The 144,179-nt window shown below is 44.9% G+C and overlaps 1 protein-coding gene across 1 annotated transcript; it reads left to right on the forward strand.

The window, feature by feature from the left end:
- The first annotated feature begins 38,993 nt into the window (after positions 1–38,993).
- On the forward strand, positions 38,994–115,756 carry LOC147731242 (uncharacterized). The gene is made up of 2 exons (XM_086956249.1): positions 38,994–39,798; positions 112,357–115,756. The coding sequence occupies exons 1-2, from the start codon at positions 39,508–39,510 to the stop codon at positions 114,205–114,207; spliced, it is 2,142 nt and encodes a 713-aa protein (XP_086812375.1). The 5' UTR covers positions 38,994–39,507; the 3' UTR covers positions 114,208–115,756.
- Positions 115,757–144,179: the final 28,423 nt, after the last annotated feature.

A 144,179-nucleotide genomic window follows, 5' to 3' on the forward strand; every position in this document is an offset into this window, starting at 1 on the left:
TATTACTGTAGAATATACCCACCACAAAAGGTTTGTATGCTTGAGCCATGCGGTAAGCAGAAAGATGAAAATACACCAGGAGTATAATATACCTCTGTTAACTTAGCTGTCTAGGAGATAAAAGTTAATACAGATAACTATCTTTTCTATGTTGAAAAAATATATATAAGAAAAGACGAGAAGACAAATAGGGTGAGGAGTTCTTCCATTCTCACTCCATAAAGACAAGCAAGGTGCTCCTCATAGATGTAGAGTGAAAAAGATTGGCCAATACGATAAGCGGACCCAGAGGTAAGGATAGCCAACTCGTTGTAATATACTTCAAACAGCTTAAGTGTCTAATAAGGAAAAGTAAAGATTATTCCCTTCTCTATCATTTCGGATAAACGTAATCGAAGGTTTAATCAAAATAAGGGCCTCCTCCGCAAGAAGCTCCTTATAGCTATTGCGCAACGACAATGATCCAAACGGCTAAAAAGTTAAAAACAACAGCAATATTAGATGTGCTCAAACATGTCAATAGACCTAAAATCAAGAGAAACAAGTAAATATAAATGACCACTTGTAATTCATACAAGGACACATTTCCCAATGAAGCAAAGACATGAACAAAGGGATATAGTAACACAAGAGGGGTACAAAGTTCCCCGATGTGAGTGAAGAGGACAAGTGTGTGTAGAGTGTAGAAGAAGAGAAACAAGGGAGGGGAATTCCCTTTTTGGAACTAAAACCCTCACACACCTAGCAAGCTAGATGTCATGCTTCATCATATGGGTTCTGCTCCTCGTCAGACTGGCGCTGCAATGTCTGACGGGCACCCGTAAAGGGGCTCTTTATCGGAGATCTTTTGTTCCAGCCATATGGTGCATGCGGGTGAGAGGGCAAGTGAAAGTGTAGTCGTGAGATAGTGGTGAGTTAAAAAAGGTGGGTCAGTCCACAATGAACTTTTATTGGCATGGCCGACGCCCTTGATTAAAATAGTGGAAGGGGAGATATATGCTGAGGAGATTCAAAGCAAAATACCTACAACCCTCTGATCAGGTCAACATGTTTCTTGCCCAAATGGCAATTCTTCAAGACCTAGGTGTTCAGTACTACACAGTGAAAAACTAAGAATAAAAGTGTATTACAACCTTATTTCTTGAGGTCAGTAATTAAGCAGGCCAGCAGGTCCTGCCAATTTGATGCGACCTAAAGGAAATACATAACAGAGGAGAGAAATCAGTGCTGTGTTTACTGGGATATAGGTCACATACATTCTACGCTCAAAGGCACACTCGTGAGTTTAAAACAAACAATCATCTGATGAATAGTCATAAGTGTACCCACATCGTGGGTATCAGATGCTTGTATTAGCAAGGTAGAGACGCTAAAGCTATTAGAGGCAAATGGAAAAAAGGGCAAGAAGTGTAAGAGCTTACCCTAAGGAAAATCCTAAGGCGCCCCACACTCAGCTCCTGTGGGACCTGCACGTATGGGTCAGGTACCTGCGAGGAAGGGAGATGGACAAGAGCGTGGGGGTACATAAATTACATACACTCATGGATCTGGCCGTGAGGAGATCACACCCTGCCTTAGGTCGTGGCTCTGGAGGGGAGGCTGCCATAGGGGTAGCAGCAAGTCAAACTACGAAGTGAGCGACTATGGTACCTAGTTACACACAAGCTCTGGAGGCGGCGCGTACTCCATTACAACTGCCGGCACAAGGACTCAACCCGACTCATCCCTACACACCCACACGAGGAAACCGGTGAGGGGCGAGGACCAGCCAGGGCCAAACCCACGCGCCAACAATAACATAAGGGCACAGAAGCTGCGCCCACCAAAGACTGTGCCCATAGCCTAGGGCCGGCGTCATCAGCTGCAATTAGTAGATAGCAGCTACCCCAACGGGTAAAGCGCACCCTGCTCTGAGTGTAACCCGCAGGGTGACAGTACAGAAATCGTGGAGGCTTCCTTGGAAACTTAACCGTTCGGCGTGCAGTCAGAGCTGATAACACCTACCCCCACCGTCTGGTCAGGACAGAGCGACTGGTAGCGGACACGGAATCTGTGCTTTGTTTATGTAGCTCCAGTACTCCCGCCTCGCCAGGATCGCGTGGGGGCGGGACCATCACGGACCTGCAATGCGCATGCGTCAAGTCTTTCCCATCAGTAGACACAGCCACTCAGTTCCGCCCGTACAACCAACGGCTTATTTCGGTGGCCATCTTGGGTGTTGTCAAAGGGACGTGGAAAGGCAAGAGTACCAGTGAGTACTTGGTAAAAATGCAGGGTCATCCAAGTACGATCGGGAAGGGTGTTGGAGCCCGATAACAATGGAGGGGCGAATATTAATGGTGGTGTTGATGGGGTGAGAAGGGTCCGAAATGACACTCAAGTCCCACAATCAACTGTCCACCCTTAAATAATCGTAAGTGCGAGTATGGGCACACGGAACCTGTTCAAGAAGAGTATAATGAACAGGCAACGGTAAAAACACACACAAATGGAACAATACAGAGCCAAACAGATAAGATAGTGCAGTGTTTGTTATCATCAACCAGGAGGCAATTTGTGGGCTCGTGTTATTGGTGGTGGTGAAACAAGGTATGGATATCACACAGCAGTCCCACAGATGACATCTTAACCGAATACTCCCATCACGTATATCTGTACTCTGATCCGCAGTTCACTGGACCAGAATGGGGTATAGCGCTATGCAGTGATGGTACTATATGCATGTGTTCCAATTTGGTGGAGTATCTTATGGTGGCTATGAGACAAGGTATGAGCAGGGATAGTAAACCAGGGCTGGTCAATCATGGTAGTCGATAAGAAGTAACACCACCCCTGTGTTTGGTGCCAACCGCTGTAGAGGCAGCTAATTACAAACAGGGCAGGAGGGGTTGATGTAAAAACGACATCAAGTGTAGACAACTGAAAGTGAAAGATGACAGCATGCTTGGTGGCCAATCAAGGTGGGGAGAATAAGTTAGGACACTGAATTGGCATCCAGGCGTATACAGGGTCAGTTCTAGCGTGTGAGGGACGACCATGGCACAGAGTCGTTAAGGCAGTTGTGTCTAATTTAAGCCGATGGACCCATCTTTGTTCGATTCGGAACAAGGCCTGTTGGGTAATGGTGGGATGGGATTCCAAAACCAACCACCGCATACTGTCTGCCCGATGTCCCTGCTGTTTATAGTGTTCATACAACCTGGTGTGTGTCTTTAAGCATCTAATGTTGCTTTTGTGCTCCATAATTCGCAGTTTGGCTTGTCTCATGGTCATCCCAATGTAATGTTTATTATATGGGCAGGTTAGCATGTAGATGCATCTAGTGCTGTTGCAATTGGTATGCTTACAGACCTGCCAGGTGAAAGTGTCTGTAAGGGCGATCTCCTTGCACTGTCGCGTTTGAGGACAAACAGCGCACCACCCACATGGAAAGTGACCTGTCACGGGGGGAAGGCCCCACAGTGTACTCTGGCTGTTGGTGTTTTGTTTCTTGGGCCGTGTGTGAATTAGTGCGTCCTTCAGGTTGGACGTCCGTTTGAAAGCAAACCGAGGCAGTGGAATATCCAAACCACCAGAGTTGATCATATTCCAAAGTTTGTTTATCGTGTTTTTGATGTAGGCTGAGTTTTTGGTATAACAGGTGACACATGTGATCAAATCATCGGACTCTTTGGGACGTGTCTCGAGTAGTGCTTCCCTAGGTTTGTCCAGGGCTCGTTTGCAGGAGTTGTACACAAGCCTAGCCGGGTACCCTCTGTCCTGTAATTTGTGTTGTAGGAGACTCGCTTCTTGTTTAAAGTCTGCCCTGTCTCCGATAAAGAGCCCCTTTACGGTTGCCCGTCAGACATTGCAGCGCCAGTCTGACGAGGAGCAGAACCTATATGATGAAGCATGACATCTAGCTTGCTAGGTGTGTGAGGGTTTTAGTTCCAAAAAGGGAATTCCCCTCCCTTGTTTCTCTTATTCTACGCTCTACACACACTTGTCCTCTTCACTCACATCAGGGAACTTTGTACCCCTCTTGTGTTACTAGCCTTCTGGACATGTACACTGGACCCCGATAAATATCGTCCACTCTTGGTTCCCCCTTGTTGTTGATACAAATGGATATAGTCCCAATACTCACTTCACTTAGTGTTAAATCATCACCAAATCTGTCAAAATGGGACAGGACCTATGTGGTCACTATAAAACAGGATCAGATGGAGCCCATATGTTAAACAAAAATATTGTAGCCAGCCTGCATTTAAGTAAAGAATCACACTCATAATGAAAGTTGAGACTTTGGGCTTAATATCATATTCATACAAACAGCAGGTTCCAAAGTAAAGGCCGTAACTCTTTTGAGCGGCCTCCATTTAATTCCCATTGACTCAAGATATAAAAGAATCCTTATGATAATCGCTGACCCATTTTCAATAATTAATGAGGAGAATCTTTGTATATTTATAGGCCATAAGACAGGATAAAAAATTATGCCCATTGTTAGACCCGTCTGCTTCTGAGAGTCCCCTCACCACTATGATTTCTTTTGTTCCCCTGTACCTCCCAAAATTTGTCGCTTTTCTTTGTCTACCAGGACCTTTTTGTGTGCTGTTTCAATGGGGCTAGATGTTCCTTGACGCCCAGTTGTTCACAAGGTTTTTGGCACCTATTCACAAGACACCTGGCGAAACCTGTGACATTATAGACTGGGATTGGCAACCTGTATGAATGACCTCAAAATGGTGGCCATCCATTTTCCTCATGAGAGTGACTCCCTGTGGAGCCTCCATGAACCCTGACCTTTCAAGGTTTTGGCGCCCTTTTACTTGGTGCGCATTCCTGACAGGAATTACTTTATTTCCCTCAGGTACACAAAATGGCTGCTCTAGAACCCCAGTATGGTGGCTGTTAGAGACCCAAATACCCCAGTAGTGCCATGTCATTGGCCTAACCCAAAGAAGGTTCTAGAACCTACTGGCACGAGCCAGCACCTCAGGGCACTGGTTATATAAGGTCCAGTCCCTGGCGGCCATTTTAGATGACCAAAAGACTAGATAGGATAATGATGTTCCAGATCTAGGTGAAGAAGGAGATTCCAGACTTGACACCAGATTGACACCTGCCCTGTTGACCCCTGAGGTGGCTGATAGTGTGGCAGTAGAGCAAGCAAGAGTCACGGGCGTGGATCCTGACTGGCGTTCCAGTCAGCTGTGTGTGCGGTGACCTCGCGCCTACAGCGCCTACCCAGCGAGTGCCTCGTCACCCCCAAGAGACTGTGGCCGATTTTTCGTGTGCCTCCCCGCCCCCCCGGTGGCGAATTACGACTGACTCGGGTCGCGAGGCGAGAGCAAGTTCGCCGCGACCACGAGCGTCTTCTGTGCCCCTTGTGTGACAGGCGCCTCCAGCGAGGAGCTCGGACGTCTCCGAGCTCCACCGGTGTAGAGTGCTTCCTGCGCAGACTGAGGTGAGGTGGTGCGCCGGGGCGGGGAAAGGCCGGCCTTCGTTGGGCGGGACTACTGTCTCTGCCCCTCCCCAGTGGATCGGCGGCTGTAGCTGTGGGCGGGAACCATCCCTGTTTGAGGAAGTCGGAGGGAGGTCCGCGGAGCCCCTGAGAACCCGTCGCTGGCGAGAGAAGTGCTGAACCCGACTGAATCGCTTTTCGATTGCAGCCGATGTGAGGTGGGCCCGTTTCTTCAGGTGGGAAGCGCTGTTATAAAGGAACTGTGAACCGGCATTTATTTGACTGAGCGCGAAGATTGTGTGACCTCTCCGGCAGCCCCGTTCGGCAGTCTAAAGACTTGGAACTGGTGCCGCCTGAGTGCTAACGGGGACAGAAACCCCTAGGCGCGCTTAGACCCCCACCGGCAAACAGAGATCTCAACCCGGTGGCAGCCGAGTGTAAATGAAGTGTTCACTGTCTTTCCTTGCCTTTTAGATATATGCGCATAACCCCCGCGTGATTCTTAAAGAGTCCCAGCACTCCCTGTTAAGCCCAGAGAAGCCTGTGTACACTAATGGTGAAATTGTCATAAACTGTAAGAGTAATCTTTCCAACCTGAAATGTATTTGCAAATGTAGTGTTCCTGAAGTATTTAATTGGTGGCAGCGATACCAGAATGAATCTGTAGATGTTCTTGAACTGAACCAGTATTTACTCTGCTACACAGACAGTGATATTTATGCTATTTATTGAAGATATTTATTCCCGATATTTATTCTATTTATTGACAATATTTATTCCTGATATTTAATCTATTTATTGATGAACTGTACTCCTAAGCTTATTTATTGAATCTATTCCAAAGTCAAAACCCAGCAAATTGTGACCCAAAAGAAATGTGATTGTGCTTTCCTAATTGATCCCCATTCACAACAGAGAATTTTTACATAAAGGAATCGTATTTTTCTACAACAGTGGTGTGGTGTCCTTCTTTTTGGTGGTTGTTCAAGGAGATATTATTGGGTCGAAGCCGGCTTAACACGATAGCCTTCACTTGCCTTGACACTTGAGCCAAGCTACCCCCTTTGTGCTGGGCTTGCCCATCGCAGGTCCAACACCCATAGTTTGTCACTTGAAAAGCTCAATAAACACCAAATAACCATATATCTTTCCCCTTAATAGAAAAGCATAATGGGAGACCAAAGGGTACAATATCCCTTGAAGAAAAGAAGAGCCTAAAGTGTCGAGTTTCTTACGGGAATCATACTGTCTCCAAGTCTATAATGTCCACTCGTCATGGAAGAAGGATGGGAGAACAAGACACCAGAGTTCACGTTTTAAATACCCACGGTCATTCCGGGCAACGTGAATCAGCTGAGATCACAAGTGCACGCCGTCTTACGTTATCCCGCTCGCAATGGGTCCTCAGTGGCGGCCATCTTATAATGGTGATATTCCCAATGTTTGAATATAGTGGGTAAGAAGATTCCTCTCAGTGTCTTGGGCAGTATATACCATAAGCCATGAGATATGATATATAAACAAATAATAAATAGCTCTACTTTCCCTCAGGGGAACTTCATCAAACGCCATCTCCAACATTGGCGTGATTAAAAGTAAACAAGATTTCCAAAATATCATTAAAGACTAGTAAAGAGATTATAATGGAAAATGTATATTCGAAAAATATAATGCAATAGTGGTAACGTGGGCCTTCTTTAAAATGTAAGTGAATTGGTCGCCATTACAACCATAAACACTAAATTGCTCAAGATTTCAAATTTTACACAGCCGCCATCTTAGAGTGAAGTAGTTAAAATCTAATGAGCTGGAACTTTACTCTCCGAATTGATATTACAGAACTAGTACAGGGTAAAAATAAACTTTGTGAGGGCAAAAACAAGTTTTATAACAGCCGTCCTCAGCATGAGATCAATAGAAGGTTTGCTCCGCTGTTTCTAAAAATGATCTAGGTCCAGGCGAAAAACGGCCCCCCTTTTGAAAAGTACACACTGAGCTGCTTGAAAAATCCAAGTCTACATGACTGACATCTTAAGCTGATGCTGTTAGGATCCAATAAGATAGATCTTCACTCTAAAATCGAGTTATGAGAGACTAATAAATGACAAATTCACTTCTTGTCAATGTTGTTTATAACATCTGGTAAATGGAAGACTTGCTCTACTAACTTAGAAGGGAAGCCATTGTCACCTATATTGTAGTGTAGGTCCTATGATAGGCTCTGCGCATTGGAATAATATACACTATCGTTTTTTTTTAAAAGTTTTTTTTATGAACTTTTATTGAGAAAATGAAAGGGAAATTACAGCATCTTTATGTTCCATTACCATATGTACATAGTGCATGTCCACATTTTCAAATGTCTAAACAGCATATGTGTCCTGTAGTTGTGGTATGGAACTGAGGTCAGTATGCCTCTATCAAGCACATTAAACTTAATTACTTGTGTGTGTGCCAGCTAACTCAGAGGTCACTAGAAACTTCTGGAATAAACAAGAAGGGATTTGTTTCTGACAACCGCATAAACATGACAACTTTGTTTCCCTTAGAATCGGAACAGTCTCGGAATCATGGAAACAATAGATTCACTTAGTCAATCGTGCATGCTCTGTTTCTACAGAGTTTACACAGAAATAGGTAGACGGGTGTTTCAATAAAAAGGGTTTATAGAACAGTCTTATTTCTCGTGCAAGAGATATGAACTGTTACAATCATAAGACAGAATGCGAAGTATAATACGTACAGCGGTAGCAGTAGGATTAGATAATACTGCAATAGCATGGTTTGTAGCTATGGCATATATTCATAAAAATACATACATAAATAACTCAGGCTAAAATGTAAATACTCGTCTGGTGCTTCTAGCTAGTTCTACCCTAGTGTACCTAACCTAAGTGTAGTATGAGGTAAGAAGTAGGTGCTGTTTTTCTATCGTTTAGTTTAGCTATAGTTAGGATTGGTGTTGCCAAGATTTGCCAAAAGTCCCTCTAGGTTCTAGTCTGCTCCATACCTTAGAATGAGTGAGGTTGGAATCTCTTTTGGGTCTCGATCTCTAACACCCCGCAAGGGGAGTCAGAAACACTGGAGCTGGATTCTCTGTGGGGAGGATTACAGCAACTGGTCAGTGCGTCAGGCAGGGACTCGAATTCCTTCCGAACTTGCCGTGGGGAGCTGTGCAAGTAAACAGCTGATATGTAGCCGAGCCGTATAACCGAGCCGTGGTTTGCCATGGCAAGTGAAGGTATATTTATACCTCGAATGTGTTTAGGAATGCAAGTATTGACGTAAAAGTCGGGCAGAGGAACGTCATGAACGAACCCCTAAGGAATAGATGTTCATTCATGATCAATGAGTTCTTGGAGAAATCAATAATCCAAGCAAGGGGAAGTCCTAAAGGCTTAAGAGTCTGGTTTTCCAAGAACTCATTGTGACGTGGATGGACGGATGTAGGTGGCCATGCCTGTATTTGGTTAGCAGGGATAATGCCTAAATAAGGGTTGGATTTCTATGCCTAAATAGAGGCAAGGCGAATTGTGCCTATATAAGGGCATAAATCGGGAAACCTATGTACGGTATCTAAATCAACACACAACAATATGTGTTTTGGCATTTACTAGCCAGTAATAAATAAGCTATTTAACCAGCCATAAATACTCCAAGAATGGATAGCAAATCATAACAGACTGAGCCCGCACATCTAATAGTGTACAGATCCCAAATTAACAGATGTGTTTGATAAAGATCATTTTATATAGTCATTTGCCATTCCAATCCTAAATATGAGCAACAACCATGATAGTAATAACAATAGCAAAGACAATTCGTAAAAGAAAGGTATGAAGCATGATGGGAAAGACACACAGGAAACAATTTAAATTAAAATTAACAATGAGTGTGCATTTATCAATTAGATAATTTTAGGATTTCACCATATATGTAAACACGGGGTAAACCGACCTGACAGTGTGTTTCTATCAGGGCAGGTCCACAAGGCATTACAATACAAACTGTGATATGATATATATGGTATAATGAGACAATCAGAGTCTGAGCCTTAATGCTCAAAAGCGCATCCTATCCATATGCAATATTTTACAATAAATAATGTATCTCGTCGTCACTGTTATGCCCAGTTCCATACACCGAAGTTTGCCGATCCAACCTGCTTCGTTCTTTCTTAATTTCTTTCTTGATTATTGAAAAGGGGTCAGCAATTATCATAAGGATTCGTTTATATCTTAAGTCAATGGGAATGAAATGGAGGCCGCTCAAAAGAGTTACGGCCTTTACTTTGGAACCTGCTGTTTGTATGAATATGATATTAACCCCAAAGTCTCAACTTTGATTAAGAGTGTGATTCTTTCCTTAAATGCAGGCTGGCTACGATATTTTTGGTTAAGATATGGGCTTCATCTGATCCTGTTTTGGAGTGACCACATAAGTCCTGTCCTATTTTGACAGATTTGATGATGATTGAACGCTAAGTGAAGTGAGTATTGGGACTATATCCCTTTGTTCATGTCTTTGATTCGTTATAAAATGTGTCCTTGTATGAATTACAAGTGGTCATTTATATTTACTTGTTTTTCTTGAGTTTAGGTCTATTGACATGTTTAAGCACATCTAATATTGCAGTTGGTATTAATTTTTCGGCCGTTTGAATCATTGTTGTTGGGCAATAGCTATAAGGAGCTCCTTGCTTGTCTTTTAAGTGAGTACAGAAGAGGCCCTTATTTTGTTTAACCTTTATTCGAAATGATAAAGAAGGGAATAATCATTACTTTTCCTTATTAGACACTTAAGCTGTTGGAAGTATATTACAACGAGTTGGCTACCCTTACCTCTGGGTCCGCTTATCGTATTGGACCATCTCTACATCTATGAGGAGCTCCTTGATTGTCTTTATGGAGTATGGAAGAACTCCTCACCGTATTTGTCTTCTCGTCTATTCTTATATATATTTTTTCAACATAGAAAATATAGTAATCTGTATTAATTTTTATCTCCTAGACACTCAAGTTAACAGAGGTATATTATACTCCTGGTGTATTTTCATCTTTCTGCTCACATTATGGCTCAAGCATACAAACCTTTTGTGGTGGGTATACCCTACAGTAATACATTCTACTGGGATATTTCATTATGGCTCGTGTGTACTCCTTTTTTTTTTAAATAACAATTTTATTGCCAACATAACAATCGTCACTTGCAAGTTATTACAATATACATTGTACAATTCTGAAAAAGGAAAGAGCAGTATTGTATGCGACGTTACAATCAGGCATTACATTTCAGTGGACCTCCTTTGTGACAAGATGCACAATTCCCCCCGGTAGACATTCCAGGCATCTCATTTTTTGTCCCACTTTTTAGGGCGTCCTCTGGTTTTGTAGACCTCTTTTTCGGTTACCATACATCTATCCATTTCCTCCACCCATCCTATCAGCAACGGTTTGTCTGAGGCTCCCCATTTCATAGCAATGGCTCTTTTAACCGAAGTGTATCCCAGAGTGGTGAATTGTTGCTTTATGTACGTGAGATCAGTCGCTTCCCAAATGTTCAGGATCCCCAATGAACGGGTCAATACGAGCGGTTTCCCCAGTGCATCTTGCATCTTGATCGTAGCTCGCTCCCTTATGTGCCGTAACTCGTTTTCTTGATACTTGATGAACTTGGTGTTTCAATTCTTCTCAGGTGAGTCAACATTCCCTTATTCTTCCTGCCTCCATTTTTTTTGCTAAATGTATATTTAATCTTCAAATTTTAGATTTGTACGCTTTTTTCTCTTTCCTTCTTTTCCTCTTTTTCTCCCTCTCCTTTTCATCTACGTGTAGGCAAACAAAATAGGTTCTCTCTTGCCCGCACTTTGTAAATATTGGGTTATAAATGTATTAACCATTACATTTCTTGCTGTTTTAATTTTAAAACATGGAAATTGTTTTGATTCAATCTGTCTATCACTCATGTATAGGAGATGATCTGTACCACAATCTAATATTGGTATATAGAGTAGATTTTGGTTTTAAATGCACTTGTGTATGGTTTAGTTGTCTTGTCATTGTCCTTGTTGTTACAACTGATGTATAGTGCCTGTCTTCCCTCTGAATCCTGCCTGCGGGGATGATAGTAAATTCCCTTCTCTCGTCCAGTCATGGATCCTCTCCAGCAGTTGCCAACAGAATATTTTCTGGGCAATATCAATAAGGCTGATGGGCCTGTAATTTACGGGGTCCCTTTTGTCTCCCTTTTTGTGTATGTGGACTACTTCAGCGCCCAGGCATGAATCTGGGATTTCTGCCCCTTTTTGTATGGCGTTGAATGAACAATTTCAAATCACAATCCATATTTGGGGTTCAGAAAGATAGAGATCCCCGGAATTTGTCTAGGCCCTGTGCTTTCCCCCACTGCAAGATTGTTATTGCATCCAAGGTTTCTTTTACGGTTAAAGGGAGGTGGTCTGTGTCTGTTCCCAGTTTAAAAAGCTCTCTATTTGCTACACCACTGTCCATCAGTCCTGCATGCAGATTTGAGAAGTGGACTTCACATGTTTGTGGGAGGACATGAAAGATGGCCTCGAAGACTAAGCTTCTTGTCCCTTTCGAGAGCAGATGCCAAAATTCTTTCTATTTTTGGTTTCGGCCGCAGCTAATAGGTCTTGCCATATCCCTAGTACCAGTTTCTGTGTGCCTCATGTTGTGCATTTTTGTAGGCCTTCCTTTTTATGGCTACAGGTGTTCTATGGCCAGACTTGATTGCTGCCTTCAACGATTGCCGTGATAGTTTGCAGTTTTCATCAAACCACTTGTTTGTTTTTTTTACCATTATCAATCCACTATAATTTTTGCAGAAGAATATATTGATGTTATTTAAAAGGGTTTTAAATGTATCCACCGTGACTTGCTACTGCAATTGTTTGGTGCCTACGGTCACCAGGGAGTTGACAAAAATGTTGTAAATGTGTGCCAGGGTCTCAAACTACTCTCAATTAATGGCCATTTAACCCTCTTTTTGTTATTGCTAGTGACAATGCGGTAAAATGAATTAGATTTGAAGGGGGTTTGGTGAAGACCAAATACTTCTATTAGTTCCAGAAAGAGAGCGTTATGGTCGCTATCTTATCTCCCTATTACCCACATGTCAGCTAGGCTTGACCATAGTTGTACATCGATTCAGAAAAGGGGGTGGTGATGAACAGAGTGTCTGAATTAAGCAGACCACTCTTACCCAGTCCAAAAATCAGGGCTTGATCCATCACCGTTTTTTAGCTCACTGCACCATCCCAGCTCAGAACTTGGCTATATGCAAATTAGTCTGACCCTGGCCCAGTGCATCATGGGAACAGGGCAGACCAAACTACCAAGCCAATTCTTATACTGGGAAGGAAACAAGCTACCGGGGACCGGTTTCTGGCATTTCAGCCGTCTTCGGCCCGGCTTGCTTGAATCCTGATGGTGCAATGAGCAAGGGACTCACATCTGAGTATACCCTTCCACGCTTATGGTGGACAAAAATGATTCAGAAAAGGGGGTGGTGATGAACAGAGTGTCTGAATTAAGCAGACCACTCTTACCCAGTCCAAAGATCAGGGCTTGATCAATCACCGTTTTTTAGCTCACTGCACCATCCCAGCTCAGAACTTGGCTATATGCAAATTAGTCTGACCCTGGCCCAGTGCATCATGGGAACAGGGCAGACCAAACTAGCAAGCCAATTCTTATACTGGGAAGGAAACAAGCTACCGGGGACCGGTTTCTGGCATTTCAGCCGTCTTCGGCCCGGCTTGCTTGAATCCTGATGGTGCAATGAGCAAGGGACTCACATCTGAGTATACCCTTCCACGCTTATGGTGGACAAAAATGATTCAGAAAAGGGGGTGGTGATGAACAGAGTGTCTGAATTAAGCAGACCACTCTTACCCAGTCCAAAGATCAGGGCTTGATCCATCACCGTTTTTTAGCTCACTGCACCATCCCAGCTCAGAACTTGGCTATATGCAAATTAGTCTGACCCTGGGCCAGTGCATCATGGGAACAGGGCAGACCAAACTACCAAGCCAATTCTTATACTGGGAAGGAAACAAGCTACCGGGGACCGGTTTCTGGCATTTCAGCCGTCTTCGGCCCGGCTTGCTTGAATCCTGATGGTGCAATGAGCAAGGGACTCACATGGAGTATACCCTTCCACGCTTATGGTGGACAAAAATGATTCAGAAAAGGGGGTGGTGATGAACAGAGTGTCTGAATTAAGCAGACCACTCTTACCCAGTCCAAAGATCAGGGCTTGATCCATCACCGTTTTTTAGCTCACTGCACCATCCCAGCTCAGAACTTGGCTATATGCAAATTAGTCTGACCCTGGCCCAGTGCATCATGGGAACAGGGCAGACCAAACTACCAAGCCAATTCTTATACTGGGAAGGGAACAAGCTACCGGGGACCGGTTTCTGGCATTTCAGCCGTCTTCGGCCCGGCTTGCTTGAATCCTGATGGTGCAATGAGCAAGGGACTCACATCTGAGTATACCCTTCCACGCTTATGGTGGACAAAAATGATTCAGAAAAGGGGGTGGTGATGAACAGAGTGTCTGAATTAAGCAGACCACTCTTACCCAGTCCAAAGATCAGGGCTTGATCCATCACCGTTTTTTAGCTCACTGCACCATCCCAGCTCAGAACTTGGCTATATGCAAATTAGTCTGACCCTGGCCCAGTGCATCATGGGAACAGGGCAGACCAAACTAGCAAGCCAATTCTTATACTGGGAAGGAAACAAGCTACCGGGGACCGGTTTCTGGCATTTCAGCCGTCTTCGGCCCGGCTTGCTTGAATCCTGATGGTGCAATGAGCAAGGGACTCACATCTGAGTATACCCTTCCACGCTTCTGGCTAATGCCAGAAACCGGTCCCCGGAAGCTTGTCTCCTTTCTGGTGAAGAATTGGCTTGGTAGTTTGGTCTGCCCTGTTCCCATGATGCACTGGGCCAGGGACAGACTAATTTGCATATAGCCAGGTTCTGAGCTGGGATGGTGCAGTGAGCTAAATAACGGTGATGGATCAAGCCCTGATCTTTGGACTGGGTAAGAGTGGTCTGCTTAATTCAGACACTCTGTTCATCACCACCCCTTTTCTTAATCGTGTTTGGCCACTATAGGTGTGGCAGGGTATACTCAGACATGAGTCCCTTGCTCACTGCACCATCAGGATTCAAGCAAGCCGGGCCGACGACGGCTGAAATGCCAGAAACCGGTCCCCGGAAGCTTGTCTCCTTTCTGGTGAAGAATTGGCTTGGTAGTTTGGTCTGCACTGTTCCCATGATGCACTGGGCCAGGGACAGACTAATTTGCATATAGCCAGGTTCTGAGCTGGGATGGTGCTGTGAGCTAAATAACGGTGATGGATCAAGCCCTGATCTTTGGACTGGGTAAGAGTGGTCTGCTTAATTCAGACACTCTGTTCATCACCACCCCCTTTTCTTAATCGTGTTTGGCCACTATAGGTGTGGCAGGGTATACTCAGACATGAGTCCCTTGCTCACTGCACCATCAGGATTCAAGCAAGCCGGGCCGACGACGGCTGACATGCCAGAAACCGGTCCCCAGAAGCTTGTTTCCTTTCTGGTGAAGAATTGGCTTGGTAGTTTGGTCTGCCCTGTTCCCATGATGCACTGGGCCAGGGTCAGACTAATTTGCAAATAGCCAGGTTCTGAGCTGGGATGGTGCAGTGAGCTAAATAACGGGGATGGATCAAGCCCTGATCTTTGGACTGGGTAAGAGTGGTCTGCTTAATTCAGACACTCTGTTCATCACCACCCCCTTTTCTTAATCATAGTTGTACATCGAGCAAAAAGTAGTCAATTCTGGTTTTGCAGTTCACCCTCTTATATGTGTGGTATAATCTATGGTCAGAAGTGGAACGGCCATTTACAGCCCTCAACCTATGTTTATAGGTGAGGGAAGCAACTTGGAGTGCTGCTTTCACATTCTTAGCTGGCTTCTCATGATTCTGGTGCGGAATGCCAAGTTCTGCATCCTCTTCATCAGTAATGTTTTTGGTTACTTCAAGGAGCGAAATATTTTATATTGAAATCCACCGCCATAACTGTATATTGGGATGCCCTTTCTTTTTCAAGGACTTTATCTAGGTGTACGATTGTTGGAGAATCATAGTGTTGAGAAGTAAACATATTATAAATGTTTACTAACAAAACTAACCTGTTCTTGATGGTATCTTTGGTCATCAGGGCCTGTAGGTTGGAGCTATCTAGATCAAGTTTTTTTTTTAGACATCCCCATATTAATTTTAGTCCCGATTATTAATCCAAATACTGGGTGGCCCTTTCTTGACGGTGTGGCTTCTATGCTATGATTAGTGATTCCCACTCTGTATTTTATCAACAGCCCATGTCTCCTGGAGGAGGCAAATATCGTAGCTATCCATCAGCTTCCACCAGTCTTCATAAGCAATCTTAGACCTAAGAAGGATTAGTTACTTACCTGTAATCCTAGTTCTCTTCCAGGGGTATCCTCATCAAAGTCATAAGCATTAGAATATTCCCGCCCATGCGCGGGACCCCGGAAACACTATAATATTATATGTGCCCCACATATATATATACATATATATATAAATAATATATATATAAAAACAAGCAATAGCAGCCAAATCACATTAGAGCTGAAATATGCTGTGAAGAATTTCCACCGTACATGTATAATAAGCATTAGAAACATGAGAAACAACACCAAAGATTGTTTAGAAATTGTTTTAATGCTCAGAAAGCAGTAGAAATTCTCCTAACTCACTGGAAGCATAGGAAGCTCCCAGGCTGCATTGCAAACACACAGTCTAAAAAGACTGAAAAGCTAACCTGTAGCTGAATAGCAATAAACTGACACCGTGCCTTTAAGGCACTCATGACCCCCTGTATCCCATCATGCCCCAGGGGTGACAGTTAGGTCAGTTGTTCTTTTCGGAGACTGAAAACAAACCCAATAACAAATAGGTTAACAATATCTCCTTATAAAAGAGTATCCTTTGCCCAGGGAGGCGGGTGGGTTGCTTATGACTTTGATGAGGATACCCCTGGAAGAGAACTAGGATTACAGGTAAGTAACTAATCCTTCTCTTCCAGGGGATCCTCATCAATAGTCATAAGCATTAGAATAGAGTAGCGAGCCTCTCCTCATCCCTGCGGGCAAAGGAATGATAAGACAGTAATCTCATCAATAAGTCTGAGTAGACTATAGACTACCCAAACAGATTCCTCAAGGAGGCTTGCCCTACTTGAGTATCGGCCCTGGAATCAGATTCGAGGCAGTAATGCCTCGTAAAGGTATGAACTGATTTCCAGGTTGCAGCCTTGCATATTTCCGACATTGGAATGTCATGCAAGAACGCTACTGAAGCGGCCTTCCCTCTAGTGGAATGCGCTTTTGGAGACATCAACAAAGGTTTGCCTGCTAGCTGATAGGCCAACTTAATGCAAGAGACAATCCATCTGGAGATGGACCTCTTTGCCGCTGGAAAACCTGTTCTCATTGAGCCATAGTTCACAAACAGTTGGTCCGTTTTTCTAATCCCTTTAGTCTTTTCCAAATAAAACTTAAGCACTCTCTTAAGATCTAAGGAGTGAAGTGACCGCTCTGCTGGGGTCGTAGGATTTGGAAAAAAGGAAGGGAGGGAAATAGACTGATTTATATGAAAATCAGAGATGACCTTAGGCAAGAAAGATGGGTGAGCCCTTAGGACTACTCTGTTGTGGTGGAAAATAGTATATGGTTCCTTCGCACAGAGCGCTTGTATCTCACTTACTCTGCGCGCAGAGGTAATCGCCACCAAAAAAGCTGCCTTCCAAGAGAGATGTTGTAAGGAAGCCTTGTGGATGGGTTCGAAAGGAGGAGACATTAACCTGGATAGAACTAGGTTTAATTCCCACGGAGGAGAAGGATTTCGCACAGGGGGATACACTTTCTTCAACCCCTGGAGGAAGTCCTTAACCACTGGAACCTGAAAGAAAGACATCTGATCAGGTGATTTTCTGTATGCTACAATAGCTGACAAATGCACTCTAATTGAAGTGTACTTTAAACCAGCAGTTGCGAGGGAAAGGAGGTATGGTAAGATGACGTCCTCCTGTCCCTTAGTCGGATCCAAGTGATGATCTCTACACCACAAGTAAAATCTTTTCCACTTGAATGCATAGGACGCTCTTGTGGAAGGTCTCTTAGCCTCCTTTAAAATGTTCATGCATTCGGGAGGCAAGTTCAAATGTCCATATTGCAGGACCTCAGGAGCCATGCTGTTAGGTTCAATGATGGGAGGTTGGGATGCATTATCCTCCCGTTCATCTTGCTCAACAGGTCCAGCCTGCAAGGGAGCCGTTTGTGTGGACACACAGACAGATGTAGAAGGTCCGGATACCACCACTGCCGAGGCCAATCCGGAGCAATCAGGATCATTTCCATGTTCGACCTGAGGAGCTTGGAAACTACTCTCGGAATCAGCGCTAGGGGAGGAAACGCGTATGCGAACATCCCTGCCCAATCCAACAGTAGAGCATTCCCCTGCGTTCCTGGCCGGTGGAACCTGGACGCGAAGGCGTGGCATTTGGTGTTTTCGTCGTCTGCAAACAAGTCTATGGATGAACGACCCCAGCAACGGAAAAGCTCTTCTACTACTTCGTCGCTTAGCACCCAGTCTGGCTGATCTTCGAAGTGCCTGCTGAGTGCATCTGCTTTGATGTTCAACTCGCCTGGAAGGTGCACTGCCACTACTGCGAGACCTCGAGAGAGAAGCCAATGCCAGATTGCCTGAGCCTCTCGAGAGAGTGGGCGAGATCTTGTGCCTCCTTGTTTGTTCAAATAGAACATGGTTGTCGTATTATTATTATAGAGGCTTTTGTAACGCGCTCTGCTACTAAATAGTATAGTATCCTGGCGCGAAGAGAAAAAGAAGGGGACAGATCACAGTAAATGCAAAGGAGGAACAGCCATTAGGCATTGGTGTTGAAGAGGTAGGTTTTTAGGCCTTTCCTGAAAGCCATGATGGAAGGGGCTGTTCTCAGTTGCAGAGGCAGGATATTCCAAGCTCTCGCTGCTCTAACAGAAATGGATTGTCCACCAAGCCTGCTATATTTGAACTTTGGTACAGTCATTTGATGAAGATTGCTTGATCTGAGAGGGCGGTTGGGGGCATAGAGAGAGAATCTTTTTCTCAAATAGGTTGGGCCTGTTAGGTGGAGTGCTCGGTATGCTAACACAAGGATCTTGAATATGATCCTTTGAGCCACTGGAAGCCAGTGAAGGTCTCGGAGTGGTTGGCGGACGCTAGATCTTCTGGGGATGTTAAACAGCAGTATTGTCCGTCTGAACTAGGACTGAGTTGGATTTGATCGCTGGTAGGAAAGCTTTGAGAGCCAGGAATACCGCTCTGAGTTCCAGCATGTTGATGTGGTATGTCTGCTCCTGCGCAGACCACTGGCCTTGAATCTGAAGCGGACCCATGTGTGCTCCCCAGCCTTGCAGGGAGGCATCCGTCATTATAGACTGGGAAGGAACGGGTTGGTAAAACGGCACCCCCACCATCACATTCTTTCTCTGAGTCCACCATCTGATGGCCTCTTTCGTCGCCTGGGAAAGAGTGATTTGATCTTCCCAGCGTCCTGTCGCTTGGTCCCACTGATCCTCCAGAGCCTGTTGTAGAGGACGCATTCTCAGCCTGGCGTTTGGGATGAGAAAAATGCAGGACGCCATGGACCCCAGTAGAGATGCTACTTGTCGGGCTGTTGGAAGCTGAGACTCTAGCAGAATCCCACATTTCTGACTCATGGAAAAAAGTCTCTCATCCGAAGGAAACGCTTTTCCCAAGCTTGTGTCCAGAACGGAGCCTAGGTAGTGGATGGACTGTGTAGGCCGCTGGACTGACTTCTCCAGGTTCACATGGAGGCCGAGTCTGTGTAGCTGGTGCAGGCACAGTTGCAGATCGTGCGTTACTTGTACCGGAGATGGACCTTTTAGGAGCCAGTCGTCCAGGTATCGGTAAATGAAGAGACCCTTCTTGTGAAGAAAAGCCGCCACCACTGCCATGCATTTGGTGAAGACTCATGGTGCGGACTTGAGACCGAAGGGTAACACCTTGTACTGGTAGTGTTTGTTCCCTACGACAAACCTTAGGTACTTGCGATGTTGTTGCGCAATCGGGATGTGAAAGTACGCATCTTGCAGATCCACCGAACACATCCAATCTCCGGCTTGAAGATGTGGACATATTTGGTGAAACGCTAACATGCGGAACTTTTCTTTGACGATGACTTTGTTTAATAGTCGTAGGTCGAGTATTGGTCTGAACTTGTCCTCCTGATCTTTTTTGGGGACAAGGGAATATCTGGAGTAAACTCCTTTTCCTCTTAGAGCGGGAGGAACCTCTTCTATTGCTCTTTTTTGCAGCAGGATTTTCACCTCTCGTCGGAGCAAGCTTAGCTGGTGAGGGCAAGAGCTCTTTGGAGGGATGCTCTTTGGAAGAGCACGGAAACGTATCCTGTATCCATTGCGCAGTATATTCAGCACCCACTGAGCTTTTGTGATGCTGACCCACTCTGCCAGGTGTTGTGAAGCACTTCCTCCCACTGGAGTGGGCAACGGCGCCAGAGGAAGCCTCTGTTCAGGCCTTTCCTCCTCTTGTGGTGTTGGAGGACTGTTGGTGACCTCCTCTACCTCTGCTGGGCTTGCCACGAAACTGAGGTTTTCCTTGAGTTTTGTTTTGGGACCACTGAGGGGGTTGAACCCTCTGTTGAGCCCCTCTCCCCCTGTTGGTCTTGAAGCAGCGCTTGAATTCTTTTTTCTTCTCCAAGCCCACCGCCTTCACCGTATCCAGCTCAGTCTTCATTCGGGTCATCTCTTCGTCCGCATGTTCTCCGAAGAGAGCGGAACCCGAAAAGGGAATATTCAGAATCCGATGCTGAGCATCCGGTTTCAGACCTGTAAGGCGCAACCAGGCCGATCTTCTGGCACAAACTCCATGGGAATAGGAATGAGCCGAAAGCACCGCCCCATCCGCAGCCGTGCTTATGATCTGATTCGCCACCAGACACCCCTCTGTAACAGTTTCTTCAAAGTCCTGCTGGTCCTCTTTTGGCAGCTTGGCTTTGAATCTTTCCATCGAGCCCCAAAAGGCTCTGTCATATCGACCCAGAAGCGCAGCTGCACTAGCGACCTTAAGAGTGGAAGCAGCAGAGTTGCAAACCTTTCGACCCCAGGAGTCTTGTGTTTTGCTGTCCTTTCCTGGCGGGACTGAAGAGGAACCAGCAACCGCATGTGTCTTCCATGCCGCTGCCACAATCACAGATTCTGCTGGAGGGTCAGATTTTACAAACACCGGATCAGAAGCCGCCGGTTTGTACTTCTTCTGAATACGGGCTGGTACTGCTCTGATTGCTGCTGGGGTTAGGAAAACCTCCTTGACAGGATCCATAATCCCCGGGACTAAAGGCAGCAGAGGTCTGGAGATGGCCTTCTTGTGTAAAGTTTCAAAAATGACTGTCGTTGTTACTTGAGGGACAGACATCTAGATGTTCAGTTTAAGCGCTCCTCTTTGCAGCACATCCAGATACGTGCCAATGTCATCCACTGGGGAGGACCTGGACGCAGGACTGTCCGTCAACGTCGGGGAGTAGTCCCTCTTGGACGATCTGGTAGAAGAGGTAGAAGAGGTAGATGGAGTACGTCGACGTCTACGGTGAGCACTGAGTCTCCGCTCCCGTGACCTTCTTGAACGCTCCTCCCGTCTAGGAGAGCGAGATCTGATCCGATCTTCTGTCCGAGGTTCCTTTCTAGGAGATCGGGATCTTCTGGGAGATCTGGCTGGGGATCTCACGGGCGATTTGCCCCTAGGAGAGCGAGACCTTATCCGACCTTCCATTCGAGGTTCCCCTCTAGGAGATCGGGATCTTCTAGGTGATTTGGTGGGTGGTCTCACAGGGGATTTGCGCCTGGGAGGGCTACGCCTGTCCATCTCTTCCACCAGATCCTGAAGCGGAGACCTGTGGTGTGGGCTGGCATATTCCTGCATACGCTTGGTAGCCTAGCATCTCGCCAATGGTCCAAAGATTTGTACCATCTAGGTGACAGCCTGATTCGCTCGGCCGACGGATCTGGTCGACGCTCAGGAGATCTGTGTATAGGGCTTCTGGACCTTGAAGGTTCAGTTGAGGAGCCAGAGGACCGATAAGATGAATGATGAGATGCAGATTCCGTCACCATGATTGCATCTGAATGCCTCGACGTCGAGCGTTCTTTTCTCGCCGTCGAACGCCTTCGAGGAGTTGGAGGATCAAACAATCTCGACCTCGAATGTCCATGAGAGGATCTGTAGTCTCTCGACGTCGAGCGGCGATGAGTAGCCGTCGACGGAGTCCTCTGTCTCGACGTCGAACGGCGATGACCGGCCGTCGACGGAGCTCTCTGCCTCGACGTCGAACGACGATGTCCTGTCGTCGACGGAAGCTTCTCTCTCGACGTCGAATGACGATGTCCAGTCGTCGACAGAGCTCTCTGCCTCGACGTCGAACGGCGATGGTCGGCCGTCGACGGAGATCTCTGTCTCGACGTCGAGTGCCTGTGCGACAACGGCGGAGGGGTATTGGGCACCCTTGACGCCGAGCGCCGACGCTGCACTGACGGAGACTGCGTCCTCGACGCCGATCGACGAGCTACTGTCGACGGCGGAGGGGTCTTGGTCCTCGACGCCGAGCGCCGCTTCTTGGACGACGGCGGAGGGGTAACACTTCTCGACGCCGGTCGTCGCCTGGTTGATGACGGCGAAGTAACTTCCCTCGACGCCGGTCGTCGCCTGCTTGACGACGGCGGAGGGGTAATGGATCGAGACGCCGACCGTCGCCTGGTTGACGGCGGCGGAGTAGCCTTCCTCGACGCCGATCGTCGCCCGGTTGACGTCGGCGGAGGGGATTTCGACGACGGAGCTGGATCTTTCGACGTCGTCGACGTACCTGGTCTTCTCCTCGACGCGAGCCCGCTGTCGACAGTAGTTTTGAAGGGGAAAACTCCACCTGTGGTTCTTCTCTCAGCGCCGAGCCCGACGCTGAAGTTGAAGGGTATGAAGACTTCTTTCTTGAAGATGTATGAGCCTTCTTGGAGCCCTTCTTCACTGGTGATCTTCCTCTTGAAGCCCTATGAGCCAGGCCATAAATTCGAAACCTCTCCCTGTCTTTGAGAGTTCTTTGAAACAAGCAGTATCTTACTTGACTAGATGTTAAATGTCGAAGTAAGAGTAAAAGTTGTCAAAAATTAAGTATTTTTCTGTCAAAAACCAGAAAAATTTTGGAGCTGTGTAACCAGGGTCCTTCTCTGAAGGAGCCGGAAAGAACAACTGACCTAACTGTCACCCCTGGGGCATGATGGGATACAGGGGGTCATGAGTGCCTTAAAGGCACGGTGTCAGTTTATTGCTATTCAGCTACAGGTTAGCTTTTCAGTCTTTTTAGACTGTGTGTTTGCAATGCAGCCTGGGAGCTTCCTATGCTTCCAGTGAGTTATGAGAATTTCTACTGCTTTCTGAGCATTAAAACAATTTCTAAACAATCTTTGGTGTTGTTTCTCATGTTTCTAATGCTTATTATACATGTATGGTGGAAATTCTTCACAGCATATTTCAGCTCTAATGTGATTTGGCTGCTATTGCTTGTTTTTATATATATATTATTTATATATATATATATATATATATATATATGTATATATATATATATATATGTGGGGCACATATAATATAGTGTTTCCGGGGTCCCGCGCATGGGCGGGAATATTCTAATGCTTATGACTATTGATGAGGATCCCCTGGAAGAGAACTGCAAGATTCCAAGACCACAGTCTCAGTTTCTTGTTGTGCTCATTATTTGATTGATGTTCCCTCACCTCAATGGAGATCCGATGAATGGGTGAGTCAGATTGTGTAATCATTTGGGTTGGGAATTGTCCCTCCATGACACCTATTGTGCTGATCCCTGATGGCTCTTTTGGAGTGAGATGGCAATTGCCTTCCTGTGTTGTGGTTGATGTAGCGCTATGAGGAAACAGTCCCTATACTTGTCAGGTATGCCTATTCGCAGAAACTGCTTGAGTCTTGGCCTGGTCGTTAGTATTAGTAGTATTGTGCAAAGATCCCTCATGCTTTTGATCAATGTGCTGGACTTTACTTGGGGGGGGGGCCGGGGGGGGGATACCTAAACTGAATCAATGATCTGTTAGGAGGAAAGGTGCGCTGGTCCAGGTTAAGTAAACCCTTTACCAAGTCACTATCAGCCAGGTCCAGTATGATGTGATCTGATGCTTTACTTGTAAAACAACGCTTAGCGTTTAGTTTAATATCAGCTCGTATAATTGAATGGCATTGCCTCACCTGCCTTATCCAGTGGATGACTTTGTTGACCAGGGCATCCCTCGATTCTCCTAAATCATTTGTCAATGTAGGTACATTTGTCATGAACACTCTACAACTAGCCTCTTTAGAGAGTCCGAGGTTCCTGCCCAGGCTTCCACCCCTCGAGAGCCCACCTTTTCCATCATTGTACCCTGATTTTCCATGTGGGGGTTTGAGACTATGTTCCCCTGGCAAAGCCTTTACATGTGAAATTGCTCTTACACCCTTTGATTCTTCCAGTGATCCCTCCTTATCCATCGCCGCTCCATAACCGTAAGCTCCACCCTGGTGCCATCCCCCTTCATATGGATTGCGGCGCATAGTGGTCTATTCAAATACCTTACCTTTAATGGGACACGAGGGCTGTGGGGCTTGATGGAACAACTGAGGATTATAGTTGGTTGCCACACTGTGCTGGTGGTTTAGGACCCTAGGACACATGGGACCAAAACTCCTGATTCCATTGCCTTGGATCTCCCCACCTTTGCTTTGGCAATACATATAGCTAAGCCCTGCCCTCCGTATTGTGCTAGAATGCACGTTGTTGAGCTGATCTGTGAGGGACCCTACGATTTCCCTGAATGCAGCGACTTCTGATGTTAGTTCCTTGACATTAATTTTGAGTTCTCACAGTTCAATTTGGAGTGCACTGATGTTTTCAACAGTCGAGGCATTAATTCTTCCATGCTTGATCTCGGTAGCGATAGAGTATGCTTGAGTGCCTGTGGTAATTTTGTGGAGAGCGTCAGGAGCCACTGTGTCTTTGGTGACAAGAGGGTCAAATCGGTTAGAGCATACTATGTTCGGGGCTATCACTCTCTCCACCATGGTAGTGGTGTTGTCAAAAACTGAGGGTGGGTCCAGAGGGCTAGGCTCCAGATGTTTTTGGCTGCATGTATTACCAGAGTACACTTGGCATATGGCTGTGCCCTTAGTAGTTGGTTCCATGCGTGGGATCTTTTTTCTGGATTTACTTTGTGTAAAAAGACCTTCCACTTTGGGAGTTCACTTGAGTGGGCTTGTTCTGACCAATTAGCAAACTCTCTACCATCTTCAATTAGAGTATCAATATCGTCTGCCACACAGTTTGTTGCAGCCCTCGCTGTTGGCCTCTTTTCTTGCTTAGGGGCTCCATTTGCCTTCCGTTTGCCCATCTTATTACAATCTCCCGATGCGGGCTGAGTTATGCGCCCTGTGGATTTAGTGCTATTAGTACAACAAAAGGTAGGTACCTGAATGATGCTGAGTGCATGCTTCCCTCGCTAAGTCTTGCAATCTGAAACCAAGAGGGGTGGCCCAGCCTATTCTGGGCATGGACGGGCGGCCCTTGACCCGGGTGCTTCCCCGCGCGTGTCCTGTGCCGCGGGCTGATAGCATGCTGATATGCACAGTGAGCAGGCGCAGGAGCTGGCAGGAGTGAGAGTCCCCAGCTGAGCCTCTCCCCAGCAGGCACCGTAACTAGGTTCGTTGGCGGCTTCAACACCGCGGGCCAACAGTACGCTGAGATTACATGGTGAGCAAGCGCAAGGGCTGGTATGAGTGAGAGTTCCCAGCGGAGCCTCTCCCCAGCAGGGAGAGCAACCATGTTCGTCGGCATCTAGAAGAGTTTTGAAACACTAGTCCTTCCACGATGTCCACACTCTAGTACCAGGTTGGTGCTTCCACTCTGTCTACTCTTTCTCTTTCTTCGCGCGAACCCTTCCTTGACGAACTTCACGCATCTTGTTTGGATCCATCGTTTCCTCATTTGATTTCTGCAGCCATCATGTTTCTGGCTCCATGCCTGATGCACTGAACCAACCAATCATCGCTTAGGCGCAAGCCTGTGCAGTGTCACGCGATGCGGAAGCAAGGAATGCCGGCGTCTTGTGATTACACTTTGCCTAATAATAGTAGTATTAGGCTTGATAGTATTAACTGTAGGATTAAATATAGGTTGAACAAATGTCAAAGAAGAGAAACATACACCTGAGCAGAAACCAGCACACAAGGTCAATGGGGCTTTAGATTCATTAGGAGGGTTGAATTTACATGTAGATCTATCCAGGGGAGATTATTCATTAAATGCTTATACTAATTTATTTTATAAGTAAGTTAACATAATGGAGGCAAGGGATTGTTAAATGTGCATGCAGTTGCCTGCTTCAATAGCTGAGGGCATTATAAACACCATATACCATTGACATATGGCATTACATGCAGTCTGTTGTTGAGTATTTTCTATGGAACTGGTCATTTTGAATATTACTATTCAAATTATAATTTCGTTTTTTCAGAAATTCTGTGATTCAAACACTCAAATAGACATTTACATGCTCAAGTTGCTGACGTTAGTAGTATTTTGCCCTGACTAAAACATGATACTGCTTATGCACATAGACATAATTTAAACAGTGTCCTTACTGACATTGAAAATAAATTCTTAGATCAAGTAGAAGATAGATATAGAGCAGTAAAGACTAATGCAGCTAAGGGAATTTGTGTTACCAGCTGGTCACAGGAAGAGGTAGATCATCACTGGAGCATTTACATTAGCTTGGCAACACCAAGAGAAATTGTGCATTCACAATGATAAGAAAGAATATGACACTATTCATGTAGGGGAGAATGTTTGATCATACTTTTGAAGTTAGATGATCTTGGAAGTTGTCCTTGGATTGAACTGATCCTGTGATTCCTTGGGTTTATTTTGTTTGTGGTAAGAATGCTTATTTCGAGTTGACGTACGAATGGTATGGAACAGGTTATGTGGGAGTAGTGTTTCCGAAGATTTATCATGTGGAGAATCTTGGTCATCCTATTTGGGAAGAGAAATCTAGGTCCAAACAAGGTGCTAGTGCTGGAGAGATTGTGGGAGATATTTTTGGTGCTCTAATTCCAAATGTTGGGGTGATAATGAATGACATCAAGATTAGAAAACTTTCCACTGTAGTTGATGAACTGTCTACTGATACTGCTGGAGCTTTGCTGCCGGTAAATACTGAGAAGGTTGCTATTAGGGCTATGGTTTCACAGACACGTCTTGCATTAGACATTTTGCTCGCAAAACAAGGCAGTCTGACGGATGTTGAAAGTTCAACAGTGTTGCTTGCACTTACATCCCAGACAAAAGTAAAGACTTACAGAAGTACATAAAGAACATTACAGACATACATAATGAATGAGTGGATTGGCAACAGAAGGTGTTTGGAATTCAGTTGTACGTGGATTTAATTCTATAGGTAGGTGGTTTGCGAATCTGGTAAGTGGTTTAGTGGGTTCTATTTTGAAACTACTGTTGATTATTGCACTTTATGTACTGGATTTGATTGTGGGTGTGAAGGTGTACAAGAGATGTAAGGCAAAGAAAGGAGTTTCTCGAAAAAAAGGAAGAAGTAGAGTTAGAGAGAAATCGGAACGAATACTACAATGAAACAAAGCATTTTGAGGAGTTCAAGCAAACAGCAATTGCTACAAGGGTTTAACGTGGTGCATCTGCTAAGATCAAGAGACTATGTGATGGCTTGATATGCCATCAGAGGGGGGATTGGAGCAGTGTAATTTTGGTCCTATCCTGAGATACTGTAGGAGGGCATCATAATCATGATTAGTCAGCACTCAAATATATTCTGTGTGATTAACATTACTAAAAGAAAAGGGACTACTGAATATTTAAAGGGTTCCACATCAAAAAGATACCATAATATACATTGTGTGTTTAAACGTGACTAATAGAAGAAGCTGAAGTACTTATTCATTAATATTATAAATGAAATCCAAGTTCCTGACATGATTTACTTTGGGGCTTAGGAGCTGAAAAAATGTGCAATTAAGGTTAAGAAGTTATGCGTAACACAACATTATATTCACTTGAGTGGATTTTAATGAATATTTGTTACTAGTCTTTTGTATTACTCATGTGTTAAGAAACTTCATTTGTTATATATTTACAAATGTGCAAGGATCTGTAATCAAGTGCAGTGTTCAGTGATAAAGTTGACTGAAATTTTAAGTCCTCATGTATAAATTCAGTGCAAATGCACGTCGCAGTGTGACATTTGATTCATGTTTAACCTTCAATGTGGAATGTTTTCGTTTGCATTTTGTTTTCACTACAGGTTTGGACAAAGCCTCATTACTTAGCACAGAAGGGTTTTGGTTTCTTTAATTAGCAAGGTATGAGAAGACTAAGTTTGGCAAAGAGAAACGAAGTAACGAGCTATGATACAGGTTCTCATAGAGGAGGATAAGAATGGCCAAGGACGAATGGAGTTGTAACTTATCGATGTGGGAAAGGTGGTGAAAGTATCCAATTCGAGCTGGAGCGATGGGAAAAAGTCATGTTGGATCGTCTGCCTTGGATGCAACTAATATTTTATGCTGCAACTTAGAGAGAGAGAAACATCCAAGGACTTCATGGGGTACGGACCTCTGCTTCTGATTTGAGTGGCTTCAGGCTACTTGACTTATGGTTGGAGTGCTTCTACTGAAGATTCTGACAGCTGACACCTTTTCAAATGAAAGTGCCTAAGCAAACTCTTAATTTAGGGTTGCCCTTTTTTTCGGCAGTGTAGGGAAAGATAGCGTGCTCATACTTACCTTTGAGAACCATTTGATAAAATGTAACTCAATTCTTTTTCCTGGTTACTTGTATCATCATGATCAAACTAGTTGTTTGCCTTTTGTTATATAGGGTAAATCAATTTAGGAGATTTGGACGCATTAATTTGTTCTGTATTTCTATACTCTACTTTGAGGATGGTTTATGTGAACCTATTTTTGAATTTACCTTACCTCTCACGCAGCTAGAAAGGTCATTGGGTTGAGGATAAATGACTAGATGCGCCAAAGCTCTCTCAGTGGCATCAAACAGCTCTTGCTTTAACACAATAACTTCCCCGAATGAGCTCATTGTGCCCACATGTTCGGCCAATGCCAACTCGGAAACAAGTGCTGAGACAGGTAGGCTTCTTGTGTGCCCTTGTGACACCAGCCCCCAAGAAGATCTGTCAGTGGAGAGTGAATGACGCTATGCCTCTACACCGGTAAAATAAAGCCATCCACTTCAATTGATACCAAAATGCAGACTGCTGATCTACCAGCCTCAGGCCAGTCCTCCGTACACTGCTACACAGTCAGAGCTGCACTCGAGAGTCTGAAAGGTAATGGAGTAATTTGAAGAGAACTTCTGTTATTTTTGCAACTGGAGCAGCAAGTCTAACTGAAGCAGCCATTGCATCATAGAAGTGGCAACGGGACAGTGAGAGTAAAATAAAGAGATATGAAGTAGCCAATGTTGGCTCCCTGATCTCTCCCTACAGGCCCAACAAAACCCTCCGCTCCTCAACAGCATTCCTGGCCGAGATCCCCAGAATCCGCAGAGCCAGAGCAGGAGGACGCTCCTTCTCGTATAATGTTTCCAAACTCTGGAACTCCCTCCCTCTGCAGCTGAGGAACAACCCCAACCTGACTACCTTTCGTAAACAGTAAAAAACCCTACTGTTTAATGCCTAATAAAGTAACCTCATGAGGGCTTCTTCTGTTTCAAGCGCCTGGACGCCTCAGGGCAGCTGCAGCGCTCTATAAGTCACATTTTCATTTCATTTCATAGCATTTTATATTTCCATGTGACAGTTGGGGGAGGGGATTAACAAGTGGAATGATGAGGGATGGGCAGAGAATAAGCAAAACTGTGTTGGGGGTGGAAGAGGAATAAGCAACAATGACGGGTGGGTTAACAGAGAGCAGAGGGAGGTGGGCGGAAAAGAAAGAAGTAACAAGGACAGCAGTACTGACAGGCCTTCCACTGCTGGTGCTGTGATTTAGGCAGAGGAGGAAATAAAAATAAAAAAATAGAACCTCAATCACAGCGCCAGCAGTGGAAGAATCATAATCAAGATGAAGCCATCAGTACTTGGCCCCTACTCCAGCGAAATGAAGAGGAAGTGAAGCTGACATGAAATGAGTGACAAACAAGCCCACAAATGGTAAATGATGGGCTGGCTCAAAGCTCTTTGGGCATAACAGTATCTCTTGTATGCGCTAGTGCATGCTTACGCAGGTGCAATTTAAAAAGCACTTTTTTTGCGAATGTTGACCATGTCAAGTTCACTTATATAACATCTATTGTGTCACATATTTGCACACCCCAGCATCTAAATGGCAATGGTAATATCAGTAAACCTTGGTTGTTCGGAGTGGAAAGGGAGGATATGTCTTCCTTGACAGATCCACCAACTGATCTAATTCTATTACAATCTGCCTTGAGCTTGCATTTTGAAACAAAAGAGCACATCATTTCCATATAGGAATATGTCACGTAGATAACTGGATAGTCTTATTCCTTCCTCCTTGTGGTTACTGCATTTTAAATATCAATGGTTCCATCACCTGGGCAAACAAAAGGGATGACAAGAGGACAACCATGTCAAGTGCCTCTGTGCACTTGCGAATAGGAGATGATCAGGTCATTTCATACCATCAGAGTTGGGAGAGTATGTATGTCTAATCCATGTCAATTTTTACTGTCATGCGTAAGGACAGATTTCGCAAGAATAAACCTTGTTTAACATTAGGACAACAGAAATTAACATGGATACAGCAAGAAAAGACTGTGGGGAAGCAACTGCCTGACATAGGTTTTATGCATGGGTCCAACAAGAGGGGACTGTGTGAAAGCAACAGTCAGACATGGGTATCATGCAGAGATTTTCTCTCCCATATATATTCATTACTCATCAAGGGTATGATTCTCGCGGACCTCCAGTAAACTATCCTTCTTTTCTAGACATCACTTTGCTAATTTTGCGCTTTTACTAGCTAAGCGCAACATTACCATGCGCTGAAAGACAACTAAAACACCATTGTTACAGGAATGGCAAAATGAAATGGTTAGATGGGGCAGGGCGGATGTTGCTGAGCTGCAGAGAGAACACCACAGGGGATTGCGTAAAAATCCAATTTCTATGGACTGGAATATGTGGTTAGAAGAATTTGTTGCTGTTGATATGCAAAGGTACTAACGGACTACATATTTACCCCCTCAAGTCTTTCAATGAACCACTAGCAACAGGATGGGTTGTAATATGTTTTTATTATGCAAAGTAATTTACTATTACTATGGAGAGGTTTGGATTTCTATGGACATACGATATTGCCATGGACACACTGAAGGTATGGTACTTTGGCTGAGCCTGTAGGGAGGGGGGTGGGCATAGAGGAAGTTCGTTTTATTTGGGGGGGGGGGATGGAACGTAATCACCAGGGATTGTTATATTACTTACTTGTATAATATGAAGCAGGCCACAAATGTTGGGTCATATAGACTACAGTCTGCAAAGCACTCTAGAAATGGAGTTCTCTACACTTGTTTTGATGTTAAATGCTTACCAGTCCTGTATATGAACACTGCTTTGCTACCAGACTGCGTTGTTATTCTTGTGAACGTTTATATGACGACATGTATGCGTACAACATAATATCTTCTTGTTTCATCTTTAAAATGTAAAATTAATAAAATATGTGATAGAAATCAAATTAAAATAAAAGTGTTGATTTCATACATTTGTAAGAGTCATTAGTACATTAAGTAAAGGCACAAGATTTTTATTTGTTGGATTCATATACCGTTAATGGCTTCACCGTTCTAGCAGTGTGACACACAAGAATGCATGTTGTAGAGATATCAACTGGTAGGATGATTTTGTGAGATCAACGCTCAGTGCTGACAATGTAATATGGTGAGTGTTGCACTCCCCCCAGTGGGGTAGCATCCCTTTGCTGCACTGCCGAATTCCAAATGGAGGACGGTAATCATTTTATTTTTAATTTGCACTATCAAACTGTACACAATTTTGATGGTTTATTAGTTTATTTCATCTTGAATTTCATTCAAGTATGCATTTATTTATTCAGATGCTGGGGTTTCCAATGCAAATCATTTTTCTATAAAATACATTCCTGAAATCTATCAATAACATTATAGTTCATCCCAAAGCACTTCGAGCTGGTTCATCCCTTCTTCAGGGTATGTGTTCCTGAAAGGAGAAGTAGAACGAAATAAGAAATCAACTTCTGAGGCGATGGAGTGTCCATCTCTGTGTGTTCAGTGCTCAATCTGCAAATCGCCATCTTGTGACTTAGTTAGACCATGAATGCAGTTGACGGTGTGTTTGCTTGGTGTATCAAAAAAGTTGTGATAATGCTTTGTGTGTCAGTTACACTGACACCGAAAAATAGATGCTGAGTGTAAACCAAAAATAATGAAACTCTATAAGTGTCATTGGTGGGTGAAACTGGTGACATGCTTCAGTGAGTTATGCTCTCCGGTTCATCGTAAACCCAAGTAGTCCAAAGGCCGACACTTAGTTGTGCCCTTTCATGTCATACGAAAATACGAAATCATTACGTAAGCATATTTCAGCAGTATGAAATATTATCTGTAAGCATGCAAAGGTCTTAATTAGACATGTAGAATTAATCAGACTTATGGGAAGATGTGCGTTCAAAACTCGCGCCCTGCTTCTTTGCCATTATTGACAGGCATGTTTCCTCAAAGGGTGAAAGCATACATAGACAGAAAAGGACATGCATGTGTTTACGATGTAAAACCGCCATGTTGGAGGTATACGACGAATGTCAAACGGTTAATCAAATAGATAACAATTGTCCATAAATAATATGGTAAGTAAAGAAAAGGTGGGAGGAAAATGACAAGCAATTGCTTCAGTTTAAAAGATCAAAACACAAGTTCCTTAAATACAAAGTCATGGAAATCTGACGACATAGGGCACCTGGAACTTTTATGCATCAATAGTAACAACTATATTCAATACGGGCATTCAAATCATGTGGCATCAATGCAATAGGTCTCACGTTACAGAAGTTAATTCAGGTTGTCTCTCCCATCTTTAGTATTGATCGTTTCCATATAGAAGAGCTGGCAAATGCTGTGATTATACGCCATGAAATGGGTGGCTATGACTGACTGCATTTTTTGTACTTGTGTACTCTTGTGCTCATTCAGTCTGACTTTGATTTTTCGTTCCCTTTTCCCCACATAAACCAGGGCATTTCAACAGGTACACTACGTTCTTTAAAACTGGCTGTTGTATGCATTTTGATCCTAGTGCCTTTAAATGGGTGATTTACGTGATTGCCCTTTATGATACTGTTGCAAATATAGCACTTCTAACAGGGCACAGTTCCTTTGGGTTCCACTTTGCCAATGAAATCCTTTCTTTTCTCCTAGTAGCTCATTAATGTTCTTGCTTCGTTCATAGGCAAGCATAGGAAACTAATCATAAATCCCTTTAAACCAGGCTCCGTTTCTATCATTGCCCAATTTTTGTGGAAGATTTTCGTGAATCCTGAGCTTCTGGTGGAAACTTTCGATACTTGGACAACTTTGTTGGATTTGACTGGCTCTTTATTAAGAGTTAATATTTGGTTTTGAGATTTGTTGGATGATCTTGACACAGCTCTGTTTAGTACTTCAGAAGGGTAACCTCTGTTTTCAAATCATTTGGTTATGTTAAGCATGTTCACTCCCAGATTGTTCAGATTGGAAACCATTATTTTCACTCTTAACAGTTGGGAGTATGGTAGATGTACTTTGAGTGAATTCTGATGGAACCTGTTGAAATGTAGCAAATTGTTTTGATCCGTTTATTTCCTGTGCATGTTGGTTTCCAATTTATGATTTACTGTGGATACCGAGACATCCAGGAAACTGACACTCACTACTGATATCGTAGGTGAATCAAATACAATCATTGATGTTGTTCAAAGTTTCTATGGCTGAATTTAGTTCTTCACTGGTGCCTTTCCACAGTAGGAAAATGTTGTTGATGTATCTTAAAAAAGTGATGAGTTTACTTTTCCATGATTAGTTGGACAGGATAGGACCAATTTCAAATGTATGCAAGAGGAGGTTTTCATAGCTTAGGACTGCACGGATAGACGGGGGACCAAATAGGTGAACTGAGGGTTTGGACCTTTGACTCACATTTTACTACAAGCCTACCCACACTGCTATCCTTGAGATACTAGATACTCCTCCGAATTGGGCTGAATTTTTATTGTATTCTGAAGGGAGACAAGTATTCCCCCTTTTTACTGCGCACGAAAGTTACAGCTATCTGTTCCTTCAAACACAATATATAGAGTGAATCCCTGTCAACGCCAGGGAGGGAACCATTTGAGCCCTGACGAGAGCCCTGCACCCTTGAGGAAATTTTTTGGGCTGAAACATGTTTGCAGTTTATTAGGGTTATAGGACCATTATTCCAAAAAAGACCAGTTTTTACTATTTTTTATTTCCACTACGTCCCCACTAATAAAAGGGATACCAAGGGGAACGCAGTAGGATTTTTATCTTTAAGTCCACCTGACCTACATCTCTTCAGAGCTACCTGAAATATGGTTGAGCCCATCCTGACCTTTAGGAGTCAGGGTGAACCAGATGATGAAGCATGACGCCAATAAGGTGTGTGAGGGTTAAATAACAAAAGGATCTGTTGCTCAATCTGCGATGCTCACCAAGTAAGGAATTTTTTGATTTCTAGAGCGCAGTTCTAGATGGATGCTTATAAGATAGTAGATTTCTAGTTGGGAGGAGGTATCCAGTCCTTGACCTTCTTACCCCTTAATTATCGGTGGGCCACCTTCCATGGACACTTCTTTGGTTACAATCACATAAACCACCAACTGAAAGGCACTAAGATCAAAATACATGCAACAGTGATTCAAAGAACATACTGTACCTGTTGAAATGCCAGTGTGGCTTGGTTTATGTGGGAAAAACTGAACGAAAAAGCAAAGTCAGACTGAATGAGCACAAGAGAAATATAAGAACAAAAAATGCTAAGTTAGTCATAGCCACCCATGTCATGGCAAATAATCACAGCATTTGGAAACTACTCTATATGATAGTGGAAACCATCGATCTTAACGATGGGAGAGACAACCGAAAGTACCTTCTGCAACATGAGACCTATTGGATCAAAAGACAGCATGTACTGATGCCACATGGTTTGAATGACCGTATTGAATATAGTTGTTTTAATACATGGAAGCGCCAGGTGCCCTATGTCATTAGACTTCCCTTACTTTGTACTTCAGGAACTTGTGTTTTGATTTTTCAAACTGAAGCTGTTTCTTTTAGTTTTTTCCCCACTTTTTCTTTACTTACTATATTATTTATGGACAATTGTTATCTATTTGATTAACAGTTTGACATTTGTCATCACTTCCATGGCGGTTTTACATCGTAAACACATGCTTGTCCTTTTCTGTCTATGCATGCTTTTACCCTTCGAGGAAACATGCCTGCCAATAATGGCAAAGAAGCAGAGCGCGAGTTTTGAACACACGTCCTCCCGTAAGTCTGATTAATTCTACATTTCTAATTAAGACCATAGCATGCTTACAGATGTTTCATAGGCATGGTTTCACCCACGAGTTCATGCTGTGGTCACTGCCGAAATATGCTTGCGTAATGTTTTCGTATGACATGAAAGGGCACAACTAAGTGCCAGTCTTTGGACTACTAGGGTTTACAATGAACCGGAGAGCATAACTCACTCGAGCAAGTCACCCGTTTGACCCACAGATGAGATTCAGAGTTGCACTATTTTTGGTTTACACTCGGTGAAGCCTACTTTTCAGCATCAGTATAATTGACACACAAAGCATTTTACCCATGACACCGGTCTTATTCACCGGTGATATTTACAGCTTCACATGCACATTTTACAAACACTTGTCCGCATTTAAATGTTTTAGTATCAGCGTTAGACACAAAGAGTATCTATTTTATTTACTTTACTAACATACCAACAGGTTACGTTTGCCCCAAATATTTGTTTAACTGTCTCTGTAACAACTTTACTGACACACCAAGCAAACACACCATCAACAGCATTTGTGCACTAACTAAATCACACAATGTTGATTTGCATGATTGAGCACTTAACACACTTCAATGGACACTCCATTGCTTCAGCAGTCGATTTCTTATTTCTTTGTACTTCTCCTTTCAGGAACACATCCCCTGCAGAAGGGCTAAACCAGCCCAAAATGCATTGAGATTAACTATGTTATTGATACATTTCATGAATGTATTTTATGGAAAAGTAATTCACATTGAAAACCCAAGCATCTGAATGAATAAATGCATACTCTAATGAAGAAATTCAAGATGGAAAAAACTGATAAACCATAAAAATTGTGTACTGAGTGCTAGTACAAATTAAGAATAAAGTGCCTACCGTCCTCCATTTGGAACTCAGCAGTGCACCAAAGGGACGCTACTTCCGTCAGGAGTGTTAATGTTCTCTAATTCAGACACCCTTCTGACCAGAAAGCACTACCTTGTTGCACACCACTAGCTGACAGCAACACAACAGTAGCAATATACCTTGGTTACAGAGTTTGTATAAACATCCTGGGGCAGATTTATGATAACTGGCGCATCCCCAGGGATGCGCCAGTTATTTTGCGCCGCAGCTCCGCCACCCATGGTGCGCCGCATTTACAATGCGGCGCACCATAGTGCAAAAACAGCAGAGATGCGTGACGCATCTGTGCCGTAAAGGTGGCGCATTGCTGGAGTTGCGTCGCAAGTGCGACGCAGCTCCAGCAAGGCTCGGGGGTGCCCTATATGTCCAATGCTGCGTCAAGCCTTACGCCTGCTTCAAGCAAGCGCAGGGTTTTGACGCAGCATTGGCCTGAAAGTGACTGAGTGAAATCTTATAGATTTCACTCAGCCACTTTTGCGAGGCTCACCTGCCCCGGAACGCCCACCCTGCACCGGAACGCCCACATGTGGCGCAGGGCTTTACAACGTGACGCATCTGCCTAGATGTGTCACGTTGTAAATTGGTCGTAGGGATGCGCCACGTTTACGCCGCAGTTGCGTGGCGCATTACCAACATAAATCTGCCCCTAAGTGCGTGAGCCAACCTCTATCAATGTAGTATGGTAATCATGAGTTTCAATCACGGCAGGGCAAACTCAACCTTACATCCTTCTATGGTTGGTTAATTGAGTACCATAAATAAAGTGATAGAAACATCTATTGTTTATAATTTGGGCTCACTGTTTTCCATTTTTACAGATAAATACAGACAGAAAACAGTGTTTTCTATCTGCATTCATTTGTAACTGCTTAACCGCTGCGCGAATTCCGCTGTGGTGCGGCGGTTTAAACGAGTGGCGGGGCTGCGTCGTCCAATGGATGTGCGCAGCACTACAGAGGTAGTGCTTGCGACGGCCATTGGCCGACACGCGCAGCAAAGGGGATAAATAGCAGAAAAATAGAGATAATTTGGCTTCTTTTGAGTGACTATGCCGAGATTACTTACTTTCAGGCCAATAGCTGTACATCTCAGCAGCATGAGAAGCTACAAAGCGTAACGATATTTGCTTAAATTACAGCATATCTCAATATTTATTTGTGCTATTATGCACATTTTTTATGTTGATTTATTAATTGTTGGCAGTGTTATGTGCTAAAACCTGAAAGACATCAAAATGAGTGTATTTTTATCTGTTAAATAAAGGTGGAAATATACAAGTTATCACATCTTCCGTTTACAAAACAAAAATGGATTAATACCAATAAGATGGCCAAAAAACAAATATGGATAAATAAAGACGGAAATAGTCAAAAAATAAATATCATACAACCGTAAGCCCTATTCATAATGCTTAGACACGACAGGAAAGCATGAAGAGCAATATAAATATTTGTAATCATAAATACTGTTATTTAGCATGGTTCTTCAGACAAAAACTAGAGGCATACATTAAACCTATTTCCTGAAGGCTATGTGGATGCAGATTAATTTTGATACTGCACTGGCATTATCCTAGGCCTACCCTGGTATTTAAAACCGGTCTCACCGTCAACAGAAGAAAAAAAAAATCGCAGGTGCAAGAAATGGGCAAATGGACAGGAGGATGAGACTAAATACTTTAAAGACTCGGATGGGCAGAACAGGTAAAGCGGGTGGAAGGCCAGTAACAACAGATGAAGAGGTTCCAGCAGAAGGGCAAGACAGAAACTAGTAGCAAGGACAAGTGTCAAGGGTTGGCAACATGATCAGGCGGGCCGAGTTGACAGCATCAGGTGTAGGCAGGGTCGGATTCGTAAAGCGGGCACTCTGGTAATGGCCAATGGGCAGGTATCCGAGTTCCAGCTGTGGGCTGCTTTCTTAGGCAGGGGGGGGGGGGCATTTGGGCGATGTCTGTTGTAGGAATGCCCCCAGCGGCCCAGTGGGTGCCTGAGTGGCCTTTCTGGAGGCAGATGGGCGTCCATTACCTCGCTTTTATCAACGGGCAGAGGTATCACTCTTTCTCTCACTGAGCAGGCCCATTAATGTATGCATATTGAGCAGGGGCTGTGGGCCTGTGCAGAAGTGGCCTCACTTGTTTTCAGGTGCGTTTCACCAGTGTGAACTACTCGTGGATTTTTTTTTATCATAAGTAAAGTTATGAAAACATGCCTCAGCCCCCTCCCCTCTTCTTTTAAGAAAACTTCGCAGAATCAGTTTTGCGGTAAGGCAATATGCAAATGAGGGCCACTTTTTTTTTGGCGTGTCCGGGACGATTTTTAATCGCAATCCAACCCTGGGTGTAGAGGTTGGAGATAAAAGTTCGGAAAAGAACCTTTGCAGCAACAAAAAATAAATAGTTTGAGATGCCTTGAAAGTACGCAAGAGGGAGAGCAACAGAAGGTGCAGACTAAAGGTGAGCGAACACGCCTGACAGTTGTAACTCCAAAGATAAAAGTGGCCTGATGGGGACAGGGGGGGGGGGGGTAGTATAGGCAGAAACATCTCATAGTAAAATGGTGGATAATGGAGAATATTTAAAGGTACAGTGGTGGTCGGGAGTCTTGCCACTGGCAGATTACGAGGTTTGACAGAGGCTGAATGAGAACGGAATTGCAGGGGCAGGTGACGGTACGGGATGGATGGTTATTATCCGGAACGTACGTGAAAACAGACAGGCCCTTTCCTTGGCCGAGCTAGGATTAATCCTCTCCCCGGCCTTGGGGCGGAGGACGAGGGATGAGCAGAGGGAGGTGGAGGGGGCCCTGTTAATCTGTAACGGCCTCCGAGGAGGAGGGGTGGAGGAGGAATTAGTAACGTGTAATCCTGGGAGGAACTGATGGAGAGCGCGCGGCCTGTGAGGCCCGGGGATACATCCAGAGCCTTGCCCGGAGAGAATGGGAAGAACCCGGTGAATGAATCGAACAAAACTCGATCGGGGACTAGCGAGGCCAGGTGACAGCGAGCCCGGCCCGAAGACCGGAGAGTGCTCCGTTCCGCGTGAGACCGGGACGAGCCCGGTGAGAGCCCGCGGAGTCGGAGCCCTGCCCGGAAAAGCACGGCCGCGAGCTGGGGATCCCACAGAAAGACCGGCGCTGGCGGTGGTTTCGGGGCCCTTTTCAGAGACGGTAGTTACGAAACCACGGCTTTTCCTGCCGAGCGTGGCGGCTGAACGACCGAGAATCGGGCAGAAAAGACCCAGAGATCGACGCCCTGCCTAGAACTGAAGTAAGACTGCGAAAGGCCGGGCGCTGAAAGCGGTGAGGACCGGGGGAGTAAGTAGACACATCGCCGGATTGGGACCGAGTGACGCGTCGATGATGGAGGCCGGGGGGAGCCCGAGCCCGCAATCTACCAGCCCCGTAACTCAGCCGCCTCCCACTGAGGCGCCCTCCGGGCCCCCTTCCTCCACTCCTTCTCCCGGAGTCCCCAGCACCAGCTCTCCCGGTTCTGGTTCCGCCTTCCAACGCTGGAAGTACCGCGGCGCCTTCACCTTCTGGGAGGAGAAAGGCAAAAACATCACGGTGCAGTGCGGACTGTGCCAACCCAAGGTCAAGCTTCTGTCCACGGCTCGCACCTCCACCAGCAACCTCAAGAAGCACCTGCAGGTGAGTTAGCGAAGGGGTGAGGGAACTAGAGAGGCATTCCACTACTAACCTCAAGAGGGAGCTGCTATTCGGCTGGGCTGACCCACTACGCGAGGACGGGGATTGGGCCTACCTCGGGCGAGCTAGACGGTGTAGCGATACTTAACCGCAAGAAGCGTTTGGGGTAAAATAGTACGCAAAAACGTAGAAAGGGGCGGGAGTTAAAGAATAAAATGCTCTGCTTTCAGTAGAAGAGGGTGTCGGGATCCAGACAGGCAGTGTTACAACCGACGAGGAAAGGGGAGGACCGCTGAAGGAACGGGAAAAAAATAAAGGCGAGGGATCTAACGACGGAACGGGGATTGCTTTTGGGAAAAAAAAGAGAGCCGGAACTGGAGAAAAAAATCAACGCTTTCTTATTTTTGTCGCTCCGTGCGTGCGTACTAGGGTTTTCAGACCTGGCATTTGCTTCGTATTCTGGGACTTGTAGTGCTCACAATGATGGGTAAACCCCTTCATGTAGAAAATAAGGGTTATTCCAGTTTAAACATACTACGCACCAGCTCCGTGCGATTGTGGCAACCTGTCTACATTCTCTTGTCGTTACAATCTCTTCTGGAACGTTCGCTTGTCCCAATTATGGAATGAAAACACATTTGAAAGTTAACACTTCACAAATCTTCCTCTATTAAGAAATTAGACCAAAATATTATACTAGGTGTTACAAACAATACCAAAAATGTTCAAAACAATAATTTAAAAGCTATAGGTTTTACACAATTATCTTCATACTCTCTCAGCTTTAAAGGTGGTTTTGTGATTCTTATTTCTCTGGTTGTTCCTGTCGACCTTCCTTCCACCCCCTGTCGCTCGTGTTTCTCCGGCAGATTCGAACACTATCACCTATTGTCACGCTCGTGACTGGGCACATTTTCCTGCCAATGTGCAAATCTCTATTTCCACGGGGGTGGGAATTCCAAGTTATGCACTCTCAGTAATTACCAAATGCCATAAGTCCGCACCGTTCGTTAAAATTCGGCAGGTCAAACCTGCAAGAATTTAGCAGGGAAAAAGAGTGGTATTTATTCTAACCTGCATCATTTTGGTGCATTAGAACATAAATATTCTTGCTATTGCTCAAAAACTCTGATTAGGTGTAATTTATCTGGCCGAATACATTTCGGACCCAGGGGAGTTAGATTAATTTGAAAGGTTTTGCATAGCGCAAATATGACCCGTCAGGATATCAAAGCGCTGTACATAAAAGTAAGCAAGTTAAACAGGAAAAGGTGAATAAATACTAAACATGTAGGTAATTAGTAAGACAAAATGCGAAAAAAGAACTCCCCACATCATAGAAGGTATAAAGCAGCACAAATTGCTTAATTGAATATTAAAATCAGTGTTGTAAACAAGAAGTAAAAATTAGGTTGGGCGGCTTCAGGTCTATTGTTGCAGGTAGCTATTCAGGAGCAACCCATTGACTTATCTTTTGAATGTGGCAATCCAAGGGTTAGTTCTGATTTCAGCAGGAAGAGCGTCCCATCTTCTCGGAGCAAGATTGGACAAGGCGCAGTTATAATTTCTCTTTTGAGGTTTATACAATAGAGTATTAGAGCTTCTCGGGGCTTGATTCAAGCTGGAGAGTTTTTTTTTGTAAACAGATTTTATTGATAATTTGTTACACCTTCACAACAGACCGTAAATGAATATGTATTTCTAGTAAAGGCTCTACAGATACACCTGTTACTGGTGTTCCCATGTCTGTCTACAGCATCTCCTAACAACAAAGAACAACTTTAGAGTCCCTCCCCCCTCTGCGAGTTCACTGTGTGAAATTAAAAGCTAATGTGCACATCATGGAGTTTTATATACATCCGCTATTGGGGGATTGGTGTGGAGGTCGTACGATGGTAGGTGAGAATTTGTGTGCAAGGGGAGAATCCAACTCTTAATATAGTGTTGGCTCGTCTATGGGTTTGACTATGTTAATCAGAGTCTTACTCTCTTAGGTCTCGTTATCTTCCCCCAGTTCTTCTGAATTTGGTTGTAGTAGGTCATGCATGATGGCTTCCCACGCCCTAGCAAGTTATATGTGTCTCAGTCCCCTCTTGGCCTCCGTCATCAGGACCAGCCCTTCACATCCTGCCCATTTTAGAAGTTCTGGTTTACAGGTGGCCATCTTTGGACCTCTCGGCGACTTTAGTTATTTCCCTATTCGCTAATATGAACCCTACGTCTTGAAATCTGCTTGTGACTTTGTTTTTGTGTGTGTGGAGGAACCATCATAGGAGACAACCGGCTGGGGAACAGGGAATTTCTTTTCCTATTGCTTCTCCTATTACGTGTGTGATCTCCCTTCAATATTTAAGTAGGGTAGAGCAGGTCCAGAACATGTGCAAGATATGCGCTTGCTCTTCACTGCAATATAGGCAGGCTTCCCTTTCTGTCTGGAAATATCTGTGTATGTGCTCTGGAGTTAAATAGGCTCTATGGATTATGTAGTAATTTATCAATTTATAACACGCGCTCCTTGACACTTTAGGTGTTCCCCTTAGTATATAGTTCCAGTCCTTTGTCTGGATTGGAGAACCCAAATCCTCCTCCCATTGTGGGAACAATGCCTCCAGCTGGCGTAAATCATCTGTTTGAAGTGCCCTATATCGGCAGGAGATCGCTTCGAAAGTGCCTTCTGGTAGGGCTATGAAGTAGGTACTCTGCTGGGAAGGGTGCTCCATAGTGCCCGTCTTCCAGTGTTTGCGTATTGCAGTCGTATATGCCCTATGAAATAAAAAATGCCCCTGGGGTAGTCCAAATTTGGCGCAGAGCTCCCTAAATGGTAGTAGCTTGGTGTCTCTATGCAGGTGGCCCATTTTTGTCACTCCAGCGTCCAACCAGGCCTCTAGGGTCCTCCAGTTGTCCTCACCCGCACCCTTAACATGTTTAATGGGATGTCTGGTGAGTATGGGATTTTTACTCCCATTCTTTGAAAGCTCTGGGGCCAACACCTGGTCTGCACTCTGAGTGCTTTGGAGACGTTCCTAGCTGATCTGTTGAGTCTTGGAAATATCTGCAGTAGCCTGCGTAACATTGGGTCAGCTGCCTCTGGGGGGCCGTTTGCTGTCACTTCTGTGCTATATTCTGCACCAACCACTGCACCTGCACCGCTATATAGAAATTCTCCAAATCTGGAATCGCTGTGCCACCCGCCCTCGTCAGTTGTTGCAATGTGCGCAAGGCAACACTTCGGCGTCCTCATCACCAAATAAAGGTTCGTATCTGGGTATTGAGCTCTCTAAAGAAGCTCCCCAGGGATCCACAGTGGGAGTGTATTGAAAAAGTACAGTAAGCGGAGAGGCGCTTTAATTTTGAGTAGTGCGATCCTGCCAGCTACTGAGAGTGGGAAGCTTTCCCGGAATTCTAGGGCTGTTTTTAGCCCTCGCTTGGCTCGTCCTATGTTTCCCTCATAAAGATCTGTCCAGTCATGATAGATATGAACCCCCAGATACTGCAAACAGGTTCCCAGCATACATTTGGCGGGGGGTCGCCCGTTCACTTCACTGGGAAGAGTTGTGAATTAAATAGCACTAAATGTCTCCAACAAATCCAGAGCCTTCGTTAAGTCTTCATCTCCCCTATCTAAGAACAGTAGTAAGTCATCCTCATAAAGTTCAATATAGTTGCAAGCTTGATCTATTTTTAGTCCTCGGTAGTGACGTCCTGTTCTGGCCATGAGTGCAAGAAGTTCCATGGCCAGGGCAAAAGCAGAAGGGAGAGGGGACATCCCTGCATTGTACCTTGCTCTACTGGCCATCCTCTTGATTCAAGCCAGATAGTTCACGTTTTTTTGCCAGGTAAACAGGGGTGTTATAATTAAGGCTTCCCTGTTTTCCATTTTTACAGATACGTACAGACCGAAAACAATGTGTTTCCTGTCTGTATTTATTTTTAAACGCAGAAAAAATCTGAGAATGGTGCTTGTTGTGAGAGACTCGCCATGTTCTCTTGGATGAATTCCAGGCAACAGCTGGGCAGATAGACAGCATGGAGAGTTAAAAAACAGGTTGAGATTTCCTTAACCGCATCGCTGCGGCGGTTATTTTTCCGCGGTGCAGCTTTTTTCTAAAAGCCGCGTTGCATGACGAGCTCAGCTCGTCATCCGCACACGACCACTGTGGCTGATGACGAGCTGAGCTCGTCATCAGCAGCGAAGGGGTTAAATACATGCATATGTTAACATGTATTGGGAGTGTAGTGTTTTGTTATACATGGCTGCTTAATTTGCTAAATCATGACAAGCCTCAATGTATGAGTGCACGTTCAACAGTTAAATAAATGTGGAACTATACCATTTTACGGTTCTATTTATTCTCAAAACAAAAAAGAAATATGGATAAATACCAATAGAATGGCCAAAAAATAAATATGGATAAATACAGACGGAAATGTTAAAAACATATATACCATAAAACCGGGAGACCTAGTTATAATGAAAGGCTTTGTGCATCAAGCAGGCTATTTTGAACCAAATCCTTGCTTCAAGAGAGAGACACTTTAGTTGAATTAGGTCTGGAGTGATCTGATCATGTTTCCTTGAACCCGTGATGAGTCTGGCAGCAGAGGTCAGAGTAGCCCTTGAAGAGGCCAGTCTAGCTTTGGGAAGCCCCGCCAGGGTCACAATTCCATTATCTAAGATTGGACTGCTAGCTGCATGTCATCAGGAGGTAGGAATGGTTTGATTTTTCTGAAAGTGTTGAGTTGTGATTGGCTCCTGTAGTAGATTTTATCACGTGTGATACACTGTACATAAGAACAGTGGAGTAGGCGCGGCGCACAGCGTTTGTTTGAACAATAGTTAGGTGCAATTTAGTGCGATTTAAGTAGGTTAAAGGTGCTCCTGTAGGTGATGCAACTGTCCTAATGCGTCCAAATGGCTGAAGGGTTGAGTGCGCTACTGAGGCGTAGGCGCATCCCTGCGGGCGGGCACACTTGTATGGTTCTTTGTGCGGGGAGCACGGTTGATTCCACAAAAGTTCAATAAAGAATTTCAAATTGTCATATTGTTGTATTTATTTTGAAGTTTTATACTTTTTTCATGTGAATCATCAATCAATGGATATAGTCGACATGATTACAAAGAATTGGAAGTGCTCCAATGCATTTCGGACTCGAGGAGTCCTTTCTCAAGGAGCGCTGCAACAAAGAACAAAAAATAACTCAAATCAATGAATATGCCAATAATGCAATTAAATCATCCTAAGAGGTTAACATTGGTGCGTGGGTGAATTAACTGCATGCATCCACGTAGATAACAAAACATCAATGGTGTCACAAACAGTATACATATGTTATATACACAATCAAGAATGAAATAAATGGAGGCAGTCATACAAGAAAGTGGATGGAAACGAATCGAGAAGAAGATTAATGAAAGCAGTCGTGGGGGGAAAGGGTGAGGGTTGAGTGTGAAAACGGCATGCTGTCAAAGTGAAATGGGAGCGGGAAGGGGGTGGGGTGTTTATACAAAATGGAATAACTGCTCGAGCAACTCGAGACTTACGTAGTGAATCTTCGAGTCAATCAATGCGTGGCACTCTGAAAAAAATAACGGAAAGTCTGTTTAGCGTGGGGGGTCAGGGAGGGAAATGCAAGGGCAGGCGATCGAAAAAGAGCTTCGGGAAAGAGCTTACTTGAACTACGCGTGGAGCGTTTCAACAGGGTCTGGGTTCGGGTTCCGGGGACTTCGCGGAGTTCCAGGGCGAGGTAAAAAGATAATAGAAACCGGTGAGGGACAACGGGGATAGAGGCTGAGAGGTGCGGCCATCTTTGAATGGTAGACTTATGTGTAACATGAATAGAATCATAGGATGAAAGTGGCAAAAGGTGAAAATAACCAACAGAACTGAGATACAATATATAAAAAAATATACCCAAACGGGTATTATAAGTAGCAACTTAGTTCAGTCCGGTCGTTAAGACCAAAAGGCTTCTGTGATTGAAGTCTGTACATCCATGCTATCTCCCTTTGTAGGAGGAACTTGTTGTTGTCTTTTCCTTCGATTTTCGGGACAATTTCAAGAACCAAGTACTTCAATTGAGCTACGTTGTGATTAGCTTCATTAAAGTGAGTGGCCACACTGGATTTGATATTATTGTGCGTATGTTTGACTTATGTTCATTCAAACGGATTTTAATTTTCCTGCTGGTTTTCCCAACGTAAATTTTTCCGCAAGGACATTTGAGAAGGTAAATGAGATTTGAAGAGTCGCAAGTGGCGTCTACCTGCAGTTTGATGTTGAAACCTCTCATGGGGTGATTGATATTGTTGCCTCTGATAATGTTGTTGCAGTTGTTGCAATGGTGACAGAGGCGTGTGCCTGTATGTTTCTCCGGTGCAGTGGTGGTTTTTGACAAGATTTCCTTAATGTTCATTGGACGGGTGTAGGCAAAAATAGGAGGTTCCTTGAAAAGGTCCCCAAAGTCTGGTTCAGATGAAAGGATACGCCAATGTTTTAAGATGATGTTCTTATAGGATTTACTGGATGTGGAGTACCTAGAAACAAGAGCCATTCTTTGATGGTCAGGCTTTTTTGTGCTCTTAAGAGCTTCCAAACGAGGGATTGTAGAAGCCCTGTTTATGGCCTCTTTGAGTATTTCCTCTGGGTATCCTCTTTTGAGGAATCTTGATGCCATAGATTTGATTTGGTCCGTTCTAGTGTTAGGGTCAGATACTATACGTGTGACTCTTAGCATCTGGCTGAATGGTAAGTGCCTTTTCAAGGAGTTTTGAAGGAAACAGCTGTATAGTAGGGCATTGTTTCGGTCCGTGGGTTTGCGGAATAGATCTGTCTCAATACCATAAGGGGTGATTTTTACGAGTACATCCAAGAATGCTATCTCCTGGCAGTTAATGTTCCATGTGAACTCAATTCGATCGTCTTTTGAGTTCAAGTCTGTAAGTGCGAGTTCAAGGTTTTCTCAGGAGTCCTTCCAAATGAAGAACAGGTCGTCAATATGACGTACGTAGAGTTTCAGGTTGTCCGTCCAGTCTTTGTTCATGTGAATATTACTGAGTTCGAGTTACAATGGTACCTACAAATGTCCGGAATGGCTATGGGCAATTGCGCTGCTCCCACATACGCTAACATCTACATGGGCAATTTCGAACTCAGTAATATTCACATGAACAAAGACTGGACGGACAACCTGAAACTCTACGTACATTACATTGACGACCTGTTCTTCATTTGGAAGGACTCCCGAGAAACCTTGAACTCGCACTTACAGACTTGAACTCAAAAGACGATCGAATTGAGTTCACATGGAACATTAACTGCCAGGAGATAGCATTCTTGGATGTACTCGTAAAAATCACCCCTTATGGTATTGAGACAGATCTATTCCGCAAACCCACGGACCGAAACAATGCCCTACTATACAGCAGTTTCCATCAAAACTCCTTGAAAAGGCACTTACCATTCAGCCAGATGCTAAGAGTCACACGTATAGTATCTGATCCTAACACTAGAACGGATCAAATCTATGGCATCAAGATTCCTCAAAAGAGGATACCCAGAGGAAATACTCAAAGAGGCCATAAACAGGACTTCTACAATCCCTCGTTTGGAAGCTCTTAAGAGCACAAAAAAGCCTGACCATCAAAGGATGGCTCTTGTTTCTAGGTACTCCACATCCAGTAAATCCTATAAGAACATCATCTTAAAACATTGGCGTATCCTTTCATCTGAACCAGACTTTGGGGACCTTTTCAAGGAACCTCCTATTTTTGCCTACACCCGTCCAATGAACATTAAGGAAATCTTGCCAAAAACCACCACTGCACCGGAGAAACATACAGGCACACGCCCCTGTCACCATTGCAACAACTGCAACAACATTATCAGAGGCAACAATATCAATCACCCCATGAGAGGTTTCAACATCAAACTGCAGGTAGACGCCACTTGCGACTCTTCAAATCTCATTTACCTTCTCAAATGTCCTTGCGGAAAAATTTACGTTGGGAAAACCAGCAGGAAAATTAAAATCCGCTTGAATGAACATAAGTCAAACATACGCACAAAAAATATCAAATCCAGTGTGGCCACTCACTTTAATGTAGCTAATCACAACGTAGCTCAATTGAAGTACATGGTTCTTGAAATTGTCCCGAAAATCGAAGGAAAAGACAACAACAAGTTCCTCCTACAAAGGGAGATAGCATGGATGTACAGACTTCAATCACAGAAGCCTTTTGGTCTTAACGACCGGACTGAACTAAGTTGCTACTTATAATACCCGTTTGGGTATATTTTTTGATATATTGTATCTCAGTTCTGTTGGTTATTTTCACCTTTTGCCACTTTCATCCTATGATTCTATTCATGTTACACATAAGTCTACCATTCAAAGATGGCCGCACCTCTCAGCCTCTATCCCCGTTGTCCCTCACCGGTTTCTATTATCTTTTTACCTCGCCCTGGAACTCCGCGTTTACTCCGCGAAGTCCCCGGAACCCGAACCCAGACCCTGTTGAAACGCTCCACGTGTAGCTCAAGTAAGCTCTTTCCCGAAGCTCTTTTTCAATCGCCTGCCCTTGCATTTCCCTCCCTGACCCCCCCACGCTAAACGGACTTTCCATTATTTTTTTCAGAGTGCCACGCATTGATTGACTCGAAGATTCACTACGTAAGTCTCGAGTTGCTCGAGCAGTTATTTCATTTTGTATAAACACCCCACCCCCTTCCCGCTCCCATTTCGCTTTGACGGCATGCCGTTTTCACACTCAACCCTCACCCTTTCCCCCTGCTTTCGATTAGTTTCCATCCACTTTCTTCTATGACTGCCTCCATTTATTTCATTCTTGATTGTGTATATAACATATGTATACTGTTTGTGACACCATTGATGTTTTGTTATCTACGTGGATGCACGCGGTTAATTCACCCACGCACCAATGTTAACCTCTTAGGATGATTTAATTGCATTATTGGCATAGTCATTGATTTGAGTTATCTTTTGTTTCTTTGTTGCAGCGCTCCTTGAGAAAGGACTCCTCGAGTCCGAAATGCATTGGAGCACTTCCAATTCTTTGTAATCATGTCGACTATATCCATTGATTGATGATTCACATGAAAAAAGTATAAAACTTCAAAATAAATACAACAATATGACAATTTGAAATTCTTTATTGAACTTTTGTGGAATCAACCGTGCTCCCCGCACAAAGAACCATACAAGTGTGCCCGCCCGCAGGGATGCGCCTACGCCTCAGTAGCGCACTCAACCCTTCATACACTGTACATATCCATAGGACCTCTGTCTATCAGTTTAACTAGAATCAAGTCTTTCAACCGGTTCCACTGAAGTGCCTTTAACACCAGCCCTACCCCACATGTTATCTTCAACATTCACACTTCCATTATTGAGTCAAGCACTGCCACATAATGCCAACTTACTAAAATGCAAAATCCTACAATGCTTCAACTTACAAATCTGCATCTTTCAAAGGTTCTCTCTAGCTTGAGTCTCCCATGGCACCTCTCACCCTTCATTTTTCACACACACCTATGGTCCAAAATTAGCTTCCACTTCTTTTGCATCAGTTCTGTGTGAATAGGCGTTATATATATTTTGAGCCTGTTGCATCTGACTGTTCTCCTCATGAGGTGTCCACTTCATCCTTGCTTTGTCATGGCGTCATCCTAATTTTATATAGATAGGCAGCACAATAATTATCCACACACATATTCTTCAACTGGGGCAGGCAGTCTTATTGGGACATTTGTATTACTATAGAGCATGGGTACTCACAAACTTTCTCTCGGAGGCCAAATTTACAGTGTGGTTTGTGTCAGAGGGCCGCACTGGTGGGGGCGGGGTCAGTGGGGGAGGGGGCGTGGCTAGAGCAACAAAAAAAACAGTGACCATGAGGTTGAACACAGGTCCATGCAGCGGACGCCTTCGTCCACTGAGCTACCAGACCCGGCATACACACCCCTCTCTCTCTCTCTCTCTCTCTCCCCCTCTCTCTCTCTATCTCCACATCTCTCTCTCTATCTCCCTCCCTCTATCTCTCTCTCTTTACCTCGCTCCCTCCATCCCTCTCTCTCCCTCCCTGTCTGTCTCACTCACTCCCTATCTCTCCCTCACTCTGACCTTCTCACTCCCTGTCTCTGTCTCACTCTCTCTCCTTCCCTCTCCCTCACACTCCCTCCCTCTCCTTCCCTCTTCTTCCCTTTCCTTCTTTCTCCTTCCCTCTCCTTCCCTCCCTTACCCTCACTTTCCTTCCCTTATCCTCACTCCCCTTCCCCCTCTCCTCCTCCCTCTCCCTCCCTCACTCCCCTTCCCTCTCTCCCTCCCTCCACTTCTCTCACTCTCTCAATCCCCTTCCCTCACTCCCCTTCTCTCTCTCTCACTCCCCTCCCTTACTCCCTCCCTCACTCCCTCCCTCACTCCCCTTCCCTCACACCCCTTCCCTCACTCCCCTTTCCTCACTCCCCTTCCCTCACTCCCCTTCCGTCACTCCCCTTCCGTCACTCCCTCCCTCACTCCCCTTCCCTCCCTCCCCCTCCCTCCCTCACCCCCTTCCCTCACCCCCTTCCCTCACCCCCTTCCCTCACCCCCTTCCCTCACCCCCTTCCCTCATTCCCTTCCCTCATTCCCTTCCCTCACTCCCTCACTCTCTCCCTCCCCTTCTCTCACTCCCCTTCTCTCACTCCCCTTCCCTCACTCCCCTTCCCTCACTCCCCTTCCCTCACTCCCCTTCCCTCACTCCCCTTCCCTCACTCCCCTTCCCTCACTCCCCTTCCTCCCTCACTCCCCTTCCTCCCTCACTCCCTTCCCTCACTCCCTTCCCTCACTCCCTTCCCTCACTCCCTTCCCTCACTCCCTTCCCTCACTTCCTTCCCTCACTCCCTTCCCTCACTCCCCTTCCCTCACTCCCCTTCCCTCACTCCCCTTCCCTCACTCCGTCTCCCTCACTCCATCTCCTCACTACGTCTCCCTCACTCCTTCTCCCTCTGTCGCCCTCCTCCATCTGTCGCCCTCCTCCCTCTGTCGCCCTCCTCCCTCTGTCGCCCTCTTCCCTCTGTCGCCCTCTTCCCTCTGTCGCCCTGTTCCCTCTGTCGCCCTGTTCCCTCTGCCGCCCTCTTCCCTCTGCCGCCCTCCTCCCTCTGCCGCCCTCCTCCCTCTGTCTGTCTCCCTCCCTTTGTCTCCATTTCTTGATCTCCCTTTCCCTCCCTCTCCCGCTAACTCTGTTCCTCCCTCTCCCTCCCTCCGTCTCCCTCCCTCTACCTCCCTCTGTTTTCTCACTCTGCCTGTGTGTCAGCCCGGGCTGAGAAAGCTTCCCCGGCGCACACACAGCCGCACTCGAGCACTTCACAGGTCTTTAAAAGACCATTTGTATGTTAATGGGTCTTTGCTGTATTTCACCTCCTCTTAGTGCCCCTGCAGCTCCACTCTGACTATCGCTGGAAGGAATCACCCGGCCCCCACAGAGCAGCAGATTCTCTCAGAGTGTAAATGTTTTTTTAAAACACGGGTACGATGTCTTAAGGTCCATGGGCCGCCACGGAAGGCTTGCCGGGCCGCTGGATACCCGCGGGCCGTACTATGAGTACCCGTACTACAGAGTGTCCTGTTTTACTGATAAATTTTTCTTTGGTCTCAATACCAGATTTTATACAATGATAGAAAAGTTAATTGACTATAACTGTTGTTGTTTGCATCCCTTTATTTTGTGCTTGCTATTAGCAGGTTATTCTGCATTCCTTTGTGCTCAATACATGTTGCCAGCCAACACATGTTTCACCCCATATATTGCCTGTGGGGCCAGGGCTTTCTCAAGGCTGTAAATCCAATGTTAAAAAATAATATTAATAAAATGGTGTTAAATTCTTTATACCATACCTCTAGTGACCCGTGATTTTCACACATGCATTATTTTTCTGGTGCACAAAACGGTGGGTTCCCTTATTACCATAAGTTTATGAAAAGAGTATACTCAAGAGGTTGTAGAAGACTCAAGGGGGCATATGTGTGCACCCTTTTTTTCCGGTCGCAAACGGGACGATTCTCAGAAACACCGTTTGCGAACGGGAAAAAGCATTTTGGGATGTATCATCCCAAAAGGCCCTCGCAAAATAGGGAATCGCAAAATTTGCAATTCCCTATTTTGCAAATGCATTTAAGGAATCGCAAATTGCGATTCCTTAAATGCACTTCTGGAAGCACACAAGTTGTGCAATTTCGCCTTAAGAAATCACAGATTACCTTTAAGTGGGTGGTAATTTGCGATTTCTTTGAAAAATGCAGTTTCTTGCATTTTTAAAAGTGCCATGTGGCCCACATACATGCCATTAGGGCATGTCTGCGCCACATGTGCACACATGTTTATTTCTGGGGTGCAACAGGGTGTCCTTTTGACACCCTTGCACCTTTGAAATTGCATTTGCAATTTGCGAGTACCTAATGGGAACTCGCAAATTGTGAATGGCTTCCTATTCGTTCCTATGGGCGACCCGTGATTTTCACACATGCATTATTTTTCTGGTGCACAAAACGGTGGGTTCCCTTATTACCATAAGTTTATGAAAAGAGTATACTCAAGAGGTTGTAGAATACTCAAGGGGGCATATGTGTGAACCCTTTTTTCCGGTCGCAAACGGGACGATTCTCAGAAACACCGTTTGCGAACGGGAAAAAGCATTTTGGGATGTATCATCCCAAAAGGCCCTCGCAAAATAGGGAATCGCAAACTTTGCAATTCCCTATTTTGCAAATGCATTTAAGGAATCGCAAATTGCAATTCCTTAAATGCACTTCTGGAAGCACCCAAGTTGTGCAATTTTGCCTTAAGAAATCACAGATTACCTTTAAGTGGGTGGTAATTTGCGATTTCTTTGTAAAAATGCAGTTTCTTGCATTTTTAGAAGTTTACCATGTGGCCCACATACATGCAATTAGGGCATGTATGTGCGCCACATGTGCACATGTTTATTTCTGGGGTGCAACAGGGTGTCCTTTTGACACCCTTGCACGCTTGAAATTGCATTTGCAATTTGCGAGTACCTAATGGGAACTCGCAAATTGTGAATGGCTTCCTATTCGTTCCTATGGGCCTCTAGTCAAGTCAAGTCAAGTCAAAATATTTATATAGCGCACTATATACCCAGAGGGTCTCAGGCGCTTGAAGAGGGGTGGGGAACTACTTGTCGAATATCCAAGTTTTAAGTTGCTTTCTGAATGCTAGGTGGTTCTGAGTGAGACGAAGGTGAGTGGGAAGTGAGTTCCAGGTCTTAGCTGCCAGGTAGGAGAAGGATCTACCTCCCATTGTGGTTTTGTTGATGCGAGGTACGATAGCAAGGGCTTGGTTGGAAGATCGCAGCTGGCGGGGGGGGGGGGGGGGGGGGGGTATAGAAAGAGAGTCGTGTGTTGAGGCATTCGGGTCCAAGGTTGTAAAGTGCTTTGTGAGCGTGGGTCAGGAGGCGGAAAGTAATCCTCTTATTGACGGGGAGCCAGTGGAGGTTTTTCAGGTGACCAGAGATGTGTTCTTTGCGCGGGATGTCTAGTATGAGCCTGGCTGAAGCGTTCTGGATGCGTTGGAGTTTTTTCTGGAGTTTAGCTGTGGTACTGGCGTATAGGGTGTTTCCGTAGTCCAGGCGGCTCGTGACTAGTGCGTGGGTGACCGTTTTTCTAGTTTCGGTGGGGATCCAGCGAAATGTTTTTTTGAGCATGCGAAGAATGTTGAAGCAGGATGATGAAACGGCGTTGACTTGTCTGGTCATCGAGAGTGAGGAGTCCAGTATGACGCCCAGGTTTCGTGCGTGGTTCGTCGGGATGGGTGCTTTTCCAAGGGCCTCTGGCCACCAAGAGTCATCCCAGGCGGAGGGGGAGGTGCCTAGGATGAGGACCTCTGTTTTGTCTGAGTTCAGTTTCAGACGGCTGTGCTTCATCCACTCGGCTACTTCTTTCATTCCTTCGTGTAAGTTGGTTTTGGCGGTGTTAGGGTCTTTGGTGAGTGAGAGGATCAGTTGAGTGTCGTCAGCGTAGGAGATGATGTTGAGATTGTGTTGGCGAGCGATGGCCGCAAGGGGGCTCATGTAAACGTTGAATGAATGAGAAGGTATTCCTTAATTGCAAATCGCAATTTACGATTCGCAATTAAGGAATATGTAGGAATTGCAATTATTATTGAGCAACCTACATACATTCCATTTTGCAGGCCCTTAATAGTGAATCGCTAAAATCTGCTATGAAGGACTAGCAAAACGTTTTCTTCATACATATGCCCTGAGGAGTTTATATCATGAACTTGTATAGTTAAAACTGTACTTAAAGAATAGAAGTCGAGCGAAAAGGACATGCTATAAAAAGAAAATTCAGAAATAAGTATGGAGAAGACAATATAAGTAGTTCACTATTCACCATGTGAACATGCATGCATTTGGCACGGAAAGAGGATTTTTTTGCCTCTTTGTGAAATCCTGTTACTTCTAGTCAGTCCTTGGTCATCTAATCAAAGAATAGAGTCTTCTATAATTTGTTCCCACTGAAAAACTGTCAAGAGTGCCAAATTAGGGGGGGTGCACCTCTGAAATTTAGATTAAAAGTATGCACATTCATAATGAGTAGTTAAAGGTTCTGTAGTACTCGTTATAATCATACTGGTACAGTACCACCCTTCAGTTTTGCAATAACCTTTTACACGCTGATCCAGGCACTTGGGGGCATGGATATGGTACTGTTTCCCATTATATTTAAATGGAATTACCGCTGCAAATTCTGACTGTTTAATTTTAGCGAGGCATCCCGTCTTACCGGATGCCCCGTCGATTCGTGTTTTGGTCTATGTTCCTGGAGACGAGCCGTGCCATGCTTTTGTGTCGGGAAGTCATCCATTGAGATCACTTAGGTCCTGCGTTCCTCGCGCCCTGTTCCAACTTCAGTGTCTGTATTGGCATTCTGCAAGAACACAATTTAAAAGAGTAAATGTGTTGGAGAAGTTCTTTCTCCTTATGCATGCGTCTCTAGTCTCTGGCACCAGTTCTTTGACATATAAAACACATGCCATCTTGGAGTGGCTATTACACAAAAGTTAATCACCGACATTGGACATTTCATGTTTTGCTCCTATAATCAGGATCTTATAGACGCGACTTCCAATACATGTTGTGTTAGGAAATTAAAAACCACACCCTCGTGTATAAAATATTTACACCTCCAAAACACAAGCAAGAGCTTTTCTTTCAGACACTGAATATTTCTCTTTTGTCGTAGTCAATGAACGGGAAGCAATGTCTATTATTTTCTCTTTCTTCTGATCATCTATTTGTAGCTACAGTTTCCTTCCTTTGGCATTTGTTTTAACAACACTCAGTTTGTGGGTCAAACCCTTGCAAATGAGTTCCAGAAGATATTGCCTTCTTTACACAAGTCAAATGCTTTCTGACAGTCCTAATCTCATACATGCTTGATTTTCATTTTTATCAGCTGTCTTAATATGTTTTGGTGGCATAACTACTAACATGCTTTGAATAAACCCTAAGAATGAGCTCAATTGGTCTTTTTTCTGTGGGATTGGAACTATTACAGTTTTTATCAATTTATTCTTAAGTTTAATTCCTTCTTTGCAGATTTTATGACCCAAGTTTGTTACACTTCGTGGTGTAAACTTTCATTCTGAGTAGTCCACTGCTAGTCTTTATATTTACAAAATTCCTAAAACTTCCACTAGCTTCTATCATGCTCCCCCGAGCCATACCTATGGTTAAAATGTTGTTTTGAATGTGTAAGACTCACTCTGTGCCCTTAGGCAATTTACTCGGGAGCCTGATTTAAAGCTGAAGGGCTTACTCGTAAACACCCTATGGATGTTACTGAGTGCACTCCTTGCTTTCAGTATGCAAAGGCACTCAATAATATGCTGTAGACAGATCAGATGTAATGAACTAAAACATCTCTTAATAGGGCCAACTTTTAATTAATTCTAGACAAGGGAAATCTGTTGAGGGTGATGTTATGAAAGTTTTGCTAGTGTACACATAATGTAACTTTACTATTTGAATTTCTTGTTACTACCAATATGGTTAACTCTTTTTTGCCTCATACAACTTTCACATTGCTCTTCTATCCTTAAATTTAAATACCAAAGAGGGATAACCAAACATGTCAATTATCCTTAACATTCCGAATGTGACTTTCCTTGATATTCAGTATAGAACTATCACTGCTGCTTATGTTACTGGTTTCTTTTTTCATTTTACACACTTCACCCCCTCTTTGTATTTTGTTTTTCTGCACACTTTGGGAAAATGCTCACTTACCCTGAACGCTATACATTTTGCTTGCCAGTGACCACTTTTGTGACAAGCCAAGTGATAACCACTGTCACATATATAAAATCTAGAACCTTCTTTTACTTCAGCTTTACTCATATTCTGACTGTTGCTTTACCATGACCAATTTGTCCAACCTGTATCCGTTTCCCTTTACAACTCTCTACTTTCACCGCTGCTGCTCCTGCACGTCTTTATAATATATCTGGCCTTTATACAACCATTACTGTGCTTTCCAGTGGGGCTCCATTAACTCATATTCTTTCTTGTATGGTGCTATTATTGAGATGAACAACCGTCCTATTTCTTATAAATCATCAAGTGCACTGAATACACAGTAATCCATTAATAACACTTTTCAATCCCCCATTTATGTCTTATACTAAAAGATGCATGTTAATTTAGAAATAATGGGAAGCATCATTACCAATGTGTTTGGGTGGGAGGTGGAGAGGGTGCCGGTTTGGGAGTCAAGCTGTATGGTGGTGAGTATGATTGTGAGGGAAGATTGGTGCTGGTGGTTGTTGTTTGAAGGGGGGAGTGTTGAAGTGATAGTGTTGGGGCGTGAAGAGCTGGTTTTAGCGTTTGGTTACAGGTAGTAGTGTGGTGGAATGTTTATGGATGATGGATGTAATAGTGCGGTAGTTTGATAGTAGTAGTAGTAGTGCCATGGTGGCGTGTGGTAGTTAGTGCTGTAAGGTGGTAGGTCAGTATTGGGATGCAATAATGATTAGAGTTGGAGGATCATAGTGCAGTGAATGGTCTGGTTGTGCAGTGTTATAGGTTGTAGGGCTGTTCTAAGGTAGTAGCGCAGTCTAAAAGGGTGGTAAAATCTTATTGCAGTGGAGAGCTTGTGGATCTGTGACGTGGTAGTTCCATTATACTTGTGATTGGTACTGTGGTGCTATTAGATAGTATGCATTCTTGAGGCATTAGCGTAAAGAGCTGCGACAGAAAAGAGTAATGTTGAGAGGGAAGTGCAGTAGAGCGGGAGTTTGATTCATATTTCTGTCAAGTTTAGTAGATGTGCACAGGTATTCAATGGCAATCCCAAACTTCTCCTAATATATATATATATATATATATATATATATATATATATATATATATATATATAGCTGCACGCTCGCTCGTATCCAAAGAAAGCAGACGGCACTCGAAGCTGAAGATTGTGCGATTTATTGACAAAAAAAAAATAAAAAAAAATAAAAAAAAAAATATATATATATATATATATATATCGCACTTGGAAACTCAGCTTGTACCAGAGAGTGGACATCACAGTTACGGAGGTCTGATAAATGGTCAGGGTACAGTCTCACAAATTGGGAGGGAATCACACCGCAGGCTGTGTAGTCTTAAAACATATCAGACCATATGATTAATTCTAGATAACCAATCAACCCACATTGGTTTTGGTTTTACATGCTTCTCCAAGGAATAGGCGACAACTAGCCCAATTGAGACTGTGAGGCAAGCCTCAAAAACAGGAGAAAAAGGAGAGCTCTGCCATACAAAAATATGAATAGGAAAGGACGAGCACAAACAAACACCAGGGGAGCAGAGGCGAACAAAAGCAATGTGAAAAAGCAAAGCAAGGTTCTAACTAGTAAGACAAGTAGTAACTTTAAAACACACAAGTTGCTAGGCAAGTTGTTACTGGCTTGTAAGAATCCAATTAACACTTTGAAGGTTAAATATAAAGTAGGTTTATTCCAGAAATGAGGATACCATCCATCAGCCAGTCCAGCTTCAGATCAAGGCTCCAACTGCTCACATCCAAGTCAGACAATAACATTCTCTAGCCCCTGACAACAGGTGTAGAACTCTAACAGGCACATGCATCAAACTCGGCATTTGCGATTCCTTAATTGCGATTTTTAAGGAATCGCAATTAAGGAATTGCAAATGCCTATGCATCAAGAAATCGCTAAATAAATTGGGATTTCTTAGAATTCCTTAATTGCGATTAGCATTTTGCGAATCGCAATTAAGGAATCCCTTCCCATTCATTCCTATGGGCCTAAAGGCCCATAGGAATGAATGGGAAGACAATCTCAATTTGCGAATCGCAATTAGCTAATCGCAAATTGAGATTGCGATTTCAAGGGTGCAGGGGTGTCCAAAGGACACCCTGTTGCACCCCTGAAATCAAACAATGCACATATGTTGTGTACACACATGCCCTAAGGGCATGTGTGTGCACAACATGAAAGTTAAAAAAATGCAAAAAATTGCATTTTTCTAACATTTCGCAAAATTACCATGAGGTCCAACCTCATGGTAATTTTTTCTCTCTAATTGTGAATTCGCAATTTATTTTAGTTTCATGCATTGCTTTTGAGGAATCGCAAATTTGCGATTCCTTAAAAGCAATCGCACTTGAAAAAATCGCAAAAATAGCGATTTATTCACTTTTAAGTTGATGCATCCAAAATAGTGATTTGGGAATCGCAAACGGCCGAATTTTGCGATTCGCACCGTTTGCGATTCCCAAATCGCTTGATGCATGTGCCTGTAAGATGCTTAGGAGGCATGGTCAGGGTGCCACACATCTCCCTCTTTTACAAATTTACAACATCAGAATAAAAAGAAATAACACTTAAAATAAACTAAGAGCAAGATTAAATAAACAGAACAAATTATTTAACAAAGTCTCTTAAGTACCATGGAGAAGAAGATGTTCTTGAAGACTTTCTTATAACAAGTGGAGTATCCAGTTTTTTGGGAGGTGGAGCATCCAGTTTCTTAGCAGGTGGGTTATCAGGTTTTTCCACATTATTTAGACAACCCAGAACTCCAGAGGAACCTTTAGATTTATATACAAAATCCTCTCTAATCACCACCACCCGATTCAAATTCCAAATGCGATGATCAGCAGTTTTGATAGCATTGTTAAAAATCTTGATAGCCCGAATAGGTTTCAAAAATGCTTCAGTAGATTTACTTTTGGAGGGATTTTTATTTTAAACCCAATATCCCACATTTACAACAGTTTTCTTTACACATTTCTTTGCATCGTGCAGTTTTTTCCTTCCTTCAATTTTTGTGGACTCTGCTAACCTCCAATCACACTTATCATTTTCAACAAAGGGCCATCAGGTTGCAAGTCATTCACCCAACTAGGTGTTACTAGGGAATTAGCACACCTAACCCTAAACAATTCAAATGGGGTTCTCTTTGTGACAGCATGGGGGAATAATCTATAAACGTTTACTTTTTTAAACACTTCAGATCGCCATCTGCTGACTTGGCCATTTCAATAGTCTCTTTGAGCACATGGTTAAATCGCTCTACTAAACCATTGCTTTCCAGATGATATAAGGAAGATCTCTTATGTCTAACTCCATGTGCACATAAGAAATCCTCCATCTCCCTAGAAACCAACTGCACACCGTTATCTGTAGGAATCATATTCGGTATGCCTTCTCTGGCAAAAAGTTTTTCCCCAAAAACTTTCACATGCTTGGTTTCAATACCATGTGTTATAGCTATTTCAGGCCACCTTGAGAAAAAATCTACAAGGACAAGTATGTACCATTCAGTGCCAGAAGAGCAAATTGGTCCAAAAATATCCAAACCAACTTCTTTTCATGGACCCTCAGGACTATCTCTATAATCGTTGGCTAAACCTTGGGTTTGGCCGCTTTTTCACTCAATACACACTGCATACAAGCTCTTATTTTACGTTCCACTTGTAAATCCATTCCTGGTCACCAATATGATGACCTTGAAACCTCCTTAGTCTTTGAAATTCCCAGATGACCATCGTGTGTTAAGGAAATGAGTTCTTCTCTAGCAGGGGGAATGAGTCTCATGCTCCTGAAAACTAAACCATCTCGATCCGATAATTGATCCCTTACATGCCAACATTTTTTAAGATCATCATCATCACTTTAAACATTCCAACCCTCTTTTATGCGCACTAAAACTCTTAATAAGACTTCAACATCTTCAACAGCAGCCTTTAACTATCTTTCTTTATCAATTATGCTCCCCTCAACGATGCAAACCTTCTCCATCCTGTTCACATTCATCATTTGTACTGGTATCATCGTCAACAACTAATCGAGATAAGGCATCAGCTACCTTGTTTTGAACGCCCGGTATGTACTTTACCTCAAAGTCGTAATCCTGTAGTGCTACCACCCATTTTGTGACTCTGCCTGAGACAGCTTAAATTCCCTTTTTCCTGAAAATTTCACATGATGGTTTGTGGTCTGTTCTGACTTCAAATGCACCACCCCACAGTAGATTCTTCAACTTCCTTATTGACCAATAGACCGCCAGGGCTTCTCTTTCTGTCACTGAGTAGCGCATTTCAGCACCTCTCAAACTCCTTGACAAAAATAAAATTACCTCATCATGTCCCTTGTTCCTTTGTAGGAGAACAGCCCCTAGTCCTTTCATACTGGCATCAGTCAATAGGAAAGATTTTTTTTCTGTATCAAAGCTGCTTAGTTTTGGTGCTGAGTTCAACTTTTCTTTAAGAAAACAAAATTATTTTTCACATTTTTCATCCCACACAAACTCATGCTCCTTTTGTAGCAACGCTCTCATGCAAACACATAGGGACGCAAAATTCTGAACAAATTTACTATAAAGTTCAGCCATCCCTAAAAAACATAAATTCCTCTTTGTTATTTGGAGAAGGCATCTTTTGTATAGCTGTGACTACATTTTCTTTTTGGTAAAACTCCACCTTCACCTATTGTATGACCCAGATAATCAATTGAGCTTTTTTTTAAATTTGCATTTCTCCATTTTTACAGTGAGACCAAATTCATCTAGTCTACTTAAGACATCCAATACTCTTACCTCATGCTCTTTATCATCCCGACCAAAAAACAAGATATCATCCTGGTACACTCTCTTTTAACACTGTCTTTAACGCCCTCTAAAAAACGGAGGCCGCCAAGACCATACCAAACGGTAACCTCTGAAAACAAAATGTGCCAAAAGGGGTAACAAAAGCTGTTAAATCCTTGGAACTCTCATCCAATCTGATCTGATGATAAGCCGACTTTAGATCTATAGTGCTAAAGACTTTAGCCCTCTTCAACATCATTAACATGTCTGCAATTTTAGGCAGTGGATATTTATCAATTACAAGATTATTGTTTAGTTCCCTTAGGTCCACACAAAGCCGAAGAGATCCGTCTGCCACAACTAGAGCAAGCCATTGGGTTGCCTCAACGTCTTTAACAATCTCATCCTCTTTTTAAGCGATCAAGTTCTGCTTGTACTTGATCTCTGACAGCAACAGGAATCCCTCGTACTTTACAACAAATAGGCCTGGCGCCATCAACCAACCGAATATGGTGAACATAATCCTTTAAACAGCCCAATTTTTCCCCAAAAAATTAGGAAACCTTTCTTTTAACATATGTGTGTAGTGGTCATCAGTGCTAGTATCTACAGCAGCAACAGATTTAGGAATTACATATTCTTTGAGAATGATAGGTGGAGAGGCATTTGGATCTAAATTCACACCAAGATATCTCTGGTGGTACCAACTTAATATACTATCTCCTTTCTGTGAGATTTATATATTTAGCACTATTTAACCTATTTTTGTAATCTAGCAAACCCTAAAAATAACCAAACAATTTAATAGGTTCACCTCCATAGGCAAAGGATTTTATGTCTGGGGAATAAACCTTGATTTTCTCTTTAACCTCTTTCAAATAAAAATATTTCGATACTATGGTGATCTTAGCGCCAGAATCAAAGAGAACCTTCGTAGGTTTTCCCTCAACATAAATTTCATCAGTTTGACAATTCTTCTTCTCTTCGTTTTGTACTACTTGGACTTGAATCTGGCCACAATCCACTTCATCTGGAGTGTCAAAAGTATCATCAATATCATAGTATATTTCACTGACTTTCCCTCTGTAATTCCTGCCTTTACAAGCAATCGTGAAATGACCCTTTCTTTTACACTTACTGCAAGTTGCCTTCCATCCTGGACATTGTCTATCAGTAGCAAAAATTACCTGTTTTATTACAGCGAAAACATTTTTTTGAGATAGACTAACCTTTGTATTGTTTCCATTTGATGGACTTTTCTTTTTATGTTCTTTAGGTCCAATAGCTTCCTTAGGAGCTTGTTTAATAACATGTATCAAATTTTTATCTTTCTTCTCACAATCCTTCTTATTGACCTCAACCCACTTTAAAGAGTGTTCTATTCTTTTCGCTATAACTACAACCTCAACTAATTTAGGTTCATCCTTCTGCCAAAGCACTTCCCTGACACGATCAATACTACAACCAAGCATAAACTGGTCTCTAATTCTTTCGTCAAGAGTTGAGCCAAAGTTTACAGCCAGTGGTAAGGATGAGAGGCGCCTCTAAATGATATGGTCTAATCGATATGGGCAAGGGGCTAGAAACAGGATTCTGTACGGGTGTCCCAGAAAATCCTACTGAAACGTTTATAATGCCAGACAAAGGTGCCCCAGGGAGCTTAGATCGAACAATGGAACTCTTAGATGCGCCAGTGTCTAATAGAAATTGTTCCTGTACCCCTAACGTTGTGACATTAACATAGGGACCACGTTGATCCACAGGAATAGACACGGCTCCCTCACTCTGTCCTAGGCTGTCCTATTGGGGAAGAAACCCTTGACCTTCTTCTTCAAAGTAGTCATTGTTGTAATAGTTTCCAGCCTGGGAGGCCAGATGATCAAAATAGTTGGCGACACTGGGCTGTGTGCACTGCGGTGGTTGGGATCCTCGTCCTCTACCCCGGGGTGCCGACTGGTATCCACCTCGACCTCTTGGAATAAATCCTACTTGATCTCGCTGTACTAAGAGCGGGCATCTACTTTTAAAATGCCCATCCTCTTTACAGTATGCACATTGATTAGGACCAAGGGGAGGTCGCGGGACAGTGTATCCTTGACGCTGGTATAACTTCTGAGATGGGGGCGCATTCTGAGGTATCCTTTGCTGGTCTCGAGGGGCATAAGCCTGTTGTAAAAGGATCTTTGTCTTGAGGTCCTTCGTTTTCTTTTCCAGTCGTTCCTTTTCTTCTAAATCCCTGTTCTCATAGTATTGGACCATGGTCAAGATGCCAGACGGTGTGGCGACTGGCCATGCACTTTCCGACGCTTTGAGTCTGGTAGCTAATTCCTGCAATAGGTTAGAGACAAATTTATCTACAAATAATATCTGGCCTCCTGGTGCTGCCCTATCTTGTCCACTGTGATCTACAAAGGACTCTTCAAACCTGGAGAAGAAGTCAGGAACCAACTCATCTTTCTTTTGTTTACATGCGGATAGATTATCCATAAGTGTCTTCATAAGTGTAATTATATTTCCGGGTAAGTCCCGTATTATCTGTTCTGGTTTGGCTCCACCTACCTGTCCTCGTTCTGCCAACAGTATGGCAGCCCAGTCACCACCTAATTCGGCAACGTGGTCTTCCTTACGTATTTTATTCCATACCTCAGGTGGAACACCTTGACCCATTAGCATATCTATATCAGCCAATGTCAGACTGCTAGAGCTCAATGTCTGTGTCAATTCCTTATAGTAACCTGCTGGATTTTTCCACGGGTCAGGCAAAGCTTGCTTAACCCCTTCCATGCTCATGACGGAACCGTTCCGTCATGACCATGCCCGTTTTAATTAGGGCTCAGCACCGGGGGGGAAGAGGTTACGGTGAGAACTTCAGATCTTTTCCAAGGGACATGTACCCAAACCTGTTGGAAATGAGCAGGTATCGCAGGAGGTCCTGCTATAGCGTCGCGCCAGATCGGCTGTACTTCTCGCATAGGGTAGCCTTTTGATAATGTCAGTATACCATCTTTACTCTCGTTACTGCATGTAAGGAGATCTCAGAATGTTATTAACTTCGCAACAGCATCCGCAAGATCCTGACCCATAACGTGCCCCCCTGCCACTTTTCTTCTAATGGTGATGAGGTCCCGAGGGGGAACTTACTCAGCCACGTCACTCCACAGTTGTATTAAAATATTGCACATATGGTCAAAAACAAATCGCTGAGTGGCTGGCGTCCACTGTTCGAATACCGTCAGAATGTCTTCAAACCCATATTTATTCCCATTCTCCATCCATCTCCTAGCTTGCTGTTCTAGGACAGATCTCTCATGCATATGAGTGGAGAAGTGTGGCTCAAGTGGTTGGAGCGGCAGACCCTGATGCAGAGGTCTGGCCCGGACCAGGGTTCAATTCCCCGCCTCGGCGGGTCTTGGGCTCAAATTTCCCCGGACCTGACAATTCTCGCCTCGGTGCCTATTCCAATCATGGAGTCCCACTCTGTAACTCTGGGCAATAGCTTGCTTAATCTCCACAACGGCCCCTCGCAGCGGGATGCCTGGCTTTCACCTTGGGGATGCCCAGTAATGGGTTATCTCGCAGGGGAATACCAGGACGGGTTCCCTAAGCAAGCGCTGGGACGCTTTCGGGCAGCCATGCGCTCTAAAAATCAAATTTCATTTCATTTCATTTCATTTCATATCCATTTGAGTCTGACTACGCAATTGTCTGTGACGAGAGAGAGGAGAATTTTGAATGATACCCAAAAGGGGTGTCAAGGGGGAAAATAAGTCAGAGGCCCTCCCTAATTTTTCTACGAACAGTAGTCGGGGTCTGGATGGGTGCTTTTGGGGAGAATGTCGGACGGGAGTCCGTAGGTACGTTGGCATCAACCTGTCAAACAGGCTTTGGCAATATGGGCGGAGCTGTAGGAGCAGAGAAGACAGGCTGTTGTACTATAACTTGTTGAGGAGGAGGATTTGGAAGTGGATGCATAAGTGCAGGTTGTTGAGGAGGTACAGCCGGAGCATACGGCGGAGGTGCTATTAACATGTGTGACATTACGGGGTCGCTTTCCGAATCATCATCTTTACTGAACGAAGTAGGCAACGCAGGATAGCATTTATCTATCTCCATTCTATGCTTCCTATCTACTATCTCTATGTCCTTTTTAACTCGATCGTCTTCATGTTTCTGAGCTTTTTGTATAATATACATACAACCTTGTTTATTCTGAGATTTCTGCTGTTTAATTTCTTTCTGCTTTCATTCCTTTCGCCAAATGCGAAATGAATCAAACATTGCCGGCCGGGCTTTCTTCTTAAAATTTTTTCTTCCAAATTGTCCAACACACGGGGCTCGAAACTACCATCCTGTGGCCATTGTAAAGTACCGTCCTTCTTCGTGTTCTTTTCCCAAAGGCCAGTGAAAATGATGGGGCCAGTCCCGTGTTTGGAGTAAACTTCATATTGCGAAGTCCCCACTGGAAGCACCGGACAGGTATCCTCAAGTCGGGAGTCCCTTGAACAAACAGAACAACACCATTGACGAAATTTGCTGAAACGAGGCATCTTTAGAATCTATGGTACAAAAAACTAACATCAAGAGGTAAAACTATAATCGCGTACTTTCTCAATTCAAGTACTTACCCCTTGGTTTCGACTTTTACAAAAGTCGAACAAACAAACCACAAACAACCAGACAAGTGGGAGCTACCCACTCTTACCTGACCAAATTCTCTTCTCACCAATACAGGTCCGTCTAATGTCTCGCTCTCTCAACTAGTGGGACCAAGATAGGGCGTCAGTCAGGGCGGCGGCCAGACAGCCTTCGGGAAGGAGAAGTCGCGCTGCAAAAACCTCTGGTCCACAAAATACAAGCAGGGGTCAATCAGGTGGTGCGCTTCCTTCAGAGTTTGTTCACGAGACTCCTCACGACCCTCCGGCTTGACCGCAACCGCTGAAGACGCCCGAGTTGGGCGCCAATTTGAAGAACCAGACTTTAATTATGCTCCGGCGCCACAGGGGACGCCTGAAATCTTCGAGTTCACCTGTCCAGGTACACAGAGACACGGAACACTCTCTTCGTGAGAAAGAGTAAACATTTATTTGACTGCAGCCATGAACAGTAGTCCCAGAAGTACAACAAAGTAAGTTCCCGGGAGATCGCTGCTTCAATCCACAGCGTACATTCTTTTATAGTGGTAGACACACCAAAACTTCAACCGATCAGCAGTGACTTCTCTTGTTTGTCAGACTACGTCGTGATCATCGCATTCTCTTTTTTTTCACTCGTGCAACATCTTTTATAACATAGTTAATCATCAATACATTTCATGACTTATACCACCCGCCACAAGGACAGATGAGCCTAACTATAAACATTAGCCACAATGCGGGGCTGGGATCTCGCACAATCGTCTTTGTGTACTAGGTTGACTCTCTTGCGCAAAGCTAACTGGGAGTAGTTTGCTTTTTAGCGAGCGTTTGTATTCGTTCAGGGACAGGGAGCGCCGAGCGCGTACCTCGAAGTCGGGCCTGGGTAATGGCAGTACAAAAATGGAGGCAAAATACAAGATGGAATCGGTATTCGGATATTTCATATTTCCTCAATGGTCCAACACTTCCTGCCCTTCTGACCCCAGACAATGTAGTAATAATGCGGTCTTCCTCTCCGCACTTAGGGACGATCCACAAACTCTGGTATATCCCTCAAAAACTTTGCGCCATTTCTGCCACTTAATTGGTGAATCACCCAGAGATGACAAGAAAAATGGCTGTGCTGTTACATTTTGCATTGTTTCTTTGTGTTAGGAGATACACTTTAAAAGAAATAGAAACAAATTATATTTCCTCTCAACTCTTTGTAAATGGATAAAATAGTGTAGCCAGAAACAGATGAGAAAAGATATATATGTGTCACACAAAAAAAACTTATAAAAATTGTGATACTGTGTACCATTAAAGCAGAATCAACAAGTGTGGGTCATATACGTAACATCCTGTGATATAAAACGTCATTGTACACCTTATTTTTTTTTTTTAAACTTTGATAAACTTTTGTTTAAAAAATTAAATAAATGTGTCACTCTATTCTCCCAAAGTAAGTGTGCTTACCACTGTGCACGCTTCGCTTTCTTTTTTTTAAGCAGTGTGCGGGTCACTGAAGTAACACGCTGTAACCTCTGAATGGGATGAAGTAAAGTGTGCGTGTCACTGTGCACGCTTGATGATGTAAATCCAAGTGTGCGTGTCACTGATGTAACACACACTGAGTATTGTGCATGCCTTGATGATGTAAATCCAAGGGTGCGTGTCACTGATGTAACACACACTGAGTATCTACACTCCTCTTTTTTTTTTTAAATAGTGTGCGTGTCACTGTTCACGCTCCGCTTCAAACACTGAATTAAATTATGTAAAGTGTGCGTGTCACTGCGAACGTTGTATGATGAAAGGATTAGTGTGCGTGTCACTGAAGTAACACACGTTAAATGTTAAATAACTAGCTGCTTACACTGAGAACTTCGTTTCCCCACTCCCGATCCAAAACGGCCCCCACGTTGAGCGTCAAACGTTGTGACGTCGAACGTCTATGACGCTTTGCTCAGTGCGAGGCTCCTTCCATTGATTAAGGCTGATGATGTCGGGAGAAAGAACAGTACTGCAACGTTCTACACAGCGTGCACAACTCAAAGGTAAGACACGCGTGTGAGTCTGTTTTTGAAAAATGCACTTGATTCCCTCCTTTCAGCGAACACGATGTTGATGAAAAACAAAACAATTCTTCAAGCGTTACTCACAGAACATTTCAAGCGCTCCTCACAGCGCACTTCAAGCGTTCCTCACAGCGCACATAGCTCCAGGCAAGACGCACATGTGTGGCTAGTGTTTGAAAGACGCGCTTCCACACAACCACCGCCCAAACTGTTCAATCCCCGAATTTCAGAGTTTCACAAGTTCAAAAACACCATGCTCTTCAATCTAGAGAACAAAGAAAAACAAAATCTTGCCAAACTTGGTCACCGAAATCGATAAAAACCGAAGAAGTTTGACACCAAATCAATGAAGTGTTGATCCCTGAATATCAAATAAAGTCTTGCCGAACGAGGGTGTACACTTATGAATTAAAAGTCCAGTACACCTAATGACAGTCTCCTCAACTAGCCATACAAGTTAGCTTACCAGAATTAACAATGGAGAGCAGGCAAAATTCAATAATTGAAGATCCAGGCTTCCTAAAGCGGCTTGATAATATCCATCAAATTCCAATCAAAGTTAAAGATTAAATTGTTTCCTCTTTCTCAATGTTAAGTCTCCTATTAAAATGACTTTTTATAAGTTCTAAGTCAAATTCACGCAGACTTGATAAAAGTGAAGCAAGAATACCTTTGATGAAAATACTGTTGGGATTCCTCTTGATGTTGCTGGAATTAGTGAGCAATTCTCCGTCGCCAAATGTAAGAATCCAATATAAAGTAGGTTTATCCCAGAAATGAAGTTCCCATCCATCAGCCTGTCTTCAGCTTCTGTTCAAGGCTCAAGCTGCTCACATCCAACTCAGACAATAACATTCTCTAGCACTTGACAACAGGTGTAGAACACTAAGATGCTCAGGAGACATGGTCAGGATGCCACATGGCTGACTACCAAAATAGCCCACTCTACCTCTTCCCTGACCTGTGACTGAGCTCCAGCCCTACTACATCCTCCATAGACCTGTTCTCGTGCTCTTCCATTGCTCTGATGCTGTTCTTGTCTACTGTTCACGCCTTACTGGTAATGATCTTCCTATGGCTTTGGTTGTTAATCTTCGTTTCTGGCATGGAAGTGAATTATAGTTTTACTTAGGACTAAAACATAATAAGCTGCTACACAGCTCTGTCTTAGCCAGAGGGGCAGCTGGGTGCTCTGTGCATCTACACCCAAAAAAAGCGGATTAAGAGATGGCCCAATAATTAAAATGGCAAAATACGCCAGACTTGGATACAGTTAAATGAGTAAAGTAATTCCAGACAGGCAAGAATATGAGTTGGTGTCATGAGCAGTAGTTATGCACCCCTGTAAAGGCAAGAAACCTGCTTTCTTCTGAAAAAATAAATCCCATGAACAAGGAAAGAAGTGGAAGAGTAATCAAGGTTGGCAAGCGTAACAGAAATTACACAATCTTTAAGAAGCCACGATTTCACCTACTCCTGCTAAACCATAGGAATCCAACATTTTGATCAGGGGTTTGTGCCCTAAGCACCTTTTCTGTTCTTGAATGCTCCTAATGGCAGACGCCCACCAGTCGGGCAAGCCCTAGTCAAGTCATTATTCATACTCTAGCAAAACTAGCACCATGAACATGTGAGGATGAAGGAAGACGCGGTTGGTAGGTTGTTGCCATGACCTGCACAAAAATCAGCCATGTTACCTTTTTGTCCTCATCCCCGTGTGTGAGCCCAGTACCTTTCCTAGATCACAGAGACCGTTGCTGTTTCTCGTTTATATGAGGAGACATCTCCTGTCTTCATAGTATTTCCTCACAACTTTGCCTCCTTCCATTATTAGTTGTGAATTACATTTTAGGATAAAAAAGAGACAGTGTGGTGAAAAGTGACTCACCTTGCCACAGTTGTTTTGGCTAGTAAAGTAGCATAGCACAGGTTTGGATTTGTTCAGCGTGAGCCCCGCACTTCTCTTATCTGTGAGCCTTGTGAATACAGCTTCTATGTACAAGCTGAGCTTCATTCCCATCTTTTCTGCCTGATCCCTTGCCACTCACTCTGCTCTTGCCTCCAGCAAAAGACCTTTGATCCAAAACAATGGTAACAAACAGGCATTGTTTCCTGTTTTAGAAACTCCTAATTCATTCTCTCCAATGCTAGCTCCAGCCAGCAAATTGTGTTGATTGAGTGTGCTGGATATTCCAGCTCACAAAAGATACTCTGGACATTAAATTGGGTGAGTCATCATCTTTCCATTGTCAAAAATATTTAGGTTAGTATAGAAGGTGTGAGCGACTAAGGGAGAACACAATTTTCCTGCACCCAGGTATCACTCCTCTGACTGTATTGAGAAAATATTGGGTGAAGCTGCAGTTTTGTGTGTCAAGAACAAAAGATCAGAGGCCATATTGCCTTTCACTGGGTTACAGTAGGAGTCGGCAATTAAAGTTGTAGGAAACTCTATGAGAATAAGAGATCTGAATAATTTTGCTTTGATTGAAAGTAATCGTGGAAGGGTAGTATGTCTTGAAGCTAGATGGGCTCTGCCACCAAAATATAGATCTCGTAAGGATGGTTGGAGCCATTTTATGGGGCTGTGTGTTACAGTGACTATTTCATCTGGGATTGGAGCGAAGAGGCGGAGTGGACCAGAATTCCCAGAGTTAGAATTAAATCAGATTAACCTTCCAGTTTCAATTAGAACAGCAGATTAGCGGAGTAGCAATTACGCCCTCTGGATGTGAATTCACTCATCTGGGCTGATGGTGCCCCTTGGGAAGGGCGACATACAAGACTAAGGCTAAATTAACAAATCTTCCTGTGAGACAGTAGTTGTCATACATTTTCAATAGTCTTGCCTAGGGTTCTGTCAGGAGAAACAGCTGTAAATGGTTGCTGATAATATGTGGTTCAGTCCATTGTGATTAAGTATTGGTGGATGGACCTTGACCCTCACATAAACTCTTGTGTCAACATTGATTTATATTCTTATTGCTGGTATAGCACAAAGCGCCCTTAAAGCTAGAATTCGTAATTTAACTTTATAGACAGGTAATGTAGGTAGTTAATACCCTCAATTCCTTCTCCTTTTGGTTGTGGACACAGGTAGATGCCAGTGTAGTTAATGAGGTCAAATTAATGATTAAGAGTGATGTATATGTTTGTATACTCTCTTCTTTCATAATGACGCTGTATTTAGATACAGCGATCCCACTTACTATCAGAAGGTATCTGTAGTCTTTCCTTTATCTCTGTTTTTTTGTCCATGTTCTACCTTAATGCAGCAATGGTCCTTCTTTATATTTATGGGATTGTGGATTGAGCTGTCCCTCGCCTGTAGCAATGCCATGGCCTGATATGAAATGTAAATAATAAGTATTGCTCTGGCATTCAACATTCAAACTAAAGGGACAGTTGGGTGCTAGAGGGAAAGAAAGGTAATAGTCGAGGATAGCATAAGGGGGATGAGGTCCTCAGCGCACCAGGAATTCTATCCCACTGGAGTGGGTACGGACCATGGAATCTGTAGTTTCTTCAATGCATTGCTCCAATGGTACACGTGTCACCAGCCTGGTAGCCGCTTTCTAAATGTTCCTAAGGATAGCATCTCCCCGTGAAGAAGGATTCATCTAAAACAAGTCTGGTGGACTCAATAATATAGAACAAGGATAGCTCAACATTGTGCAGTGCGATTATTTAATAAAAGCGGGTCCTACAGGATTATCTACAACCGACTAAAGCCCCAATGAAATGGAGGAGCACACAACCTTTCTACAAAAAAAGAACTTTGCTCTGACTTGCGCCCTCATAAAGTGGCATTACAGTATCACCACCTCCCCCCATTGGCCTCCTTTAGAAGTATTCTCAATTAGCGCGGTCCTGAAGAAGGTGTCTGTCTGAATATAAGCAATTTCTACACCAAAACATGCGTTGACCGTTTTTAGAAGTGGTCCCATTGTTTTATTTGTTCTGTGGATGTGGTATGCAAGGATGGTATGTGAGGAATGCTTTTAGTATGTATAAGTGAGTGCAGGATGGGGAAAGTGTTTTTTTGTGTATTATGTTTTATGTTCAGTTTTTGTTAAACAAGTTCTATACTTCATATGTTTATAATATGGCAAGTGTTGTAAAATTAAGAGGTATATGAGATTAATACATTTATTGATGGAACCAAGTAGACAAAAAAAAGTTAAAGAAATAAGAGGTATATGAGATTAATACATTTATTGATGGAACCAAGTAGACAAAAAAAAGTTAAATAAAACATATTTTCTATAAAGCATGTATTTTGTGTAGTGTCTTTCAGGGTCAGAACACAAGGAACTGTTTAGACACAAAAGAAGAAATACACATCAAGTGGGATTTTATTTCCTGCTTTACTTGGAATCTGTAGTGGCGTCACAATAGAATTTGGCGGCCAGTCGGCAGAGGGCGAGCCCACATAACTGGCTGAGAGCTTAGGCGCCAGTTCCTGCAGGCAAAGGGATTAGCTGGAGTGAGAGTGGCAGACTAGTGGTGACCTCTGGTCCTTCTAGCGACCTGTAAGCACCAGTGGTGTCAACCGGTGCCAAAACAGCAGCCGGGCAAGTGGGAACAGACCAAAGGATGGGGCATGTGCCACGAGTGGAGGGCGGTGACCTCCAATTGTGCAGGAGCCTGGTAGCGGCTGATTGTGTCCACAACACCAACACAAGATATTGGGTGCGCAGAAGCAGTCCTCGGTGTTCAACAAGATCCACGGACAGAGTAGCCGAAAAGGCAAAAAGGTAGAGCAGCATGGCAGAAAGAGACAACAAAGGCATGTGCCTCAACTGTAGGATGTTGAATATAAAATGCTGATATAAGGAGCGGTGTTCTGAGCTCCGCAGGACTACTCTTGCCACTATGCCATCTTGTATTCTGTGTAATATTGAGCTCTGCGGTTTTTGGTTGAACAATTCGAATACAATGAATCCTTAGATAAAAAAGTCCTTGTTCTTATTAATGTCATGAGATGCATGAAAATTAGATCTGCAGAAATGAGAATTTTCAAGAAACAAGTTATAGTAATGAAATTTTGCCAGAAACCACTCAACAGGTGTTTCATTCCTCCTGGAACTTCTTCAAGGCTTAAAGAACGGTAAGAAGGTAACAGTATGGATATACTGTACACTGCCCTCAACGTCCCCTCCCCTGCCAGTAAGACGAAGTTGCGCACTAGATGGACCGAAATGTTACAACAACCTCTTCCTGATACGTCCTGGGCCTGTGCTCTCCAGCTGGTGAAGGGTGTATCCTATAACCTGAGGTTCCTTTTTAAGCAGTTCAAATACATTTACCATACCTATTCATCCCCACAACACATCCAGCGCATGTTCCCAGCACTTTTCCCAGAATGCCCCTGATGCTAACAACATTCCGCTGACTTTTTCCATATGATATGGGCACGTACGTTACTGCAGACGAAATGGACGGCAGTCACTGCAATGATGGCTGACCTGACAGCACAAACCCTCACTTCCGAATCTTGCTTGCTAGGACTTCGTCCTTGTGCCAAAGAAGATAAACACTTGCACCGTTTCATTGACCATGCCTTTGTCATGTTTAAAAGTAACATAGCCATGGTCTGAAAATCCCTCGCCTCTCCAGACCTCCAATGTTGGCTCTGAGTTTTACTGAGGTGGACCAGGGCCAAACCCACATCCTTAGGATGCTGCGCATGTGGAGCTACTCCAGTACTGGAGGTGAATGTTGGGAGACTTTTTTACTCAAGGTGGAAGCGAAATCTGACGAACGCCTGCCATATGTTACTGTTGTGTCACTAGCACGCGACTCTTGCGTATCACCAAGCAACACTGCGAGGGCAAAATCGCCGCCCATTACCATACATTGAGCCCTCCCCACACAACACCTCCGCACCTAGCCCTGATGCATCGCTCATACTGACACCAATCCACCCCCTTGCGACATATTGGCCTCTAAATCAACACATATAGGCCCAGTTCCTTCCCTTCTCCTTCCCAATGGGTTGCAAAATAGGCACCAACCGCATAAGATGACTACTGCTTATTTTTTTAGGTCTCGGCTAGACAGCACACATGAGCAGTCTCTCCGAGACATCTAGTAATCTATATGCTTGGTGAAACTCCCCTATTGCTGGGCACTTTGTTGCTGCTTGCCATTAGTTAACTTTTGCCTTTTTTTTGTTAGCCGGCTTATTATTGGCTCTTCCTCCGATACTTAACTTCCGTTCATTCCGGAATCACCACTGCCTAACTTCAGTCTCCTTGCTTACACAATGTAATTGTTTATTTTTTTTAAATAGTGCGCATTAACATGTTTGCGCAACTTCACATTCAGGAGGCAGTTCTGTAGCGGCAGGAGGAGTGAATTTGTCTGAGGGTCTGCGGGGGAGGCCGGCTTTATGGGGGGGGCAGATGCTGTTCACACCTTGTCCTGCCTGCCCTTTGTCTCCCTGCCATTAGCGATGCCGCAGTGAGTGTGCCGGTAATCACCCCCCGTAAACCCGGACACCAAAGGGCAGCTGCCCCCCCACTCTCTCTTATCCCATGCAAATCCGACCGCAGGTAGAGATTCACTTTTATTTTATCCAGTAACGCTTTAAGGTATAAGGGGGGACGATGGCAACATTAGCCCCAGTGAAAACAACATTATTTTTAAACAAAGGAGTAATAACCAGATGTCCCTGGAGATGCGAAGAAAGAGAGGATTTATTGAAGAATCTTTGATCTGGTGCAAATAGCAAAACAGGACATGTCAGTTTTTCGCTATTTTAAATGATAGCGCACTCGAAAATTATTACTAGAAAGGTAACGCTCAACTATTTGAAAGACACATTCTTACATGCATGAACGAAATGGAGCGGGAGCTATTGCTTACACTTATGTTATATTAATGGATGAATGTATCATTGTGAAACGTAACTGGTGCTCATGGAAAGTGCTCCAATACCTTCACGTCTAGTTCGCGCTATATAAATCTGCAACAAAAAAAATGGATTATAAATCAATGTGCAATTACAATTCAAAAGTTACAAAACCATTTGCAGTTCATAAAGGGTCATTTTAATTTTCATCATCGTTGATACTTGGATAGGGACAAAATATGTTGCCTCGAGCTTAGTCTCGCCTTTCACGTTTGAAAAGTTGTATACACCTGGTCAGTTTATTATTATTTAAACCAAGCGAAATAGCTTCATAGTGATTTTTTTCTTAATTCTATTATTTATTTATTTTGGCATGGTTGAGCAAATACCATTTCTGTGTTTCCGATCTTACAAGGCAAAAGAATGGAGCAAATAAATGTGCATGCTTCTGTCCCAGTGCAAAGTTATCCACAAAGGACACTGAAAAAAGCAGAGCAGTTTGCACTATTTTTGCTACTTATGTAATAAAAATAAAGTGCATAAATATTTTGTATGAAACGAAGTATCGCATTTCCCATTCGAAAAGTGGAATACGTTTTCTACGTCATTATTTACATCTTCCCCCAAAATTGTGTGAACTCCGTTACCTTTGCTTTTGACCAGGCTGAGTAAATACCATGTGCTATATTATCTATTCCACACGCAGTCTGAATGAATGGCGTCAATTAAATGCTCCTATTTTTTGGTGTCAGTTGAAAGTTTTGGGTGAAAGCCTCTTGCTTTCAACGGACTCCAAGACACCGTTTCTCTGTGAGCGGGGGTAAATGTGAATTTAGGGTAGCCTGCATTGTTTAATTATTTCTTATTTTCTTATTTGCACACAACAAAAATGTGAAATTTGTTTGATATCTGTGTTGGCCTTCTTTGTACGAAATTCTGTCTTCTCTGTTCCGTGATATTCACACACCAAATGGGCAATGAAATGAATTTGCTTCGTTTTAAGTACAAACGAATTCGGAGCTTATTCACAAGCCCCTTGTGCGGTCGGTGTGCCACTTTTAATATGGGGAAAAAGTGACGTAGTGGCAGCACAATGGGCTTGTAAATAAGCCCAAATTGTTTCGGTTTGTTAGCTCCTGTGGGAGTGAGGTACACATATACACCCTGTTCCCATCCAATCAGATTGCCCATATGCGGTAACATATGGGTTTTGGGATGTGCTACTCAACATACATTATGCATGAAAGTGGAATTTGTGCATATAACCAAAGCAAAATGATGCACAAGTCCACACATTTTCAAAAGCTCAGTGAAGCATCCTAAAAAGTACTGACATTTATTTATTGGGGAAAGAGTCCTAAGACAAAATTCACCACTCGATTGTCACCTTGAAGTAGACTGGTGGTTTAAGTTCCAGTAGTATATTTTTTTAAGGTCTATTAAATAGCCAAATGCCTTACTAACTGACTCTGCTAAAACAATACACATACAGTGACACAGTGTCCATGTCGGTGTTTACAAATAAGTGCAGAAGCCGAGCACCGGCACAAATGAAACATTTCATGACGAATTTTTAAAAATAATACTCCACCACAGTGCTAAAATATGTTGTGTGGGTTTACAGATATAAGAGTACTTTGTACTAGCATGCCCCCTCCCCCCCACCCCCTACAAGGCATGTTGGTTGCTGTGGCAGTGTAGCACAATTAAGTCACACAGGTTTAGGTCTCAGTTGCCATGGCACAAACTTTTAAACTCCTGATTTAGCATGATGGTGCATTGCATTCTCGGAGCATGTGGAGGACCTGTGTGAAATATGATCTGGGTCTTGAACCCAATGGCGGGATTCAGACATAGCTACACATGAGATGCCTGCTTGCCTGCCTTAAGATGGCTCCACTTCATCAGTTTAAGCTATTCACATTGTAAATGACAACGCCTTTTACTTATGCTTTAAAACAAACATTCAAATAAAAGGCATTGTCATTTAAAATGCCAATAGCTGAAACTCTCACAAATGCGAGACCTTTTGCATTGAAAATGCTTGTCTTTAATGCAATTTCTCACACAAAGAATGTAAAGGACTCAGGGATGTAGAATTCCTGTAGCACGACATCCAGCGCTTATTGTTTGGGATCAAGGGTAACAGGTTTTCTTGTGTGTTTTGTCCATGGGACAAGTAAGCTCAACCCCCTACAGCACAAACCCGTTTGCTGCTGGTTCAGAGTGCCACATTATGGATCACGGAAGGCCTTGTCTGCAGTTAAGGTAATACTTGGGTCCATGTGTTAACACTGTTCAAACTTGTATTTATGGTTAATTAATGCAAAGCCTTTATTGTTAGAGTGAGCGCTCTAAGTAAATGTAAGCTTGGACTGCACTACTGACAGTGGTTCCAGTATAAACCTGTGTACACACTGTATCCTCAGCCCAAATCAAGTGGGGTGCATTTTGGGCAGTCATCAAGGGTCGAGCTCTCGTCTTGATCGTAGGTCATAAGAAGGAATTAACAAAGCGCCTCGACTGACTTGAAATAGAAATTTTGAATGGGGAGAAAGCCTTGGATCAGTCCCCTGATCTTATGGCACAGCAATTATTGGCGGTTAAGACCTTTGACTATAAACAACACCTGACGGAAGGGGCTAGGGCAAAGCAAAAGGCAATCTACCACAATGAACACGGGGAGAGAACGGGTAAGCTATTGGCCTGCTGTAAAGGAAAGAACAGGCAACGAGGTGGGTGCACCAATTGCAGGGACCTGTAGGAGAGGAAATGACTAATCCTTGTGAAATCTCAGAAGCGTTTGCTACTCACTTTGACTCGGTATATACCTCGTCGATGACGGTCCCACCACACGCTGGGCAGTAACTCCTCTCCATTATCAAAGTTAAATACTTATCGACAGAACAAAGAGACTCCCTGGAAGAGGAACTCACAGATGACAAAATCCAGCACGCCATACGTGACATAAGGTTTGGTAAAGCTATGGGACCCAGCGGGCTCCCAATTGAGCTTTTCAAGTCAATGGCTTATAGGCTGGCCCCTTATCTTTATCAGATGTATACAGAAAGTTACAAAAAAGGGACTCTACCTGCAGAGATCTGGTAGCTATGTTTGTAGTTATACAGAAGCCGAGCAAACCAGCCTAGAACTGCAAGGTGTAGAGGCCCATCTCTCTTCTCACGGCAGAAGCTAAGATACTAGCTAAGCTATTCGCCAATAGACGTTCCTCTGATCACAGGGTTGATATACCCAGACGAATCTGGCTTCATGCCTGGCCGTAACACCTCCCTGAATCTTAGAGGCCTACATGGGGTACTGGGTAGACTACACACGATTGGAGAAGAAGCGGCCCTAGTGTCCTTGGATGCCAAAATGGCTTTCAACACCATTGAGTGGGATTATATGTTTACGGCCCTAGAGAGAATGGATTTCGGACCCAATTTCATAAAGTGGACCAAATTACTCTACTCTAGCCCAATTGGTCAAGTGGTAGTCAATACACACACATCCAGACAGTTTCAGTTGGGCAGGGGAACACAACAGGGGTGCCCCCTGTCACACTTAATATTTGCCTTAGTGCTGGAACCCTTGGTGGTATGGGTGAGGGGAGATCCCCTTATATGGGAACTCAAATGGGCTGAGTATACCATGAAGACAGAATTTTGCTATATGCGGATGACTTACTGGTATATATGGCCTCTCCAACAATCACTCTCCTTCATGTCCTTCGTATTTTCCGTATATTTGGCGATCATTCAGGGTATACAATAAATTGGTCTAAGTAGCAATTATACGTACTGCTGGGCCCGCAACCTTGTATACCTAGGGACTATGATGTCCCAGTGGCCTCCGAGGGCTTCCGTTATTTAGGCATCCATATTACGCTGAACTCCAATTGTTTTCACGAGGCAAACTTATTAGGACCCTTGAGGCGCTTTAGAGCGGATGTAACACATTTGCATTCCCTCCCTTTGACACTCCTGGGAAGGGCCGCCCTTTTCAAGATGTTGGCTTTACCTTGTTTCCTCTATGCGCTACAAAATACTCCATACAGAATCCCCAATGCCAACTTCTCAAATATTGACAGTGCAGTGCGTACCCTGTTGTGGGACGGGCGGGCGGGCACCGTGTATAGCCCTGAAGAAACCAATGGTAGGTTGGTATGACGGAGGAATTGCGTTGCCAGACCTTAGGTCCTATTATTAGGCGTTCCACCTTGTGGCGATCAATCGCTGGGCGAATGGAGACCGGGGAAACCCAAATTTCTGCACGGATTGGTGGCTTATGGGATCAGAGGGAGTTATACATGAACCCCAAGGTACTGGGCCTTACTGGCCTGAACAATCAAAACCTGGCATGTGGTTAATAAAAAATTGGGCTGGCTTAACAAAATCACACGGGCAATTCCTCTCTGGGAACCCGAGCAGTTTGGGTGACTGAGAAAGAGTCCCGGGTTTGATAAATGGGACTTGATTGGGATTTCAACAGTGGGGGACATGTGGAACTCTAGGGGTTTGGTCACATTCGCAAATTTGCTGAAAGAGTATGACTTTGCATCAACCTAAACATTCAGATATTTGCAAATTAGCCATACACTCAAATCATCAATACCTGGGGGTGGTCTGCTTCCAGAGGCTTCCCCCTGGAAGACAGACTGATACTTGACCCCATGGTCAAGAAGGCCATATCCCTAACGTATCAAAAATTGATTAACAACTACCCTGATCTTCTGATGCACATGCGGCAGCGCTGGGTGGTTGACCTGGGCGAGTTAGAGGAGGAGGTCCGGCGAGAAGCCCTAGCTTCCCCAAGGGAGGTTGCGATCGCTATGAGACTGCGGCTAGTCCAACTAAAAATCCTGCATTGCGTTTACTTGGCCGCAAGAGTCCTGGTAAAGATGGGTAAGAGACCGGACCCCATTTGCCTTAGACACTTTTGGTCAGGGGGGAATCTTTTTTCACAACATCTGGTAGTGCCGAACTGCACAAGCATACAGGAATAACATTACAGACCAAGTGGGAAACGTTGGGGGAAGAAACTGACGGTCACCCCGAAACTATGTTTACTAAACATTTGGGATGCCACAGACCTCACCCAGACTGAGAAAGCGTGGGTTTCACTGGATGGGTCTTAGCAAAACTAAACATTGCACAAAAATGTGGTGTGGATGAAACCCCAACTGTCAGAGACTGGGTTGCCGATATGGAAAGAGCTATGATCGCTGAAAAGGATGTGTCCAAACAGAGGGTGCCCAAAAAATGAGATCGTAAATGGACTGCCTGGAATGCGTACAGAGGTGAAATATGCTTGTCCCCTACTGTGGCACTACAACGCAGCAAAGAAAGACTAATTGGCCCATTACACAGTGAAGGAGAGGTGCTTGAGTGATGAATCTATGTTGTAACAATATTCTGAGAATACTCTACCTGCCTATTACATTCAATAATATGTTATTGCTGATTTGCATAGCTGTGCTATTTGTTACTTTCCTTAATAAAAAAATAAAAAAAATGTGTACACACATTTTCCAAGTTTAGCAATATTAGGCAATGTAAAATGTTCCTGGAATGCTCTCTGATTTGATGCAAATATTTGCAGAAGCTTGAAAGCAAGATCAATGATTCTTTGCTTTCAAAATAAAATGTTCCCAAAAAAATGCAAATAGGAAAAAAATAATGTGCTAAACTACTGTAAAATGCTAGGTTCCATTTCTTTGAAGCACCATTTAGTAAAATATGTTGATGTGTGATAGCATTTCTCAAAAATATTCATAATGGAATATCAGTGTAACCAGTTGCAATAACATTATGGGAAACATAAAAATAAACAAGCATTGGCGAAGCCAGTAGGTCTGATATTGGTGTTCAGCCTTTTGGGTTTGTCAATGTGTGTCTTGTTTTGGCATGGTTTTTGTAAAACCTTATTGCTGTGAGAGCTGCTGGGCCCTAACCATTATAACAAACATTGGCAAAAGCAAAACTTGTTTTTGTTCTCAAAAAGCACATATTACCACAGCAGGTCCTGGCACTGAACAAAACTACTTTGTGTGCCAATATTTTCCCTGTGAAAGAGCAGAAAACTGTCACTCACAGTGAAGCCAGCCAATAGACAGAGAGAGAGAGAATATTTCAATAAACACAAAGGTTCATTGTTAACTGACCGAATTAAGAGCCCAATTAATAATGGAAGTCTCAAAAGTGCACCCATTGTATATGTCCTTGCATTAAGTGCAGATTTACGGCTTTCATGAATTCACAAGAATTTACAGAAGTAGGCTAAGAAACAGTACTTCTAGATAATTGTCAACTGCATTTAAGCATGAGCAGATATGCATGTGTTACTTTGCTCATGCAAAAATATGTTGAGTGTTTGCAAGTTCACTTTCCCTCCAACCACCGTTTCCCAGTTTAGAGTCTAGAAGAAGTTTTACGTCTGCCATTGTCAGGAGTAAATTTTGAAATTTTCGCAGTAAGGGAAAAGATTAGAGAAGAGGTGGTGAAAACCATTAAAACAGGCAATTTAGTAGGTTTGATAGACTCAAAAGGGAATTCTAACCACGGAACTATTGCTTACAAATACCTTCAGCCCAAGCATGTAAATCTGCGGAAACGTGGCAAAATAAGGGAATTGCTAGTATTCAAACCCTACAATGGTATGAGCCCTGGCATAATCAGAGAGGCTAAATCAGAGCTCTTATATTTATTTATATATTTATTTATTTATTCATTCATTTATATAGCGCCTGAATCGCGCCCGCAGGGGTATCTCTGCACTGGCGGACATGTGAAAAATTGCTGATACTAAGTGAGGCGTCTGGAACAGAAATGTTTTCAGGGACTTTCTGAAGTAAAGGTCGTCCGTACACTGCCTCAGTGTGATAATGAACGAATTCCAGTTCCGTGGGGCAAGGTAGGAAAAGGCCTCCCCCAGTCCTAGCCTTGTAAATAAGGGGAACTTTAAGAAGGTATTAGGAGCTGAATCTAAGGTCTCTAAGGGGAATGTATTGGCTAAGCTTCTCCCCAAGATATGTTGGCCCATTGCCATACACCACCTTATGAACGATGCAGCAGACCTTGAATTTTATTTGTTAGCGCACCGGAAGCCAGTGGAGCTGCTGTAGCAGCGGACTTGAAGAGGATCAATAGGGAGTATTCAGTACCAGTCGCGCTGCTGTGTTTTGAACTACCTGCAAGCGATCTAACAAGGCCTCATTGGCTGAAATCAAAGGAGCATTGCAGTAGTCAAAAAGACTCAGGACTAACGCCTGAAATGGAGTCTTCCGTGTATGGTCTGGGAGAAACGGAAATACTGGTCTCAGCAGACTCAATACATGAACGCATGAGCTTACTGTATGAGTCAACTGTTCCTTCATGCTCAAACTCTGCTCAATACGCACCCCTAGATTCTTTACTGATGCCTTCGAGGCGGGGGGGGGACACTCAGCTCACCTGGCCACCACTCTGGTGTCCACAACAGTGCAGCCTCTCCAAAGAGCATATTCTCTGTTTTCCCTGCATTTCATTGGAGAAAGTTGTAACACATCCACTGAGATATCTGCAGCCCAGACCAACCGAGAAGTTGGTCTGGGCTGTTGTGGAAGATTTATCAAAAGGGAAGGTAAGCTGGGTGTCATCCACGTAGGATATTGGTACAAATCCATATTTCCTCATAAGATTGGCCAAGGGAGCGACATAGATATTAAATAAGGTAGGATCTGCGGAACTCCCTTGGTCAGTTTCTTAGACTTATACCTATAAGGTCCCAGGTTGACTGTTTGGGAAAGGTCAGAAAGGAAGCTAGTCATCCACCGCAAGGCCTCTATTTTTATCCCAGATTCTGCTAATCTCCTGAGCAGAATTTGGTGGTCCACTGTGTCGAATGTCGTCGAAAGATCTAATAGCACCAGTAGAGAAAATTGTCCTCTATCTAGTGCTAGCCTGATGTCCGTGACTGCCACTAGGGCTGTCTGCGTACTATGTTTCGGCCTGAAATCTGATTGTGACACATCTTTGACATAAGCTGATAAATGCTTGTTGGTATGCTTTTCCAGAATTTTGCTCAGGAGCAGAAGGAGGGATATTGGTTGTAGGTTTGACAGATCTTTCATTGAAGCCTTGGTATTTTTACGTAGTGGGATGACCTGTGCTGCCTTCCATTCAGATGGTAAATGACCTTCCACTACTGACACATTAAAAAGGGAGCAAATAGGGGCAGACAGTTGTTTTGCGAGGCTCGCCGATATTTTGACTGGTACAACATCTAGAGGGGAACCTGATTTAACAGTTTGTAATCAGGTTTCTACCTCTTCACAAGTCAGATGGGGAAACGTCATCAGAGGTATCCCCCTTATGCCAGGACGGTGGCTGATCTCGTGTAATCAGCTGTAGCAATCTTGTTGTAGATAACCTCAATTTTCTGCTCAAAGTATTCCACAATAGTGTCACATAAGGCTTGAGAGGGGGGTTCCTCCAGATCACACGCTTTGGGGTTCGTGAAGGCTTTAAGAATCTGGTATATTGCTTTTGGGGTATTCCCTGCCTCTGTCCTATATTTTTCTTTATCTCTTGTATTGTGGGTCCCTCTCCATCGCCTTTCAAGATTTTTACAATGTCCATTCTGAATTCGTAATTCAGCAGTAAACCAAGCTGCTTGAACCTGTCTTGACTTATCCATGGAGGTTTTCAGAGGTGCAAGTTGGAAAGTTGCAGCTTTTGCCAGAGCATTAAAGCAAACTAACCCCTCCTCTGCCTTTTCATGCTCCTCTTCCCATGATGCTGGGAAGGTGGCTGAGAAAACTTCAGGGGTGATTTTATGCCACTGTCTGAATGAGTATTTAAAGTCAGAGCCAGCCTTTCCCTGGCCTCTGGGTCCCAAAATCCTAAAATCAATGAATGCATGGTCTGACCAGCCAACTGGTCGAGGAGGTTCACATGTAATGTGGGATGAATTGGTAAGAATAATATGCAGAGTGTGGCCAGCTATATGGGTAGGACCATCATTGATGTTGGTAATATCTAATGCTGCGAGGTCGGCAAGGAAGACCACTTCCTCCGCATTCTCTGCGCACTCACTGTGCACATTGAAGTCTCCGAGTAGGAGAAAAGTTTTGGTAGATATGACGTGCGGAGCTATAAGCTCCACCAACTGAATTGAAAAATTTGCAATGGGGCCCGGGGACGATAATCTAAAGCTCCCTCCCAACTCATCAGTGGGGTAAGATCTAACCGGAAGACTAACATTTCAATTTTTTCGTTGCTCCAAAATGATAACTGTGGCCCGTCTCTATAGACAATGGCTATCCCTCCTCCCACTTTGTGTTGCCTATCAAGCCTTTGTATGTTATAGCCTTCAGGGTGTGCCATAGTATTTGCAGGGACGGAACTAGGTTTTAACCATGTCTCCGTCAGGAAACCTAAGTCCGTTTTCTCAGAATCAAGCAGATCACATATTTCTATTGCATGTTTCGGCAGTGATCTAATATTGCAGAGAAAGCCTTTCTACTGTTGTCTGGAAGATGCGCTGGTTTTATTTAACTTCCCTCCTGTCTCTTTAGGGGTGAAGGTAATCTTAATAGATATATCGACATGTCCCAACTTGGCCCTCTACGTAGCTAGGACTCTCCACTCGTTTATGTAGATAACACCCTGGTTGTAAATGCCCTCCTAATTTTAGTAGGTCGCAGCTAGTGTAGACTATCTTCGTACCTGCTACAGAATCTGGGATTGTTCCTGGCTCCTGGCGACGGAAGGGCACGGACGAGCGCAGAATGGCTTGCCTTTTGTACGCCTGCTTCGCGCGTCTGACTGAGCATCCGGTTTTATATGGATAGCCGGGTCCGCTAGAATGCCGACTTCCCACGTAGAAACCGGAAGTTACCTGAGCTCCCGCCACATCAATCGGGTAGAACTCGCGGTCGACCGGGGAGCGGTAATTAAGGTGAGGAGCAGTATTTAGGTTCCCAGAAAAAAATATGCGCGCCAAAAGGAATGAAGTTTATTAAAAAGTTAAAAAGGTCTGTGCAAAATTAGCAATAACGTCACACACCTCCAGGTTTAATAAAGTGTCAGCATTAACTGTGCGCGTCTGCAATATGATTGCTGACATAATTTGTCTTTGCATTACATGACAGAAAAGGGACAAGTGGTTTTGTTACAGGACAAGTAGATTTAAGAAGCAACTTGCCCCATGGACAAGTAGATATTTTATTAAATTCCACACTGCTGAATGGACCATGTTGTACTCTCATGTATCCTTGTCTGATCACTATGGACTTTAGAGCTCTTATACTGTTGACTTGTTTACTGCTTTTCTTTCTCAGTTTCTTTTCAATCTATATTGTTATTGATCACACAGTATCAGTCGACACAGCAGCCACATACGTCTATGTGCTACAGGTATATTCCGCTACCCACTATTTCTGTGATATCAATAAACACAATTATTTTTAAAAAGAAGGTAACTGTGGATATTGTGGAGCAAGAGATCTTGAACGTTGCGGCTTGAGCCAAGCGATCTTGGGTAGCAAAAATTATTCTACAGTAAGAGTCATAAAGTGGAATAACTTAATACTTTTCTTCACACAAACGCCTACAAATAAGAAGTACAGAGGAAAGTGTCATGCTCTCTCAAGCTATTCTGTCAGAGCAATTTCACCATATGGATTTTTGATTTTTATATATACATATTCAATAACTGTGATCAAGACAGATTTACAGAGTTATATCACTTTGTGATTTGTACATTCATTAGTGGTAGGCGTATATCTTTGCCTTCAAGAATATATTTGAGGAAGGACTACCAACAAAGGACTCGTAGGAGAAAATGAAGAAACAATATGTAGGCCTCTTTAGATACGTCTTGCTAATTCTAGGTATCGATGGGTAGTAAATAAGAACTATATCTAGTTCATCTTTTGATGTGTTGAGACTATATATGAGGAAATGGTAATGAATTTGGGTTGCAGCTTTATGTATATCTTTATTTAATGCTTGGTGGATAATGTGGGTGTTCCTTGTGGTGGAGTGATGAATACCTCTTTGAAACGAGCTGGGAAGAAGAAAGCAGCAAAAGGCTTGGCAGTTCTGACATTCTCTAATTACAGTGCAGCTCTTAAAAAAACGAGGAACTGCATTTTTGTGAATTTTATCTATTTTTATTTAGTGTTGGAAAGTGACATATCTTGATTTGGAAGAGAGTACAGCATGCTGTTCAGGGTAGGCCTATTGTTCCAGCAACTGCAAGGGGGAATGTTCACACATTGGAGGTTTTTATGCAGACGGTGGCTGGGCACTCCTTTTGAATTTTGTAATTTTAAGTTGGATAGTTTGTTCAGCAAAGTGTTTATTGGGGCAGAGTGAAACGTTTAATGTGATGTATTTTGCTTATAGAGAGATTGTGACCGTTCAAGAATTTAAGTTTTTGTAATTCTCTTCTCTGGGATAGGAAGAACAAGGAAGGAAAGTACACTCCTGCAGGTTTTGTTGGGCGTACACTGTGCATGTTTATTTTTACTATTCATTTAATGAGTCTGGTTGGCAACTTGGGGAAGTGAGTACTTGTCTGTATGGATTTGGGACTGTAGGAAATGTTTCTATTCATTTGCAGGTTTCGGTGTTGCAAATGTGAAGAGTGTACCATTTCTTTTTTGTAAAACCGTTTTTATTGCGGAGCCAAATCCTATATACATTAAACATTTCTGAACGTCTTGCATGGTCATTATCATTATCAATCCTCAGTTCTTGTTTGGGTAATTCGTATACACGGCCCATAAGCCCACAACCCGGAGGTCGGGCGGCGTCAGATTGTGAATCACCCCACGCAGCAGTTCTTGAGCTCCTTCAATCCCCCATGCAAGATTTACTGCAGTCTGCTTTTGTATGTGAAGAGTGTACCATGCTATGATTGTGTGTGTGTGCGCGCGCTTAGAATCGCAAATGTGGGGTAGGTGTGTGAGTATCTTCTTGCATTTAGAACATTAGTGGAATTTAGTACGCTCTAATTGTTGTGGCTGGTATAGCATATTCCATCATTATGTGCTCTGTGACCAGTTGTTAATGTGTACGATTGGGATGACACGACAAGTGCACAGTACATGAAACAGACTACCTTGGTGGGTGATGTTTTGTGTATGTTTCACCTCAGGTGCTTTGGGGCCATTGAATAACTGGTTACATATTGAGGCTTCAACAAATGCCGACAACTAGAGGTAAAAACATTATTGTTTGCAAGTGGCTCATTTGTGTTTTACCTATGGGTGCTCTGGAACCAGTCATCATTGCATACCAATGGAAAGATTTAGCAGCTGTGTATGGTACTTGAGGATAAGTACCTTGGTATTGTTTTATGTTTATCAGGTTGCATGTTTTGGAGTCGGTATTCTATACAGATGTATGGATTACATGGGCATGCGTTTAGGTTCCGATGGCATAAGTGTAGGGTCTAGCAGGCAGCTGCATCTTTATTCTGGGGCCTTATGGTGGTTTTGCTCACATGAACTGGTGCTGGTAGTGAGAGTGCTGGACAGCACTGATGTTTCAATGTTTTGTTTTTGTGTTTATAGTGCAGGTTTGGGTACTTTTGTCTGTCTGGACCTTGGTCACGTTCGTTGGGCATGTGGCCTGGCTTGGCTGGGTGTTGTGGAGCACTGGCCTGCACTAACGTGTGCATGAGAATATATCTGAGTGTCGTGTCCTTGTGTGAATTTGTTGTCTTCCTGTGAAAGAAAAAGAAGAGGCAAACGTTTGTCTTGTTATTAATAATCATTTCTGGCTTATTGGCTCAATTTCTGGACTTCATCTTTCTCATATATGTTTACGTCCGGAGGTAAATGTGTGTGTCTTGTAAAGCGCACTGCTACCCGGAGGCATGCTGGCGCTATAGACCGCTGGGGAACCCGTCCTGGCTTTCCCTGTGAGATGTTCCCTCCTGGGTATCTCCAAGGTGAAACCAGGCATCCCCGGCGTTTGTGGGGGGCCGTTGTGGAGATGAGACAAGCTAATGCCCAGAGTTGCCGAGTGTGATCCCTGGTTAGAGTAGGCACTGAGGCGAGAGTTATCGAGTCCGCTGACCCTGGTTCACGACCCTGTCGCATCGGGGATTGAACCCTGGTCCCAGCCATCCTCTGCTTCCGGGTCTGCCGCCTCTAACCAGTGAGCCTGGATGAATGGACCAATGAGTGAGTACATGGATGGATTAGGTTTAAATGTGGATAGGTGAGTGACTGCTGAGGTATATGAATGGGAACATACAAAGAATGTTTGAGTGGGTGGAGGTTCTCTGTATAATGCGATTACTCTCCCAATCCACATTTTTCCCTTCACCTGTTTTGATCGTGATTATACTGAGAGAACATCCAGGAGCAGGACCTCTACTTTTAACTCAGCCCCTCTGCATCAGTGAGCCCTGTCTCCTCTGCGAGACAGGGCTAGCTGAATGTCAGTGAATATGGTCCTATTTAAGCACCAATGACAGTCCATTTTGGGATACAGGGCTCTCCCTGGCATAGAGCCAGCCGCTTCACACTTTGTTCTTGGAAAGATGGGTAAACAACCGTTCCATGACCACCACAAACATATGTGAGACCCCGTAAAGGCCCAGGCTACAACGTCTGCCACCCACTACAGTCCTATAGCCCTTCAGTCCTATACTTCCCCTATTTGAAAGGTGAGTAAATACACATGCATGTAATTGGCTCTGGGGGATGAGAGTGGCCAGAATAGCTGTTAGAAACCTTAATGGGTCACTGAAATAGAAAGGGAACTACAGTAGAATAATGTCTTCAAACTGATTGTGTGTGGATATATACATCTCAAAACCTTACCCTTTCAAGCATAGAGTGCCGCATAAATTATGCACAAAAGGAGCAGAGAACTCTGAGTAGTTCCCAAGTTTAGGTGGAGAACATTTCCCATGTAGAGCACTCTACAACACAGTGACACCCTGAATTTGCTCACCTCAAATGTCTGCCTTTCTATCAAAGTTTTTAAACATAGGGTTAGCACAGTGCCATCCGTGCCGCAATAGAAAGGAACAAAGTCTTTTTGCCATTTCTACAGCAAAGTCTTTAAGCATAGGATTAGTATAGTGCCATCTACACGAGCTGTAAAATGGCAAAAGCCTTTTACCACTAAGGCGCAGTATTACAGGTTTGGATTGGTAATATACCATCCAAACAAACCTGATATGAATAAAAGCAACCCTGTCACATGTTTTACTATCATTATAGCTCTTCAGAGAGGTTTAGCTTTGTCCAGACACAAGGGGGCACCCAGTACCCGGGACAAAGCAGGAATCAGCCCGGGGCAGGGGCTGTGGGGGGCAGGAAGGTGGTGGGCCTTACCGTGGGGGTCCGTGAGGCCCTTCATGTCAGAATTCAGAACCCCCGGGGAGATAGTTGTCCTCGCAGCTGCAGGGGAGACCATGCTTGCCTCCCCCGCACTCGGTTTAATCAATATCCCTGGGGAGGTTGCAGTTCCCTGGGCTGGGGCGAACAGTGCAGCCCCCTCCTCATCACTTTACTTATGTTTGCCCCGGGGATGCGGTGGTCCCCAGGTGGGTGCTCCATGGGCACTCCCTCACATTATTATAATACACTGCCCCCGGGGAATGGCCCACCCGGGGGCTTCTTATAAAAGACACCACCTTTTAAAAAAATAATTTTGCTGCGGTTCAGCTGCAACTTTGTGGCATAAAACTAAAAAATGCTTTTAACCCCGGCAGGGTCCCGGTGAGACCCCCTCACCATATCTTGGGGCTCATGATATTCCTACCCTCCCCTCTTTTCTTTATTTTTTACTTATTTTGTGGGGCTTAGCTTCAAGCTGAGTCCCAAGGTGGCTGCCAACATTCTGTTGTTGAAGTGTTGGCATCCAACCAAATTTCAGTAGGATCCACGAAACCAATGCTAGGACTTGCATCCCACATATCTATATTTTTTCAACTTAAATACCTCTAAAACTACTGAAAGGATTTACCCCAAATCACAAAAAGTACGCGCTCTGGACCAACATCCAGCTTTCAGCCAAATTACGTTCAGCGGTTCGGCCTGCAGTTGTGTTAAAAAAATGAAAAATCCCATAGACATAACATGGGGAAAACTTGTTTTGGGACCCCCCTTTTTTCTCGCCCCTCCCCACTTGACGGATCAGGCCTCGAATAATCTACTCGCTATGGCGAGTCAGATTTTATCAGGTTGAGCTATATTTTGGACCTAAACAACAATAAGTACCAAAGCACACGTTAGTTGTCCATACAGTAATGCTAAATCATGGCAAGTAAAAGTAGAAAGACAAGTATTGTCCCAGGGCTTTAACTTTAATGGAAAGGGAGAACCGCACAGACACCCCCTCCCGCAGCCCCGGGGACGACCACCTCCCTGGAGCAAATTCTAAAAAAGAAAAGACAGGAGCTGCGCAGCCCCCATCCTGGAGCCAAAGATGGACTTGGGGACCCCCCGTCACCTCCCCAAGGCAGGCTCCTGCTATGGCTATAGGGGCCCATCCCCGGGACATAACTGTTTGCTATGGCTTGGCGGGAGCTTTACCACTCCTGTCAAGCTATAGCATTTTGCTCTCGCTTGCTCAAAATGGGGCACAGTTGCTTTGACACAGAGGGAGCTGCATGTTAGCAGGCCCCTCTTTGTCAAAGCAGTGCCAGCTCCCGCAGAGGCGGGGAGCCAGCAGGGACCGCGGGGGCCTTGAGGCTCCTCCCACGGTCCTCAACACTTGTAAGTGGGTCCATCGGTGGCACTAGGGCACCCACACTAGAGGCCGGTCCCCAGAGGAAAGGGTCGGGCTGAAAGCTGCTTTGGGGGTGTGGGGGAGGGCATCAACCCTCTCCCTTTAAGTTAGTAAAATATTTTTTTAAAGCGTGGGCCCCAGGGGATGAGGTCCCGTGTCAAAATTGCCCCAGGGAAGGGGGCTATGCTGCCCTCCTCCCCAAATACATACCACAAAAAAGTCAAGTTGCCAGAGCCACTGCCCCCTTTCTTCAGCACTCTGCAAACGCTCCCCCTGGCGCACTGTTGGTTGGGCGATGAAGTCCTCTTGGACGCTGAGGATCCTTGGGGGGCCAACAAGCCCTCCTGGTACCTCCAGTAAGTCCCAAATAGCCTGATTGCTTAGATGTCTTCGGAGGCAACACCCCCTTTCTCCACCATTCTGCAAATGTGCCTCCTGGTGCAAGAGGTGTGGCGCAGCGGCCAGGTCGACTGACGCCGGACGCTGTGGATCACGGTTCGTTCCCTGGCACCAGCGGCAGGGGTCTGCCCAGCACCATGTGACTCTGGGAAATAGCTTGCTTAATCTTCCCGACGACCCCCAGCTCCGGGAAACCTACTAGTGGTAGCTGTGCGCTTTACAAATACAGGATTAATATTATTATTATTGTTATTATTATTATTATTATTATTATTATTATTATTATTATTGCTGGTTGGGGAATGAAGTCCCCTTGACTCCAGAGGGTCCTTGGGGGCCAACAAGACCTCCTGTTACCTCTAGTAAGTGGGACTGCTGAGAGGTATTTGGAGGCCACACCCCCTTTCTCCACCACTCTGCAAACACTTCTACTAGCACACTGCATGTTAGAAGTCCCTTAGTCTCCTGAGGGTCCTTGTTATCTCCAGCAAGTCCCAGATGCCAGGAATACCCCAATATCAAATACAAAAAAACCCTTCCTTAGGAGATAGACTGACGAACAGTTACATGCAACAAGAAGAGAAAATGGGGGGAATAGCAATGGCAAATTGGCTTACTAAAAATAGGGCCTTGGTACTTAACCAGAATACAAATTGGGTGCTTGAAAAAAAATGTTTTGTAGATTTTGTTATTAGAGTTTTGGTACTTAACCAGAATATGAACCAAGCACTGCCATTACATTTACTATTTGCACATATGAAACATGCCAATTTGCACAGTGACATCGAGCTTTATTTATTTAAATGTGATTGGTGCAATACTACACTGATGGTACCTTAGTAGGAAACCAGTGAGGGAGTAACATTCCAAAGTTCAACATGTATACATATCTAAAACTCAACATTAGGTTATTTTATTTATTTATTTATTATGCAATTTGTACTGCGCAAACTAAACCTGAAGGTGTCAAGGCGCCTATCAAAAAAGATCAGAAATGCAGAGCACAGCTACAGGTACGCGCGTACAAAGAGGTGGGTCTTCAGGGCAGTTCTAAATAATTGTAGAGTGGGAAGAGACCTTAATTCAAGGGGGAGAGCGTTTCACCACCTTGGGGCCAGATTGGAAAAAGCTTTACCACCCCATCTGGTTTTCCGAATGCGCGGAACTGAGAGAAGAAGTCTGTTTGAGGAGTGAAGGTTCCTGCCAGGATTGTAATGAGACAAAATGGATCCAATGCCAGTAAGGCTATTTTTTGCTAAAGCCTTGTAGACCATACACATGGTCTTAAAAAGTATCCGGTCCTCAACAGGAAGCCAGTGGAGCTGCTTCCTGGCAGAGGTGGCAGAGGCACATCGGGGTAAATCCAGAACAAATCTGGCTGCTGCATTCTGGACCACCTGCAAGCGCTGCAGCTGACTTTTATTCAGTCCCGCATACAGCGCATTGCAGCAGTCCAGACGGGAGCCCAGGAGGGCAACGGCAAGTTGCTTTCTTGCCTGCAAAGAGAGATAGTGCCTGATTTTCCTTAGTATGCGGATGATACCCCAACAGGTCGATACAGTCCTGTTGATCTGTTGGCACATACTAAGGATGGGATCAATCATAACCCCAAGGTTTTTGGCTGAGGAGGTAGGATCAGGACAGGCACCCAGTGAGTCCGGCCACCACTCAACTGACCAAATCTCCTCCTTTCCTCCAAACACCATCACCTCAGTCTTCTCCCCATTCAGTTTCAATGAGTTGTGAATCATCCATTGGCCGACTGCCTCCATACAAGATCTAAAATTGGAGGCAGTCGACGTAACTGACTGGGAGAGAGAGACGAGGATCTGGGTGTCATCCGAATAAGAAACTACCTCCATCCCGAAAGATCTAATAAGTCTGGCAAGGGGGGTCACATAAATGTTGAAAAGGGTGGGACTAAGCGCCGACCCCTGCGGGACCCCACATTGCACAGACAGGGATGGAGATAGGAATTTACCCAGCATCACCCTTTGCTCTCTATGGTCAAGAAAAGAGGAAAGGAGCCCCAGGGCCGCCCCCTGAACCCCAATCTCCCTCAGTCGAGATGTTAAGACCGGGGGAGAAAGGGTATCGAAGGCAGCCGTGAGGTCTAAAAGGATCAGGAGGGAGGTCTGTCCCCCATCCACACGCGTGCGGATATTATCAAGCACTATGGTGAGGGCAGACTCGGTGCTGTGTTCCCTCCTGAACCCATGCTGGGAAAGATCCAGACAGCCCGAACTCTCCACGAAGGCAGCGAGATGTTTATTTAAATGAGCTTCTAACATCTTCGCGGGAGCCGGGAGCAGTGAGATGGGGCGAAAGTTTTTTAATACCCCAGGGTCAAGAGAAGGTTAAGACTCGAAATGTAACTTGCTTTGTTTGCATAACTGCTTTAGCATTTGCGCCAGTAATGACATTCTAATGTAATTGAATTACATGTTCACTCATTATAATCTTTAAATAAGAATGTCAGACTCCACAGGATCTGTGAACATATAACTACTATACAACTAATTTAAATGTGATTGTCCATTATCAAGAATGTTTCTAAGATCAAAGGTGGTTTATGATGTAACCCTATACACCGGAGTGCATGGTAACACAGCGGAATGAAGCATTGAGACTTTGCAAATGTTTACCCTCTCTATCCATATGCATAAGGTGGTAAAGTTTAAGTGTCTTTAGCGATCTCTGAAAAAGCTTTTTCAAATCTAAAACTTTACAAACATTTCGGATATATATATAGCAATGTAAAACTTGGATCTTGTAAATTATGAGTGCCACAAACCAATTTGGCATCTTAGTAAAACGATGTTAATCGTTCTCCAGTATTAGGGGTGTCTTTCATAGATTCACATGCTTGAATATTCCCCGTCGTCGAAGTGGGAGTCCCACGGTAAATAAAATAGCAATAATGCTAAATATACATATATATATAAAAACATAATACATGATAAAGAAGAGGAAAAACAACTGAAACGATTCCTACATAGGAATGCATGATAAAGAGAAAAACTACTTGTAACACATTAGTGTCATTATGTTAGTCCAAATTACAGCCAATCAGGCGCCAGCACCCTCTAGAACCTTCTCCTCAGAAGCTCAAGCCCTCAGATTTTCTACCGCACGTCGTGTGAAGGGAGTCTCCCTGAGCTCTGCTCAGTTTTCACCTCTACTCTTCTAGTTCCAGTGTTTATCTCAACATGTCAAGTAAGAAGTCTTTATTCAGACCTTGCTCTTCTTGTGGGAAGCTGCGCCTTTTTGAAAAGGACCCCCACCAGAAGTGTATCTACTGTTTATACCCTGATCATGAGGCTGGCAGCTGCAAGTTCTGTAGAACTTTTTCTACTAAGACTCTGAAGGACAGAGAAGGCCGTCTTCTCCTATGGCTTCAACGTCTAAAGGACAAGGATTCAGTCCTGTCAGACGCAGAAAGTTTTCATTCTGGACTTTCTTCAGCAGCATCCAAGCGTGGTAGTTTACAGGATGTTCCATCTCCTTTCCTTAAAAAGATGAAATTGGCCATGCCTCTGGCTACTGTGGCGTCTTCAGCCACCCCTACCACCTTTACGCTCACGAGACCTGGCTCTCAGGCATCTTCTGCTGCCTCTCGAGGTGTTTCCACGCCTCTTAAGGTTCCGCCGTCGACGGGAGCGTCTACGAGCGTTCCGTCGACGAGAACGGCTTTTTCTGCATCTTCGACGACGACGCTGACAACAACATCAGCTTTTTCTTCGTCGACGACAGTCTCTTCGACAGCATCCACGTCGACGAGGGTTTCATTGCCTTCTAAGCTGGTTCCGCCGACGATTCCCATCACCTCGTCGACGAAGAAGAAAGAATCGTTGTCGACGAAAGTCTCGAAGAAACCTTCGCCGTCGATCAAGATCTCGTCGGCGAAGACACCGTCGACCAAGGATTTGTCGACGAAGACATCGTCGACCAAAGCCTCGTCGACAAAGACTCCGTCTACGGAGATTCTACTGGCGTCGACGACCGTTCCGTCGGCGACTGCTTCGTCGACGACTGCGTCTACAGCTGATCGTCCGTCGACTGACCCTGACGACGACTCCGTCGACGGCCGTACCGTCGACGATGACTTCTCCAAAATTATCTTCGTCGACGACCAAGTCAGTATCGTCGACGTTAACGACGACGGCACCGTCGACGGTGGCACCACTTTCCTTTGCCTCGTTACCGTTAGTGCCTTTGAAGACTTCAGACTCTTCTCATCGTCGCAATAAGGCTCCGTGCCAGCAGATCTTCTCCAATGTTTGCCACTACCTCTGAGCATGATACTGACTCAGAACAAGAAGGAGATATGTTTGGAGCGGCGCATAGTCCCTCTGATTTAATAATTAAATGTCAGGACTCGGACTCTGACGAAGGTGACGGAGATCAACAGTCTCAACCTGAAGAACAGCTGGTCCAAGTCCCTATGGCTACCATTCCTTTAACTCTAATCTCAAATCTCCAACATATGCTGGATGATTACAACCGCCGTTTCCCAGCAACGCCACAGAGTACACCGGCACCATCTCCGGCTCCCGTAGCACTGTCTCCACCTTCTCTGCCGCCTATGTTACCACCTACAACTTCGTCTCCAGTTCAGACGTCTATTAGAATCCATACAACGGTTTATCCGCAGGATGCGGATGATGAGGCGGTCCCAGAGCGTGAGGACTGCGAGGTCCCAGACAATTCGGATAGTGACGCAGGCGACCAGGATATGGCGGAATGGGACGATTATCGGGTACAGACGCCCTCACCTCAGCCAGGGAACTCTGGTGAATCACCTCCTGTAGTTATCGCCAGTTTCCATCTTTTAATGGATAAAGCAGCTCTGCGTTTCAAATTAGCAAGATCACAACGTGAGGAGGACTGTTTCCTTTATGATTTTAAAGATAAACCTTATAAGCAGATCCACACAATTCCTATCATCGATTTTGTATGGAAGGAAGGAATAAAACTCATGAACGCTCCAAACTCCTTGCCTGCTCAGATACCGCGCCTTGAGAAAAAATACAAGGCCCCAGCTGGCTCTCCGGCTTGCCTGATTTCTCACCCCAAGCCAGACTCTGTAGTGACTCAGGCCGCACAGCGTCGAGCCCAGAACCCAGCGGCTCCAATCACAGCCCCTCCAGATAGAGAGGGTCGATGCCTAGATGCTATTGGCCGCAAGTTTTCAACGATGGCTTCCACATCTGTCCGGACAGCCAATGCCTTAGCCATCTTGGGACATTATGACCGACAGATGTGGTCAGACATTTCAGATTTGATGGAACTCATACCTGATGCTTCCAAGGCTGACCCTCAGCAGATTCTTCGAGATGGTCAGAGAACGTCGGAAGAAATGATCGACTGCGCAGTCGATATTGCTAACACAGGTTTCCGGCTACTTGCAAGTGCGGCTGCACTCCGACGACAGGGTTGGTTAAAATCCACATCATTCCGGCAGGAAGTCCAATCCAAAATACTGGATATGCCATATGATGGGGAATCGCTATTTGGATCCCATATCGATGACGCCCTGGAGTCCATTAAAAAAGACACCGATACGGCAAAGTTTTTGGGCACGTTGCAATTTCGGAAACAGTTCTTTCGAGGTGCGTGCAGATGCGGCACTTCTTCCAACGTTCGAGGAGGACAACAATACCGCTCCTACAATCAGAGCGGCCAACGTTACACGCCCAATCAGCAATCTCGTCAGCAGCCCTCCAGACCCTCCAGACCCTAAGCGGACCGCTGGGTTTTGGACATTGTACGACGGGGTCATGCCCTAGAGTTTGTAGAGATTCCTCCTTGTACTCCACCTCGTGGCCCGCCTCCTCCACATCTCGAGGAGCTTTACTATCATGTCCGTCTTCTTGTTTTAAGAGGTGCAGTCGAAGTGGTCCCGAAACATCAAAGAGGAGAGGGGTTTTACTCTTGATTCTTCCATATCCTCAAGAAGACCGGAGATTGGCGACCCATTCTGGATTTGAGGACCCTCAACCAGTTCCTAAAGTCCCAATCGTTCCACATGCTGACGTTACTGGAAATCCTGCGTCTTCTATCCAGTGAGGATTTCATGACCACCATAGACCTTCAAGACGCATACTTGCATGTCCCAATTATTCAACAACATCGCTAGTACCTGCGTTTCAAGGTGGGGCCAATGCATTTTCAGTTCAAAGTTCTGCCCTTCGGGCTGCGATCAGCTCCTCGTGTGTTCACGAAGGTACTGGCCCCTGTGGTGGCTCACCTGCTATGTCAGGACACTCGCCTTTGCCAGCAGGTGTTTCAGTCCCTGGGGTTGACCATCAACGTCGAAAAGTCACAGTTTGCGCCTCTGCAAACCAGGGTACACAGTCAAAATATCGAGTTAGAAATATCGATGTACCAAAATATCGTGTCAATAATATCGAAGGTGCAGAATATCGAAGACAAGAATATCGTTGGACAGAATATCGACCCTAAGGTAAGTAATATCGAAATACTTAATATCGATGTAAGTAATATCGAAGTTAGTAATATCGATAGCATATATATCGATGTTACTAATTTCGATTACACTAATATCGATATTTGTATTATTTCTGTTGTTTTTTATTATGTATGTGTTATATGTTTTACTTAAGTAATTAAAATAAGTACTATTATATGTGTATTATATATATATATTAATACATTTATTTGTAAGTTAATTATATGTTTTAGTACCGGAGCGGGTTGTGGGTTTATAGGGGAATAGGGTGGGAAGTAATTTAACTATGTTAAATTGATTAATAATTAGTAGTTAATATTAATTAATTATAAATAATTGGTAATTAAATTTAATTAATTGGTTAATCATTTTAATTAATTGATTAATTGATACATATGTTTTATAGCGGGTTGTGGGTTTATAGGGGAATAGGGTGGGAAGTTATTTAATTATGTATAATTAATTATTCATTAGTAGGAATTATAAATGTAATTTAAATATTTGGTAATTATTTTTAATTAATTGGTAATTAATTTTAATAGATTGGTAAATAATTTTAATTATTTCATAAATAGATAAATGTGTTCTGGTGTGGGAATAGTAATTTTTACTCCTACGCTATCCAACGCTTTCTCTACTGATGCACTCTCTGGAGTGGGAATAGTAATTTTTATTCCTACGCTATCCAACGCTTTCCCTACTGTTGCACTGTCTGGAGTGGGAATAGTAATTTTTACCTCTACCCTATCCAACGCTTTCCCTACTGTTGCACTCTCTGGAGTGGGAATAGTAATTTTTACCCCTACGCTATCCAACACTTTCACTACTGTTGCACTCTCTGGAGTGGGAATAGCAATTTATACTCCTACGCTATCCAATACTTTCCCTACTGTTGCACTCTCAGGAGTTGGAATAGTAATTGTTACCCCTACGCTATCCAACGCTTTTCCTACTGTTGTACTCTCTGGAGTGGGAATAGTAAATTTTACCCCTACGCTATCTAACGCTTTCCCTACTGTTGCACTCTCTTGAGTGGGAATAGTAATTTTTACCCCTACGCTATCCCACACTTTCCCTACTGTTGCACTCTCTGGAGTGGGAATAGTAATTTATACCCCTACGCTATCCAACGCTTTCCCTACTGTTGCACTCTCTGGAGTTGGAATAGTAATTGTTACCCCTATGCTATCCAACGCTTTCCCTACTGTTGTACTCTCTGGAGTGGGAATAGTAATTTTTACTCCTACGCTATCCAACGCTTTCCCTACTGTTGCACTCTCTGGAGTGGGAATAGTAATTTTTACCTCTACCCTATCCAGCGCTTTCCCTACTGTTGCACTCTCTGGAGTGGGAATAGTAATTTTGACCACTACGCTATCCAACGCTTTCCCTACTGTTGCTCTCTCTGGAGTGGGAATAGTAATTTTTACCCCTACGCTATCCAATGCTTTCCCTACTTTTGCACTCTCTGGAGTGGGAATAGTAATTTTTACTCCTACCCTATCCAACGCTTTCCCTACTGTTGCACTCTCTGGAGTGGTAATAGTATATTTTACCCTGCCGCTATCCAAAGCTTTCCCTACAGTTGCACTCTCTGGAGTGGGAATAGTAATTTTTACCCCTACGCTATCCAGCATTTTATATAATTAATTGTAAAAATATTAAAAGTATATTTAATTTTTTATGTTTTGTACATTTTATTTGTTATTTTATGTTTGTAAATGTATTAGTAAATTAGAATATATTTTAATAATTTATAAGTTAGTAAAATAATTATTAGAACTTATTGTTCAGTACATATATATTATATATTTACTGTATATATTTAATGAATGTATTATTATTATATATGTATTATTTATTAATTTTAAACATTATTAGATACTTTTAACTATGTAGATTTTATTTATTAGTGTAATATACTTTATTTTACATTTATATTTTAAAAGAAAAAAAACGATATTTTTAACATCGATATTTTTAACATCTATATTATTTTTTCGATATTTTTGTACTTACCATGTTGTAGATAGGATGTCGATATTCTTGCCCTCGATATTTGTGACTCGATATTCCTGTAGGTCGATATTTTGGAGGTCGATATTCTGTCAGTGATCCGCAAATCAGAACCTTCTTGGTAGCGATCTTAGACACGAAGCTCTCGAAAGCGTTCGTCTCGAACGAGCGACGTCAGAAGATCCTTCGTCTGGTCTCTCTCATTCGAAGAAAACCGTCTGTTTCTGTTCGAAAGTTAAATTCGTTCTTGGGAATGGCTTCATCTTGTATCGCACTGATCCCAAATTGCAGGTTGCGCACCCGTTCCATTCAGGAAGAACTGGACTTACAGTGGCGTCAGGTCTCCGGGTCCTTCAACGACCTTGTTGCTGTCACAGCCCGCATGAGAAAGAGCTTGCTTTGGTGGGCACAGCCAACAAACCTGGAAATGGGAACGTCCTTTCTCGTTCACGCACCAGATCTTACGCTGTTGACGGACGCCTCCCTGGAGGGGTGGGGCGCTCATCTCCAGGGCCCATTTTGTGTGAATAAAACACCCAGGCAAATATCTAATAACCACTAACACATGAGGAATGGCGTTTGCCAAACACAAATAATAATGATCAACAACTGTTTTTACACATAAGATACAGTTTAATTCCTTATACAAAACATACTAATTGATAAAATTGATACATGATTATAGACAAATGATAAAATATTTCAGCATTGTAGCATATGCATAATTTCATACATTCAACAATTATTAAATATAAAAACTAATAGATGGTTTCCTGTCTACGCGTTTCGACACTGAGATGTGTCTTCCTCAGGACTGTACCATCGTAATTCTGTAAAAAATATTTTTAAAAGATATTTTTACAAATTTGTATTTACAGTGCAAAAACAGTTTGTATTTAAACTACAATGTCATGTGTTAGATACTCGTGGTTAACATGTACTGATGATACCGCTCACGAACATACACTAATTTCTGAATTCTTCCTAAAGACCCCATTTTCATATATACATGCATCTCTATCACATCTACATAAGTGTATGTACACACTAATAACATACTTCAAAGCCTACTTTGTTCAATTTGACAGTTTCTTTCAATGTAACATTTCCCTCATTAAAAAAGTTTTATATACATTTGAACAACCTAACGATAGGGCCTATCCATCAAGGGCAAGTGGACTTCGCCCCAACGCAAGTGGCATATCAACAGGCTAGAGTTGATGGCGATCTTCCTAGCGCTCAAGTCCTTCCTCCCTGTAGTTCACGGGGAGTCAGTGCTTATCCAAACGGACAATACTACCAGTATGCACTACGTGAACAAACAGGGAGGAACCAAGTCTCCTCATCTGTCTCACTTGGCCCAGTCGATCTGGGATTGGGCTCTCCGCCATCAAATCACCTTGACAGCCGTCCACCTTCCGGGCGTGTCCAACCTCCTGACGGACTCTTTGAGGAGGTCCACTTCCTCAACACACAAATGGGAACTGCACCAACCGGCTCTAGATATTGTGTTTCGCCAGTGGGGTCACCCAGATCTAGACCTCTTTGCAACACCGGAGAATCGGAAATGCCTGTCTTATGCAAGTTGGCATCTCCACCCCGGGTCGTGCGGGAATGCCCTTTTGATCGACTGATGTGATCTATTCGCTTACGCTTTTCCGCCGATTACATTAGTACCGCGGGTGCTGTGGAAGATGCGGAGACAGCCCTGCCACATCCTAGTTGATCGCACCTTGTTGGCCCAGACAGGCATGGTTTTCAGAACTGCTTCTGCTGTCCCAGTGCGAGCCCATTCCTCAACGTCCTCGTCCAGACCTCCTTTCAATGGACAGGGGCCTAGTGTGCCATCCGGACCCCTCCACGCTGCAATTGTGGGCATGGAACCTGAGCACCTTGAATTCGCAGATCTGAACTTATCACAGGAATGCAAAGACATCTTGGCTCAGGCTAGGGCTCCGTCTACCATCAAAACTTACAAACTCAAGTGGAAGAGATTCTGTCATTGGTGCTTTGCAGCCAATGTCCATCCCATTCATTCCACTCCAGAGCAGCTTCTTCCATTCTTCCTAAGCCTCGCTCAGTCAGGACTCTCTCATTCTACCCTGAGAGTTTTCGTAGCTGCAATATCTCGTTTCCGACACAATGGCTCTTCTTCCCTCTGTTCGTCCAGAATCATACGACAATTCTTCAAAGGGCTTTTCCGCAAGTTCCCACCTGTTCGGCGCCCTCCTCCATCTTGGCACCTCAATGTTGTACTATCTCAACTTATGAAATCACCATTTGAACCTATCCATAAAGCGGATATAAAATTCCTCACCTGGAAGGTTGCGCTACTTTTGGCTTTGACCTCATCTCGTCGCGTGAGCGACCTTCACGCTTTCACTATCAAGTCGCCTTATCTTCAGTTCAGGCCTAACGGAGTGGCGCTCCGCACCAACCCCTCTTTCCTACCTAAAGTACCTACGGATTTTCATTTGAATGAGCCTGTGTTCCTGAGAACTTTCTTTCCGGACCCAAAGTCTCCAGCGGAGCAGCGCTTGCATTCTTTGGACATCAAACAATGCCTTAAATTTTACATTACCAGAACTGCCTCCTTCCGCAAGTCCGACCAACTGTTCATTGCCTTCGGACGACTGCGTAAGGACATCCAGTTTCCAAGCCAACAGTTGCCCGGTGGCTTTCTTCAGCCATTGCCTTCTGTCACCAACAAGCTGGTAAACCATTGCAGTCTTCAGTGAGGGCTCATTCTACGAGGGCGATGTCTTCATCCACCGCCTTGTTTGCTGGTGTGCTTCTTCATCAGATTTGCCGTGCAGCGACATGGTCCAGCAGGCACACTTTCACCAAGCATTACTGTTTGGATGCCATCAATGAAGCGGATACCGCAGTGGGACAGGCAGTGCTTCGCCATCTCTTTCAATAAGGTGAGCCTCTGTTCCCCGCTCCTTGGTGTTTTTGCTGTGATTGCTATGATGTGTACATGACTGTATTATTATTATTACTGTCTTGGTTTTTCCATATATGTGCCTGGCAATCTCAGTTCTCCGAGGTTACTGCTTTCTATTCTATTCAAGGATGTGAATCTATGAAAGACACCCCTAATACTGGAGAAGAACAATTGTTACTTACCAGGTGGTTCTCCAGTATTGGTGTCTTTCATAGATTCACATGCGACCCACCCTCCTCCCCTCAGAGGCTCTCTTCTCCTAATACACTCTTGGTTACTTGTGCTACGAAAATCTGAGGGCTTGAGCTTCTGAGGAGAAGGTTCTAAAGGGTGCTGGCGCCTGATTGGCTGTAATTTGGACTAACATAATGACACTAATGTGTTACAAGTAGTTTTCTCTTTATCATGCATTCCTATGTAGGAATCGTTTTTAGAGGCTTTCAGTTGTTTTTCCTCTTCTTTATCATGTATTATATTTTTATATATATATATATGTATATATAGCATTATTGCTATTTTATTTACCGTGGGACTCCCACTTCGACGACTGGGAATATTCAAGCATGTGAATCTATGAAAGACACCAATACTGGAGAACCACCTGTTTACAGGTAAGTAACAATTGTTCTTCTTAAGCAAGAGTGATTTTCTGTTGTGCTTTTTACTCCAAAACTCAGTCCTTTCAGTTGCCCTCTTGAACCACACATTCAGACCTAGGATCAATGATACCAGATACAAAGTGGCATACATCAAAATGCAGATGATACAAAGCTGTATTTTTGAAATCTCATGCTTTTGTCGATCTTAAATTTAAACATTTTGCTGAAACAACCTGTACATTGTATGTTCTAATTTTTCGTGAAACTAAACCTGGCAAACACTGAGTTGCTCTGCTTTCATTCTTTCTTCCAAAAGATTAGAAATTGTTGGACACGATCTTGACATATACTCTCTCCAGTTTTCTGAATTAATGGATTGTATCATTGTCCAGAAACTGACTTTGAATGAGCACATCTCCAAGATCCACAACTTCGCCCCCTTTTAAAGCATAGTAGTAAAGAGGCTGAACCCATCCATTCTAACTTTGATATCTGATCTACTGCAATCACTAGTAGTTTCCTATTTATACAGTGGTTACCTGCTCTAACCAAATCGTGGGTAGCCCATGTCAAGCCATTTTCTATACATCTGCGCAGCTTGTAAAGAGGGCAAGGAAATCTTATCACATTATGTCCATTCTCAGGGACTTAGACTGGTTACTTTGGAGTCAGAATCCAGTGTAAAAATGTATGAACTATTAACAGACACAAACGCCCATGTATTGTAAGACAGTCAGTGCTTAATTTGTAAAGAGAAAAAAATGGCAGTGACCCCTTGTCAAGAGGCCACTGCAGCTTGCACCACGCACATCCCCTTAAAGCGCTACCAACACAGCTTCTAAACATCACACTCCTCCTACAAATGAGAGGATTCAGATTGTTCTAGGCTCCCAAAGCTATAAATTGCTTGGGCGGCAGATATTCGTAATTTGTAATGTATATTGAATGAATAAACAACTATTGGTACGCTCATCGCTAAATTAGACTGACAGTGCCACAAGGTGGCAGACTTTCATACGTGCTGATGTTGACAATTAAGTGGCGAGCTCAAATTAAGCACTAAGACCAAAATTAGTTTTACTGATGGACAGATACTGGAAGAAAATTCTGCTTTGAAATAATCTTCCGTCTTCCAGGAACCAGGACTCTTCTTGCTTGGTGAGATAATACTCTACCACACCTTGCAGTACTTCTGTAGTACCTATATGCATCCTTTGACAATGTACATCAGTGTCAAACTTATTCCTCCTCACCTATTCGTTGCTTGCCTCAATCTTGTTACATTTTGTTATGACTTTGACCTGATCTGTGTGAAGTGTTCTGTTATGGCTAGTTCTGCTCTACAAGTACCATAAATGAAATATAAACTTAGTTTAAGATCCTGTGCTGGTTTGTAATTTGCCGTGGGTCCAAAATCCATGATACTTGAAGCAGACATCAGGCTTTACGTTTATTGTCATGGATTTAGTTCAGCATATGAACTCTGGCTGCTGGTATCTAGTGACCTTTTCAAGTACAGAGGAGATCACGGTATCTCTGTGCGGATCTGTAACTTTTGGAATTCACTAGCTGTGGAAATTGCTGGCTGTCCACCACTGTGATCTTGTGGGTGTAAACCTTAATTTTCAATCAAGAGCAACACATTGCCTTAGTCTGTTTTTCGTCCCGGCCCTATCGTAGCAAACTATGATTTGTTCTAAATCACAAGGTTAGCACTTAAACTGATGGGGTGGTATAAAACATTTGAAGAAAAAATGGGTTTGGAACTGCACAGTGAAAGGAGAGCCTGGAACTGTTGTTGTTAAATGTTGGGAGGATCTTCTGTAGAATTCAGAGAGAACACTCTTAATGGAAAAGTAGCTTTTCTTTGGTCTGCTACACCTATCAACTTTGACTTCAGAGTCTCCCATCTGATTGCTTCTTCTGGAAATGGCTGATCTTTGCCACCCTTGTATGTACCAGTACTCTGAGTTGTCTTTATAAATGTGGATGGATGGATCAGACTGGAAGAATAGGATGGATGAAAGTGATTGGAATGGATGCATGGGTTGTGATTTGGATTGGATGTTGGATTCGGACTTACGAACAAATTACTTACCTTCGGTAACGCATTATCTGGTAGAGACTCTATCTAGCTGCAGATTCATTACCTTTGAATTTCCCAGGCGTCAGGCTGGATCCGGAAACTTTTGCTGAGCAATACCGCTTGCGTGCAGCGTTGGGTGACTCGATTCGGTTCCGCATGTCGTCAATGACGTCGGTAGCGTCGGTTATGACGTCGCATGCCTACATAAGCGCCACCTAGGCTTGCGGACGTCAGTACTTTTTGTTTTTCCACGCCAGAAGAGCAGAGCCATGAATTGACTGACAAAAACATGTGCAAAACTATGGCCCTGAAAGAGGAGTAACCCTAGATCTACTACATCAGTCCGCAAAGCGGGGAGGCATGGGTGAGGCTGTAAGGAATATCCAGCTAGATAGAGTCTCTACCAGATAATGTGTTCCCGAAGGTAAGAACCTTGTTCATCTGATAGAGCCTTCTAGCTGCAGATTCCTTACCTTTGAATCAGATACCCAGGCCATACCATCCCCACGGTGGGTTGCGGACTCATGGAGAAGACTAAAAAGTCTTGCAGGACTGAGCGGGCACAGTACCCGTCCCTGCGCACTTGACCGTCAAGGAAATAATGTTTCGCAAACATGTGCAATGATGCCCACGTCGCTGCCTGACAGATGTCTTGGACTGGGACACTGTGTGCCAAAGCCGTAGTCGTAGCCTTTCCCCTGGTGGAATGGGCTCTTAATCCCTCACAGGGCTGCTTCTTCGCCAAGGCGTAACAGATTTTAAAGCAGAGAACAGTCCAGTGAGAGATGGTTCTTTTCTGCTCTGCCTTTCCCTTCTTTGCTCCCACATAACCCACAAAGAGTTGGTCATCCTCTCTAATGCGTCATGGTAGAACGACAACGCTCTTTTTGGGCCCAGTCGGTGGAGACAGTCCTTTTCCTTAGAAGGATGTGGGGGAGCAAAGAAGGTGGGCAAAGTGATGGACTGACCCAGATGGAATGGTAAAAAAGATGCCCTGGTGCGAAGCACCACCTTGTCCTGAAAGGACATAAAATAAGGAGGCTAGCTGGATAATGCCTGTAACTCACTCACCCTCCGGGCCGATGTAATCGCCACTAAGAAGGCTGTTTTGATGGTCAACAGCCAGAAGGGACATTTCTGCAAAGGCTCAAAAGGAGTGCACATCAAATACTGAGGACCAAATTAAGGTCCCATTGTGGCATAATAAAGGGCATGGGAGGAAACAATTGTACCAGCCCTTTTAGAAATCTGTTTATGATAGGAGATGTAAAGGGAGAAGGTTGGTCAGGCAGCCACAAAAAAGCAGACGGAGCAGAAAGATAAACCTTGAGAGTTCCCAAAGCAGAGCCCTGCTGTGCAAGGGTCAGAATTAATACAAGTACAGTAGAAAGAGAAGCAGAAAGAGGGTCAATAGACCTTTCTGTACGGTATAATACAAGTTTCTGCCAACGGCAGGCGTATACCGACTTAGTGGAGGGCGGCCTGGCTGACAGAATAACATCGCAGACTTCGGGAGGAAGGTCAAAAGTCTTCAACTGCCGCCGCTAAATCTCCATGCATGGAGGCGCAGAGTTGGAAGGTTCGAGTGGAGAACCCTCCCCTGCTGCTGCGACAGAATATCCTCCAGAAGGGGCACCCTGATCGGAGGATCGACACTCATGATCAGAAGCTCTGGATACCAGGCTCTCCTTGCCCAGTCCGGCACCACAAGGATGACTTGGGCCCGGTTGTTCCTGATCTTGTTCAGAACCCTGGGCAGGAGTGGTATGGGCGGAAAGGTGTACAACAGGCCTAAGCTCCACTCACGACGAAACGCGTCGCCGAGTGATTGCTGCCTTTGAAACTCCTACGCGCAGTACTGCTGACATTGCACGTTCTCTTCAGAGGCGAACAAAACTAATGAAGGTTTTCCCCACTGCTGAAAGAGACCTTGCGCCACCTCCGACTGGAGACGCCATTCGTGATCCTCTAGTCATTGACGGCTGAGATCGTCTGCTCTGGAATTCAGAGAACCTACCAGGTGTTGAACCACCAGGGCTAGGCTCTGATGTTCCAGCCACGTCCAGAGACGCAGAGCTTCTCTGCAAAGGGTCCATGACCCCAACCCACGTTGCTTGTTGCTGTACCACATGGCGGTGGTATTGTCCGTTAACACCTGCACAAACTTCCCCTTGACAGAGGGAAGAAGTGCTTTGAATGCCAAGCGAATTGCTCGGAGCTCCAACACGTTATGTGGAGCCCCGTCTCTGCCGAAAACCAGTGACCCCTGATGTCCATCTCTCCCAAGTGGTCACCCCACACAATTGTGAAATCCAGTTGAGGAAGGGAGAGATGTCTGCCTTTGACCCAATCTCGGTTCGTCAACCACCACTGCAGATCCTTCGCAGTTCCTTCCGAGATCTGAACCAAGTGGGTGAGATATCCCTGAGGCTGTGCCCATTGGAACTTCAAGTCCCACTGCAGAGCCCGCATACGCCATCTCGCCTGTCTTACCAACAGAATGCAGGAGGCCATAAGACCCAACAGCCTCAGTCAAGTTCACCGAAATCCAGGATAGAGGCTGAAATATCGGAATCATAATCTAAATAACCTGGTTTCGCTGCTCGGGAGGATAAGTCCGAAACTGCACTGTGTCGAGAACAGCTCAGGTGAAAGGGAGCGTCTGAGAAGGAGTCAGGTGTGACTTAGGCATGTTTATAGCGAATGCAGGAGGTCTGCCGTAGTCTGAAGGTGGGAGGCGTCTGCCTGGGGCGTGGACGACTTCAACAGCCAGTCGTCGAGGTGGGGGAAGACTGAAACCCCTAACCTGCGCAGCTGAGCCGCAACCACCGTCATCACTTGGCTAACACCCGAGGGCACTGGTAAGGCTGAAGGGAAGCACGGTAAACTGAAAGTGCTCGTGGCCTAACTTGAACCTTAGGTAACACCTGTGGCCCGGCAGGATGGGAATGTGCAAATAGGCATCCTGCAGGTCCAACACTACCATGCAGTCTCCTTGGTCTAAGGCAGACAAGACTTGAGCCAATGTGAGCATTTTGAAATTCTCATTTTTGAGGAAGAGATTGACGGTCCAAAGATCCAAAATGGGCCGAAGACCCTTGTTCTTCGTCGGAATCAGAAAGTAGCAGGAATAACAGCCACTGTCTACTTCTGAAACTGGAACCCTTTCTATAGCTCCTTTGGCCAAAAGAGCCACAACTTCCTCTTGGAGCAGTTTTAAGTGATCCTCCGCCAGCCGATTCTGACTTGGCAGAATAGTAGGAGGAAAAGAAAGGAAAGTAAGAGTATAGCCCTCCTGGACGATCTGCAAGACCCACTTATCTTTTGTTATGGATCTTCAGCGGGGGAGAAGATTACGAATTCTCCCACACACAGGAGTAGTGTAGTCCTGCAGAATCAGCCTAGGAGTGCTTGGAGGCTGCGGCTGCTGGGGGCAGTGTGGTGGACGACTTCTGTCCTCCATTCCGAGGACAAAATGTACCGCGACCACTTCCAAGCATAGCTTTGGAAGTCTGTGTGGGACGGTGGCTAGGATAAGGCTGACGTGGCTGGAAACCCCTTCAGTTGCCACGAAAGGGGTGAAAGGAAGACTGGCCATGAGGAATAGAGGAGAGCCCCAAGGATCTGGCCGTAGCTCGAGAGTCCTTGAACATGACCAAGGCAGAGTCAGCCTTTTACCCAAAAAGGCAGGTTCCATTGAAGGGCATGTCCATCAAATTGGCTTGGACATCCCCAGAGAAGCCAGTTCTATGAAGCCAGGCGTGGCGCCTCAAGGCCACTGTTGATGAAATAGACCTGCCCAACGAATCGGTCGTATTCAAACCACACCCAATGGTGAATTTTGCCCCATCTCTCCCGTCCTTGACAGCCTGGGAGAGCACAGCCCGGGCCTCCTCTGGGACCTGTGGCAGCACATGCGCAACAGTCTCCCAAAGGGAATGGGAGAAATGGCTCAATAAGCATGCAGTATTCACTGACCGCAATGCCAGACTGGAAGAGGAAAACAACTTCTTCCCTAAAGAGTCCAGTCTCTTGGAGTCCCTATCCGGAGAGGCGGAAGGGAATGCGCCCTGGGAAGTAGAGGCCAGCACCACCAAACTTTCTGGGCTGGTGTATTGGCTGAGGAACTTTTGGTCGCCCGGTGCTGGGCCATGGCGGTATGCAATTGTCCTGTTCACAGGAGCCCCTGTGCTAGGTTTGGGCCAAGTTCCTAGTAGGACGTCCGTAAGTGCCTCATTAAAGGGCAAAAGGGGTTCAGAAGTGGAAGCCCCAGGTTGAAGCACTTCGGTCAGGAGATTAGTCCTGACCTGCACTGAGGGCAACTCCAGTCCAAGGACCTCAGCTGCCCTCTTAACCACCATAGCATGGGACGCCCTCTCCTCCGTAGGCACTGTAGGTGGAGAGAGCATGTCAGTGTCTGGGAAAGTATCCAGACCACTGGCTTCCACAAGTTCGCCATACCAGTCCATGGTCTCCTCAGAGACATTCTGGTTCTCGAAAGGGTCTCCAGACTCCTCCCATTCTTCTTCTGAACCTAGCACATCCACAAAGCGCTCAGGCGACAATATAGAACCCCTGGGTTCTGTTGACGTTGGAATCGACGTCGAACGGCGACGTTCTGGCTCCATGTCGTCGGGGATGAGGCTGGAGCTTGCGCCGCTGGCACCGACTTCGGGTTCAACGTCTGCAAAGGTCGCGTTAGTACGACCGGCGTCAAACTGGTTCCGAAATCAGACCCCAGAGGCCCCACCAGTGCCGTGACCGAAGCCGTTGAACCCGATGGGGCCCGAGGGCTCACCAACTGGGTCGTTCCACTCAAGTACTCGGTGCGTGGCCTAATTCCGTTATTTGAGTGGGAGGCGCTCCGGCTCCCGGAAATGGAGGGAGACGCAAAGTCGACTCTGGCTCCTGCTCCGCAAAACCGTGCCTAGAGCTTTGGTCACTCTCTCGACCACAGACACCAGTTGAGGTGAAGTTTAAGTTTGCTTGGACTTCTTCTTGTGCTTCTTCCCTGAGTGTCCAGATGACCTCGAATGGCAGGAAAAGGACTTAGGGCTCAGAGAGCGATCCCGCGACCTCCTCTTCTTCAAATGGGATTGTGACGTCCTTGGAGCCTCGCTCGACGGTGTTGACTGCCAGGCCACGAGCAACTTCAATGCCCGCTCCCTCAAGGTCTTTGGAGCCATCGCCCGGCAGGCTGAACACAACTTCAAATCGTGGTCGTGTTCAAGACACCACAGACAAATGTGGTGGGGATCGGTACCTGACATTGTGCGGGAACAAGTCCTGCACTGTTTCAAACCTGTCTTCCTACCCGACATCCCTCGCACACAAAGTCTTCAAACATTTCGACAAAAGCCTGCCAAAAAGTGGCAGATGGGTAGCTCTTCCCGGATCGGTGCTTAACTGGCGCGGAAAGAAAAGAACTGACGTCTGCATGCCTGGGTGGCGCCTATGAAGGCACCCCAACAGCATAACTGACATCATTGATGACACGCGGAGCCGAATGTAGCCACCTGACGTTGCGTGCAAGGGGCATGGCTCAGCAAAAGTTTCCGGATCCAGCCTGACGCCTGGAAAATTCAAAGGTAAGGAATCTGCAGCTAGAAGTCTCTATCAGATTGTATTGTTTTTTTTGTGAACAATGAAGTAACCTTGGCAGAGAGGTTTGTGGGTGTTTTTGCAAAACAAAATCCTAAAATTCCCTCTAGCATCCAAAATATGGGAATGGGCTCATTACGAGTCCTAATTAACATGGTGATGTTATTTATACTGCACCTGGATTAACATGGCGTGGTAACTACTGGGTGCGTTATTGCTGGACACACATGTTTTTACCCTCGAAATGAGATTTAACTGCAAGAATATTTATTGCGCACCAATTTCTGTGCATTTTCGCCTCATCCTGAGCACTCTTCCCTTCATCCGGAGCACTTTTCCCCTGGATAAATTCCTCCTGCTTTTCACAGTCAACGGGTATGTGGAGATAACACTTGGAGTTGCAGGCCTTTCTGCAGAACACGCAGTAAGGCTTCATGCACTAACTCACTTTCCTTAGAACTCATAGTGAGGCCCCAGGTGTTTACTTTGTTTCTTGGTATTCACATGAATGTTTAACACCAAGCGATAACGTGACTTTGTGGAGGATATTACACACGGCACTGTTACCAACACTCTTAGTTCGTTGGCAAAAATGGATTCCTTCCCATCTTACAATGACATTTAAGCCAGCAGGTTACAGAAGCACAGATATCCTGTTTAAGCATCCAAGGACAGGCAGTACATATATCGGAAGCTGCATTAGCCAGGGTACCTATCAATGAACCTGTATAGCCTACTCTAGATCCAAAAATATAAATTGATCATTTATAGATATGAATAAAATCAGTGACCTAGCTTTGTGATCTTCTGCAGCACGAAAGACACAAGTTCAGCTGAATGGGTTAATGTGCCTTCGAATTTGGCATTGTTTCATTGAGATATATATATATATATATATATATATATATATATATATATATATATATATATATATATATATATATATATATATATATATATATATATATATATATACTAGCAGCCGGTCCCGACCTTGTCCGGGAGCAATCAGGCTTCAGGGCCCCCGCCCGCCCCGGCCCCCGCCCGCCTCTACATTGTCCGTGGGTCCCCCGGAGTAGCAGCCCGTCCCGACCTTGGCTTCAGGGTCCCCGCATGCCCCGACATTGTCCGTGGGTCCCCCGGAACCTTCCCTCATCGGCCGCACCTCCCCGCGCTCCTGAGTTCACCGGTCCGCCGCTCCTCCCAGCCTGTCCGCCGCTCCTCACAGCCTGTCCACCGCTCCTCCCCGCGCTCATGTCCGCCGCTCCTCCTCGCGCTCCTGGACGTCGCTCCTCCCCGCGCTCCTGGACGTCGCTCCTCCCCGCGCTCCTGATGTCAGCACGCACGCCGCGGCCGGCGCTACTTCCATGGGACTACTTTTTTTTTCTCGTACATTTTTTAAATAAGTTATATTTTTTAATTTATATAGCCTATGTCCATCTGCACAACCTGACAATTACAACGATGTATCGGGTGTGTGGATTGGCCCTGTGGTTCCCGAGTTTGTCACGTTTTGAAATAAAAGAAACTGCAACCAACATCAAGGCGTGTGCAGCGAGTCATTGGTATTCTATATATAGATATATATATAGATATATAGATATATATATATATATATATATATATATATATATATATATATATATATCTATATATCTATATATATATCTATATATCTATATATATATATATATATATATAACCTCAAGTCTGAGAGCAACCACTATGTAGAAAAAAAATATCAGTGGTGCCAATACTACTAAGTGTTAAAATGTTTAAAATCGTAAAGACACAAAGAGAAATGCAAGTGAAGAAACGGATAAAGAATTCGCAGAAAGGCTTTATTAAAATAGAGAATTGGACATTGTGAGTTATATAGTGAATGCCATTAATAAAATTACCTCTCACTGAAAAGCATCTGAATTCCCTCTGCTTCTCTTGTCAATCTTATATTTCATGTGTGGTTTACATGTTAGATCGTGTATGTTTTTAAATTAAACAAGTCTGTTTTTTCTTTTTGCAGAGGACGCATACAGAGTTTTTCCAAGACGCACCTAGTCCTGTACAGGTTTCGCTGAAACACAATGCTATTTGGGATCACAATGCTGATGGGGAAGTGTACGAAAGCTCAGTAGCCCCATTTAAGAAAATTATGCTGTACCCTCCTGTTCAGTCAAAACCGATACTTGTAAAGACTGTGGTGCCAAAACTTTGCCAAGTAAGCTCGTCGTCACCTGATCAAGAGCTGGTAAACCGGCTGGTGGTGGATTTTGTGGTGCAGGATGTCCAGAGGATCAGTGTGGTGGAGCAGCCCTCTTTCATTGCCCTAGTCAAGGGCCTGGCACCATCCTGTGAGGTCATGTGTCGCCAAGCTCTTGAAGAGCATGTGGAATGCACTTATGAGCAGATGACCGCAGATGTGAGAACCAGACTAAGGGACATCCCAACGGTGTGCACGACTGCTGACATCTGGAGCTGGCATGGATGCAGTTTCCTTGGCATTACTGTTCACTGGATTGACCTCTCCTCTCTTAAACGTCAATCAGCAGCTCTTGCGTGCTGTCGCTTGGCAAACAAGCTCGCATACAGCCAGATTGCATCGAAGATTATTGAGATTCATGAAGCATTTGGGATACAGGGTAAGGTGCGCTGTATTGTGACAGACAATGGGTACAACTTCATGAAGACTTATCAGGGTTTCCCGCATCTGTCTGAGGGTTTTGGGAAAGTTCCTACTAATGTAAAGGAAGAGGAAAATGAATCATTCCATGTGTTTACTGAAGTAAAGCAGGAAGTGGAAGAGGATGCACCTGTATTCCTTGACGTTCACAGACTTCTCATGGAAGGTCAATTGGACTCTAATGCCCCACGCATCCTACTTCCTCCTCATCACCAGTGTGCAGCCCATGCCTTAAGCCTTGTGGCCTCTCAAGATGCACATGCTATCCTAAGCCATGGGCCTTATGCTTTGAAGATGTTGTACCATTCCGTGATAGTTAAATGTGTTGCTCTCTGGAACAAGAGCAACCAGTCAGTCCAACTTCCGGAGATGACAGTTGAAGATCATTGTGTTAGGGGGTGGAATTCCTTATACCAGGTATGCAACCGGATGAGGAGTGTTCCTGTGGAAATCCTGCATGATATTTGTGATCATCTTAAGCTGGAGCGCATCCGTCCACCCGAACTCGCCTTCTTGGATGAATACTGTCGCATTATGGAACCCTTGGCCTGTGCCCTCGATATATTGCAGGCCGAGTCCAAGTGCCTGATCGGTTTTCTTCTTCCTACCATTGCAGCCTTGCGCAAAAAACTTGAGGCACTGCGGCTTACCCTGACCCTCACCACCCATCTGGCAGATGGCTTACTTGACGCTCTCCATCGCAGGTTCAGCAACTGTTTTAAGAACCGTCATTTGGTCATTGCAAGTGCAAGCATCCCTCAGTTCCGGCTGCGATGGATGGAAGACAAGACAGCAGAGCAAGCCGTTGGCTTCCTTCGTGAAGAGGTGGCTTTTATTAAGCCATCTGAGGTACAGCAGCCCTCCCCAGAGCCTGCAGATGTGGACGATGACGAGGACTTCTTCCAATTTAGTGCCAGCAGACCCGCAGTAGGAGAAGAGGAAGTTCTCAAATTTCTGACTGATGGTGACAAAAGTCTCTCTTGTCTGCTGAAGTACCCCTTGGTCAAACAGGTGTTTGTCATCCATAATACCCCTTTGCCTTCCAGCGCACCTGTGGAACGCCTCTTTAGCCTTGGGGGTAGAGTTTTAATCCCCTCAAAGCAAGGACTCAGCGACTCCAACTTTGAAAAACTGGTGCTACTGCGTTTTAATAGTAGTATGAAGCTGTCGTCATCACTAATGCTAAGGAGATAGCCGAATGTCTGGCTTTAGTACCCTTTTAAATAACAGACGAATATAGACAATATCTTGGTTGTTGAATCATGCAGTTGTTGTCACTAGCTTCTATATTGAGCACAGACATGCTGGTTACTCCAAAAACTGTTAGACAACAAATGCACATCTCCTCTCTCTTAAAATCGGCAAAGCCTCTTGTTCTCTCATGATCATATCCTCGATAAACCTGTGACCTTCTTTGGTATAGGAGCCCAAGTTCACATTTTTACTCATGGTACAAATTGTATGCCTTCGTTCCTTCCACTAGGCTTCTGAAGGGTGTCAAAAGCTTGGGTGGTACATTTAGAAAACCACCTGCCAGTCCCCTTGTTAGAACTTTCATTACTGAATAAACTCACATTTACGTGCAAGCAAAATCCTGTCGCTCCTTGTTCAACTCTCCCAATTCCAGTCTGCCTCCCCTGCCATTGTGAGGCATATGGGGAGTGGAGAGGTGCAATTTGGGCAACGTAAAGTGCTCCATTTGTGAGTGCAATAATTCAAATTTCTGACCTGAAAAATCTAGACCGATTGTAGGATTCCTTTAGGAAAAAAAGATGACAGTTCTTCAGATTTCCATGAACTGAAGTATGCTTTCTTTTAAATGTTGCAACACCTTTCCACTGTGAAGTTGTTTTCCCTGACCCTCTTTAGCTATCTTCCAACATCGCACATCCTCACAGCATCCAAACTTGCATAGTCATAGATTCTGGGCGCCAGCTGTATTTGTCAATAAAATACGAAAATGGTATGTTTTAGGAGGCGCAAAGATCCACGGTGCCCACAACTGGATTAATAAGTATTGCTTGTAAAAAGTAATTGTAAGATAAGAATTCGAAACAGCCCCCCCCCCCCCCCCCCCCATTGTAAAAGTAACCTGTACGTTTCAGGCTACTGTGAGCAACTTCCGGCCCGCATAAAGGTGGATAATTAAGGGAATGTGAACGTGACATAGGGTCGCTGTCTTCTGTTTTATTCCTGCAGAAATGATAACAAATAAACACATGGATCAGGCAAAAATGAGATGATGAATTTTCTTTTGACTTCTACAAAAGTAAAGTTTCATGATGTTATGGGAGCTGATGCTTTGGAAATCGCAGTGTGTCAAAGTTCAAAAGGTTTTTAATAAAAGTAATTTTCCAGTGGCATTATTTTGGTTTTTCCAACTTGAGTTTCTGCCGCTTGTTGCAATAAGCATTACCTAAAAAGGGTAACATGGAATGAGGTGATCCTTTAAAAAAGTCATTCTATGCTCAATGCGCGTGCTGTGGACAGTGGCTCCTTTTTTCCAATCTTGCTGACCGTAAAGCTGGATTGTTCAAATTTTTACAGAGGTATTCACCACGCTGTTGCTAATGTGACGGTAACTCAGGTTAACTGATCATTCAATATGTAGAACGTAGGAGATTAACAACTTCACTGAAATTCCTTTTAAAATGTTGTATAATTTGCCCTGACTTTGGGGCCTTCAAGTACAGTTTGATATCCATAGATAGCTTATAAATAAAAAAACACTTTGAAACTGAAATTTCAACGACTATCAAAATCAGTGTCTAAGCATTTCCCCTACCCCCAAATCTGTTTTTATTTATTTTTGTTATGATTATGGGTTACACATTAACAGGGTTTACACGCATGATATGCATTACAGTCAATAATTCTCAGTAGTTATATCATGATAAAAAGAATATGATATTGCGATGACAATCCAGGTAAGTTTTCACACGTCATTGCTGTTCGTGCAAGTAGTTAGCAGTTGGTTACTTATTGCAAATAGTGTATCTTAAAGTCTCGAAATATTGAGTAGTCTGAGTGCGTAAGGACTACTGTAGTGGCATTAATCGGTTTCATACCGTAGCCTTGAAGTTAGGGAGGCGGCTGTAAATGCAACAGGGGCAACTAAAGAGCAAAACTGGGGTTGATGTAGTAATGTATCGAGGCACTCCTTTGACTCCTCCTAGAACTGTTTCAGGTGTCTCATCACATGTGTTTTCATTATTAGCTTGTTTTTGTGGAGCAATGTAGGAGGCACACAATCCTATTTGTCATCCACTGTCTGGAAGTAACCCCACAACAGCGGATTGCCTTGCCCTATGGTGCCTCTGCCTGAGTTATCGAGCTCCTGGCGGTTTAGCCCTCTTTGTTATTGCTGTGTATTTTTTGTAACTCCTTGAGTAGAGCATCCCATCTTAGGGCTAACTGGTCTTTGCTAATGCCCATGATGTCCTCACAACCCAAGGCTATGCTTTCCGCTTTTGCCCATGTCAACATGGATCGTCTCCAGGTGAGTATGTGTGGGGGGTCTGAGGCTTTCCACCTCCCGGTGATTAGTCTTTTTGCTACCGCCAAGCTGAGATCTATGAACCATGAGGTTACTTTGTGTGTCTAAGCATCTTTTATAATAATATATTCATGGATGAGGACTGGTGTGCAACAATGCACCTTTTAAAAACAATTTTCCACTGGCTCAAAATATAGTCAAGTTATACCTACTTTGGCTTTAGACAATAATTTGCGTAACTCTAGTCTCACTTCCGCCTTTCTTCAACTTGAATCACAATGTTCTGGAATTAATATGTTGAATATGAGGAACGCAATATGCATATGATGCTTATTACGGATTAAATTATAACGTTGTATTATAACAGGTTAAGATTGGAGTTAAACAGAACACTCAAAAATGAAACCTGAAAAACTCAATATAAAATCACAAAATATCACCACATGAAGATAAGTAGTTAAATTGACCCTGGAACGTAGCCTTTGTTGTGGTCACAGATCGCAGATAACCTCTAGTGGCTAAGTGGTGCTTACAAAATGGTAGTGCATTACCGACCCATTGATGTATTGGGAACTGACGATCAGCGCCATCGTGCGTCTGTCAAGTGTGTCCTCTTGGAAATGATGCAGCAGCCTTCTATTTAGCAACTTTACATACATTAAGCGAATTTCACGGTAATTCTAGCGTTCACTTGACTAGACACTGGAAGAGTGAAGAGCTGTTCCTTTGATGAATTCTGCAAGGAAAGTGTTTGAGTGAGTTCTAATAGCGTAGAGGGAACCCCTGTGTAGGGAAGTGCCCCTGTTTTGCATGGTTACCCCAAACTTTTTGCCAGATACCTGATGCCAACTTTACTAAGTGTGTGCTGGGATCCTGCTAACCGTGCCCTAGCACCTGTGTTTTTTCCCAAAACGGTACCTTTAAACCCACATTTGGCACACCACTGGGTCACGGGCAAGTCCCTTATAAAAGGTACCCCTGGTACCAAGGACTTGGTGACCAGAGAGGGCCTCTGAGGGCTTCAACATGTAGTATGCCACCCAGAGAGGCCCCTAACCTTAGCACCCTCAACCTGCCATTGCAGACTGGGTGTTTTGGTAGAGTCGACATGGCAACCACCCCTGTGTGCCATTCCCACCTACACTGCCTGTGGCATGAATAGGTCACCTTTCTAGCAGGCCTTTCAGCTCTAAAGGCAGGGTGCCCCATACCACAGGTGAGGGCATAGCTGCATGAGCACTATGCCCCTACAGTGCATGTGCCATTCACAGACCTTGTAGGTGCAGTGAATCAATTTTGAGATTATGTGCTGGGAGTTTGTCAGCACAAACTCCACAGCTCCATGATGTCTTTACTGAAGTCTGAGTTGTTTGGTATCAAACTTCCCAGCACATTAAACCCACAAAGATGCCAGTGTTGGATTTAGTAAAAAAATGCACACACAGAGCATCTTAGAGATGCCCCCTGAAAAATGACCAACTCTGGCGTGGTTTCTGACTGGCTCTGCCACCACCAGACAGGTTTCTGGACCCCTGGGTAAAGAGCCCTCCGCACTCTGGGAACAAAGCACAGCCTGGGCAGATGTGTATTCCTCCTTCGCCAGGATGGACAGGGTCCTCGAAGAGGGAGCTTCAAAGGCCTGCCGCCTTAGCTACTCCCAGCATTTTGATGATACCAGCAACTGGCTCCCACCTGTTCTGATCCCCATTTGAGGCGCGAGAAGCAGCAGGAAAACGCAGCCAGGAAGGGAGCTGTGCCAACCTCAGGTGTGGGAGGCAAGGTGAAGCAGATATCTTGGTCCCTGCTATCTTGAAGATGGGGACCCCTCCAATCAGGAAGAGGCTTTTGCCTCCCTCCCACCCGCTAGAGGCTGGCATACTAGGGGATGTAGACACCCCAGGCAAGGGTCCCAACCTGCACACCCCTGTAATGCCCTAAATCTAGTCTTTAGGGGCACCCCTGAACCTTGTCTCTTCAGATTCGACGTGACAAGAAAAAGAACTGACAAGCCGTGCTGCAGAAGAGGAGGAGGACAACTGCTTTGGCCCCAGCCCTACCAGCCTGTCTGCTGCTCTAAACTCCTGCGAGCTGAACCCGGTGTGTCCTGCAGCCTCTAAGAACCCCAGAGACCTACCTTGCCTTCACAAAAATAAATATGTCCTGTGAACATCGGATTTGTCCAACACCAACCCAAGCTAGGACTCCAGATCCGCAAGTCCTCACCTCTCTGCACCAGACGCCCAACACACCAGCGAGGTCATCCTGGCAATCCTGACCTGAGTGCCAGCGTTTGACGACCTCCACGACCTTCTCCTCTGCGCCTGCAGCCTCATCCTGAAGGGTGCCTCCAACCAGCATTGGTGAGAAGAATCTTACACGAAAGGACACCCCTGCACCCGCAGCTCCTGAGTCCTTTGGTGTCCAGCAACTCTTCATCCTCCAGTCATTGGTTCCCATCACCCAGTCTTCTGGCTCCAGCCTGCAGTCCTTTTCTGTGACTGACTGACGTCCTCCATTGAATTGCATTGGGCTCCTGACATCTATTAAGCACCCTGCACCTGGCTGCCCCAGCGCAGCTGGTGGTGTAGACGGTGCTAATTTGGGACCCCCCTTTGCCCTTATCTTAACCCTAGGAGCTTGGCTCCTGAGACAGAGTGGCCTGCTTGTTAGCAGCCCCCAACCAAGGTGTCCCCTATGCCCATGGACTAACATTGGCACCCTGCACTCTGCATTTAGCCGCCCTAGTGCCGCTGGTGGTGCCCCTCGAGTGCCAACTTGAACCATGGGGGACCTTGGTTCTACCTCCCCAAAACTGCAATTCCAAAACCGATTTACTCGCCTGTAAGTTAACGCTTCATTTTCCCCCTAGGACTGAACAGTGGGTTTTCTCTGAACATTCTTTTTTTTGATACTCAACTTTGTTTTTTTTAAAAATTTCAAATCTCTTAAAGTTTTAAGAAAGAACAAACTTCATCATGCTGAACATAGATCGCTGGAGAGGCAGTGTTAGATTACAGGGTTTCAAACGGTAAGTGCAACATGAGCAGCGTATAGATATCATGCATCATAGAGTACATATGAGTTGGAAGAAGGCTTTATATTAACAGTTACAAGATCAACGATGCATAGATGTCATATATTAAAAGAAACATTTGAGTGGGAAGCCCAATATGGCCCCAGTGGTACAAGCGTAATTTCTGCAGCAGGTAATAAATGTTCTTTGGTGATGACTTAACAACATAACTTGGGGAAGAACAAAGGATGGGGGAGGAGCTGGAGGTATCGAAGTGGGGGGGCAAGCCCAGGAAGCAATCGACTAGAGTGCAATTGGCGTTTAGGGGGAGAGGGGGCTTCTGTCTGATTGGTGCGTTGGAGAGTCCATTCGAGCTTTGCCTCGAGAGTATGGCAAAAGAGAGTCCTCAAAAAGTTGTAGGGCCCGCAGTCGAGGGGGGAGGGGTGTAGCAAGAGTTTTCTAGTTGGGAGAGGTGGTGAATAAGCAGTTGCCAGGTGTGAGTGAATTTGGTGTCTATGAGTGAGGCGGGCAAATAGTAACATATTGCCATATATGCCAAAGACATAGGGACCATGCTGAGATCGGTGAGGGGGAGGGTTTCTTCCACTGAAGTGCAATGGTTTGTCTTGCTGCTCCTAGCATCTGTGCTATAAGGCGCCAATCCGAGTGTGTCATGACTGCGAGCCGAGTTGGCCTGATGCCCAGTAAGGTCACTTTGGGAGAGTTTGGTATAGAGAACCCACTGTGTCCTTAATATGACTTAGGACCTCTTTCCAGAACATTGTTAGGAGTGGACAAGTCCACTAGATATGGATGAAGTCGCCCATCGCTGTCTGGCAACTCCAGCAGAGAGGGGAAAGGGTAGGGAGCATTTTCTGCAAACGTGTAGGGGTATAGTACGAGCATGTCATTAGCTTGTTTTCTGATTTGTGTTGGGGAATACTCGTAGATTTTGGGAATGTCACGCCATAATTGTTCCCAGTTTTCTGGGGTCACTTCTTCCCCTGTGTCTGCCGTCAACTGCTTCTGGTAGGTGTGGAGTTGGTTCTGCTGTAAGTGTACCTTGAGTGTGCAGGAGATTAAGCCGTGGGTGCCCTCAAAGACTCGGACCAGAGCTTCGAAAGAGGTAAGTGGTCTGGTAGCTCGCTGAGTATATCTGGGGGCGAGCAACCAGTGGCGAAGCTGCTAGTTCTGTAGTCTGTTAGATTCTGTGACACAGAAGGATTTCTTGCATTCTTCAAAAGTTTTTTAAAGTGTCCCTCTCAAAGAGGTCTTGGATTATGCAAGATTTTCCCCCACTCAAAGATATGAATGCCTGTGGCTGTAGGGCCAATGAGAACATGGGGTTGCGGGCTATAAGAGTGTTGGGGGCAGGAAAAGATGTGAGATCGCGATTTTGTCCCAGATGTCGAGTACTGTTTTTTGTTGTGGTTGCTATATATGCACTGCGGGCCACTCCGATCTGGGGAGCCAGGGCAGATCCCATAGGTGCCTGCAGTTGACTGCCCGGTTCATATGGAACCAGTGTTTCTCGCGAACTACCCATTCTGATATATATCAGAGGTGAGATGCCCAATAGTATTCCAAAAGGTTAGAGCAGGCAAGAACCCTACAGTCCCAGGGCAACATAAGCAGTTTGTTTGAAAAGTGGGGGCGAAACATTGCCCCATATGAAGGAGTTTAGATCATGTTGAAGGCTCTGAATGTTTGGCGTGGGTAGTGTCTAAAATAGGTAGAGTATTTTTGGTAGGAGTGACATTTTGACTGCGTTAAGGCGACCCATCCAAGAGATTGGGAGTTTTTTTCAGTGACATATGTCTTCCCAGACTTCGCGTCTGCAGTTCGGCCAGTTGGCCTGAGTCCATGAAGAAAGTGACAGGGTCAGATAAATGAATGAGGTAGCACTTGTAAAGCGCCTTGTTACCCGAAGGCATCCCAGCGCTAATAGTTACGCAGATACCCGATTCAAGACATATCAAGGGAATGGGAGAGTTTTTAGCTGCTTACGAAAGTTATTATTATTATTTATTTAACTTATATAGCGCGTTATAACCACCGGGGTCTCTAAGCGCTGTTTGTCCAGATTTACATAGTGAGGTATGGCATTCACTTGATCCCACTTGTGCGCCTAGGGTCTGCTCCATGCTTGCTTAAAAAGTACAGTTTTTAATTTTCTCCTGAAGGATAATAAATTGCTTTTCTTCCTAAGTTCTGGACCCAATTTGTTCCACAAGGCTGGGAGTGTGTTGGAAAAAGCACGACCCCCCACCGTGGTCAGTTTGAAACGGGATTGGGACAAAAGGGTAGCGTCCGACGAGCGCAAGGTCCTGCCCGGTATATAGGGGAATAGGCGGGATTTCAAATATCTTGGTGCTTTACCATACAGCGCCTTGTGTACGATGCACAGTCCTTTAAAGACAACCCTCTGACGAATCGGGAGCCAATGTAGCTCCTGCATCAGGGGGGAAGAATGGGCAGTCCTGGGTTTTTTATAGATCAACCTGGCTGCATCATTCATAACCCCCTGTAGTTTATCCAGCAGCCGCTGGGGTAAACCTATGTATAGGGAGTTCCCGTAGTCCAGCCTAGCCAAAATTGTGGCTGAGACCACGTGTCTCAAGGTAGAGAATGAAAGTAAGGCAGAGATCTTCCTTAGTTGTCGTAACAGGCCTATGCAAGTACCCACTACCGTGGTAACTTGTTTTTCCATGGATAGTTTGTCATCCACATATAGGCCTAGACTTTTGACTGCGGACGCCGGTTTCGGTGGCACACCCAGCTCCACAGGCCAAAATTTCTCGCTCCAGGGGTTGCCCGAGATGGAGATGGGCAACACTTCCGTCTTATCCGGGTTGACTTTTAAGGAGTTCTCGGACATCCAATTGACCGTAGCTATAAGTATGTCCTGCAACCTGGTGGACGCTCCCAGGCCATCATCCAGCCGAATGATTATCTGGGTATCATCGGCGTAGTTGTACACTAGGCAGTCCATCCTGTTCAGGAGAGCGATTATTGGCTGCAGGTAGATATTAAAAAGTAGGGGTGACAAGGCAGATCACTGTGGAACCCCGCAGGTGATCGGAGCAGAGGTGGAAAGTAAATCTCCCAACTGTACTCTTTGCGTCCTGCCCTGCAAGAATGATGTAAGCCATGCCTGTGCTGTACCCCTGATACCAAAGGCTCTCAACCGCGACAAAAGCTGTTCATGACACACGGTATCAAAAGCCGCGGAGAGATCCAGTAGTATCAGGGCGCTCGGTGTTTTTACATCAGCCCGAGTTCTCAGTTCATCTAGGATAGATAGCATAACTAATTCCGTGCTATGGTTAGCACGGAACCCTGCCTGATTGGTCTCCAGCAGGTTGTTACTCTCTAGATGACCTGAGAGTAATGCTAACACATGCTGCTCGATCACCTTAGCCAAGAAAGGCAACTGGGAGATGGGCCGGAAGTTTTTCAAACACTTCGTGTCCGATCCGGGTTTCTTCAATAGGGGAATCAGGCGAGCCTCTTTAAAAGCTAGAGGGACCTGTCCTGTGCGAAGGGAGGTATTCAATAAATGCAAAACCTCTTCCTCAATTCCTGGTACTGCCAACTTGAATACATCAGGAGGGCATGGATCCACCAAGGAACCCGATTTGACTCGGTCCATGATTTTGAATAGTTCCTGTTTAGAGATTGGGGAAAACTCAACTAATGGTGGGATATCTAGCGGGGCAGTAAGGTCCGGTGGGCAGGGACATTCGAGGGGTGTAGTTGCAGCAATTTCGCCCAGAATATCGGAGATCTTGTTTACGAAGAAGTCCTGGAACCTCTGGCAGTCCTCCTGGGTGAACTCAGTACTTTGCTCTTTGTTTATCCTGAGCTCCGCCAGGACCCGAAAGATTTCCTTCTGCGGATTTCTCGCTGCAACTATTCTTTCCTCGAAGAACACAGCCTTCCTGGTTTGGATGGCTAGTTTATAGTTAGCTAAGGATGAGATGTATTCTTTCTTGGCAATGGCGTCATACTTTTTGCGCCATGCCCGTTCTTTCTTCCTCACCCCACGTTTGTACCAAGGAGCCCCAGCTCCTCTCGCCACCTTCTTCACCCTGCGAAGGGGTGCCACCACATCAATGGCGCTCCCCAGTTTATGCTGAAGGTGACCACAAAGGACATCAATGTTGACATCCTGCTCCTTTGCTGAAGGGGAGTGTTCCAAGAGGTAGACCATTTTCTCCCCGTCAAGGTTTCTCCACTTCCGGGCCATTTTCCAGTTCATGTAGTTTAATTGTGAACCAGTGTGGAGGGGAGGTGATTCCAAGTTTTGGCAACATTGTATGAAAAAAGATCACCTCCACTTCTCATACATTAAATATTTTGGAACCGTCATCAGATGTTTACTTTTCTTTTGGGCTGGTAGGGATGGATCATCGCACGAATAATCGGAGATCCTTTCCCGGAAAGTGCTTTATGTGCAATGCACATAGCCTTAAACTGAATCCTCTCATGAATTGGGAGACAATGCAGAGAGGCAAGAGCAGGTTTGGCTGAGAGACGTTTCGGGACATTTAGGAGCAACCGGGCTGCACATTTTTTAACTGTCTGTAATATTTTGGTTGTAGAAAGTGGAGCTCCTAAGTAGAGAGCGTTAGCATAGTCAAGCCTTGACAGAAACAGTGCTTTAACTAGCAGCCTTCTAGCCATGAAAGGTAATAAGGGAAGTATTTTCCTGATCATCCTCAGAAGGCCATAACAGGTAGCTGCTACTTTCTGGGCTTGTTCCTTAAAATCCAGGTTAGAGTCAAGCACGACCCCTAAGCTTTTTATATGCTTTTTTGGGGCAGGAGGAGGGCCCTAGACAGTTAGGCCAAAAGGAGTCTATATTGAGGGGGGCAGAGCTGCCAAGGAGCATAATCTCAGTTTTTGTCCTATTAACACCTTCGCTGCTAGGCCTTTTCCCCTCCTGTGCTAAGCCTTTTGTGCGCTTAGGTCCCTGTAACTTTTTGACCACATAAGGTATCCACACCAATTTTGCATCCTTTTCTTCCAACATAATGGGGATTCTAAAGGTAACCAGGGTTTGTGTATTTCCTTGGAGGGGTCCCAGAAATTAGCCAAAATACAGTAACATTTTTGTTTTTTTCAGAAAAAAGGGAAAAACGGGCTACAAATGAAAGCCTCTGGGTTTTTCCCTGCAAATGTTATCAAAAATGGTTTGTGGGGCTGAAATCACCATTTTCCCAGCTTTCAGGGAATGACAGTCTTTTGTCAGAGAACCAACATTTTTTACACAGTTTTGGCATTTTTCTGGGACATAGCCTATTTTTGCTATTTTTAGTGCTTTCAACCTCCTTCCAGTTAATGGTGAAAATGAGTATGAAAGCAATAATGGATCCTGGAAAGCTATACATTTTAGAAAAGTAGACAAAATTCTGGATTCAGAAAGGGGTCATTTGTGTAGATCCATCAAGGGTTCTTTATAGAAACTAACAGTTAAATATGGAAAAATTGAGATAGAGTTGAAAAAAACAGCCTTTTGTGTCAACGTTTTCACCTGTAACTTCTTGTAATTATGACAGCTCTTTGAAAGCAATATACCGTTACATTTGCTGGACCTTCCTAGTTGTGGGGATGTATAGGACTTGTAGGTTCACCAAGAAGCAGACGAACCCAGAGTCAAAAACTGAGTAGCAATTTTAAATGGCGTTTTATTATATACCAGGTATATAGCAATTATTGTGCGAAAATGTATACATGGAAAAATCGGTATGAAAGACACCTATGTGTTTTTGAAATGGGTACAAATTATAGAGTTTAGAAACTACATATTTGCACATTTTCAAAATTGGGAATACTCATACTAGCATGAGAATTATTGGTCAAACTCAACAGGTAATAACAGTTGCTTTACAAATCTGAATTACCTTAAGTCTCCCGATAAAAATGGTACCTCACTTGTGTGGGTAGGCATAGTGCCCCCGACCGGAAAGGGCTCAAAACCCAACGTGAACACACCACATTTTCACAATGAAAATTTACCATTTTTTGCGAAGTGTGTAGCTGTCGTTTTTGAACCCTAGCTCTGCCGGCACCTAGGGAAACCTAGCATACCCATAAATTTTTGAAAACTAGACACCCAGGGGAATCCAGGATGGGGTGATTTGACTGCCTGCCACCATGTTCTGTTACCCAGAATCACTTGCAAACCTAAACAAATGTCAAGAAAGCCACATTTTCCCCACATTTCTGTTTTGAAAAGTTTTGGAATCTGCGTGGATCTAATCATTTCTACCCACCCTGTGTTCCCCAAAGTCTTACGAGAAAAACTGTACCTCACTTGTGTGGGTTGGCCTAGTGCCCGCAACAGGAAACGGCGCAAAACGCAATATGGTCGCACCTCAATCTCGCAGTGAAAAATAAACCTTTTTTTTGTAAAGTGCCTAATGATAACAGTTGCTTTACAAATCTGAATTACCTTAAGTCTCCCGATAAAAATGGTACCTCACTTGTGTGGGTAGGCATAGTGCCCACGACCGGAAAGGGCTCAAAACCCAACGTGAACACACCACATTTTCACAATGAAAATTTACCCTTTTTTGCGAAGTGTGTAGCTGTGGTTTGTGAACCCTAGCTTTGCCGGCACCTAGGGAAACCTAGCAAACCTATACATTTTTGAAAACTAGACACCCAGGGGAATCCAGGATGGGGTGACATGACCACGTCCCACCAGGTTATGTTACCCAGAAATCCTTGCAAACCTTAAAAATTGTCAAAAAAACAAATTTTCTCCATATTTCTGGGGTGGAAAGTTCTGGAATCTGCGTGTATCCACAAATTTCCTTCCATCCTGCTTTCCCCAAAGTCTTCTGAGAAAAATGGTACCCCACTTGTGTGGGTCGGCCTAGTGCCTGAGACAGGAAAGGGCGCAAAACGCAACGTAGTCACACCTCAATTTCGTAGTGAAAAATTACCCTTTTTTGGCAAAGTGCGTAGCTGTAGTTTTTTAACCCTAGCTCTGCCGGCACTTAAGGAAACCTAGCAAACCTATACATTTTTTAAACCTAGACACCCAGGGTAATCTAGGATGGGGTGACTTGACTGCCTCCCACCAGGTTCTATTACCCAGAATCCCTTGCAAACCTAAAAAATGGGCAAAAAAACACATTTTCCCCATATTTCTGTGGTGGAAAGTTTTGGAATCTGCGTGGATCCACAAATTTCCTTCCACCCTGCGTTCCCCAAAGTCTTCCGAGAAAAATGCTACCCCACTTGTGTGGTCGGCCTAGTGCCTGCGACAGACAACGGCACGAAAAACGCAATGTGGTCACACCTCAATTTCGCAGTGAAAAATGACCCTTTTTTGGCTTAGTGCCTAGTTGTAGTTTTTGAACCATAGCTCTGCCGGCACTTAAACCTAACAAACATATACATTGTTGAAAAATAGAGACACAGGGGAATACAGGATGGGGTGACTTGACTGCCTTCCACCAGGTTCTGTTACCCAGAAACCCTTGCAAACCTAAATAATTGACAAAAAAACTACATTTTCTCCACATTTCAGTGGTGGAAAGTTCTGGAATCTGCGTGTATACGCAAATTTCCTTCCACCCTGCATTCCCCAAAGTCTTCCTAGAAAAATGGTACCCCACTTGTGTGGGTCGGCCTAGTTTCTGTGACAGAAAACGGTGTAAAACGCAACATGGTAACACCTCAATTTTGCAGTGAAAAATGACCCTTTTTTGGCAAAGTGCCTAGCTATAGTTTTTGAACTCTAGCTCTGCCGGCACCTAAGGAAACCTAGCAAACCTATACATTTTTGAAAACTAGACACGCAGGGGAATCCAGGATGGGGTGACTTGATTGCCTCCCACCAGCTTCTGTTATCCAGAATCCCTTGCAAACCTAAAGAATTGTCCAAAAAAATACTTTTCCCCCACATTTATGTGGTGGAAAGTTCTGGGATCTGTGTGGATCCCCAAATTTCCACCCACTCCGCGTTCCCCAAAGTCTTCTGAGATAAATGGTACCTCACTTGTGTTTTGGGTCCGCCTAGTGCCTGCGACAGGAAACGGGGCAAAACGCAACGTGGTTGCATCTCAATTTCTCAGTGGAAAAAGACCCTTTTTTTGCAAAGTGCCTCGCTGTCGTTTTTTAACCCTAGCTCCGCCGGCACCTAGGGAAACCTAGCAAACCTATACATTTTTAAAAACTAGACACACAGGGGAATCCAGGATGGGGTGACATGACTGCCTCCCACCAGGTTCTGTTACCCAGAATCCCTTGCAAACCTAAAAAATGGGCAAAAAAACACATTTTCCCCAAATTTCTGTGGTCGAAAGTTTTGGAATCTGCGTGGATCCACAAATTTCCACCCACCCTGCGTTCCCCGAAGTCTTCCGAGACAAATGGTACCCCAGTTGTGTGGGTCGGCCTAGTGCCTGCGACAGGAAATGGCGCAAACCGCAACGTGGTCACAACTCAATTTCTCAGTGAAAAATGACCCTTTTTGGCAAAGTGCCTAGCTGTAGTTTTTTAACCCTAGCTCTACCAGCACCTAGTGTAAACTAGCAAACCTATACATTTCTGACAACTAGACACCCAGGGGAATCTAGGATGGGGTGACTTGACTGCCTCCCACCAGGTTCTATTACCCAGAAACCCTTGCAAACCTAAACAATTGACAAAAAAAACACATTTCCCCACATTTCTGTGGTGGAAAGTTCTGGAATCTGCGTGGATCCACAAATTCCCTTCCACCCTGCGTTCCACAAAGTCTTCCGAGAAAAATGGTACCCCACTTGTGTGGGTCGGCCTAGTGCCTGCGACAGGAAACGGCGCAAAACGCAACGTGGTCACACCTCAATTTAGCAGTGAAAAATGACCCTTTTTTTGGCAAAGTGCCTAGCTGTAGTTTTTGAACCCTAGCTCTGCCGGCACCTAGGGAAACCTAGCAAACCTATACATTTTTAAAAACTAGACACTCAGGGGAATATAGGATGGGGTGACTTGACTGCCTCGCACCAGGTTCTGTTACCCAGAATCCCTTGCAAACCTAAAAAATGGACAAAAAAACACATTTCCCCCACATTTCTGTGGTGGAAAGTTTTGGAATCTGCGTGGATCCACAAATTTCCGCCCACCCTGCATTCCTCGAAGTCTTCTGAGACAAATGGTACCCCAGTTGTGTGGGTCTGCATAGTGCTGCGACAGGAAACGGCGTAAACCGCAACGTGGTCACCACTCAATTTCTCCGTGAAAAATGACCTTTTTTGGCAAAGTGCCTAGCTGTAGTTTTTTAACCCTAGCTCTACCAGCACCTAGGGAAACCTAGTAAACCTATATATTTCTGACAACTAGACACCCAGGGGAATCTAGGATGGGGTGACTTGACTGTCTGCCTCCCACCAGGTTCTGTTACCCAGAAACCCTTGCAAACCTTAAAAAGTGTCCAAAAAACACATTTTCTCCACATTTCTGTGGTGGAAAGTTCTGGAATCTGCGTGGATGCACAAATTTCCTTCCATCCAGCGTTCTCCCGAGAAAAATGGTACCCCACTTGTGTGGGTCAGCCTAGTGCCTTCGACAGGAAACGGCGCAAAACGCAACATGGTCACACCTCAATTTCGCAATGAATAATTACCCTTTTTTGGCAAAGTGTCTAGCTGTAGTTTTTGAACCCTAGCGCTACCCGGGCAAAACGCAAAGTGGCCGCACCTCAATTTCGCAGTGAAAAAAGACCCTTTTTTTGCAAAGTGCCTAGCTGTAGTATTTTAACCCTAGCTCCGCCGGCACCTAGGAAAACCTAGCAAACCTATACATTTTTAAAAACTAGACACCCAGGGGAATCCAGGATAGGGTGACATGACTGCCTCTCACTAGGTTCTGTTACCCAGAAATCCTTGCAAACCTTAAAAATTGTTAAAAAAACAAATGTTCTCCATATTTCTGTGGTGGAAAGTTCTGGAATCTGTGTGTATCCACGAATTTCCTTCCACCCTGCGTTCCCCAAAGTCTTCCGAGAAAAATGGTACCCCACTTGTGTGGCTCGGCCTAGTGCCTGGGACAGGAAATGGCGCAAAACGCAACGTGGTCACACCTCAATTACCCTTTTTTGGCAAAGTGCCTAGCTGTAGTTTTTTAACCTTTGCTCTGCCGGCACTTAAGGAAACCTAGCAAACCTATACATTTTTTAAAACTAGACACCCAGGGGAATCTATGATGGGGTGACTTGACTGCCTCCCACCAGGTTACGTTACCCAGAAACCATTGGAAACCGTAAAAATTGTCAAAGAAAAACACATTTTCTCCACATTTCTGTGGTGGAATGTTCTGGAATCTGCGTGTATCCGCAAGTTTCCTTCCACCCTGCGTTCCCCAAAGTTGCTAGAAAAATGGTACTCCACTTGTGTGGGTCGGCCTAGGGCCTGCTACAGGAAACTGCGCAAAACGCAACGTGGTCACACCTCAATTTCGCAGTGAAAAATGACCCTTTTTAGGTGAGCGGAGCGAGACTATAGGGGCTTAAACAGACCTTACCTAGACTGGCGATTTGATCCTGTGCCCGTGCGCTTTTTGGTCAATGCGCAAGCGCATTGACCTAAAATGCGCGTTCACAGCATCAAATCGCCAGCCATCTGTTCCCCAGCAGCTCTTCCCGCTCTGCCCCACAAGCTTCCCCCAGCGTGCGCTCAGCCGCACCCCTCCCACACATTTGAAGTGAAGCTTTACTTCAAAGGCCCCTGCTGCTTCACACTATTCACGGCCGCCTGGCCATGTCTCTCCCTCATCGCCGCTCCGCCCCCTGCTGCAGCCGTGTCGCATTTCTTCTCCACCCTCCCCACAGCAATGCCCTCCGTCTTGTCTTACACATTACCACACTCCCATTCACAGTCAACTCTCAGAATATGTTCTGCCGAGGGATGTGTTCTAATGCGACAGGGATGTGCTAGAATTATGGATAAAAGACGTCCGTAAAAATACAGCAACAGACAGTGGATATTCGGCTGAATTCAGTGTTTCTCTACCTACTGGCGAGATTGACATCTGCATTGCGTGATAACCGTAGCTGCCGAACTCGAGCTGCGGTTGGAGATGTGCCCTCGGTGAGTAACAAAGGCTGCTGTTAGTTCTCGGGCTCGTGTTTTGAGTTCAGAGTTATCCACTGTGAAATGTTTACTTGAAGGTCCTTTCCCGCATGGTGTTCCTAGCATGCTGGTTATAAAATAACAGGCATCGCTGTCGCCTGACATCAGCTGTTGTTATTTCTTCCACATGGTCTGGACACTCTACAGCTACTGGCCTTTGTGAACAAAAATACAAATAACACCACTCTTAAGTAATTAAGAGCCACACCTTGTTTGACAAAGTGCCTAGCTGTACTTTTTGAACCCTGGCTCTGCCGGCACCTAGGAAAATGCTAGAAAACCTATACATTTCTGAAAACTAGACAACCGGGAAATCCAACATGGGGTGACTTGACTGCCTCCCACCAGGTTCTGTTACCCAGAAACTCTTTCAAACCTTAAAAATGGTAAAAAACCCATATTTTCTCCACATTTCTGTGGTGGAAAGTTCTGGAATCTGCGTGTATCCACAAATGTCCTTTCACCCCGCGTTCCCCAAAGTCTTCAGAGAAAAATGGAACCCAACTTGTGTGGGTCGGCCTAGTGCCTGCGACAGGAAATGGTGCAAAACGCAACGTGGTCACACCTCAATTTCTCTGTGAAAAAAGAACCTTTTTTGGCAATGTGCCTAGCTGTAGTTTTTGAACCCTAGGTCTACTGGCGCCTAGGGAAACCTAGCAAACCTATACATTGTTGAAAACTAGACACCTAGGGGAATCCAGGATGGGGTGACTTGACTGCCTCCCACCAGGTTCTGTTACCCAGCATCCCTTGCAAACCTAAAAAATGGACAAAAAAACACATTTTACCCACATTTCTGTGGAGGAAAGTTTTGGAATCTGCGTGGATCCACAAAATTTCCGCCCACCCTGCGTTCCCCGAAGTCTTCCGAGACAAATGTTACCCCACTTGTGTGGGGTGGCCTAGTGCCTGCTATAGGAAACTGCGCAAAACGCAACGTGGTCACACCTCAATTTCGCAGTGAAAAATGACCCATTTTTTGGCAAAATGCCTAGCTGTAGTTTTTGAACCCTAGCTCTGCCGGCACCTAGGGAAACATAGCAAACCTATACATTTCTGAAAACTAGACACCCATGGAAATCCAGGATGGGGTGACTTGACTACCTCCCCAAGGTTCTGTTACCCAGATTCCCTTGCAAACCTAAAAGATGTACAAAAATAACAAATGTTCGCCACATTTCTGTGGTGGAAAGTATTGGAATCTGCGTGGATCCACAAATTTCCACCCACCCTGCGTTCCCTGAAGTCTTCCGAGACAAATGGTACCCCACTTGTGTGGGTTGGCCTAGTGCCTGCTACAGGAAATTGCGCAAAACTAGACAACCGGGGAATCCAGCATGGGGTGACTTGACTGCCCCCCACCAGGTTCTGTTACCCAGAAACTCTTGCAAACCTTAAAAATTGTCCAACAAAAACAAATTTTCTCCACATTTCTGTGGTGGAAAGTTCTGGAATCTGCGTGTATCCACAAATTTCCTTTCACCCTGCGTTCCCCAAAGTCTTCCGAGAAAAATGGTACCCCACTTGTGTGGGTCGACCTAGTGCCTGCGACAGGAAACAGCGCAAAACGCAACGTGGTCACACCTCAATTTCGCAGTGAAAAATGACCCTTTTTTTGGCAAAGTGCCTAGCTGTAGTTTTTGAACCCTAGCTCTGCCGGCACCTAGGGAAACCTAGCAACCCTATACATTTCTGAAAACTAGACACCCAGGGTAATCCAGGATGGGGTGACTTGACTGCCTCCCACCAGGTTCCGCTACCCAGAATCCCTTGCAAACCTAAAAAATGGACAAAAAAACAGACTTTCTCCACATTTCTGTGGTGGAAAGTTTTGGATTCTGCGTGAATCCACAAATTTCCACCCACCCTACATTCCCCGAAGTCGTCCGAGAAAAATGGTACCTCACTTGTGTGGGTCGGTCTAGTCCCTGCGACAGGAAACGGTGCAAAACACAACGTGGTCATACCTCAATTTCGCAGTGAAAAATGACCCTTTTCTGTAGTTTGTGAACCCTAGCTCTGCCGGCACCTAGGGAAACCTACTAAACCCACACATTTATGGAAAGGAGACACCCTGGGGCCTCCAAGGAGGTATGACTTGCGTGGATCCCCCAACGTTTTCATATCCAGAATCCCTTGCAAACCTCAATTTTAGTGGAAAAAAATCTATTTTTTCACACATTTTTGTGTGGGAAAGTGTGGCATCACCGGGCTCACACAAATTTCCTACCACCTATCGTTCCCCCAGGTCTCCCGATAAAAATGGTGCCTCACTTGTGTGGGAAGCGCAAGTACTTGCGACAGGCAAGGGCCCAAAATATTTTTTGATAGGCAATGTCGATGTTGCCTCAAAATGTTTTGGGCCCTTGCCTGTCGTGGGTGAGAAACATCACTTACAACGCAACTTTTACCACGCAGTGCCTTTACGACGCAACTTTTACAATGCAAACCATTACAACGCATTGCGCTGGGGGGCGCTCTAGGATAGGGAATAGGTTTAATTTACTGTCCAACACCTTCCCTACTATCCACGGGGACTGGAGTTGGAATAGTAAATTAAACTATTCACTATCCAGCGCCCCAAAGCACTATGCTTTGTAATGGTATGCGTTGTAAAACCCGCGTTGTAAAAGCATGCGATGTAAAAGCATGCGTTGTAATGTCGTACATCCGTCGTGGGTACTTGCGCCTCCCACACAAGTGAGGCACCATTTTTATTGTTGCGGGTACTTGCGCCTCCCACACAAGTGAGGCACCCTTTTTATTGAGAGACCGGGGGGAACGCTGGGTGGTAGGAAATTTGTGTGAGCCTAGTGATGCCACACTTTCCCTCACAAAAATGTGTGAAAAAACTGATTCTTCAAGCTAAAATCGAGATTTGCAAGGGATTCTGGGTAGGGAAACGCTGAGGGAGCCATGCAAGCCATACCTCCCTGGAAGTCCCCGTAGGTCTAGTTTTCAGAATTGTGTGTGTTTGGTCGGTTTCCCTAGATGGCCGCCGAGCACGGGGCCAAAAACCTAGGTGACCCCCCCTTGCAAAAGCAGGTAGTTTTGAGATAGGCAATTTTGATGTCGCCTCACTACGTTTTGGGCCCTTGCGCGGGTACTTGCGCCTCTCACACAAGTGAGGCACCATTTTTATCGGAAGACTAGGGGAACCCTGGGTGGTAGGAAATTTGTGTGAGCCCAGTGATTCCACACTTTCTCACACAAAAATGTGTGAAAAAACGTTTTTTTTCAGCTGAAAATCGAGGTTTGCAAGGGATTCTGGGTAGGGAAACGCCGGAGGAGCCACGCAAGCCATACCTCCCTGGAAGCCACCGGGTGTCTAGTTTTCAGAAATGTGTGGGTTTGGTAGGTTTCCCTAGATGGCCGCCGAGCACGGGGCCAAAAACCCAGGTGACCCCCCTTGCAAAACCAGGTATTTTGGAGATAGGCAAATTTGATGTTGCCTCACTATGTTTTGGGCCCTTGGCTGTCGCAGGTACTTGGGCCTCCCACACAAATGAGACACAATTTTTATTGTGAGACCTAGGGGAATGCTGGGTGGTAGGATATTTGTGTGAGCCCGGTGATGCCACACTTTCCCACACAAAAATGTGTGAGAAAAGTTATTTTTTTCAGCTAAAATCGAGCTTTCAGAGGGATTCTGGGTAAGAAAACGCTGGGGGATCCACACAATCCATACCTCCCTGGAAGCCCCCGGGAGTCTAGTTTTCAAAAATGTGTGGGTTTAGAAGGTTTCCTTAGATGGCCGCTGAGCACGTGGCCAAAACCCAGGTGACACCCCTAGCAAAACCAGATCGATTTGACAAAATTAGTTGTTTAGTTCTGCAGCGTGACAATTTTGGCACAATATTGCAAGGGGAATGTGACAGACATTGTGAGGTTTGCAGGACATTGTGGATAAAATAACTTGTTAGAATTCACCAAAGAGACATCACCATGTACTCCCATGGGTTCTCAGCAATATCTACAGTTGGTAGGTTATTCCTAGGTGGAATGTACACCTTGGCAGAGAGACTAAAAAGACAAAGATTCTTGCACAGCCATCTATTCCTCAAACACACACACATACTGGTTGGATTTGGCACGAGGGCGAGTGATGGTTCAGTATATAAAATTTTATTAACAAGAGATTTTACAAAAATGAAATACGCTGTCAATTAAATGGACAAAAAAAACGAACCAGTGACTCGCAGCTCGTGAGCTGTAAAGCCACTGCAAGACACCAACGGCTTTACAGGCCATTCACACACCTTTCATACTTGATACACAGAAGACCATTCACACCACCAGGCACGAAAGCAACACATCACAACATTCAGAAAAAGGGACAGGGGCACCCTGCTTCAAAAATACAAAAAAGACAAATATTACTGCACAGCCATCTATTCCTCAAACACACACACATACTGGTTTGATTTGGCACGAGGGTGAGTGATGGTTCAGTATATACAATTGTATTAGCAAGTGATTTCACAAAAATGAAATGCACTGTTAATAATTGAAAGGACGAGAAACTGAACCATTGACTCACAGCTCATGAGCTGTAATGCCACGACAAGGCACCAACCTCTTTACAGGCCATTCATACACCTTTCATACGTGTGACACATACAAAACATTCACACCACCAGCCGCGGGCCCATCACATTACAACACTTCCACCAGCAGACAGCGCCATACAAGGGCCCATCACTTTCACACGCCCACATTCCTGACACAACAACTACACAAACTGATGGATTGCATGGAGTGGCGCTTAGCTAGCAGTGTGTGTAGTGACCAGCAACAAGTCACTACTCACACACCGCCAGCCAAGCGCCAGTCCACACACAACGCCAGCCAAGCACCAGTCCACGCACACCGCCAGCAAAATGCCAGTCCATGCACACTGCCAGCCAAACGCCAGGCCACGCACACTGCCAGCCAAGCGCCAATCTACGCACACTGCCAGCCAAGCGCCAGTACAAACACACTGCCAGCCAAGCGCCAGTACAAACACACCACCAGCCAAGCGCCAGTCCACGCACACCACCAGCCAAGCACCAGTCCAGGCACACCGCCAGCCAAGCTCCAATCCAAACACACCGCCAGGCAAGCGCCAGACCACGCACACTGCCAAACAATCACCACTTCACGCAAACCAACATCACATTTAGGATTTTTTTTTTAAATAAGAAAACATAAACAAATTGCAAATTGATACAAATCTACTAACACAACAACTAAAACTAAATACACTACACAAATGCCAACCTTGAAACTGAACAAAAATTATTAAACAATAGAGGCCAGGCAGTTAACTTTACCACTCATGGATGCACCCAATAATTCTTTTGCGAGTGGTACATTCTAAAACAAGCAGGCACGCACAGCCCAGGGTTAGAAGGACACTCTGGGCAGTACATACGAACCTCCTCCCGCATACCTCTTTGCCAACAGACTCTACATCTCCTACTGGGAAAGTCTTTTGAGGATGGAGGAGGAATGTGATCAGGAAAGTGGCGATCTTTCAATCTAGCAACATCCTCCACCACTCCAACTCTAGGAACACTTGCCTGTTCCACTAAAACAAGGCTGCCTATTACAGACTCCTGAAACTTTACAAAAGCCATCTTTGACTCAGGACAAGATTCCTGGAACACAACAAAAGCATTAAAGGTTGCCTAGTTGAAAAGATGGATAGCCAACTTCTTGTACCAAATGTAAGCCTTACGAAGAGCAGCATACGGTTCCAACCTCTGATCTACTCTGTCAACACCACCCATGTGCCTATTATAGTCTAAAATGCCCACAGGTTTGCGGGCTTCAGCAACCTCACCCTAAACAGTCACCGGTTCAGTGCTTTCATCATGGATGGTAGTCAACATGTAGACATCTCTCCTGTCGGAAAACTTCACAGCTAGAAGCTCCTCGCAACGCAATGCACTGCACTGCACTGTCCCCGGACAAGCTTTTAACCAACAAATTATTTTGGGAAACTTTTACGGTTACAGCAGATTGTGCCACAAGCAACAGTGTCCACTTTGGCCAATTCCCTGAACAACCTCACATCAGTGTAGAAGTTATCTACATATAAATGATGGCCTTTGTTAAATAATCCTCTACTAAGTTCCCACACAATTTTCTCAGTCACTCCAAAAGTGGACGGACAATCAGGGGGGTTAATCCTGGATTCCTTACCGGTGTACACCCTGAAATTAGAGACATATCCAGTCCGACTGTCACACAGCATATACAGCTTAATTCCATAGTGTGCCCTCTTACTAGGAATGTATTGCCTAAAAACCAAGCGGCCCTTGAACAACACCAAAGATTCATCCACTGCAATTTCTTTCTCTGGAGCATAGATCTCAGAAAATCGATCAACAAAGTGATAAATGACAGGCCGAATCTTGAACAGACGGTCACAATCAGGGTGATCTCATGGCAAAGCTAAACCATTATCGACAAAATGCATCATCCGAAGCAGTAGCAAATACCTATCACAACATCATGACTGCCGGAAATATATCAGTTGCCATCAAGGGACTAGTAGACCAATATGAAGCCATTGATGGCTTCCTTAGCAAGCCCATCAAAAAAGTTAAACCCAAGAACTTCTTCATCTCTTCCAGATTTGTGGGAGTCCACCGGGTAGCTCTAGAGTGGGGCTTAAGGCTGGCACTGTTGTCCCTCAAAAACAGTTTGGCATACAAATTAGTCTGTTCAACAATCTCTGCCAAAAACACATCATCCATAAACAACTGAAAAAAATCAACCGGCAAAAGGTTTTCAGTGTTCACCCTACACCCTGGAGCACCAGGAAAGTCTGGCAATGCCGGCTGCACCATGCCTGGGGCAACCCAGAGGTCACCACTTTCAACGGTATGCCTTGCAGCCCCAGGCTGCCGCCCAGCTGCCTCTTGACTCACTATACCAACGGGAAGTCTTGCAGCCCCAGGCTGCAGCCCAAATGCCTCTTGTCTCACTATACCAACGGGAAGTCTTGCAGCCCCAGTCTGCAGCCCAGATGCCTCTTGCTGCACTATCGGCACATCAATGTCCTCCTCTAACACAGGCACTTCATCCGCACCAAGAGTAGCTTCATCTGCACTGAGAGTATCTTCATCATCGGATGATGGCATGTGGAGAAAAAACTCACTGCCTGGATCTTCCACTTCCACCTCTGCCTCAGAATCAGAGTCAGTCTCTGGACCATGGTCAGAGGAAGAATCAAAAAGCATTCCAACAACTTGCTGAGCTGTAATCCGGTGGCTAGCCATTATCCTTACTAAGAAAGGAGACTGCACAAACAAGTCAACAACCAACAATGTGCAAAGTAAGTAAAAAAATGTGTGCCTTTATCACAAAGATCTATATACTCAAAAACTATACAATCCAATTACAAGGTACAGCTACAGAAACAAAAACAAATCAAGCACAAATGCAAAACATTTTTTAGACACTTAACAAACAGAAACCAAACATATTGGTATTATTACACACTTTGCAAAAACACATTTACATTAAAATTGTACAAAAAAGGTCTCTTACCAAACACATGCAACTACACAAACAGCAGATCCACCAGTAACCAAACAAACTGCAACCTGCAACAGTCTAAAGAGCAAAAGCCTTGAACTAGAACAAAAAAGGGGGAAATAAAACATTACAATTCACAAGAAATAAAAACAATACATATTATAACAGGCTATGTCACTTCACAAATGGTGGCAGTAAGGCCAAATAAATGGGCTGAATACAGATACAAAATATATGTCCTCTGGAAGCAACCAATTTATTTATTTTTACATCCCTGGCACTAGTGGGCTTTTCTGCCCCCCCCCCCCCCCCCCCCCCGGGCCAGAAATGCCAAAAATATAGGTAATCTGTCCCCAAGGGGGGGGGGGGCAGAAAAGTCTTACAAATTAATTAGGCCCATAAGGCGGGGCAATACTGATGTCAACACAAGTAGGTGTCGTCGTCATTGTAGCATACTATCGAGTATTCATCATTTAGAGCAATAAGTACTAAATGCACAATGGTGTAGAGCCCTAAGCTAATGATGCCATGAGTGGAGTCTAGTAAATAGCTGTCTGTTGCTGCTTGTACCATGAGTCCGAACGCTAGATTCACATGATTAGAGAGACCCCAATGTCGATCATTAAGTGCATGCATTCGATCACCTGTTATGGCATAATAATAATCATGTATTACAGCGAAGTGCCAATGAGACCAGCAGTACTTGAAAGTATTCTTATTATTATAAAAAAGATGATTGAAAATAATCAACAGTTAACATGGCAACTGATTGATGTATTACGTGTGGATCAAGCCTGATCTACCATACCAGGCCAGCACGATGTACTAGTTGCCAAGGTGTCACTATGAGAGGCATATTAAATATGGCGAGGTACTACCCACGAGATTAATGCCTTTCATGCTTGGCTTAATCAACGGAACTCCTTGCTAAGCGCGACATTGCCAGGGCGTGGAAGGCGGCTTCTCCGCCCTCGGTTGGGGCCTGGAAGCACAGCCTTGATTTCTCCATGGGAAATCCCAATATTCAAGGCACGCGGATGCCCCCAGAAACACCCAAGAATATGGAAGCGATGGGCTGACTATCGCGGTCTCTTCCTTGAACCAGTTCCCCTGGCACAAAGTATGGATGATCTGCTATGATGATTTCATGATGGGTATGCACACTGGGACCTATTGTACATATACTAGTCTATTGCGACTGGAGCTTTTTCCAAATATCAGCTGCGTGGATCATATGACACTTTTGTTCTTTGTTTGTAATGTGTGCTCTCCACTGATTTTGTCTTATGTATCCGTATGTTCTAGAGAAACTCACTGTAAAAATTTGACATCTGCACCAATGCCATATCATATATGCGATGTACTGCCTCGGACCCTTCTGGCCTTTCTTTAGTCTATCAACAATAAAATCTGTTGTGAAAAAAAAATGTCACATTTTGGCAAAATATTTTTAGTAGCCCTCCTAACTTTTGTGATAAGAACTAAAAAACAATCACTGTACTCACCCTGCAGTCTTTCTGGGCTTGTTTCCGTTCCTTGGATATGCCTGCTCCTTCCTTATCTCCCTCTCCGAGGAAAGAAGCCTGTTCAGACTTGACCCGTGCAAAGGTTCAGTAGAAACCACATACCTTAAAGTCATCGGTGTGTTCCTGAATGGCTAGCCCGGCGAGAGGGGGAGAATGAAGGTGGGTGCGTCTTTTAAATGGGTGCATTTTACAGGGTTTTTTTTCAAATAGTTTTAATTAACTTTTTCGTCAATGAAAAGCTGTCACAGTACATCATTTGCTGTTAGAGGTGTTACAACAGTATAATCATGCCAATGGGATGTATACAATAATTTGTGAATACGCAGATTGGGGGCATGGATTCGCTAATAACTGATGCAGTGTGAGAGCGGGGGAACACTTGGGGGAATAAGGAGCGGGGAACCATATGTGGGAAGAAGGAGATTGAGAACATAGGTCGTGTGACTGCAGGGGAGAGGGGAGAATATACCCCAATGAGGGGAGAAAAACTGGGGGAGAAGGGGGGAGGAAGTAGAGAGGCGATTGAGGTAGGGAAGCAGGATTAGACAGGTTGTACAGGATACATCTGTTGAGAAGGCGATGGGGGGGCGGTGGAGGGGGGAAAGGAGGGACGCAGGGCGAGAGCTGGAGAGGCGGAATGTGATGAAGGTAGGGGAGACTAGGTCATGTGCATACTAGAGAGGCGTTGGTGCTGTCGGGGACTTGGCGGCGCATTGAGAAGTGTTCGGGGTGTCACGTTTGTGGGCTAGCAGAAATTGGTGGGATAGTGTGGCCCATTCCAAAGATATAGGGCGCTTACGCTGTCCTTTTGCCTCCTCCTCCCGTAGTGTGTCTTCCTCTGCCATAGCCCATTTTTTCACCGCTCCCACCCATGTCTTGAATGAAGGTTCGGCAGCCGCTCACCATTGCATGGCTATGTTCCTTTTGGCTAAAAGCAGGGATAGAGCGAAATATCTGACCTCTACCTTGTGTGTCTTCGGCCTGCGGAAGATCCCCAATGCCACTACCTCCCAGGAGCGCAAGTCTGTGAGGCCTGTGAGGGTGCAAATTGAGTCTAGTGTGGCCGACCAATAGGACTGAAGGGTCGGGCAACTTCAGAACATGTGTAGGAGATGTGCGTCCGGGGATTGACACCGGGGGCATAAGAACTAGTATCAGGGTAGAACCGCTGTAGGCGCGCAGGGGACTGGTAGTCCCGGTGTAAAATATAGTATTGTCTATTTTTGAACCTTGCGTTTCTCGAGACTTTCTTTGGGAATTCTAGAGCTCTGTCCCTCTTCCGGTCGTGCAGTTGTCGTCCGAACTCGTCCTCCCAAGTTGCCCTCAGAGTGAGCAAAGGTGTGTGTGTGAGTTCCCTGATTGATTTATACATCCAGGTAACAAGGTGTCTGCCGCAGCCCATGTAAAGGATGGTGTGAATTACAGGGTGTGTTGTGGGCTCGCCTGCTGTGAGGTCGCTGTGTGGCCGAAAGCAGTCAATGAGTTGATGATGTGTCAGAAACTGTCCAGGCGGGAGGTCGTGGTCCTCCATGAGTCGGTCGGGCGAAGCTGGCCCTCTGCAAACAGTGTCTCCACCTCTGTGACCTCAGATTCTGTCCATATGTGTACCATGGCGCTTGTGAAGTATGAGTCCCCTCGAGGCCAACCCACTACTGGTAGTCGTGGGGAATAGCAAGGAGTCCGTGGCACCATACGGTGAATTCGCAACATACATTGGCGGGCCACAGACACCTATAAGGGATAGGTTCGGCGGGGCTTGGTACCGGCGAGCAGCAGATGACAGAGTTCTGGTATGGGAATAGGGCCGTGTGGTGTATGGGTTTCCCCGGAGTGTTTGCCAGCCGTCCAGTACGACAGCCACTGGAGTTGCGCTGCCAGGATGTACGATTCGAATTCGGGGGCACCCAGGCCCCCCTGTGCGGTGGGCAATTGGGGCTTGGCGAGGGCTTTTCTATGTCGGCCCTTTCCCCACACGAGTGTGCGCAGTAGCTTGTCCAACTCGCGGAAGAAGCTTCTGGGTGGCACACCGGAAGGTTGGTGAAGTAATGCAATAGTCGGGGGACGATGACCATTTTAGCGAGTGCTACACGACCGATAGGGGCCAGTGGGAGGGTTTTCCAGAAGCCCACGAGGCGCGGATGCTGGCGAGAACTCTACGATGATTGCCCTCGTAAATGTCGGCGGGCGATCGATAGAGGCGGACCCCCAGATAACGAGGGGCGCCCGTGGTCCAAGAGAGGCTCTGCGTACCGATCCGGACTTCCCGAGGATCAAGGGAATGGTGCAGAGGGTACACCACCGATTTCTCCCAGTTCACTCGGAGGCCAGATGCCTCCGCAAACTCGGAAAGGATCGTCCATATGGGGGTTAGGTCCTCGGTGATGTCCCGAACATAAAGTAGAAGATAGTCCGCGTACATAGAGACGCAGTGGATCGTATCGGCTATGGGAATACCCCAAGCTGCGCCCTCCCGGCGTAGGTGGATCGCCAATGGCTCCACGGCTAAGGCAAAGATCAGTCGCGACAGGGGGCAACCCTGTCTGGTACCCCTCTCGACACGCAGCGGGGCCGAGATGTATCTGCCAAGCCTGACCCGAGACGTTAGGTTAGTGTAGAGAAGCCGAGTGTATTGTATTGGGGTGGGACCTATTCCCGTCCGGCAGAGAACTGCAAAGAGGTATGGCCAAGTCACTGTATCGAAAGCTTTTTCGAGATCTAAGATAATGCAGGCAGCTCATAGAAAGGCGTCACCCACCTGATCCTAATATGAAAGACTCGTCTGATATTCTGGGATGTGTTCCTGCCGGGGACGAAACCATTTTGGTCTGGGTGTACTAGGGGGCGGAGTATCTGTTCAAATCGGGTGGCCAGTATTTTCCCCATGAGTTTGCAGTCAGCTGAGAGAAGTGTGATGGGGCGGTAGGAGGGCAGCTGTTGCGGGTCTCTGTGCGGTTTGAGAAAGGACACAATTACTGATTCCCGGAGAGAACGTGGGAGTTCCCTCCGATCGAGAGCGTCCGCAAACATGGCAGTCAACCGGGGAGTCAACAATGTGGAGAAGGTACTGTAGTACTCGAGAGGTAGCCCATCAAGGCCTGAGGCCTTGTTCTGAACTGGAGACGTTGGCCGCTGCAAATTTCGCATCCAGGGTATCCCTGGTTGCCTCTGTGATATGGGGAAGTGGCAGTGGGTCCAGGAACTGGGAGACCGCTTCCTGCCAATAGTGTGCCTGGGTACTGTACACGTCAGCATAATAGTGTTGGAACGCATCGAGTATGTCTTGTTGAGATCGTACCAGAGTGCACGCGGGAGTCCGAATTTCGGTAATGGGTGTCGCGTCCGAGTCTTGACGCGCCAACCACACCAGTAGTGTACCTGTTTTGTCATGCTCCATATGTACATGAGCAGCATAAGCTCGAAAATTGAATTTTCGCATGTCTGCTAGAGCAGTGGCGTACTTCGTTTTTGCCTCGGCTACCTGGGCCACCGTGGCCGACTGGGCATCTTCCTTCTTGGCAAGTGTTGCTAGTGCATGTTCTGAGTCGGCGAGTGTTTGTTCAAGTGTGCAGTGCGCCCCCATTATCTGTTTAATACAAGCGCCCCGTGCAACTACTTTGAATGTGTCCCATTCCACGAGTCTGGAGGTGGTGGTCCCGGAGATGTAAGTAAAATATTCTTGGATTGTCTGTGCATGATCGTGTCTAAATACCTGGTCCGTGAGACAGTCTTTCGGGAGGCGCCAAGTCGGAACCGGAGGGTGGGATGGTCTCCAACGGATACCTAGAATGGGTGTGTCGTGGTCTGAGATTGCGCGGCCTAGGTAGTCAGTGTGTCGGACCTTGGGTGTTAGTGACAGGGTGCATAAAAACCTGTCGAGTCTGGTCCGCAGATTATGTGGGATGAGTGGAACGAATACACCCGGCTGTGGGGATAATGCACTCTCCAAGCGTCTACTAGTGACCAGTGTGCGACCCAGCGGCGGAACTTCCGGAACGTGCGTGGGCTGGGGAATGTGGAGACGGTGGGTGGGACCTGTCGAGTGTAACGTTGAGCTCACAGTTATAGTCGCCCCCCAGTATCCACGGGAGCGTGGCGAATTGGGCCAGCACACTCGAGAGGGAATCCCAGTACCTATCCTGCTCAGTATTGGGTGCATAGATGCTACCTAATAGGACTGGCTGTCCGTCCAGTAGACCCTCCAGTAGGACATACCTTCCCTCCTTATCTACTACCCTGCGTGTCTCCTGAAAGGGGGTGCCTGGGCGAACCCAGATGAGCACGCCGCGCTCAAATGCCAAGTATGATGTGGCACATATGATTCCACGCCAGCGTGATCTTAGTTTGTCTGTCTCTGTAAGATGCGTTTCTTGTAGGAACGCGATTTGTGCTTGTTGGCGCATAATGTATGCGAAGTAAGCATGGGCGGAAAATCCGTTACGCTCGCGGATTTTGCGGATTTTCGGTAAATTCGCAAT

This window comes from Lissotriton vulgaris, chromosome 2_1 (genome assembly GCF_964263255.1).
Source record: "Lissotriton vulgaris chromosome 2_1, aLisVul1.2, whole genome shotgun sequence".
NCBI lineage: Eukaryota > Metazoa > Chordata > Amphibia > Caudata > Salamandridae > Lissotriton > Lissotriton vulgaris.

Coding starts and splice junctions, on each gene's coding strand:
- LOC147731242 (XM_086956249.1), top strand. CDS start 39,508: ATGATGGAGGCCGGGGGGAGCCCGAGCCCGCAATCTACCAGCCCCGTA. Junction 39,799..112,356: donor ACCTCAAGAAGCACCTGCAG/GTGAGTTAGCGA, acceptor TTCTTTTTGCAG/AGGACGCATACAGAGTTTTT.